This window comes from Emydura macquarii, unplaced genomic scaffold (genome assembly GCF_026122565.2).
Source record: "Emydura macquarii macquarii isolate MOO-44397 ecotype Brisbane River unplaced genomic scaffold, CSIRO-AGI_Emac_v2 contig_3080, whole genome shotgun sequence".
NCBI lineage: Eukaryota > Metazoa > Chordata > Testudines > Chelidae > Emydura > Emydura macquarii.
This window is the reverse complement of record NW_027133217.1, coordinates 6,153,936-6,284,852: the sequence shown is the minus strand read 5'-3', so window position 1 is coordinate 6,284,852 and position 130,917 is coordinate 6,153,936. Positions and strand designations below refer to the sequence as shown.

The 130,917-nt window shown below is 49.6% G+C and overlaps 1 protein-coding gene across 1 annotated transcript; it reads left to right on the top strand.

Annotated features, from left to right (window-relative positions):
- Nucleotides 1-27,102: 27,102 nt before the first annotated feature.
- Nucleotides 27,103-99,540, top strand: CCDC12 (coiled-coil domain containing 12). Its single transcript, XM_067530459.1, has 7 exons — nucleotides 27,103-27,309; nucleotides 70,878-70,948; nucleotides 90,320-90,399; nucleotides 94,267-94,328; nucleotides 94,452-94,486; nucleotides 96,030-96,106; nucleotides 98,375-99,540. The coding sequence occupies exons 1-7, from the start codon at nucleotides 27,157-27,159 to the stop codon at nucleotides 98,452-98,454; spliced, it is 558 nt and encodes a 185-aa protein (XP_067386560.1). The 5' UTR covers nucleotides 27,103-27,156; the 3' UTR covers nucleotides 98,455-99,540.
- The last annotated feature ends 31,377 nt before the right edge of the window (nucleotides 99,541-130,917 follow it).

Below are 130,917 nucleotides of genomic sequence, written 5' to 3'. Positions count from 1 at the left end.
CAAATAATTCCGTGACCCTTTTCCCTTGCCCTCCCCCCCTCTGAGCTGTTGTTACTCTCTTCACTTTACCATGTCGAATTTGTACCTCCCCATTCCCCTGCTCCTTGCACGGTCAGGTGCACCACTGCAAAGTGTAGGGAAGGGGCGGTTACAGGTGTAAAACTCCACTGTTCCCACCTGGTAGCACCTAAGGGCTTGAACACAGGAGAGATTGTTACTAGTTACATCAGTGCAGCTATACTGGTGTATTAAACTGCTGTAGTTCTACCGGTATAACTACCCATGTAGACATTCCTGTTCTGGAATAAGAGGGCTGTTTTCCAGTGTATCTTAACCATCTGGGAACATAACGTAGTCAAGTCCTCTTCTGTGGGCAGGATAGTGATAGAGATGTAAGGAAGGTGTCACTTTATTTGTAAAAATCTACAGAATCATAGTTGCAATGGTGTCGCCCTCTGCAGCGTAGCGGGGGGGCCCACTGACTTCCCCACAGCTCCCAGCTCCAGGTCATCCAGTTGGTGGAAATATTGATAACACAGTGTCGTTGGAAGTGGGTCGGATTGGGTATCATTCGAAAGCCCTTTCTCCCACAAACACAATGTCAGCAAGCAGGACAAACCCAGGACACGTATGTAGATACGTATTGGAGAAAACGTTTTAAAATTAACGTTGTTTATTTATATTATAACACTGGGATGCATTCCCGCCATAAAAAAAAAGACGTTGATCCTTGGTGATCTTAGGGAAATGGGGCTTGAGATGTAGGAATGGACGTATTTCATTCATCAAAGTCTGCCTCAGTGTCCTCTCTGTCTAGGCGCCCCTGCTAGGCACGTTGTCACACCAGTCCTCACCCGCATCACGCTCGCGTGTCTCCGGACAGGGCAGGCTGCTAATATTGGAGGCTTTGCACACAAGCCTTTGGGTAACTGATTGATGTGGGAGCGCATGGTATTTCACACCTAACTGGTGAGACCAGTCCATCCTCCAGCACCTATCCATGCCCAGTCTGGGAGGGTAGTTTTGGATGCACTTGATCATTGCTTGATAATTTGCCCTCTTGATTCCTGGTCAGCAACGGTTTTTCTTCATCCTGCCCGCTTCTTGGAAAGCGGCCAGCAACGTAGCCATGCAAGCATTGGCATGTTGATCTTCATATGGTACACTTGGCATACGAACACCTCTGGGGGATTTATGACCTCATCAGCAGGGCCAGCCTTATAGGGGTCAGGGGCTATGTGGGTGACTGCCCTGCTCCCCTCCCACACATACAGCCAGCCCGAGGCCCCTTTAGTACCCGAGCACTGGGCTGGGGAGGAGCAGAGCTGGGGGCGTCCCAGCCATGCTTGCGAGGGACAAGAGTTCCTCTTCCCCTGCATGGGCTGCTCTTGGGATGGGGTCAGACCCACCTCCAGAAACCTCCCCCAGCTACAGGAAGCTCCGCCTCCTCTCCCCAGCTTCCTGCCTCCATCGCTTCCCAGTTGTGGGGGAGGAAGGGTCACTGTACTAGCAGCTGCCCTCCCTGTCTGCCCAACCCCCATGCATCCGGACCCAAACGAATAGTGCCAAAATACAAGTTCGCCCAGGGCGCCGTTCTCCCTAAGGCCGACCCTGCTCTATCTCGGCCATGCCGAGCACCTTCAGAGCGAGGAGAGAGTCTTCAGAGGCTGACTCCCATGCCTTCCAGTAAGATAGTTTGGTCTTTCCAGCCAGCTTTGCAGCAGTATCACTGTGACACTCTGTCCCGCAAAGTAGCATCCATATTCACCACCGGCACCCCCATCTTCCCCACCACCTCTTCTTCCGTATGGCTCGGGCAGGCAGCAACAATCACAAATTTCTGTCTAGGTTTGACGGCCGGCACGTTGCCTCCGCAGTGAGCTGGTGAATGTCTTTCAGGCCCCTGGCCGAAGAAAGAAGGAGACACTCAGACACGACGTGCTCCATCGTGTGTGACGGTGCCCTCCAGTCGCATACAGGTGTTCGCCTCGTTTTCCATGTCGAGAGGGTTTGGCCACGTCTCCCATGAGGGGGCCTGACGCGAGTCAATCTGCCCGAGTCTTTCCGACGTACATCAAAGCCGGATGGTTCCTTGGCAGGGTCAATGACGAGCTGTTTGTTCAGAGCGACCGAAAAGCTTGTCTGGGTCTTGCTGCGGTTCCAGAGAGAGTTACGGGATTTGAATCTTGTCTTTGGCGGGCTCTGCAGGTCATCGTGCAATGGGATCCTGGTGTTTGCACTGACGTGGTTAAGAAAGCGAGATGTCTGGGCGGCTCCTTTAATCTGTGGAGCCTGGATGTGCGATAGGACTGGAAGCCAGTCAATGGGGTTGATTTGAGCATCACTGACCAGGCCAGCTGACAGGAATTTCAGACACCAAGGCAGAACAGTCCTGCCCCGCCCTTTTCTCCTGTGGCCCCGCCTCTTCCGTCCATGGCCCCACCCCTTCTGCCCACAGCCCCTCCCACAGTCCACCCCAGGCCCTGCCTCTTCCCCTGCTCGTCCTGCTTGCCACTGTGTCCCTCCCCCCCATCGCTTGATCCCCCTTCTCTCTTCCACCCTTCTCCTTCCCCCAGGTGGTGAGCGACAGCTGGAGGGGCTGAGTGAGGAGGGGGGAGGAGGGATGCGGGGAGCAGTGGTGGGGGGGCGAGCAGGGGAGGAGGGGAGGGACGCATGTGGCGAGGGATGGTGGGGAAGAGGAGGGACATGGCGAGTGGGGGAGGAGGGGGCAGGCCAAGTGGCGAGGTGGGCTGGCGGGGAGGGATGTGGTGGGGAGTGGGGGCAGAGCAGGGGTGGACTGTGGGCGGGGGCCATGGGCAGAAGAGGCGAGATGGGGAGCTAGCCTCTGCAAGGGGAAGTTTTCACCCCGCGGCCCATGGCCCAGGTCTCTTTTAAAATTGCCAGGTTCCCTTAAAATCACCAGGCCCCTTGGCAATTGCCCCTTTTGCCCACCCTTCTTGGCGGGCCTGTCACTGACACCAGGCCCGTGGCATTACTGAGTTGAGTATCACGGAGTTGAGTGTGGCTGCTGTGAGATCGCACTGGCGCTCGGTATTCAGCCGCAGAGCGTACCAAGGCCCTTGTTGCGATTCGTAGGATCCCTGACCTGGAGCCCCGTGATGTTCCAGCCAGTTTCCTAATAAGCGTGACACAAAACCTGACCTTATCGCGGGTGTTCTTGAGGTGTTGTCGGCAGGTCAGACTCTTCCACCACCGTGATATGATTATGACATGTTTTGTACAAGGCATGACTTGTGAGATTTCATCTGAAAAGTCTTGATCGATTGAACATTAACGTCCCGTTGGGTTGTAAGTACGATGATTGTATGTGAAGTTATGACGTATTGCTGTATGTGTTACTGAAATATGTCATGAGGTTGGGAGATGCCCACAGCCAACCTTTCAGTGGCAACAAAGGACCAGCCAGGTACGTGCTGATGGCCCATGAAAATTGAATCCACTCTCCCAGAGGCCATGTCAGAGACGTCTCAGAGAAACAATGGAGCGCTGGACAGAGAGACAATGGAGTTGATGGGTGCTGCCTGACCCCCATGTCACAGCAAGGATCTTTCTAGCAAGTTGGAAGAAGATATAAAAAGAGAGACAGTGTCATAGTCACTTCGCCTCTCTCAACACCTGGAAGAAAGTCTGGAAGACTTTGAACTGAGGGAGTTTGGTCCCAGACTGGAACAAGGGTTCAGTCTGCGTAATGAGGAACTGTAACCGGCTTGTACCATCCATCAGGGTGAGACACTGCTTCATTCGACTCGTGCTTAGACCAAAGGTTTAGGATTTAGAATGTGTGTTTACTTTTATTTTCTTAAGGAAGCTATCTCTGACCTTTATGCCTACCACTGGTAATCACTTAAAATCTCTCTTTCTGTAGTTAATAACTCTGTTTTATATTTTACCTAAAACAGGATGATTTGGTTGAAGGGCTTGGAAAATCTCAGCTCTGGTGAACAAGGGCTTGTTGCACATCCACTACCCTTTTGTCGGTGTGACGAACTATTTAATGAACTTGCACTGTCCCAGGGGGCCTTGGGCAATGTAAGGCAGTAAGACAGACAGTGTAGGATGATACAGTCCTCGGGTGTAGGGCTGGAGCTGGGGAGAATTTGGCTGGAGCCTCTCTATTCATGGTTCACGAGTGACTGGGAAATCTTTCATGTAACACAGTCAGGTGTGTCACTGCCTGTGGACGGCTGTGTAAGTGCAGTGCCTGTCAGAGGTCTGGAGCTTGACCTCAGCATCACAGTGTGAGAAGCAGTTCAAGTTGGTGCGTTTGGGTTTCAGTGGTCCCACAGTCCAGGTTGCATGTTGGGGACCCCATCAAAATCACATCCTGAAAGGGCATGGGAACCTGACAGTTTGATGGCTTTTAATGGTCTGAGTGATAGGAACACATCTCAAAGGAATATACAGTGATTCTGTTCCCCCAAAGCAGGCACAAACCCAGATGCCTTGGGTAGCGTCTCCCAGGAGCACTAGAACATCTGTGTCTCGTGCAAAAATCTGGAGTTTAGTAGGACATCTCTCCAGGGCACTGAGAGCATGCAAGATCATTTTAGTGTCAGCCTCCTCCTGGGAACTATGAAGAAGAAACTCCAATTCTTTGCATGCTGGAGCGTTTTTCCTGCAATGTCTGTGGTTCACTTATCCTCCGTGCAAGTATGAGACAGTGACTTCTTCATCGTGACATTGGAGATGGCCATGGAGGTCAGGGATTTTATATTGGACAAATGCAGTACCATGGAGTCTCTTCTTTCTGGTAATATTTTAATTGATTCCTCTGCATAAGTGTCAAACATGAAGTGAACATTGTCATAGGGTCAGTATTTTCTCTCTAACCTCATAATGAAGTGTTCAGCCAAATCTCAGCAGGTATTAACAGTTCCTGGTTTGTCGAGAGCTTGTATCGTCTATGAATGCAGCGTTGAAAGGTGTCTGCTGGAATATGGTACCAGTCATGTTATCAGTAGGTGCTGGCTTAGGAAGACCATGCAAGATGTGCATTAGTTTGCTTTTCATCTGCACATATGCCTTGTTCTGTCACATTCCAACGTCGATCGTGGTACTGTGGAGAACGTGTGCTTTCCCAAAGTCTCACATAGATCAACACCCTGCTGAGATCGGGATATAACCAGGAGACGAGAATCAGCTATGCAACGCCCACGTCCTGCAGGACAAAACGCTTTTCCATAAAAATGTAGCAGCTGCAGACGGAGTCGTCATATTACTGTTGCCATCAGCACTTTCTTCCTCTTTTGATAGTGCCACGTCGTATGCGCTGTGATTCATTCCTGCGGATAGGTTTGCTAAAAACGACATCCATATCCAGCAGTTCATCTTCAATACATGCTCTAAGAGCCTTTCTGCCGTGTATTTGTTCCTCTTAACCCCATTCAACGCACACATTTCTCTGCTCTTTGCTTCTTCATGAGTCTTCACCACCACTTCCCACTCATTAGCGCCTCTGCGGGGCAATTCATGAACTCCAGCAGAGTCGCACGGTGTGCAGTAGTGAAATCAGTTTTCGGTTGCTTTTACCTTTTGATGCAACACATTGCAGACATTCTTGGTCTAGCATCCAACGTGATACGCAATGTTGTATGAGTAGGTGTCTTTCGGGTCAATGCACCCACTTAACTTTATTTTCCATCCTATGTTCTCACTAAGAGTGCCTGCGTCATACAGTTTCTCACTGTCTCATGGGTTGAAACTGTGCTTAATGGATGCCTTCTGGCTTCCAGCTTACAGCAAGAGAAGCAGGTCTTCTTCTCAAAACACATGCCATCGAATCTAGGATAAAGTGAGTCTCACCTACAACCAGCACATGTCCCAGCTTCTTCAACGTTTTCCTGACGCTTGACGTTCTTCCTCTCCAACCTAGCCAAATTCAGTTTATGGGTATACTTCTCATGGTAGGTGCCACCGAGCATTGTGTTTAACCAGATCCTCCATGGTGCTGTTTTCCAAAGATTCAGCTGCTAGTTGGATGGGTTTCTGCCCACGAAAGCTTATGCCCAAATAAATTTGTTAGTCTTTAAGATGCCACAGAACTCTCGCTGTTTTGCTAAAAACAGACTAACCCGGCTACCCCTCTGGAAATCAGCCACTAGTCGGTACTCCTCGTCTCCCCAGTGATGTCTAAAAATTATCAGACCAAAGTAAAAACAAGAATTTGGTAATACATTCCTTTGGGATTGTAATGAATTACGTTGTGTAGTGTATCTTAGGTAACTACGGGCATGCCGTTTGCGGATGGATTCCAGTCATTCCTGGCTGGATGCTTACTTGACAACTCTTTTGGCATAATAAACACAGCTCATAATTAACGCCACTGCGCGGCTTCTTTTTTGCCGACGTCAGCACAGCAACTTTCAACCTTCCCTTTGCAGTAATCGGTAACAGTAAAAAAAGGAAGCAGGTATCGTGGGCTGAACATTAAGGGATAAGGCAGCGCTGTCAGTCGAAGGCCACGATTTAACTTTGTGAGAGCGGCAGGCAGGGCTGGATTTCCAGTTAGGCACAGAAGGCACGTGTGTAGCGGTGCCAGAGTTCCAGGGGCTGAGGGGCTGATTACTGCACGGGCCAACAGGGCCCGTGTCCCTTTGGGGGCCGGGAGCACCAGAACTCTGGAATGAAGCCCTAGGCCGGGCCAGAATCCAGAGCCCAGGGGTGAGCATATTCCCCCCGCCCAGAGTTGACCAAGCTGTTTGCCCCAGTTTCTCGCCTCCCGGGTGGAACTTACATCTGCTCCCCGACTGAACCCCTTTCCAAAGCGATGTCAGCGAAGCTGAAAAAAAGAACTCTTATACTGGAGGTAGAGTGTCCACGTGGGACGTTTCAGTGGGATAAATTCACACCTTTGCTTGCACTGGTATAACTTTCCCGTGTAGACAAGGTACTTGGCAACACAAGTATCCCGTCTAGATCGTGTAACCACTGAAAACTCTTCCAGATCTGAAGGGCAGTGTTTTTCACAACCACCTCTCTCTCGGTTTTCACAGCTGTAGGGCTGGGGAGGTCAGGCCCATAATTCAGAACCAGGCAGCACCCCTGGAGACCTGAACAAAAGGCCATTTGTATTATCACATTAAAAATCAGTCTCAAGCCCATTTTGTCATTTTTTTGTAAAGCATCTGATTTTCCCTTTATTTAGACTCCCTGACAGGCTCCATTTAATGAAACAGGAGACACTTCCCCAGTGATTCGCTAAATATATTGGGCCAATTTCTCTACTGGGTTTAATTTTTGCTCACTAAGGGCGTGCTAGCTGTCACCTCTGCAGTGTTTTTTTCCCCCCTCTTGGAATTTTACCCCCGTGGCCCTGATCCTGCAAACACTTACATATACGAGTAAATTTACACACGTGGGTCATTTCAGGCCGTGTCTACACGACAGACTTCTGCGCTGTGTTGGTGAGGAGTGCGAAGAGAGGGGGTGCTACAGATTAAATGCCTCGTTCTAGGTCACCTGGGGCTGAACTGAGCATCAAGCCCCACTTTCCTGAAACCCAGCCCACGGGCTTAGCGAGATGTCGCCGTTTCCGCCAAGCAAGTGCCCTACTCTCTGCACCACTAGGTCGCATCAGCCAATGCCCTACTGCCAGAGACTACATCCATTAACTCAGCTGGGTCAGCTGACTAGCAGCTGATTGCTGATTGGACACCACTGGGCATAAAGCTTCCTGTTGCTGCCCCGCCCCCTTTTCTGAGCAGCTGGTTGCTAGGCCTGCTGCTGATCAGACCCCCTGAGACCAAGTTCCTGCCCCTTGCTCCTGTTACTGCCCCCTTAGTTCCTGCCACCTTGCCTGGTTTCCACTCCTTGCTCCTGTTACCCCTTCTGCTTCCTCGCCCTAACTCCAGTGGCAGACTCCAGCTCGACCCTTGGTGTGACTTCTGACTCCGATTCTGGCCCTGACCCTTGGTGTGACTCCCAGCTGTGACCCCAATGCTGTCCCTGGCTCTGACCACTAGGTCAGACTGCCCGTCATGGGCCCTGCTCACTCAGCGTTTTAGGCCCTCAACAGCCTACAGCTGGTTCAGCAGCCTGCAGGGCTCCAGGGACTCTTGGGGATCTCCGAAGTAGCTGCAGATTCATTGGCCTGACCCCACGGCCCAAATCCTCTGCATGCTGCCCAGGGAGCCTCTGGAAAGCACAGGAGGGGGTGTAGGGTACTTAAATCTGTATTAAAATGGTAAGCGATCCCTTTCAATGCTCAGGAGTTCTTCCTGCTTGCAGGCCAGGGGCTTTGTAGGGAAGCATGAGATCAGGGGCTAGCGGAGTCAGTTCTGCAGACAGGCAGCCTAGAGTAAGGGGGGGTGAGTTGTGCTGCTCTGTTTTTAGGGAGCAGCCTGCTTTGTCTGTTTCTGGTTTTGGTTCTTGTGCGTTCGTCTGGATTCTAAGAAATAAAGTCATGCTTCATTTCACGGCAAGAGTATTTATGAGGTTTTTTAAAATCTAGGGTCTCTCTGTTTGAACGTGCTGTGAACATAGGAGGGAGGAGATCCTGACGTGTGTAGCTGCTCAGTCTAACCTCATTGCCATCAGGGCTTTCCCAGGATACAGAAGGGGAGGGCAAGACTGGATGTAAATATTGGCTTTCCTGGCTCCTGCTAGCCTGTCCTTTATGCTGGGTTTGTGGCATGCCTCTCCAACCAGCTGCTTCTCTGGGGTCAAATCCTCTGCTGGTGTACACTGACCACTCAAATCACCAGCTGAGGAGCTGAGCCTTGTTCTGCACGTGCCGGCCTGCACCCTGGCTGATTTATTATGAGTGCTTTCCCCGCCCTTCTTGTGACATCAGCCAGCTGCATTCCCCTCTCCGGGCACGCGTGACTTGGCACAGTGTGGTAAGACGCCCACTCAGGAAGCATCTCGTCCTGGAGGTTGGGTCACCCAGGTCCTTGCCTGGACAAGAACCAAAGTGCATCTAAATAATCCAGTTCTTGGCAGGGGAGTTCTTTGGCTCTTCCATGCAAAGGGAAGTTGGTTTTATTTTGAGGTCACTCATCCTGTGCTGAGCTTGCAACCGTGTCTCTGGGCTGCCGTCTCCCTGTCCTTCGACCAAGGGGGTGGCCAGAATTTTCCTACGTGGGAGGAGCAGGCAGAAGTGGAAAAGGTGGAGGAGGCAGCAGGAGGAGAAGGCGGCCCTGTGTTCTGGGAAGCGGGCAGCTGGAGAGAGAGGGACTGTCTGGAACCGTCATGTCTCTGAGCCTCAGTTCTCTACCTGTAAAATGGGGCTGCTTAATTCTGCCTTACTCCCTGCCTCAAAGAACTTCCAGTTCTACACAGCTGAGACAACCTCTTCTTCTCACAGCCCAGTGGGGCTCCAATCCCAGGTGCTACCGTGGTTCAAACAACGACACCAGCAGCAGCATCGCACGCAGGAATGTCCCCTCCAATTCCTCCCTAGGATTTTGGACCATCCAAAGAAGAGTCCATCCCCCAAGAGGAGAGTTCTTGGGTTTTCTGCGGAACCCAGCGCACTGCCGGGACAGGACTTGGGTTGTTCAACCAACACCGCCCCAGGGAGCTTACAATTCAAAGCTCGGGTCGGCTCAATACTTCTGCAGGCGAGCAATCACCGAGGTCCATGGGAATTGAGGCACGTTTGAAAATTAGGCTCTTAAACTGTGTAGGTGAAGATCCTCAGAGGCATTTAGGTGATTTCAGTGGGAGCTAGGTGCCTGAATACTTCTGAGGATCTGGCCTTAGGTGCTTTGGAAAATGTTACCCAAAAAGCCAGGGGGAAGGACGGTCTTCTGGCTCTGCACTAGACTATGTGTCAGTTGTCTGGAAATCAGTTCCTGGGCCTGCCTCAGGCTTGCTGGTGAACTCTTGTTAATGATACCCAGTCCCTGCTCAGAGGAGTTTGCAAACTCAGAACATTAGAGGTGATGCAGAGCGCACGGATTTAATCTATGTAGGTATCGTCCGTCAGCTGTCACTGTGGTATCTGAGCCCAGCCAGCTGGTGGCATGGGTGTGGGGTAGGTTTCACGCAGCACACGTGCTTTCAGCAGGGTTAGGGCAGGCACAGAGGCCAGAAAGGCAGCAGGAAACAAAGAGAAGAGAGTAGAGGGGTAGATTATCCCACCTCTGCTGCTGCAGGGTCCTTATGCCTTCCTCTGAGCCATCTGGTGCTGTCCGCTGTCAGAGACAGGCTGCTGGGCTAGGTGATCTCGGGTCTGATCCTGTCTGGTCATCGCTGACTTCCTAGACGGGGGTGGGACTGTGAACGGCTAGTACTGAAATATATAAAACAGGGCAAGGGCTGGTATTCCCCACTCAGTGCATGAGAAATAAGCAAGCCATAAAAGGGGGTGCGATGGGTCCTCTTTTCCCTTCCTTTGCATTGACACTTACTGACCACTAGCGGAATAACTGCGGTACTGCGTGGTTAGCGCAGGGGAACTAGCCCCAGGACTCCTGTTATTATCTATATTGCCGTGGTGCCCGGCACTCCCCGTTGGGATCGGGGCCCCATCATGCTGTATTGTCTTCATTTACGCTGTTTGCATGCGTGGCTCTCCGTTCTCGTGAGCAGTCTGCATGCAAACAAGACAGGTGCTGGACTGACACCAAGAGAGAGACCGGCTCGGTGCCAAGGTGCTTACACTCTAAATAGACAAGGCAGACCCAGGGCGGGAGGGGAAAATGAATTTGCTCGAGGCCACCCCACAGAGGACGCAACATGTTTCCTGCCTCACCGTGTGGTGCCCTAACCACTAGACCACGCTGCCTTCTACACTGACTCATTCTGTGCAATCAATACAACTGCTCTGAGCTGAATTCTCCTCGCCGGGTCACCCGTCTGGAACTCTGCTGAAACCAGCCGGCCTCTCCCAGCGTGAGTGAGAGGAGATCTCAGCCCAGCCTGTTTACAAAACCGAAGGCAAGTGCTGAACACACAGAAGGAAATCAACCCTTGACAGGCACAGGAGACACTGTAAATAGCACGAGTGGGAGTTGCCCAGCGCTATAAACCCAGGTGGTTCTGACACATCCTGCCCCACCTCCACCTCTGCGAGCGCTCCCACACTCATCACGTTGTTATCCTTACTTATTATGTCTGTTAGGACAGTGCCCAGGATCCAGTCGAGATCAGGCCTCCGTTGTGCTAGGTGCAGTACGAACACAGAGTAAGAGCCAATCACTGCCCCGATTTGCTTATAATCCTAATACACAGGTCAGGGGAGAGAACCTGCAGGCAGTGTGATGGTCTGCAAACGTCGTGTTAATGCCATCGGTCCCTGGAAGGGATGTGGGGGGACGGCGGGGGGAGGCAGGTAGGGTGAACCCACCTCGGAGAATCATCACGCCAGGTTGCAGCTGTTCCCAGCAGATCCCCGTGTCCATCGTTCAGTGGGAATTCCTAGATTCACAGGGACCAATCGCTCATCTTGTCTGACGCAGGACAGAGATCCTCACCCCGTCCCCCTTGTCCGGAGCCCAGCTGCACTGCCAGCTCCAGATCCCCGAAGGTCGTTAGGTGAAATCAGTGGGCGTTAGGTGCCTCTCTGTCTCTGAGGATCTGGGCCCTAGTTCTCTGCTTGCTTTCCATGCTCCTTATGTAACCCACGCGAGACCATGGGTCTCTGTCCCCCTCTTCTGAGTGGTCCACGTAAGAAGCTCCGAGTTTGCTACAGGTAAGGGTCATTTCTTTAGCTTAGCCTCATGATGTTATGGCTGAGGCTCTAACCCCGCCTTCAACCCAAGCAGGGCTGATCATGGGCCCCGGTACTAGACATTTTAGCTTGTTTACGTTCTTCTAAGGGGTCATGGGCCACCCAGCCCCCTCCGGATGTGACCTCATTCGCTCTCACAAGCCGAGCTGGGTCAAGACTTGCATTCAGCCAAGGGGAACCCAAGTGATGTAGGACGTGCCACTGAGGATTCAGACGAGGACCCTGCCCTCTGGGGCAGTGCTGCACCGAAGCCGAGGGGGTGTCGTGCTGCGGGACGTGGTGTCTTTTGGAATGGGTGTGACGCCCGGCTCCTGAATCCTTCTACTCAGCCAAGATCCCCTGGTGCTATCTGGGCCTGCCGTGGCAATGCTCTCTGCCTCGCTGGGAAGCTTTTTCTGAGCATGGGGCTTGATTCTCGGTCGCTCCCTTCCCGCGCATGGGGCAGGGGGGGAGAGGGAGGTTAGGTTACCTTTGTGCTCCCTGTACTCTGAATCCACGCAGGCGCTGGTGTAAGTTAGAGCAGCCTCAGGGCCGCTGTGGCTTACTCTCTGCTTCCTATGCACCACCCTGGGAAACGAAGGCAGCGTGCTCCAGCCACGTTCCTGTCATGTCTCTGATCCATCCCCTACACCAGCCACTGCGAGAAGGCTTACATCTCCTCTACACAGGTCGGGGAGACCACTGCATAGGGGGTATTCTCATAGGGATGTTCCCACTCACTTTAAGGCCCCTTTACTCTGCCAGATTGGCCTACAGGAAAGATAGCCCAACCGAAGCAAGACCAGATGTGGTTTGTGTACATCTTTTCTGTTAACATAGTGGTGCTGGCCAGGATGGATAAAGCAGAAGCTTGTTAAGAGACTAGGCAGCTGTACTACGCAACTGTCGCATTCCACCCCAGAACTGGCTGCATGTCAGTGGTGTGTGAAGTCCTTTCCTATTGTTTTGGCTGAAATAATACTAATCATAGCCTGACTCCTGACATCTGGCCACTGCTATTTATTATCTGTGTTACAGTAGTGCCCAGAGACCGCCAGCAAGATCAGGTCCTGTGTGCTAGGCGCTGTACATATACACGTCGCAGGGGAGCTGGCCCATTAAATGAACCTGGGCTCAGCACTCCTGTCCCAATGCAGATGCTCCGAGTTATCCCAATGACAAGGGCGCTGTGACCGTAAGCACCCAATATTCACACCCCCCATACTACTACAATGATGGTTGTACAAAATACGAGGTATCATTTGAAAACTAAGAGCCCGCTGGTCATTAATATCCTTGTAAAATGCACGTGTTACCCTTCCACGTGAAGTTAAGAATTCCCTCAGTCTGATGTTACTAGAACAGGTTTAAGAAGACAGCCTCGCCCAGATAAAGGTGACAAACAGGTCTGTCCTGGACAGAGGAAAGTCGGGTTATCTCAGTGGACACAATAGCCATAAATGAAGCCATCAAGCAAACCAGCGGGGTAGCGGGGAGGGTTTGAATTTAAGGGACAGAGAATTAATCTGGCTGCTTCACCCCAGAGAGACACAGGAGACGGAATGACCTGGAGGCCTTCCTGACTTTGAGGATATGGACAATTTGGGGGGAAGATAAGGGCCAGAGAGAGACTCCATCTTTCGCCGTCACCTACGAAGACAAGGAAAACCAGCACCGTGTACTGAGGAGGAAGATCCTGACTGAGAGACAGCCAGCCGTGCTGGACCAAGAAGAACTGGTGAGCCGAGACCATCTTAAACAAAGGCAGTCCCTTGTTAGATTAAGTGTTAGACTTCCAGGTGAGTGTTCTCACTGTTATGTGCTTGTGACCAGCTCCGCCTTCATTGCTTTCACTCGGCATCACTTCGCCTATGGCCTCCTGTGCACAAACCTGTTTTATTTTCATCTGAACCAACCCAGAGCTGCACTTCAATCAGAGTGATTATTAGCTCCAGTTCCTGAGGCACGCTGCTGGATATCTTCTCAGCAAACAAACCTGAGCATTTCTCTGAGCTGTCCGGGCGAGGGCTGGACACTTCAGGGCGGGCGTTCTGGGGGAAATTCGGGACTGGGAATGTGTTGGTGTCATCTTGCCAGGTGTAAGCAAAGCTAGTGGACACCAGGGTGGGGCTGTTGTGTGGGAGGCAGGTGGCCGGGCTCAGAAGCAAAGCTGCGCAGCACTCGGACGCTCAGGGCGCTGCGTGCCTGTCTGCTGGTGTCTGGGCTGGGAGACACGTCGCAAAGCCTTTAAGGCAGCTGGGGCTACAGGGCAGGCAGTGGCACCAGCCCTTCCCGGGCTGGGTTGCACCCCCAGAATGTGACTGGCCGGACAGCTATAAAAGGGCAGGCAGGAGGCAGTCGGGAACAGACAGGGACAGTGGGTGGTTCCTAGGAGAAGGTTGAAAGCAGCAAGAGTGGTTTGCCGGCTGGCATCCCCGAGCAAGGGCCGGAGAGGGCTGAAGGCAGGGGAACAGCGAGGCGCTTACCCACTGATCTCTCCAGGGCTGGAGAGCTGAGCGCAGAGGAACAGGGAGCGGGCCAGAGATGCTCCCGGCAGAAGACACCGGGGGATGAGGAGAAGGCAGCCAGGTTTTAAGGGCTCCCCATGGTTCGGGACATTTAGTTATAGACGGTCTGCGCTGTTCTTTGCTGGTAAATGATGTTGATGGCCTGGAGCACAAACGGGCATAGATTGACGGGAGACCCGAAAGGGAAACTGAGGCGAGGGGCCACTGGCAGGGCTGCCCCGAGGGGGCTCCTGGGAAGATGTCACTCGTTTACAAAGCCGTGAAGGGAGAGGCCCTGCCCGGGGACCTCGCAGTCTCAGTAGAAAGGACGGACGAGGGTTGGAGGGGAACCAGGCCCAGAGAGGGGTCAGGCTTTGCCCAGGGTCACACAGCAATGTCGCATGGGGGTGTCTCCTCCGAGTCCTTTTACCGCACCTGTGCTGCTTTATGTGCCTGGCCTGCACGGCCACTGCCCTCGGCGGAGGGCCACCGTTCCAGCAGGAGGCTGCCACGGCAACGAATGCCAAGGCCACGGGGGCGCTGCAAGCACAGCCCTGCCGGGGACCGCCTTAAAACACACGCAGGATCAAACCAGGCCGCAACGGTGTGGGCTGGTCTGGCTAGACTAGACCTGCTGGGCTTAGCATCACGTTAAAGGATCCTTTCCAAGCAGTGCTGAGCGGGGAAGCATGGCCTAGTGGGTAAGGCATGGGCCTGGGACCCAAGCGATCTGGCTCTGCCACTGACTCCATGAGCATCCTCTGGCAAATCACTTAACCTCCACTTCCCTATCTGTAAAATGGGGATAGACTCTCTCCCTTCTCCCCCTCCCCCCGCTTCTGTCTTGTCTATTTAGACTGTAAGGTCTCTGGGGCAGGGACCGGCTCTGACAAGGTGTCCATAGAGTGCCCAGCCCAACAGGGCCCTGATCTCAGGGGCGCCTTGGGATGTTACTGCAACCTAAAGAAGCTGCAGCAATGAGATTGGCACCGACCCAGGCAGGTCCTCCTCCTCCCCCAACGCCCGCTTCAGCGCCAATGAACGAACGTTCCTCCCTTGGCAGGGTGTTTCCCAGAGCCCTGATTCCGGGGCAGCTCAGTGCCCTCCTGTCAGAGCTTGCAATGCAAGGCAGCGTCTGCTCGGCTAACAGCACGGGGAAATGTCAGCCTGGAGATTGGCCAGGGATGTTTTCAGAGGATACAGATGAGTATTTTGTCCTCCCGGGCTTCAGAAACTTTCCACCTTCCAGGAAGAAAGGATCCATGTGTGGCCGCTTCCAGCAGTGCTTCAGAGAGGGAGGCTGGCTTGGATCTGAACCGCTGGGCGTTTATCTGCCTTAAACAGAGGGGACTACATCATGGCTCGCTATTCAAGTGTTTACACTGGCTGAGAAGGGGACGGGGAGCAGCTGTAACCGGAGCAGCTCCTATCCGGTCCCTGCGGTTTAGGCAGGAACGAGCCCCAAGGATGCATTTCCTCCTGGCTCCATGGAGAGCCCTCTGCTAAGGGGCAGGGCACGACCAGAACAAGGAGCCGGTTGGGTGACCTCAAGCCAAGTTCTGCTCTTCATTGCCCGGCCTTACCTCCCTGCAAAGGGTGGGAGGAGGGAAATCTCCCTGTCCTCTCTCCCACTCCAACAGTGGGACTGGCGGGAACCTTTCTCCTAGAGACTGGTCCCACGCCCATTAAAGTGCAGTGCAACACTCCCACTGGCTGTGATGGGGCTGGAAGGAAAGGCCCGGTTCCTTGCAGACCTCGGTGCCCTGCGATAGCTGGGGACCCTCCTGGGACAAGGCTGCTGCGGTGATCTGGCCAACACATGGTTGTGAGGCCCTACGGGTCTAGAACCCAAAGCTGCCACATTACTGCTCATGACCTGTAGTGGACACAGGCCAGGGGAAGTCCTGCCCCAAGCAGCCCCCCTGCCTCGCTCCTGACTGGTGCCTTGTCCTGTATAAACCTAAGGGACATTCCTAGAAGCATCCAGGTAACAGCGTGGCTCTTCTGTAGCTGCCCCGGCTGTTTCTGCTCTTGGCTTTGACCTTGGCTTGATTTGAATTTTTTGCCTCTTGAATTGGACCTTGGCCCTGGCCTGGACCCTGACTACCTCCTACTCCCAGTCTCAGGTTCGCCCCTGGGTCCTGACTGCCCTCGTTCAGCCCCTGACAGCAGTGGCGTCATCGACCTTGCCATGTTTTCCTTGAAGCCCCCGGCTCCCGGCGCCATGGGGTTTGCTGAGGGTCCCCACTTTAAAAAAAAGGAAGATTTGAGCCCTTGCGTTGGGAGAAAAGCTTGAAGATGTGGCTGGAGGGTGAGCTCATGGCTCAGAAACCAGAAGGAAAATAAACAGAACTCAAGCGTTCCTTTTTTTTTAAAATAACCCACACGTGATTTTTAAGTCCATCTCGTGATTTCTGAACAGCGGGAACTGGCAAAACTGGTGAGAGGCAGAGCACCTCAGCTGTCATGGGCGGAGGCTTCAAGCTAAGAAGTGAGTCTGGGCCGGCTCTGAAGTTTCTGTTCACGTCAGAAGGCTTCGGATTGGGCCCTTGTGAGCACTGGGGTCTTTGATGAGGTGAAACAGGGCTAGAAGCCCATTCGTCTCCTCTGTTCGCTCTGGGAGCTCGTTTGGGGGTGAAAGACAGAACTGCAGCCGCACACAAAAAACTAGTGTGGGGGGCTGGGATGCAAACACAGGAGAGCTGCAGCCAGCCTGAGAGTAGATCTGGGCCGACATTTTTTTGGATGAATAGTTTATTTGCCACAAAGCCGTTGGGTTGACCCTGAAACTATTTGCAGAGAGTGTCCTGCTGCGGGGCACCCCAACCCTTTACTGGAGGAGTTGGGGGGCAGTGACGTAGCTACAGGTGGGCCTGGCCCACCCACTTGGAAAGCAGGCCCACCCAACTAGATTTCAAGCAATTCATCCCACATTTTTATCAGCCTCTGTTTTGCTTGGGGCCCACCCGTGTCAACCACAGGCCCTGCCAAAAAACCAGTTCTGTCTATGCCTCTGGTTGGGGGTTGTCTGACTGCTCCGAAGCCTAGCCCAGGCACTCCCTGGGGATGTGGGTAGACCTTGGTGTGTGTCCCCGCTGTGGAACAGAGCCAGAGCCGACTTGTTTGACTGTCCAAAAAAATGTCAGCTTCAGTTTTGACCTGAAGTGAAACATTTTTTTTTTGAACTTCCACCGAACTGACCAATCCATTTGCCCTGCTCTACCGAGAAGGCCGTGTCCTCCTCTGCTCCGGCATTTGTCTTCACTGGGAAACAAGCTGTGTTTTTTACAGCCGATAACTACCCGCCATTAGCTAGCTGGCTGTGACAGCCTCGTGGAGACGAGGCACGGGGAGTGTCTCCCATGGGTGCTGTTTCCCCACCTGGGGTTGACCTTGTGGTGGTCCGTGCTCTCTCTAAACTGGGCCTCAGAGCGCTCTGCTTCCTTCAGTGGCAGGGTCTCTGCCCAATGTGAGCCGCTGCATCATGTAACTTTTTGCTAGAGCCTCTGAGAGAGACAGGTCCCCACAGCACCTGCCTAGTTTACCTCCCGGTAAAACTCCAGGGCTGCCTCTTCACTGGGTATTCACAGCAGGGTAGCAAACGCAGGCCCTAGCCCGTAGTGCAAGGGGAGACGTCTGCACTGAGACAAGCTGTCCCGCTGGTCATGGTTGCAGCTCTGAGCGCACCCCCTCAGCCCTTGCACCCTTCCCTGTCTCAGAGTGGAATCCTGCAACCCTCCCACACTCGAGGGGGCTCTGGGTGCAACACCCCATCTGTGCCAGCCGCAGAGTTACTGTGTTGCCGGAGTGGGTTTGAGCAGCTGCTTGATCTTCTCTTTGGGAGCTTGTGAAGCGACCAGCAGCTTCTCAAACCGAGCGTCTTTATTCACCCGGGGAACAAAGCATCAGGAGAAAACGACTTCAGAACAGCTGACAACCCACAGGCATATTTACTTTCATCCTCTGGCTGGCTTCCCTCTTGAGTCACAGGAAAAAGCTCAAGAGTTGGACATCATTTTAGGACGCCGGGGAGCTCGTGGTACCAGCCTGATCTCAGTTTCTCTTCCCTCTGGCCCCAGTCACTGCCGCGCTCACTCGTCACTGGGTATTATATTATGTTTACACTGCAAGCGGGCGGCGCACAGTGCTCGAGGGGACGTACCCGCCCCAGCTCTGACTGAGCTAAAACTAGAGTGAAGCTGCAGCAGGGCAAGTGATGGGAGAGGCTAGCTGCCCGAGGACGTGCCCCCACCTGGCTCCACTCTGAGCTGAAAATAATCCGAGCTAGACCAGTTCTGTCTCCTGGAGCTGGTGCACACACCCTTTGCTCCAGGACCCAGTTGTGCAGCCTCCCCTGGCCTGGTTTTCCCCCAGTCGGCCAGCCAGGCTGTCCAGGAGCTCGCCCCCGGGATGGCTGCTCCATTTTGCGGTGGTTACTGGCTTGCAATCCTGGGGATGGGGGGTGCTGAGACTGTCTGCTCCGCTCTGACCCCCACAGCAATCCCATCCGTGAAACACGTGGCGGGGGTCAGATCACCCTTGCATTCGTCACCCCTAGAGAGCTGCTTCCTGGCTCGTAGGAGCCAGCGTCATTCCTGCAGTGGCACAAGCAGAGCCGAGGGGCATTCGACACCTTCCCTCTCAGGGCCGGCAAAGGATGGTGTGGGACCGGCACAGGCTAGGGCAGCCCAGCCCCTCGGGGAGCGGACATTCCCGCTGCAGTGAGCCCTATGGGGCTTTTCGGGCGTTCAGCAGAGCTACCTCTCCTGTTCTGCCCCGGCACACCCGGAAATGTCCCCCATGCCCGGGAGGCTGTGCCAGCTTGGCCCTACACCTAGCCATAGGCTATTCCCCCTGGGCCCAGGGGAGGCGCTTATGCCAGACGATATGGCGTCTCTGTCATGCGTCCCCAAGCCTCAGCGGGAGCCGTAGCAGTGAGACTCATCCAGCAGGCCCAGGAGCTGCTCCCCTCTGCCCTCACTGCCGGGCAGAGAACATCGCCGGCGCTGACCGTCGGCTGGCATCACAGTTTGATCCCGGGCACCGCTCCGTGTGGGGTGCTGGGGGCGCCTGAGCTGGCTCAGTAACCGTGCGCGCTAACGAGCTGGTGGCAGCACTGTAATCACGGCTGTGTGATTAGCCTGCAGGCTGGGATGACGCTGCTTATTTCGCAGCGCCAGCTGCCAACCAGCCTTGCCAACCTGCCCCTCTCACGGAGAGGTGCACAGCGCCCCCCGCCCTGACTCCCATCAGTGGGAGTTTTGCTGTTCATTTCACTGGGAGCAGGACCAGGAACCTAGGACCCCAGAGGTGTGGGCAGGACCGTCGCAATATGGGGTCCGATCCTGCAACAGTTATTTAAACAAGCAGCGTCCTGATGCCAGCGGGCCACCCACCTCAGTCTGCAGGACGGGGCCCCCGACTAACAGTCACAGCAGCTCAGAAACCTTTGAACTGAAGGCTGGGGATTTACAGTAATAATAATTCCTCAGCCTCTCTGCCCCGCTGCCCTGCCTGGGGGCCAGGTGGATAAGCAGCATAACCATCATAATATCCTCAGCCTCTGTGGGCCCCAAACTCAGCCAGGGCCTCCAGAACTGACCTAACAATCGCAAAGATGTGATACTTCGTGCCTGGCACCCATGGGCTGATTGTCTCCGGGGTTGGTCGCCGTGCCTGGTGTCGGATGCGCTGGCTTGGTATTTTAAGTTCTGTACCCAGGTGTTTTTTTTAAGCAATTGGTACTGAAGCCATTAAAACAGCTGTAAACATCCTGCCATGCCCACTGGGACAGGTTCCTTTTGCTTTCCTGCAAGTTAAGCAGGGCTGGGCACGGGCAGCCCTTGAAGGGGAGGCTGCCCCGGAAGAGCCGGGCACTGCAGGTTATGCTGGTGATCGTTCAGTAGTTGGTGTGCTTTGCTCTGAGCCTATATTAAAATCACGTCCTGGGAAAGGTACTGGTGGCTGGAACGTTTGACTGGGCATCGTAAGACCTCAGTTCTTGACCCTCGTTTGCTGTATGACTTTGGGTAAGTCCCTTCCTCTCCCTTTATCCTATCTATTTAGACTGTGAGCTCCTGGGGGCAGATAGCCTCTCTTACGATGTGTCTGTACAGTGCCTAGCACACCAGGGCTGGAGTCTCTAAGGGCTACTGTCATACCACTAACAGCACTCTGAAAACCTTGGACCTGGCTGTTCGAGACCCGCCCCCCCCTCCCGGTGCTTTTTGCAAGAGTTCTTATTCATTGTTTGTGCAGCATTAACGGCATGCCCAGTGCTTTACAAGCAGACCAGAACGCAAGGTCCCTGCCCTGAGCAGCTTACAGTCTCTATACGGCCTTGTCTACGCTTGCGGCGGTATATAGGGTATGTGTAGCTACACGCGGTAGTGGAAGGCTGGCTGTATCCACACTGCAGGGTGTAGCTACAGGTGGCAGTGACAGGCTCCGGCAGGGAGGAGGCAGTGGGGAAAGGCTCTGGGACACAACACTGTTACAAACAGCAGTGTAGACAGGGGCGGCACTGCTCGGGGGTGTAGGATATGTACCCTGAGGACTCTGACATGTCTGTATTCTACTTGCCTAAGTGGTGTCTCACCGTCCACACGGCTGGGTGTGCAGTGTCTGTACTCTACACCCACTGTAAGGGTAGACCTACCTTAGGTCGGGTCTGGGGAAAGGGGTGTAACACAACCAAAAAGCAAGTCAGTTCAGGGTGTTAAACCCAGAGTCCTGGCTCAGTTCCAACATGGGTCCTAATATTCTGCCATGCCTCCCTCCCGCTGTGGTGTCAGCCAGCTATGGCATTCGTTTTCACTTCCGGTCCTAACCTTTGTCGAGTGCGGCTGTTGGATGCATCTCATTGCTGGAGGGAGTGATCCCTGGGTATGGTTGTCACTGCAGCTTGGGGAGTGTACGAATCGCTTTGGGAGGAAAGGTGCTATGTAAACGTTGGATATTTTGCTCTTCCAAAAGCTACACCATTTAAAACAGAGGATGAGTGTCCTACAGAGCGGGTCATGGGAATTAAGATGGAGCAAGTGTCTTGCCCCACAACAGAAGCTGGGACCCCTGGCAAGTGCCAGCACTCAACTGGAACCGTTAAAAAGTGACGTGGCATGACATCCAAGTGCAGAAGTTAAAGGAAAAGGCTGCTAACAGAGCAAGCTCAGTTCCAGGAGGGAGTAGGGTCTAGTGATTAGATCAACGGACTGGAAGCCAGGTATCCTGGATTCTGTATCTGGCTCTGCTACCTCCGTGCTGGGTAACCTCACCACTTATCCTCCTTGACCTCAGTTTTCTCAGCTGTAAAATGAGAATTATAAGCCACTTACCAACCTCCCACGGTTGCTGGGAGGCTCCATTAACGTCCATAAAGCTCTCAGACGCCCGTGGATGAGAAGTGCAAAGTATTCGTCCATTATCATTTATTACGCCAATGGCAGATCTCGGCATGAGCTCAAGCCTGGCGAGGGACGACACCAGCCCTTCTTCATTTTGTCCCTTTGGATCATTGAACGCAGTCTGTGCTTGATTTATATTTTAGGGGCATTCATCTACCCCCTGCTGCGAATTTCATGAGGGGATGATCTGATTGATCCAGTGCTGCGCTACTTCTGAGTGCCAGCTTCCCAGGAATGAGCTTCCTGAGACAGAAATGTACTGACAGAGAGGGGCCAGGCTACCCTCCGCCTCCCCACACACTGGACCATATCTGGAAGGTTTAGGAGTCTGTCCTGAAGCTGGTCCCAATCTGAAACATCTATAGGTAACAGCAAGCCTGGGAGGCAATTACAAGGGAGGATGTAGGCTTCAGAAGGTGGTAGTCCTACTAGAGGGATCTGAAGTCTGAGGCTGTGTCTACATTGCAATTGGAGTGTGATTGCGGTTTGGGTAGACTTACCAGCACCAGCTTTAATCGATCTAGTGTCACTAAAAAGAATGCAAAGAATGCTGCAGCCTGGACTGTACAAGCCTGCCCGGAGCCCTGGGCACATTCTTGCATTGCTACTAGCTACGTTGAAGCCTATACCACTGCATCTTCACTGCTCTTTGTATCTGCCCTTGCTAGATTAAAGCTAACACAGGTATGCTTACCCATGCTGCAATCACACCTCCAGCTGCAGAGTAGACATAGCCTGAGGCAGAGAGGACTAAGGGGATGAGCTGAGCAGACCTAAATGAGGAGACCTAAGAGCACCCAAGCCTGGGAAGAAGGGTTGGACAGAATTTTTTGTTGCCTTGTGTGTGTGTTAATTGAGTCGAACCCCAGGAAGGTGGTGAGTTTTGACCCAGGGCATGTAAACTACATTTTAGAGCTGGGGGGTGGGGAAAAGTCAGCTGTTCACATACACTTTGGCTTTATCTAAACACCAGGAGGGTTTCATTGACTCAGCATGTTTTGAGCAATGATTTTATTAACATCTGTTTGAACCAACCACTCTCCATGCAACATTACTGCTGGAATAAATTGCTCAGGCAGCCATGACAGCTACAGCTTTACACCTTATTTAATGGGGGGTGAAAAGTTGCCACTGGTGCCCTGGCCATTTTATTTTGAAGGCCTGATTTTCAGTCAGAAAATTCTCATGCATTTGTGCGTGTGCAATTGTGCGCCTACTGTCGATGTGCACTATTGCATGTCAGCAGTTCTGTGTATGTGTGACCCATTGGTGAATGTATGTTACCACGCCCACTCTGTGCCGATCTGCAGAGGATACGAGTTGTTACAGCACTTACCTATAACAGCTTGGCTCTTTAGCTCATGCACGAGTTGCTCCTATTTTTCACTCTGGTGGTGCCTTCTTCAATCCCTGCAGTGTCAGACAAGAGGCCAGCTGTCACATATGAAAAGATCAGTGCCTGCCTAGATTTGTTTGTATAAATCCCCAGCACACATGTGGTAGTGCAGGTGCAACTGTATATGCAACCAACAAAAGTGACATGCTAATGGAATGCAGGGGTGCTGGAACAATTTTTATAGTGGGGGAGCTGTTGATGGAAACCATGTATTTGGCATTTGTTATTACGACTGTTCTTCAAGCCAGGGGGTGTGGAAGCACACATAGGTCCAGCACCACTGGTTGAAAGTGGCATTGTAGCTGTGTCAGTTCCAGGCTGTATCAGTTCACGAATGTTTCACCTGAGGATCTTTAAGCACTTGACAAATATTAATAAATTAACTGTTCTGGCAGGTAGATAAGTGTTAGCTCCATTTTACAGGTGGGGAAACTGTGGCACAAAGCTGTGACATGACTTAGCTAAAATTGGCCAGCTGGGAGTTGAACCTGGGATCTTGGACTACTCCTCCCAGGGCAGCGAGGTCTCCTGCACAACAAATGAAATGGGATGAGATTAAAAAGGAGATGTGTGGATGGCACCTATGATATGGTTTCAGTATTTTCACATGACCGATACAGTGCCTATAAAATCTCATTACACATCCATTTAAAACAATGCTGGTACTTAGATGGACCAAGTACAAATTCTGTAAAGAACTATACAAGTCATAACAAACAAACATGTTTACAAAGGCATTCTATCAAATATAAACTTAAAAACAGGTCCCCTCTCCAGTTCAATGTCTGCAAAAGACCTCTGAGCAGATAAGCAATATGCTAACAAGATGCATTTGTTCCTGCCCTTCGCCCGTTCTGACCCTGAACCTACAGATTTCTTTGTCCGTTGTCTCATTATGCACGTTCTGGCTGCTGACAATGCTACTTCTATACGTTCGCCTTGACAGCTGCTTAATATAACCGCTTTTCAATTCTTTAAAATGCAAACATTTGGATTCAGTAAACCAGAAACGTTCATGCAGATCTTGCAAAGGAGAGCTTTGCAATTTTTATCCATTTTCAACACCCGATATATATTTGGTTTGATCCTGTCCCCTTTGCACTGTGGATCAGACCGATGGACCCATTTAGCCCTGTAACCCCGCTACTCCCTGCTTCCCTGGATCAGACCAGTGGGTCCATCTGGCCCAGTATCTCCCCCACTCCTTGTCCCACTAGGTCAGTCAAATAGGACCATCTAGTATCATTCCCAGGGCCCTCTGTTATGCAGGATCAGTGCCTTTATACCTGAATTTACCCAGATAGCCTCACTCTTTGTTTACATTTAGGCAGAAACCAGCTAAAATGTGGATTTAGGAGACCCTAACATAACAATACTCTTTAATTTAGCACATGAACCAGGGTGTGATATTTTCCCTTTCAACATGACCTGCCTAATACCTGTAGTGTGAGGCTCTAGAAAGTTTTATATATATTTCACATTTTGAACTGTTTAATTCTTCACTGATTTTTGTCACAAGCTATTTTTAACAGCAGGATTTCCTGTTTAGTTAACTGCCAGAGGCTGTTGTGGGACTGACTTTCTCTCAAAAACAGCTCGTGACACTAACGTAATTCTGACAAGGCCAGAGATACATTTGTGTTGTGCATAAAGAAATACTAACACCTAACTTGAGAGAGGTGTTTTCTAGTGGTCCGATTATGGGTCTGTGAGTCAGGAACTCTGGGAGCTGTAACCCATGTGTTACAGTGACTCTGTATATGCCCTTGGGTAAGTCAGGTAACCACTCCGTGCCTCAGTTTCTCCATGGGATAATGATACTTTCTTCCCATTTACTTTAATGGGCACTGGATCCAGGGCCTTAAATGGTTACTGGAACCTGCAGCATGTGAGAATCTCTCTTATTCAGACATAAGTGTCTGTCCTGAAACCTAGCCAAGCGCGCTTCTGTTCAGTCTGGCAGCCAAGAAGTAAAAGCAGCTGCCACAGGAGAGAGGCAGAGCTTGCAAACCCGCCTTATCACCAGCAGGCAAGGTAGCTTGCTGCGTAATGGCATCAATTCAATGCGGATGTAATGACGGTATAAACGGTCGAACTAGGGCTCCTCTCCGGCTTTGAAGGTTGTGCCGCAGAAAGGTTATTTCCCCCAGGCGTCCTGTTTGATCTTTGCTCAGTGCATTAATGGTTCCCAGTGGTAGCAAAAAAGCAAAGCAGCAATGAGGTGGCTGGCAGTTTTGCTGGAAAGTTATTAACTTAAAGGCTATGTTTAGTATAACTTATTTGCTTCTAAAATGTTACTTATTGACTATTTACTTATTTACTAATGGGCTCTTCAGTGGAATGAGTTTGGGGAGGTCTCAGGTGTTCACATCCCAGAAACCACTAGAACATTCAACACTAACTGGACTCACTGGGCCCAAATCTTCTCTGCTGCTGGCCTCGACAAGGGGCCTTACACCAGTGGTCATTGAAACAGAGTGCTGGAGAACCGGCTATCCTGGAAGGGAAGAGTTGCAGCTGATACAGAAGCAGCCTCTGTCGGGTATGTGCCAACGGGAAGGTCCCCTTCACAAGGGGAATTCTCCTCAGGCTGTTTTTGCCCATGGTTGTCACTGTCTGCAGAGACACCACACACTGCAAGGGTCACGGGGACTCTGCTGTCCTCTGGTGAGTTAGGACCCGGCTTTGTTCACGAGCACACCTCTACTCATGGTCCATGAAGACAGCTGTACCCTTCAGCGGCAATGCAGGGGCCAAGCCGTCAGAAGAAGCTTGTGAGGGCCACAAACAAATCATTGCCCGCCAAAGGACTCTGGAGTGAACATGAAGAAAAGGAGAAGAAAAAACCCTCGGATTTTGCCCTTTTAGCTATTTTAAAGTCACGTAAATGGCCGAAAGAGGGATTGTGTAAGAAGGGTTATTTTCTTCTTGTTCTTGTATATTAGGAAATCCATCAGCGCCGATTTACGTTCACGCTCCCTAAATCCATCTGTCCTTTCAATTGGAGGTGGGACTCTTCTCCCTTCCTGTACCACACTGCTGTATAGCGCTGCCACGCGCCACCCTGGGAGTGGGTGAAATGAACCCAGTGTGCTGTTTGTGTCTCTGTTCACACACTGCTTTGGGATGGACGGACCTACAGAGTCGTGGAGCCAGATTGTCATCATCCTGTGCGTGGAGAGACCTAGGGGCCAGGAATTGCCCAGGGACAGGAATCGTAGGTATCCTGTGGGGAGCCAGGGCCAGGATCCCACCAACCCTGGCAAGCCTAGAGACTCGCAGTGAAGGGAAGGCCTGCTCCTGTCCTGTCCCTAGCTCTCCCCCTCTTACCCTCCTTCCATTTCCTCAGTCTCTAGTTCCTTCCTCCTTCTCCGTCCTGTTACCCCCTGTCCTACCCTGCTCCCCTCTTCCCGCCCCTCCCCACCCCTCTCCTCTGTCCTGCTCACTCCTCCAGCCCCTTCCCCTCTGCTCCCCTCCCCACCTGCTCACTCCTCCTACCCCCTCCCCTCTCCCACCCCCTTCCCTCTACCCCTCCCCCACTCTGCTCCCCTCCTCCCCCACCCTGCTCACTCCTCCTACCCCCTCCCCTCTCCCACCCCCTTCCTTCTACCCCACTCTGCTCCCCTCCTCCCGCCCCCTTCCCTCTGCCCCCTCCCCCACCCTGCTCCCCTCCTCCCGCCCCGTCCCCTCCCCACTCCTCCCCCCTCTGCCCCCTCCCCCACCCTGCTCACTCCTCCCGCCCCCTCCCCTCCCCACTCCCCCACCCCACTTACTCCTCCTGCCCCTCTCCTCCCCTTCCCTCCCCTCCCCCACCCTGCTCACTCCTCCTGCCCCGCCCCTCTGCTCCCCTCCCCCACCCTGCTCACTCCTCCCCCTCCCACTCTGCTCCCCTCCCCCACCCTGCTCCTCCTCCCCCTCCCACTCTGCTCCCCTCCCCCGCCCTGCTCACTCCTCCTGCCCCGCCCCTCTGCTCCCCTCCCCCGCCCTGCTCACACCTCCTGCCCCGCTCCTCCCCGCTCATGCTGCCGGGCCCTCCCGCTCCGGCTCCGATCGATGCGCTCGGGGCTCCCCGTGGCCTGGAGGAAGCCGCTCGATTGGCCGGGCCTTTCCCCCCCCTCCGCCCCGCCCCGCCCCTGGCCCGTCCTGGCGCGCGGTGGCTGCCGGTCCTGGGGGAAGATGGCGGCCCCCGTGGCCCGCTCGGGACCCGGCTCCGGGCCAGCTCCGCCTCCCGACCCGGCCCCTGCTCCCGCCGTGGGGCGGCTGCAGGAGGAGGCGCTGCGGCGGAGGGAGCGGCTCAAGGCCTTGCGGAGCCGGACAGCGGCGCACCAGGTGAGGAGAGCCGGCCGGGCCCGGCAGCGCGGGGCCCTGTGGCGGGGGAGGAGCCGGGTGTGTGTGTGTGTGTGTGTGTGTGTGTGTGTGTGTGTGTGTGTGTGTGTGTGGGTGGGGGGCCAGGGCAGTGGAGGCCAGCCAGAGTGAGAGGAGGGTGGGTGGGTGGGAGGTGCACGGCGCTGCACAGGGACAGTGGGGCGCGTTGATGGACAGGTGTGTGTGTGTGTGTGGCCGTAGATGAGCAGGGCATTGGGTGGGGGTGTGTGTGCATGGGGGTTGGGACAAGGCCTAGGGGTGCGGGGGGGATCTGGGGGAACCTTTCAGGAGGGGCGGGACAGGCCTGCGCCCCAGTGGGACCTGCCCGTGGTACTCTGTAACCTGCCCCTGGAGCCCCCGACCCTGTGCTTGGGTGTCCATGCGCAGCCTCCTCCGCCCGTCCCGCTCTGCATGGCTGCCGGGGTTCCCCTCTGTGGGCCCGACTGCAGAATCAGGGCCCTGCTCTGCTGCTTGTTACTTCGTCGTCCTCGTGGCTTTGTCGTGCTGTGGGTTAGCCGTTGCTGAATGACCGTGTAACCGCGCTGACGTCACCTTCGTTCTTCCACCTCTACTCTTAGCTGTCGTCTTGTCCACCTTCTTCATTGCACCGTGTCGGATTTAGCTAGTGAGCTCCTTGGGCTCAGGTCTGCTACTCTGTATCGGGTGGCACCTAGCGCCGTTAGTTTTGGGTGACGTTAAAATAATAAATTAGCCCCAAAATGAAGTGCACAAATGGGGGAATCAGTGGTTAGAGTTATGTATAAATTTGGGATGAATACTGTCACATTTTGTATTTTCATAGCAGTTTCTGAGGTATCGGCCGGGGGAGTTATAAATCTTAATTAAGCCCCAACACAATCTATGAGGAGGGTTTTATTTCATTACTTGCATGGTACAGATGGGGAAACAAAAGCACACAGAGTATGTGATTTGCTCAGACCATGCACATGTCAGTGTCAGATGCATGATAATGACTTGGGAGTTTCATTTCTCTGTCATGTGTTTATCGCCTGTCACTTTGGTTTCATAACTTTGTGTTTTGTGATGGTAAATTTGCAATGATAAATGATAGCATACCAGCCCCAGATCACTTGTGGGGGACCCAGGGAACACTTAGTATGAAGACAATAAATATGAGAGAGGCTTGTTTGGGTGAGTGAGGGAAGAGTCCTGTGAAAGAGGGGCATGAGTCCTATTGAGTAACTTCTCATCTCACAGGGGAGAGGGCAGTGAATGACTCAGATGGCTTGATCTTCATTACAGTGTGAATTCTGTGTGTGTGTGTGTAAAATTAGTTGCCACCTCATGGATTTTGTCTTAAAAAACATTTACTTCATGATGCTGAGATATGATATCTTACATTGCAAGTCTCATCATGATTGCTGTAAGTGTACTCATTGCTATACAATAGGTGATCTATACCAAATGGATAGATAACAAGTCTCAGCTACAAAAGAGTTTACAGACTAAAATCACTAGCCGGTGCACTACAGAGCAATGCAGAACACAACAGAAAATGGTATATAGTCAACATACGTGGGACCTTTGATTGTAAGCCCTTTGGAGTAAGAACTGCTTCTTTGTATAGTACCTAGCGGATGGGATTCTGGTCCATGACTGCACCGTCTAGGCTTATGTAATAATAATGTGTTGTATTAGCCTGAAATTATTTCTGGGATAGTTTAAAAAAAAAAAAAAGGCCTTGCAATCACTGCTTGCTGCATCGCTCTGGAAAGATGTTTAGATATTAAGGTGGTAGGGTTTGTATACGTGTCTTGGCAGATAAATTCAGGATGACACTACAAAATGACTTGTGTTAAGTCAGTTTTGGTCAGGGCATTCTCTCTTCTTCCTCAAAGGTAGAATTGGAAGATCTTCCTGCTCCCCAGACAGGTTGTAGGAAGGAGGTTTGCAGTTGTTGGGTCTCAGGACAGGTCGGTTATAGTCATTTTAAAGACAATATATTGAGTCTGAGCCCTTTAGCTAGGGCTTCTTGAAAACTGTTAGTTCCTTTTCTTTAGTTATCCTTGGTCTTTAACAGGGGTTGCAGAAAGTAAGACACTAGTTTGTTGCTTATATGGACTGGCACATAAGATAAATCACCAGGCAGCACAGAGCCTTTGTACTTTTACTCGGTACTTTCAAAAGAGTTGATATATTTTTTCCATCCCCTCTATTAAATTCCTTTCCTGTCCACAGTACCATGTGTTGCCCTGTTCTTTCGTCTCTTTGCCTTTGGAAGACAGATGGGGTTCAGCCGTTCCTTACTTAGTTGGCGGGAGACACTGCTTACGCTGTGGGAGACTTGTCATGTCTCTAAGAGTTGAGTCAACCACAACTGTAGTGTCCACATAGTGAGAAAAAGGCTAGTTCTGAGACTTTCACTCTTTCTTCAGAGGTATTGAGTCATTTTTGGTTGGCTAGTACCTTTGGAAGTTCAGAAGAAATCCCTGCAGTTAAGAATTTGGTCTTTTCTTGGAAAACCTGTATTGCAATACACATCTATCATACCTTTGACGTCGTAGGCTTTACACCAGGCATGAACATGGCTCACTTTTTTATTCAGTTTCTGGTTTAGACTTCATGCTGTAAATCCGTTTCTCAGGCAAACTACAGAATGAAAGCTTTCATTGTTGTGCTGCCCACGAACATGCAAAATAAATGTGTTGACCTTGTTCAGGGTAGAAAACAGTTGCATCATGCTGGATGCGTGTAATGTGTGGCTTACTTTGTTTCCTCACTGTGTAGTTTTCAAAATTAAGTAAACAAATGCAATGTGTGGCCAGATAATATTTTAAGCGCCAGTAGGATCCCACTTAATTGTAATGCTACATCTCTACACGAGATCTTTTCCTTGAAAAGTAAGGATGTATGCTCATAAATTTGCCTATGTTAGTGTCCTTAAGAATTCCTATAATTTGGGCTGTATCAGTGCTTGACTTAGGCCTTGTCTATACTACAGCGTTTTGCTCCTCCCGCCGACAAAACTGTCCTACTTTGCCAACAAAATAAAACCACCCTGATGAGAGGCATAGAGTGTTTTGCGGCAAAGTTAGATGAACAAAAGTGTCAGTGTAGACACTGCAATTTGTTTTGTCACCATAAATGGCTCCTGGAGGGTGCTGGAGACAGTGGCCAGCGGACTCAAGCCAGAGGACGAAGGGATGGATGAGGAAGTGGAGTTGGAAGCAGACGACCCTGTCGTCTGTACCATCTCATCCTCCATGGCAAGCCAGGACCTCTTCTTGACCCCAGAGGGTTCAAGCCAGTCCCAGCACTCCGTCTCTAGCACGCATGATGCAGGAGAGGGGATCCGTGGTAAGTGATCGTTTTGAGTTGATATTACTCGGTTACATGAGGTAGAGCTGTCCTTTGCTTTGTTGTATGCTGGAAGTGGGTAAAGGGATAGACATGTACAAGACTAGCTGTGTTTGAGTGTGCTTCATGTTCCCCTGCGCAGCTACAGAGTGGGGCAGAACAGTGTGTTAATGCACACACTGAGATTTCATGGGAATCCTCCAGAGAGATCTGTAGGAATGTTTCCTTGAGATACTCACCAACCCTCTGCCGAACGTTCCTTAGCAGAGCTGCTTTTTTCCTGCCCCCGTTGTAGGAAACTTTCCACTGCCAATCGACAATCGCTTGTGCAGGGACCAAAGCAGCGCACAGGTGAGCAGCATCGGGACCCGGTCTGAAGCCACACACATGCAAGAGATGCACGTTTGCATCCTTCCTTACTCTCAGGAGTGAGATATTGGCTTCCATGACTCCTGCCCGTGGAAAATGGTGGCAGAATTTTCAGTATTGTCCCTAGTCACTTGCAGTGATCCCCTTACAAAACCACCAAGACCCTTTGCTCCATCTTGAATGTGCCCCCCCATGGGTCAAACACGCCATGTTTAGGGCGTTCACTAGGCTGTGTGCTTGCCAGGAACAGTGAGAAAGAGGTACATTTCACTATTATGATTCGATGCTGTGAATGCACTATTATGCTTCTGTTTCTTGTGCTTCTGAAGATGTGGCCTTCATGGGAACCCCCTCCACACCAGCAGAGCATCTCTGCCAGATAAGGAATGACTGAGGAGGAGCAAGGAGGACATGTTTTGGGAGATGCTCTGATTCTCGCACAATGCAGAACAAGAACGCAAGGTGTGGAGAGAGACAGTCAATGAAAATTTAAAAATAGATAGGCAGGTGAGAAAGCAGGGCCAGGAGCAAATTTTAGTGGGCAAGGAGCGGATGACAAAAATGATGGAGGAGCAAATGGAGAAGTCCCTAATTGCGCTGTGGGCAGAACACATGTGCTTGCCCCCTCTTGCAGCCCATACAGAACTGCTTGCTATGCACTCTCCAAACTCCTCTTGCACATTCCTTGCATCTTCTCGGCTCGTCGCAGTACCCTGTTCACTCTACCCCTTCGGACAGCTTCCAAAATAATAGCTGGAGTTACACACAACTATGAGAGCCTCCATTGGGAGTGTTATCTCCAATGTTATCTCCCTTTCAATTAAGTGTTTTCTGTGTGTTGTTTATTGCTGTTTAATTAGAAAAATACTCACTGAAAGGTAATCAATCTTTATTTCTCTCCTACACATGGTATTGCTGCTAGAATTAATACACAGTGGCAATTGGCACATTTGCACACACAAAAATTTTCATGCAAAGCGGCAAGTTAACAAAGCATAACAGAATGCCTTATAGAAACACACGTTACTGGTGTTCATGGTCAAAATGATGTCTCAACGCCTCCCTGATTTGAATAACCTCCTGTTGTGCCCCTCTAATAGCCCTAGTATCTGGCTGCTCATAATCAGCCACGAGGCAATCCGCCTCCACGCTCCACCGCTGGGGAACTTTTCACCCTTAGCCTCAAAAATATTATGCAGCGCACAGCAGGCTGCTATGACCATGGGAATATTTTCCTCATTTAGGTCTCACCTGCCATAAAGGCAGCACCAGCACATTCAACTGTCGTGCACCAGCTCAGCCTGTTGTTGAAGCGCTCCTTGCTACTGTCCAGGTTTCCCGTGTAAAGCTTCATTAGCCATAGCATTAGTGGGTAGCCTGGGTCTCCCAGGATCACAATGGGCATTTCAACATCCCCCATCTTTTGGTCTGGAAAGAAAGTCCCTGCTTGCAGTTTTTTGTTCAGGCCCGTGTTCCTGAAGATGCGTGCATCATGCACCTTTCCTGACCACCCCATGTTGATATCAGTGAATCAACACCCGTGATTCACAAGTGCCTGCAATACCATAGAGAAGTACCCCCTATCTATTGATGGACTCCATTGTAAGATGGTCTAGGGCCAAAATTGGGATATGCGTGCCATCTATCACCCTTCCTCAGTTAGGGAATCCCATTGCTGCAAAGCCATCCACTATTTCATGCACATTTTCGAGAGTCGCAGTCCTTCATAGCAGGATGCGATTAACGGTCCTGCACACTTGCGTGAACGCAACCCCATCGGTGGACTTTCTGACTCCAAACTGATTTGCAACTGACTGGTAATAGTCTGCAGTTACCAGCTTCCACCCAATGATCGCCACGTGCTTCACCACTACCAGGGCAGCTCTCATTTTGGTGTCCCTGCGCCATAGTGCTGGGGTGAGCTCTGCACGCAATTCCAGGAAGACGGTTTTGTGCATCCGCAAGTTCTGTAGCCACTGCTCTTCATTCCAGACTGCGTAATGATGCAATTCCACCACTCAGTGCCTGTTTCCTGAGCCCAGTAGCGCCGATCCACCGTGTGCACCTGCTCCATGAATGTAAAAAGTAATCTGGCATTGTTCCTTTTCGTGGCACACAGCAGGGCAGGCACCACAGATTCCTGTTCAGATTCAGAGCTTATGATATGCTGCATGATCAGCTGCGATGTGTTCAGAGCACTGACCACAACAGTAGAGAGCAGTGCAGGATCCATCCTTTCAGACAGAGATGGCGGGTGCACAGGAAAGAGGGAAACTATAGTCAGAAGCCCATGCAATGATGGGACAGAAAAAACTGCGTTATGGGAATTTGAGCTTGCACCCATGATGCACTGCGATCCACTCCACCTTCCCACAACTCCTAGCTGGAGAACGTGGCGAGTTGCACACTGGGATAGCTACCCACAGTGCACTGCTCTCACTGTTGATGCTAGAGCACCAGCTGTGGATGCACTCCACTGACAGAGGGAGTACTGTGTGAATATACATAAGCAACGCAATTATAGCGTAAAGAATGGTAAGTAAAGAAGATCGCCGGCATAACTTTCGTCAACTTTACTTTGCAGTGTAGACATAGCCTTGGTTTCTGAAGTATGTTTCTAATAGGTGTGAACCAAAACTAATAGGTGTGAACCACTATCTTCAGTACTAGGGCTTGACCAACAACTGAGTGTAGATGGTAGATGCTTCTGAAGTAGCTAAAAGGAGCACCAAAGGTGTCAGCCACAGCTTGAAACTGCTATTATCATTTGGCACTTTAAATAGTAAAATTAGATAACGCATTCCAAAACAAACTCACTCTTAAAGATAGGGATAATCTTTTTAGAAATACACAATAGAGGTGATTGTGGTTGGTGCAGTGCATAGCATAATTATCTTATCTAAACTTGGCCAACACGACATTTGAAAAGCCCATAGTCTCTGCTGTGCATTCTGAATTTTGGTTTGAATTCTTCTGACTCAATCCGTACCATTGCTAAAGCTGATCTATTCCCTGTGTGATACCATCAGCTGCCCCAGATTCCAAGTGTACTATATCACAAAGATAGTACAGGATTTCCATCCTACACAAAGCTGATGTATGCAGACTCTTGGCTGAGCTATAGGCCAGTGAGTGGATCCGTCAGCCAAGTATGGTAATAAAACCGAGCTTTCTGAATGTATTCCTGAGAAATTCTTTTAAGACCCTGTATTTCTTTCTAAAGCATTTCCCTCTGTGGATGTTAATCTTGGAGCAAGCTATATTTAAGGCCATCTTTGGTGTGCGAGTTGCAATGTGTTTCAAAATCTCAAACTGAAGTCATGTTTAACAACTCTATAACTGGTGTTAAACAAGGTATCCAAGTTTAAGATCTTCAATGAACATTTTATGGAACAATCAGTGATGGGAGCTTCTTGTGGACAAAGTGACACAGTTCCTGCTTCCATGCATTTCACATGAACAGCAGAGTAGCTCTGTATGTTTAGGAAGCCAATTCTAAAGGTCTTACACCCACTTACAAGCAGCATGTCCTGATGACAAAGTGTCTTATGCTTTCTGCAAAGTACCGGTACACAACATTTTATCTTTCTGACACGAAGATGATAGCTAGCCATTTTCTGACTGTGACCTTTAGCTTGCAAGCTTTATTCTCTCTCTTAAAATCAAATCAAAGTCTGCCTGGCTGAAGCTTTTGCAGCTAAACTTACAAGGCTCTAGAAGTTGCTGTGCAGCCTATTTCAACTGGGCTGGAAAATTACACAGCTGCCTAAATCTCATTTTTTGGTTCTCCACTCACTATAGACCCCTGATCAGTACGCTAATCAACACATTCAGGGTGAGGCCCAGCAGAGGTCCTTGCCTGGGTCTTATCCCCTTCGGCACTGCGTGTAGTTCACACCAGATAGGCCAGGGATGGGCAGACTTTGGCCTGAGGACCCCATCTGGGTATCGAAATGGTATGGCGGGCCATTAATGCTTTGGGAGTGGCTCCAGTCAGGGCGCTGCTGGGCCAACGTGGTTGGAGAAAGGTGGTGGTGGGGGAATGGCTGCTGTGCTCCAGCCAGGGTGCCGCTGGGCCCACATGGTGGGAGACGGTCGGGTGGAAGGGATTGGGCTGGGAGAGGGGAGTGGCCGCTGCCAGGCTGCACAGCTTGTTCCGCAACCTTTCTGCGGACCATCTGAATGGAGCTCACGGACCACTGGTTGAACTGGAGGGCCTGATGAAAAGCTCAGATGGACCATATGCGGCCCGTGGGCAGTAGTTTGCCTGCCCCTGAGCTAGGCCCATTCATCACCTCTCTGACTGGCAGCTCAGTAGTTATGCTCTGCTCAGCCCCTTACCACTAAGTTCTTTGATCCACTCCTACTCAGCCGTTCTGTTCACCCTCCTCTCTAACTGGCAGCTCAGAGTTGCTGTGTCTGATGTTGCTCAGAACCTGCACCCTCCTTCCCTGTTCTCATCCAATGGGCAGGAAACCTGACACGTTTACTTGCTCAGCTGGTGCTGCTACTTGTCCTGGGCTTCTAGGCAAAGGGGTTTTCCCTTTCCCCAGCCAGGTGGGAAGATCACTTTAAGATAAGTGACTAGCACACATGGAAGGTGCTTTTAACCCCCCTGTATGATGATTTGTGTTGTGATGGTGCCTAAGAGAGCCCGAGTCACAGACCAGGACCCGATTGTACTGATTCCACATGATTTTCCTACAAATAGATATATTTGTCAGTAGCTGGAGAAGGAGTAAAACTGATAAAAGTTCAAATAGCCTTTCATTTAGTATCCAAGAGAAATTTGTATGAAGTGGCAATATGGGCACAGTGTTATTTTTGAAGAATAAACTTCCCCTCTTTTTGTTTCTCTGTGGAAGAGGAAGTGTACAGGACAGCGTTGTAATGTTTAACAGGGCCTTAAACATTTTTCTGCAGGCTTAAGATATTTAAATATCTTTGAAAGAGGTTGGTTACATAATTGGCACTTAGCTGATGTTTTTGGTGCCACGTCCAATTAAGAAGAAAGCAGCACCGGTTTTTCTAATGCCAGCCTGGGAAACGCTCGCATAATGATGTCAATCAGTCTTTTTAACTTTAAGAATTTTAATTTTGAAACAGGGAGCGGGAAGTGCTTCCAGCTCTTGGGAACCTGTGATGGGAAAAACAGGTAGTTTTCTCTTAAGTAATTGTGTGTCCATCATATTATACCGATAAGAGCAAGCCTCTCCCAAATGGTGAGCATAAGAGAGAATGCTTGGGGAGAAGTTTATCACTTAGTCATTCGGTACAGCAGCGGAGTGGAAGAATCTGACATCTCATGCATTTTATACAAAAGTGTAAAGAAGTAGCAGCTGCATTTGTACTGTATTTGCGTCATCATTTTTTCAACTTGCTTAAAGCTTATTTTGTTAATACTAATTAATACACTAAAGATTTTCTCATAGTATCGTGTAGTCTATATGTCTGATTCTTTCATATGGCCAATCTTTTTTTCTATTAAACAGCTGAAAATCAAATAACTAAACAGAATGCTGCTTTTCACTTTTTGTTGAGGTTATTATTGCTACAGAATAAAGTTAGGCTCATCACTTAGCTACCGAGTGCAGCATTGCTATCTGATTATAGATTTTGAAACACAGTTCAATAAATATAAGAGACCATATTCTCTAAAGCTTTTAGACACATGATTACTGGCTCAGGTCCTTCCAACCCTTAAACACATGCTTCACTTCATGAACTTGAGCAGTCTCATTGTCAATGGGAATACTCACATGTGTAAGTGTTTCAGGATTGGGACTGTAAAGCCTAAACCTCAACATTGTTCATTTACAGTCAATTAAAATAAGATGGAGGGGGAGCTGTATCATTCCTCATGGAAAACTGAAAACCTACTTGCACTGCAGGTTTTGAGTTTGACTCTTAGGTCCCAGTATTGCAGTTCCGAATTGAAGTTGTCAGGGAGTGTGCCCTACATATGGAATACAGGACTAGGTCCAAAGTGCTGTTTGGAGCAGGAAAACTCTTTTTACAATTAACCCCAAATCAGAAGTTAGCCACTGGTATTAAACGGGCATACTTGCATGGAATCAACATAAAAAAATTTAGGGCTGGACTTTCCAAGTGACTTAAGAGCACACGCTCTGTTGAATTTCAATTGGACTTGTAAATCTCAATCACTTGAGCACTGTTGAAAATTCCACCCTTTGTACATAGAGAATCTTATTCCAAGCTTCCATAATTTTCCATTAAGCTTGTTGGCATGACACACTGTTAGCTTTATCTCTTTTTCTGTTGCAAATGTTTGTTTAAGAGATTGCATGCAGTGATGTTGTGGTCGTTTTGGTCCCAGGATATTAGAGAGACAAGGTGAGTGAGGTCATATGTGTTATTGGACCAGCCTCTGTTGGTGAGAAAGACAAGCTTTTTTGCTTACACAGAGCTCTTCTTCAGGGCTGGGAAGCCTTAAGTCACAGCTAAATACAGTGTGGAACAGATTGTTTAGCATAAGTTATTAACACATATTTCAAGGGACCATTCAATGTGAAGTGGCCTGTTAACATCCCTCCAAAGGTAGGGAGGAAGAGGGGGAAGAGGCAGTTTGGGGGTGGTTGTTAGTGGGTTACAGTTTCTTTGTAATAAGCCATAAATCCAGTGTCTCTGTTCAGTCTGTGATTTTTAGTGTCTTAACAAAGTTATGATTTTTAGCTCCCCTGCACTTGTTTTGAAGGTTTTGTGCAGATTTCCTTTGAGGATGAGGACTGAAAGTCAGCTATAGAGCAATAGTTTTGTGAAAAGTGTTCACCCACAGGTGATATGGTGTTTATCTTTTATCATTTTTCTGTGTGAGTTCATTCGAGGGTGTAGTGATTGTCTGGTTTCATCCAAATGGTGGTTGTTGGGGCATTTAGCGCATGGGGTGAGGTACACCACATGTTGTGGTAGGTATGTGTAGGGCCCATGGATATTGAAAAGTGTGTTGAGAGGGTGTTGATCATTGTAGCAGTGGAGATATGTCTACAGGTTTTGCATCTATTGTTCTGGTGGGGTCTGTGACCTGTCCATGCCTAGGGTAGCCACCTTAATATGCCAAGGTCAGGGCGGGCTGTAAAAGGAGGGCAGATTCTCCCAGCACTGGTGTGTGACACTGAAGTCAGACTTCCCAACCAGCCATAAACAGTGCTTCTGATTCCCCACACTGGTTATCAAGAAGCTAAAATAAAAATATACACAGCCCCCTTTACTGCATTTCAGTCTCTGGCTCCCAATCAACCACTAGGTCCAGCAAAGAAACCAGTTATTTAAAATTCTATGCTCTTTACCAAAAAGGTTTCTCCTGAACCCAAAGGGTCAGCCTCATTACCAGATCAATATAAGTCTGGATCTTATCCAAAATACCATGCTGCCAGCCAATCCTTTAGTAACTAAAACTAAAGGTTTATTATAAAAAGAAAGAAACAAACTATAAGAGAAGTGTTAAATAATTAAAGCAATCAGACACACACAATTGATTTGAAAGTCCATATGTATCAGGTTTCTAATAGAATTGTGGAGTTTGCAGGTTTGTACAGTCCCTCTGGTGTACATCCAGTACCTGGATGGGTCTCAGTCCTTTGTTTCACAGCTTCAGTTCAGTTGTAGATGAGTTGATCCAGAGGCAGGCTGAAAACTGGTGACTGAAGACAAAATGGATGTGGTGCAGCTGCCTTTTATGTCCTTTGGCCTTTGCCATGCTGCTTGTGGAAATTTACAGGAATAAGATGGAGTCCAGGGTCACATGAGTAAGTCCTGGTGACTCATCAGGTATATCCCTGGCTTCTCCCCCTGGGCCCATTGTACCTGTGAGTTTCCTTAACGGGCCATTAAGCAGGTTAGTGCTGCAGCCATCCTGTCTGGGGTGTCACCCAGAAACAAAGTGCAATATGAAATACAGATAAAATACAGATATCCATACCTTCCATTACACCCATAACACATGAACATAAACATTATCATCTTACTTAGCACATTATAGCCTTTCTAACTGTACCTGACATGGCATATCTCACATGAATTATTATGATTCTGATGTATTAATGTTAAAAAATATAATAAATGCCTTCCCCCAATCATTGCCATCATTGTGCGGGATGTTGGTGTATAGGGAGGTGACATCCATGGTGGAAAGATGGTGTCTGAGAGATTGAGAAACCATCTTATTTGTACATCTGCATCTTGTCTGTTTTAGGATTTTGACCTTCCTACCATCACTGAAGTGTCTGAGTGCCTTTTCCTTATGAAGTTTATAGTGTTTCAAAACCAGAAAAAAGTCATGTGATATAGACTCTTCAAAGGGATACTTTCTGGGCGTGTACTTTGGTACATTTGTATGTAGATGAAAACACCATGTAAATTGGAGCATGATTTCATTAGAACTGTTGAGGCCTCAATGTATTCTAAGTGGAGATTTTGGAATCCATCTACCATATGCTGTTTTGAAAACTGAGCATGTAAAGGGGAGAAACCCTAGTTTCTCTTAGTTGCTGTTGGATACCACAGATGTCACAATGTGTGGCCCAGATAGTTAGTTTCACTGTAAAGAGGCATTTTTATAATTAAAATACATAGCAAAGTATTCTTTCTCTCTCCTCACTGGTAATACCGTAGAGAAGCTGTGGGTCTGTGAATTATCTATATAAAGAATCAAGTGAGCTGTTTTGCCTTTCTTGTGAGCTGACCCATGTCACACAATCGGTTACTTTGAAAATATACTGCTAAAAATATTACTAACAGTGCAGTTGTTTCAGACACTGCTTGTCTCAAACACTGGGGTTTGCTGCTTAATCTCTAATGTTGAAATAATTTTGTGTGTAACCTTTGGGTGTTGAAATGGGGGAGGAAGTGTTCATTGGCTGTTGCTGGTGTGATAAAGTCTGTGGCTTGTTCTTGCTAGGAGAGGAAGCTGCTACTGTATTGTTAATTCAGAGTACTTGAGAGAGGGAAGACGTTTATTTAACAGCAAAATTTGAGCATTAAAATCAAATGTTGAAAATTATAAGACCTTCCTGTATGGTGAATTACTGAGGATTTGCATCTGCTTCCTATTAGTTGGTTCCTTCTACAAGATTAGGAAGACAGGAGGGCTTGAATAGAGGGAAAAAACTTTATTAGTGCAGAGATCAAACTTTCCATACAAATATACAGAAACAAGGCACGTGCAGCACAAATGCTAAACACAAAAGTAGTAAATCTGGTTAAAAAGGATGCTGTTAATTTGTAATCTGATCAAATTGAAACAAAGTTAAAACCAGTTTTAGGTTCTACACCTGTCCTGTTTCCCCTGCAAGCCTTTGTGGTTTTTACATATTTTTTCCATTTTCTAAAATGAGTTACTCTCTGCCATTGCTCTATAAAAGGTCCACACAAACAGGAAAATGACTGACTATGCAGGGGAAACTGAAAATGATTAGATGCATTGCTTCTAAATGCACAAAGTAAATAAATGGGGGATATTTTCCGGTGGTTTGTCAATTTATAATAGTCTGGGGTGTTACTTTAACAACAGTAGGTAAAATTTCAGACAGAAATGGCTGGGGTTTTTTATCTTTATGTACTTGTTTCTTTGTCTTTGAATCATATCGAGCTTGTATGTTGTTTGCCACATAGGAAGACCTAGTCAAACTAGACCGAGGAAGCAGTAGGCCTTTCATCATTTCCTTTGGGAGACAGATGGGGCGTAGAGCATAGTAAACCAAAGAGAGACAGGCTCATATCTTTATTTTCTACTGATGGGCAAACTGAAGCTGAGATGTCAAGTCACCTACCAGTGATCACATGGCAAGTCGGTGGAGAATTCAGAAGTCCCTGGCTCCCAGTTCTATGATTAGACTACAAGTCCACACCTTTCCAAGTTGGCTGTCTCCTTACTTATGTACAGCAGCAAACGACCTCATTTTATTCCTATTTCTTGCTATCTATGTGTGATTTCACATTCTTTGGGTTTTAATTTTTAAAGCAGCTTTGTTGTTGGTTGAGCTGAGTATTTAATAGAACCAAGCTGTCGCAAATATATGCTAATGGCAAACTAAACGTGACTAGCACTTTTTCTGTGTTGTTGCGTTTTACAATTTCCATAAGATGCTACTTTTCATTTTTGCATAAAAGCAGTAAAGCAATCTAACAACTGGCATTTGGAGGCAAATCTTTGAAAACTCTACTGCAAACTCACTTGGACATCTTCCCTTCCCTTCACTTTCCCCAGCATTAAAACATTGTAATATAATAAAACCCTGTTGAGACCCCATATTTATCTTGTAAATGAGGATTAATTTTCACATGAGAAACTGGCAATAAGTTTATGGGATCTCATTTTCATGATGCTCATTATCTTGACTTATTTTTGCATTGCCATGGTAATGGACAGAGGGTTTTTACATAGCTTTTCCTTTTTTCCATCTGTACCCATAAAAAAGATTAACTGCTCCTTTTCAACACAAATTGGGCTGCGCTGAAACCTTGGCTCCTTTAATCTGCTGCTCAGTGGTCCCAGCTGTGCAGTATGAGTCTTCTTTCGGCTGGAGCTTTTGAGTGGGCTCCATGGAAATAGATGACTGATATGAGGCATCTTTTCATCTGTAGCTGGTTATACGCCCGCAGTGAACAGATACAAGCTCCAGAGGGTAGTACAAATGCAGATAAGTTATGATACTAATACTAAACATGGGGAAATTGGGGGGGAAGAGGGTGTGAGAACTCTCCTTTGGTACACATCCTCTGTCCTTTTGCTTCAAATGAAACTTCATATGTCACCTGCCTCCAGCCCACCAGAAATTTTTGTTCAATTTGTTTAAATAGCCCACAGTGGGAGAATCAGGGCATCTTTTTTCCACTGGAATTTGAACTAGCATCTATTGTTTTTGAAGTGAGCAATGAATCTGGAGGCAGCCTCAGTATAGTCTTGAGTTCTTGCTCTTAATTGCCTGAAGTTGACTCACTTAAATTGAATAGCTTGCTGTCTGTTGGAGAATAATATGGCTAAAACTCAAGCTGAGCCCCTCCCTCCCACACACTTGTTTAACTCTCTTTTTCTAACACCTCCTTTGAAACTTGAAAATGTTTTTACCTTCAGATTTTTTTGGGTTCCATTTGACAACCCACTATCTCTTTTTAATGGGGCTTGAAATTTGTTGTCTTTAAGATCTTAGTTCCCTAAATATAGCCAATGCACATCATTCTGCTATTCAAAATGTCTCTCACACAGCATCAGTGTTTCAAAGGTGATGTATTTACAGCCAGAGAGAAATAATCTGAAACACAGATATTCGGTAGCTGGAAGGTGTGTCTGCATGTGTGAACTTTCAAAAGACTCTTTTAGCTGTGAAAGTGGTACAGAAAATTGGGAACCAAAACTGATTATCCTAAGCCATGAATACCATCTGAATGATTTAGGAAATTTACAGCGAGTGTTCCATAGAAGAAGTGAGGTGAAGGAGATCGGGGGGGGGAAGCAATATAACTAAGAGGGGTAATGGAATAATCACAGAAAGATGCCATGAGAATGACATGAGATGCTTGACACCAGAAGCTGAGTCTGAGATGTGCTAGGACCGGCTAGGTCATAGCAGAAGGGACAAGCTGGAATAGGAGGTTACATTCTCTAGTGCAGTGGTTCTCAACCTGTGGCCCTTGGGCCGCTTGTGGCCCAGTCAGCACAGAGTTGTGGCCCATATGACATCAAGGTAGTTTGTTTTGTGTGGATGTGGCCCACGTAACACACAGAGAGAGCTGCGTATGTGGCCCACAGTGGTAAATAGGGTGAGAACCACTGCTTTAGAAGTATAAGATTTTGTTTATTTATGGTAACACAAACGGTACCTGTCTAAATCAGTTTTTGCAGCATTTAAGACGAGATACGTTACGTGTGCTGGTTCTTTTGTTTTATCTACCGTTGCCGTCGTTCCTTGTGTGTCATGGGCACTACTGGATTTATTCTTGCAACTCCTCTACGAGGCATTATCCCTGTTGTATTGATGTAGGATTAAGACACAGAGGAAAGTCACACAAGAAGTCTATGGCAGAACTGGTAATAGAACTCAGAGCTCCTGACTCCCAGTCCAGGGCCTTGACCACAAGACCATCCTTCTTCTAATAAGATTTTCTGCTGTTAAATAAATCTTGTCTTTCTAAATTCTTGGTGGTTTAGGGCTGTCTGGGAATTTCATGCTTGCTATTTCAGAGATGAAACAACTTTCAGCCTCTAAAAAAAGATAGGGAAGGCGGCCGTTTGGCTCCTGCCTCTTGGGATCCTCTGTCAAATGGCACAGACTAAAGATTGTCTTCAGTAATGTGTCACTTTCAGGGTCATCTTCCACATGCACTGAGGATGTACTCAGCGACAACAGACTAGACTAGAGTTTAAGGAAGTAAGGTGACGGGTACGGATAACTGGGAGAAAGGGGAAACGGGGTGCTTCATATGAGGAAAAAATCTTCCGTACAGTGTGATATTTTAGGTATTTATAAGAGGCTCGTTGCGTTGATATCTAATCCCATCTCCATTGGCTGTGGAATACTCTTCCAAGAGAATGGTGGAAACCCCATTTTTAGTCCAGTCTAGTTTTAAATGTACCATGAGTGTACTAGTGAAAAAGGGAACAATGCTGTACTAGCAGGGCAAAGGATTAGATAACTTCTTAGATCCCTCCCATCGCCAGCATCTGATTCAGTTTCCGAGGGTGTCAGTGAGAGTATATAAAATAAAATGTGCATGTGTAAGCATAATATTGTAAGTCTTAAGAGACATGGTCTAGTGAACTATGCATGTGAACCAGGAATTTCTGGGTTCAAATTCCAACTCTGGCTTGCCGCGTGGCCTTAAGCAAACTTCCCAGCCTCAGTTTCCCCACCTATAAAATGGAGATGAGATTGCTTTCTTTGTAGCTGAGGGTATAGTTGTATGGAAAAAGCTGTGTAAATACTATCTATTACTGACACAACAGGATAGTACATTATAAATAGACACTTCTTGTTCAGGGCTATTCCAAATATAGCTTTTTCTTATTTGTGCACCAGCATTGCCCCCATCCAACCCTCTGGGAGCAGCGTTAAACTGCTGTCACAGAGCCAGCTGAATAGTAGAGAGGAACTTTTTGCATACTGTGTACAGTAAATGAACGCCATGTTCTGCACCAGTTCAGGGTAGAAGGAGCTGGTTTGCCAGGCAGAGAAGTCCCCCAGCTCCAGTCCAAAAGCAGCTGTCACCAGTGTCACACACAGAGATTATGATATCAAGGTGGGGAGAGAGCAGCAGGAACGGGTGTGCTCTTTAATTCATGGGTACGGTATTACAGCCTGAGTTGAACAGAACCAAATTCCCAGCCCTGAGTGCTAGTAACGCAAGAATGCAAAGAGCACACATGGTAGAAACATGATGCTAGCTAGCATCGTGGTGCTGTATTGTTGATTTTGTCTAGAAAATATTAAACAGCAAAGGAGCTGTCCATGTGCTGGGGCAAGTTCCCAGCTGAGTTATCTTTCTCTAACCACTTTATTTACTAGATCTTATTCTGACTGCAGTTCTAAACAGATAGCAAATCTGCAGTAGTTGAAAGACCTCTCACTAAACCAGGGGTTCTCAAACTGTTTTTTCTGGGACCCCCTTTGAAAATATTTCAGGCTCTGATGACCGCCCCCCCAAAAAAAAAGTTACGACACCCCATGCCATGTCACCCTTACTTTTGTGTTGCTGCTGGGGGCAGCGCTGCCTTCAGAGCATCCGGCCAGTAGCTGCTGCTCTTCGGCCACCCACCACTGAAGAACTCTGGCTGTCAGCCATGCACAGGGCTGACAGCTCACCACCCCCACATAATAACCTCATAACCCTTTGAGGGGTCCTGACTCCCAGTTTGAGAACCCCTGCACTAAACCAACCTAAGATCTAACCTGGGATCTCTCTGCATTGATGACAGATGCATAGCATTGCAGGTGACTGGCAGCATGCCTTCTTCAAAAGTGTTTTTTCTCCTGAGTTTTATTTTAGAAGAAACGGTGTAGCTGCAGCTTGTGTTCTTGAAAGAAGAGAACAAAGTAGCTGAGAAAATAGTTGCTGTGGTAACAAGACATCATAGTAAAGTTACATTACATAGAGACAAAAAATGTACACTTAGGGCTAGTCAAGGCTCTATTTAGGGCTTATCAAGAAAATAACATGCTATCGCTGCAGAACTCAAGTGGTTAGACATGAAAACCTGCAGACAAAATTATTTCCCCAGTAACGTACAACAAGACAATTTGAAATAAAAAATTGTTAGTCATCTAATCCGTGAAGAAATGTTACTTAGCCTGTTCCATCTCGCTGGTCAATTTAGATAGTGCTATTTGCAGGTGAAGTGTTTGTGGTAGTTAATCCTTTCAAGACCGGGCATGTCTGCCAAAGCATTTATTTGACAGTTAAGCAAATGTCCATATTCCAAGAGTTCAAACACAACACAACCAGGCAAAAGAGCTAATGTAAAAAGGTCTATTCTAAATAAGTTATATTTTGCGTATCTGTCGCGCCTTTGACCTAAGGCTTCCAAAGTGCTTTGTAAACATGAAATTTCATGACATCCCTATGATGTAAGTAGCATTCCCATTTGTTGATTGGTAAACTGAGGCCCGGGCAAGTCCTTTAGTCTCTCTAAGGTCATGCAATACCAGTGGAAGAATTGGAGATAGAACCCAGGGCCCCTGGAGTAACTGACTAGACCACGCTCCAGTAGTAGTGGCTGCACAGCTAGTACAGGGCAAGTTCTACAAAATGGAGCCAGATGAATAGAAGGGCACTACTTGGAGAGCGTGAAGTTATACGGGGAAGTAAGGTTCTAAACCCTGGTCTGCACTACAGAATTACTTCGGTATTACTATGTGGATTATTCAATGTAGCAATGTAATTATACCGACCTAAGCGCTGGTGTAGACAATGCTATGTTGGCGGCAGATCTTCTCGTGCTGACATAGTTACTGCTTCTCGTGCAGATGGATTAACTAAGCCAACAGGAGACGCTCTCCCCTGTCAGCTTAGAGTGTCTTCATTAAAGCACTACAGCTGCACCGATGCAGCGTTTAAGTGAAAACCTGCCCTAAGAACGTAAATACCAAAAGGGGCCTAAACCTGGATGAAATCTCTCACGCGATTCAGATCTGAGGAAGTAAGAGCTTTGAAGGTTAACAGTGAGGTTTTTAAGCCAGTTGGTGGCAGCCAGTACACTGATATAGATAATGGAGTGCGATGGAATTGATGTGAATGGCCAAACATGGACCCAGAGCTCCGTGATTCTACATAACGTTTTTTACAAATCTTATAAGCATTGAAATTGAGGCTTTATGATGAAAGTACCTTCTCAGCTATAACTATGCTGTTGCTGTTATCACTTGAATCTAAAGTTCTGCCAAAGTTCTTAACATTTTCCTTTTTTTTTTTCTTGTATAGCATTTTATATGATCATAGAATCATAGAATCATAGAATATTAGAGTTGGAAGGGACCTCAGGAGGTCATCTAGTCCAACCCCCTGCTCAAAGCAGGATTAACCTCAGCTATATCATCCCAACCAGGGCTTTGTCAAGCCTCACCTTAAAAACCTCTAAGGATGGAGATTCCACCACCTCCCTAGGTAACCCATTCCAGTGCTTCACCACCCTCCTAGGGAAAAGGTTTTTCCTAATTTTCAACTTAGACCTCCCACCCTGCAACTTGAGACCGTTGCTCCTTGTTCGGTCATCTGCCACCACCGAGAACAGCCTAGCCCCATCCTCCCTGGAACCCCCTTTCAGGTAGTTAAAGGCCGCTATCAAATCCCCCCTCACTCTTCTCTTTTGCAGACTAAACAAGCCCAGTTCCCTCAGCCTCTCCTCATAAGTCCTGTGCTCCAGCCCCCTAATCATTTTGGTTGCCCTCCGCTGCACTCTCTCCAACTTGTCCACATCCTTTTTGTAGTGAGGGGCCCAAAACTGGACACAGTATTCTAAATGCGGCCTCACCAATGCCGAATAGAGGGGAATAATCACTTCCCGTGACCTGCTGGCAATGCCCCTCCTAATGCAGCCCAATATGCCATTAGCCTTCTTGACAACCAGGGCACACTGCTGACTCATATCCAGCTTTTTATCCACCGTTACCCCCAGGTCCTTTTCTGCAGAGCTGCTGCCCAGCTCGTCGGTCCCCAGTCTATAGCTGTGCATGGGATTCTTCCTTCCTAAGTGGAGGACTCTGCCCTTGTCCTTGTTGAACCTCATTAGATTTCTTTTGGCCCAATCCTCCAGTTTGTTTAGGTCACTCTGTATCCTATCCCTACCCTCCAGGGTATCTACCACTCCCCCCAGCTTAGTGTCGTCCGCAAACTTGCTGAGGGTGCAATCTACCCCATCCTCCAGATCATTAATAAAGATGTTGAACAAAACCGGCCCCAAAACCGACCTTCTAATATTTTACAAACAGTGCTCTTGATCTGAAGATCTCAAGCGCTTTACAAAAACAAATTCAGCCTCCAACCTCCCTCTCTCCCTTTCCCTGGTGCACAGCCAGTATTTCACAGATGGGGAAACTGAGATGCAGAGGTTAAGTGAGTTCCCCTAAGTCAAAAATGAGTGGCAAAACTCCTCGCTTTAATCACTAGCCAGCACCCCTGTATTGACAGAGGAAATGTTCTCCTTCTGAATCAGGTGACTCTGTGCTTAGCTATCAACTAACAAGAATTGCACAATAGTAATTAACTCTTTAACCAGATGTTCTAGTCTCTCCAAAAGACAGCAGTAAATGGATGACATAATTGTCCTCTTATGCAGAACTTAAATATTCCAGAATTTAAAATAACCAGTGACAGTCTTACTCTGGATGGAAGTTGGATTCTTGGTTAATATGTCAGATTGTGTAAAATAGTGGTATTTTTAAAAGCTGCTTTTAAATCTGCATAACAGTTGCAATAGATGCCTTACGGAGAAATTTCAGTCAAATCTACTGCCACTTCCTTTTGAGAATACACACATACTATTTACCAGTTCTTTCCCCTAAAATTCACATTTAGATTCCTTTCCCACCTGCTTTAACATTTGTAAAAATACAGCTATAAATCCCTTCCACATTCTTTCCTATTGTAACTCTGCTATTTCTATGGCTAGTCCAGGAGTTTTGGCAAAAGATATATTTTTTTCTGCATTAGGTCTTTCTTATTACCTAATTATTTCTTTTCAAATTGAACATGCACTACCTCATCTTCATTTAGAACAAAGCTACATTCACACCTTCCCTCCTCAAGACTTTTTTTTTTTCAAGGAAGTATACTTTATTAGCAAGAATCTCTGTATTTGTAAAGCGCAATATTGATATTGTTACAGTGTTGATACTGTTTCCCTAGTATTTGCAGTATTGATACTATTTACCAAATTTTTGTATTCACAATAAACCTGGCTTGTTGCCTTATACCCTGAAAAAGATCCGGTGATATCCTCAAGACTTACAACATGTGGAAATTGTCCCCTATTCTGAGGAAATATGCTTAAGTCAGAACAGTAAAACGTTCACTCAAGCCTTGGTTTCTTCAGTCAGACCCCTTCACATTGTGATCTCATCCAGCTGCATAAGATAAGGAAGCATTGATCTGTACTTGATTGGGAGACCTAGCAAAACCCCAAATGCTTTAAGTAATGGCGTTGTTGATTCACAGAGGACAGCCTTCCCCTTGAAGTATTATAGCAGTGCCTCATGGTATGCTGGAATGCTGTGTTTGTGATGGCTGGTCTTTCTGATGAGATGAAAAGCCTAATGTTCTTGATGACCTCTTGTGGTCGTTGCAGATCCCATGACTCTCTGCAACATGAGGAGTGTAAATTTCAGTGTGGGACAAATTCTGTGTTGTATAATTATATTCTGCCTCCCTAAATTCGCCATACGTTTGTTCAATGCATTATTCATTTTTGTCCTTTAAACTTGTGTATTGTTGCTGTGTGCTGTTGCCACCAGGTCACTACTGAAATGTAGCTGGCAAAGCAATGCTATCATGTGGTGTTTGAATATTTGATCATCTGTTCCTAAAGGATGTTAAGATCTTTAGAGAATCACATACCAAATTTAGCAGAGTTCTCGTTTTTGGCAGGTTTTTTTTTTTTTTTTTTAAAAACAAATGATAAGCCGCTTGGTAACTCTGATTTTTGAACTGCCCTTAAATCCAAATTGTGCAATTTTGTATCTATATATAGCTCCTTTCATCTAATACTAAGGCACTGTGCTTATGTAGTGGTGCTTACATAGTGGCTATCATCAGTAAATCTCAAAGCCCTTTGCAAAGGTAAGTATTATCCGTGTATTTTACAGATGTGTAAACTGAGGCATAGAAAGCAACTTGTCTGAACTCTCAGAGCCAGGACTAGAACCCAGGTCTCCTGATTCCTTTGCCTCTCCATTACACTATGTTGACCTCAAGCTTTATTCGGTGTTGGGGCTGACAGAAGATTCTTCCATCTATGCTGTTCTTTGACAGAAAGTTGGGCTTTTGGTGAAATGAAATGTTTCATAAAAAGCACCTGCTTTCTGTGAAAATCTGATTTTTTTTTTCGTCTGAAAACCTGAATCCTGCAAAGTAAAGAGTTTTTTCAACCAAAATTCTAAATATCTTTTATTTAGGTGTGCATAATAAGAGGTGTTCTTCAGTTCCCTGTTCTCATCTGTGGGCTGGGCTTTCTCTCCCACGATGTACTGTCCTCTAGAGGAGAATTGGATCATGAGCACTTCGGCAGTATTTCTGAATTTAATTATTTTGGTTTTTGATTTTTTGCCAAAAAGTTGAAAATTTTCCACTGGGGGCAGGAGCCCTATTTTCCAAACAGCTGTATTTCCTATTATATTGCTGACTTGCACAGTGGCTTTGGGCAAGTCGCTTAACACTCAAGGTGTATAGAGAGACTGGATAATTAAAAAATTGTTCTGCAGTAACATCCTGTTACTAACGTGCTTTAATAGTACTAAACATGTTAGAGAAATGTCACATCTTCCATCAAGCTCTTGACTTGCTTTACAGGCATGGTGCTCATTTAGCCTCCCAACATTCCTGTCAGGTAGGTATGTACTATCCCCATTTCACATATGGGGCATTGAACAATCCTATTACTACTGTCATATGAGTGCTAGACGAACAGATATCCAGGGGCAAAGATGAGTTATGATTGCAGACCTCTGAGCCCAATTTAGAACTCTAAGCTCTGAGTTTATCCCATTGGTTTGTATGATGGCGGAATATTTCACTATTTCCCATCCCATTCATTAAGTATTCAATTGGTAAAGTGATCTGAGATCCGTTTAGTTAGATAACTGTTAGATGATTCCCGTTGTAGGCTTTCTTATTTGTTTAGTTCCTGTATTGTTTCAGAGCTCATCGTCATTTGTAGGTAATGACGAGATGAAAAGATCTTAACTCTTTTTGTGAACAAACAGGTTTCTCCAGAAATTTTCTGCCTGGAAGAACAAAGTTTAAGGCATATGAGTTTTTTAAGGCAAAGAAAAACCCGTGGCTAGGGAACTAAGCTCATGTTATTGCATGGCTGACTGGTGCTGCCTTTCAGCAGGCTTTTTTGTTTAATTTATGAAGGGAAAAAGAAACTCCAGAAAATAGGTTAATCATCAGCTCCAAAAATGCAGAATTAGATCTGTCTTGCACCCAAGTGGCAATGCTTAATTAGTTTGTGCAAAGCTGTGAAACTCTCCCTGTATGGTTTGAGACTAACCTGTTTTGTAAATATAGGAATGGGGAGGGGAATACTCATCTACAGAGTTTCTCCTTGGTTCTTGCTAAAATTTTACTTCTTAACAGGTCTTTGCATGTAAAAACAAACCTCTCTGCTTTTTGGGTTTTTTTTTCTGATGGAGAAGTGAAACCTGCCATTTGTGGCATTTATTTTTGTTTTTGTCCTAAGACAGTAAAGGTAACAGCCTAACTGAAAAAACAAAAACCTGAAAAAGCTGTCTAGCATTTTCCTCCAACTCTAGGAAAGAGAACATTTTTCATTATCCAAGATCATTTAAAAATGGTCCCTCGTTAGTAAAATTTGCCCAGGGGTTCTTGGTTCGGATATAACTAGCAGCTTCTTCTTGTTGTTTGTTCAGTGTGAAATGCAAGGGAGAGTTTCTGTTCTGGGTACCAGAAAGGAAGTGTGCAGTCTGGGTGGTAGAAAGTGATCTGGGGCTCAGCAAGCAAATTGTTTCCGAGTTCTTTAAAAACAGCATTGAGGATTAATTTCTTGATTTCATACATTTTTTTGAAAAATTCAAAGATTGTCCTAGAACATGATGTACTGTAAATTGGTTACCATACATTGGAAGCAATGCATCTTCCAAGCTACTGTATTAATTTGCCAAACTCAGAAGATAAGTCTTCACTGTCTGTATAATAAAGTTTCTTTAGTTTTGTCCTCCCACAGTGTTTATGCGCCACTGCCCCTATTGGATAGAAGGCCAGACCTCAAGAGAATATAAGATTCATGTGTGAGCATTTCCCTAACAGCAAGACAAGGCTCCTTGCTGACACCAGCTATGAAGGGTGCATTGCATTTCTCAGCAGCATTTTGTGTCGACCTAAACAAAACTATTTCACTATGGGCTCATGATTCTCTCCAAAAATGTTGTAAGACCTCATGGGAATTTTTCTTGTAATAATAAGGAAAGAGAATACTAAAAACACCTGCCAAAGAGATTCTGTTAATGAAAGTGCCCCCTCAACACATTTGAAGGAAGTGCCAGTTTCTAATGCCACAAGATAATACAGTAGCATTGATCAATATAGGTGACCCCTATACAAATCACTTGTGGGGAAAGGGAACAGTGTTAAAGTAGCATCCCACACACTCAGGAACTGTAGTGGTTCCATAATGACTGGATCGGAAGGTTTGGCATTTTAAAAAAACATTTTAAAAAGAATTTAAAATAAAACGACGATCTGTAAAGGGATCATTAAGGACTTTGCTTAAGATGACGACTCAAGTTTGGAATTAAAATTGTGGATTGGTTCTCGGCTAACCCATTGTGCCAAAGTCTTGGACTATTATAAAGAGATTGTAGCCTCTGCATCGTTAAGATTGAACCATTATAATGCCCCTGTATAACTTTGGTGTGGCCTAGATATTGCTACACTTTCGTGGAAGGTAAAGGATAATGTTTCCGGAGCATTGGTGGAAATTCACTAATATGTTTGAGTTATAGTTCGCTTTAAAATAAAATAATATAAAAAAAAAAAACCCTGATTTTTTTATAGTTAAATCTCATTGAAAACTCATGTGGCTGCACCCTGGTTTCTTCAGCTTATAGCAAGAGTTCTCAAAATAGGGGTCATGACCCCTCACGGGGTTCTGAGGTTATTATGGGGGGGTTGCAAGCTGTCAGCTCCCCCCTCCCAGTGCATGCTGATAAGAATGGCAAGGCATTGGGGGGGGGGGGGGGGGAGAGTCATCACTTTTGTGGGGGGATCGTCACAGCCTGAAATATTTTCAAAGGGGGTCCCAGCAAAAAAAGTTTGAGAATCCCTGCGCTATAGCTATTAAATAAAACCATTAAGAGCTGTGTAAAGTTTTGGTTTCAGTGGAACTTCTGTGCCATTGATTTCAGTTGGGATAACAACTATATGGTCAGTTGCAAAATACATCCTCTGATACTTCACATTTAACAGTAGTTGTTGGAAGAAGATACTTAGGTATGGACATCCAGACAATACAAGTATATTTAAAATAGCAAAACCATCAATTCAGAAATTTACGGTTATTGTGATGAAAAAATGTATTTCTTTATATTTGAATGATAAACACATTCATGTTGATTAGGTAGGAAGTATAAGAATTGGTGCTGGTAGCTATTTCATTGGGATTTTTGGAGGCATTGATGTGAAAATGGGATATTTAGTTTTTGGAGCCTATTCTGTTTCTTCTGATAGTTCCTTATGTGAAGTCACAATGTTCTGTTGGTGATTTAATCATCTCCATAGCAACCGACTGTGACTGAACAGGGTTTATGACTTAATAAGGGATAAGCAACAGGAACACAGAGGTTCTTAAAAATAATCATGTTTTCATACTCTAATAGATAGGGTGAGCATAAGCAAATTGCTTCTAAATAGTGGTTGTCACAAAATATCAATGGATCTTCAAGTCCTGAATATATATTTATGAAGTTTTATGCTGTCCACATTTTCTTGTGTAAATATTAAAATGAAGCTTTTTTACTAATTGCTTTGATTCATATTAATGACCTAGTTAGGGAATTAAAACCGCTTGATCCTTTGGTATTTGCTTAAAAAATCACTTGGTCGCTAGTGGAAACTCAGCTAGTCAATGATGTTGTAAAGTGGATAGCACTTAATGATCCTCTCAGGTTTTCCATTCGTGTTACTAAGAGAATTAAATGCCCCCAAACTTTTGTTAACACAGAGTTAAGGTTACCAAGTGGTGCCTTGTGCCCTTCCAGAATGTGGAGAGTTGCTATGTTTCTGAAAACCAGGAAATACAAAGTTAACTTACATGCTACCTCCTTCAATGCAACTTTTAACTCTGTCTTCTGTAAGCAATGGCCCGCCATGCCAGTAACATACAGGCTAGCCCTCTACCCTCACAGATGCTACAGAACACTCCGTGAACAGAGCACCATGAGCATTGTAGGACACAGTCTAACACCTTCTCTTTGCTAAGGCAACACTTGGGTTTAGGTCCGGTGTAACAAACAGGAGCTACCTACACCTGGCCTGCACTCAAGCTGTGGTCTACTCCAACAAACTACCCAGTCTTGCTAATTTGTACCAACCCTTCAACTTTGGCTAGAGGATTTCTTCTGAGACATTGCCTCCACCTATCTCTCACTTCACCCCCGAGACCTCTGTCATTTGTACCATCAGAATGCTGACAATTCCTGTGGCAAGAAAACACCCTTGTGCACCTCTAGTGAGACAGTCTACAAAATTCAGCCCTGAAATGAGGCCTACTTGCTTCCCCAAGATACACAGACCCCTCTCTTCATATCACAGCAACAGCTCTGGCTAACTGTTCCAACTAATCCCTCCACTATTCAATACAGCTCCAGTTAACACAGTGAACGCAGCTGGAATGCATGCAGATAAGTGCTGGAATTCAAATCTGTTGAACACAAACAATGGCACATTCTCTTAGTCCTTCCTCATAGCTACTTATTATAGATTCATATATTTTAATAACAGAAGGGACCATTAGAGCATCTAGTTTGACTTTTTGTATAAAACACAGGCCAGAGAATTTCATCTAGTTACTTCTGTATTGAGTCTAATAACTTGTGAGACTAAAGCATCTTGCACGAAGTCGTCCAGTCTTTATTTGAAGATGACAAGAAATGGAGAATCCGCTACTTTTCCTGATCATTTAATATTTGCACCGCCCTTGCTGAACCATTCCAAGCTCTTAGGGGTGTGGAGTGGGGGCATGGCGAAGGTTGCAGCGAGGAGATGGCTTGTCTTTTAACTTTGTATCTGAGTTTTTAGAGACATAAAGTTAGGGAACGTCACGAAGCACTACTGGGCAGCCTTAACTCTAGGTTAACCAAGTTTTGGAGCATTTAATTTCCTGGGTTTCTTTTAAAAAAACAAACAAACAAAAAAAAACATTCTCAGCATCTCCATGTACCATAACTTTGCTTGCACCCTCCACTACTTGCGAGTTATAATATTCCTTTTTGCTTATTAATGTTAAGACCCAAAGTTTCATCTTATGTTCCTAAGTTCTCACTGAAACAGCTTCTTGAATTTGTATATGTCTGCATCCAATAAGTTTCTCTTATCCTTAGGCCACAAACACCATCAAAATGGGGAAATCTGCATTGATTACTGCTGGACAAATGGCTCTGTGCACCTGGAGAATGTTCATGTCTGTGTATTTACCTAGATACTACACCCTTCACATTGGTATCTGGTCACTCACAGAACTATGTAAGCAAAATTCAACCTGGGGGATTTGTGTTCTCCACCATTCCACTGTGTCTTCAAGGAAAGGAAGTTCATATGGATTCCTGGGAGAGGGAGGAGGTGCCATCTGACCCATTCTGAAGACATTGTGGGAAAGGGAGTAGCTGGTTGTCGAGGGCCCAGTGATTATCATCTGATTGCAGTTCGGATGTGCAAATAGGGGATGGTCCTAACCAATAATACATATACCTGATGCTTCAAAAAGGCTAATTTCTCAAAGCTGAAGAAAATTCTGAGTGGAATTGATTGGGAGGAAATATTTAGACAGAAAAATGTGAATGAAAATTGGTAGTTGTCTATTAGATGGCCAAAAAGCCACAATTAAGAAAGAGGAAAATTTGGGTAAAAGCCCAGCTAAGTTCAGAGGGGAAGAAATGGCTGCAACTGGGGGGAGTGGGGGGGAGAAAGAAACAACAAATAGAAAAAGAGGAGGCAGACAGCAATCAATAAAAATGATAAGTTATGAAGTGTAGAAAATTGATAAGGAAAGCTAAAGACATCAGGGAAAAATTTATGGCTGGCAGAGCCAAAGACAAAAATGGGTTTTTATTGGAAACATAAAAATGCTAAAAATGGTAAAATTGTTCATAATGATACAGAAAAGGAAGATGTGTTCAGTAAATCTATTTGGAAAGAAGAGGGATGATGCACTAGCAACACATGAGAATGAATTACTTTCCAGGCTATTAGTAGCCAAGGAGGATGTTAGACCATATCTATTAAGGGTAAACATTTTAAAATCAATAAGCCCAGATAACTTGCACCCATTTGTCCTAAAAGAGTTGATTGAGCAGATCACTGGCCTGCTGAAGTTAGATTTTAATAAATCTTGGAATACTGGAGAAATTCTGGAAGACTGGAAGAGTGCTACTATCTTGCCAATATTCAAAAGGGATAGGCAGGGATGACCTGTTCAAATGGGCCATTCAAAGAAAATGTATTTTAATGCTGCCAAATGTAAAGTTACACATCCAGGAAGGAGGGATGCAGGCTATACCTAAAGACTGTTGGACTGCATCCTGGAAAGCAGGGACTCAAAGGATTTAGGGATCATAGTAGACAAAAACGTCAACATGACCTTCCATTGGCAGAAAAGGCCAGTTTGATCTTTGGGTGTGTAAACTGGGAGGAGTGGGGAAAAAGAGGGAGGTGATTTTTCTTCTGTGTATGGCATCGGTGAGATCCGTAATACAGTACTGCATCCAGTTCTGGTGGCCACCTTTGAAAATGGAAGTTGAAAAATTGGATAGGGTACAGAAAAGAGCACCACAAAAATGCCTTGAGGACTGGAGAAAAAGTCTCACAGTGAGAGACTTGTAGCTGTATCAGCTTAGTTTTTCTAAAAGAAGACTGAGCGGTGACTTGAGTGCACTGTATAAGTACCTTCGTGGGGAGAAAATACCAGGCACTAAAGGACTCTTTAAGCTAACAGAGAAAGGCATATCAAGAACTAATGTCTGGAAGTTTAAACCAGACACATTCAGATTAAAAATTAGGCACACATTTTTAACAGGGAGGGTGATTAACCACTGGAACAAACTATCAAGAGAAGTGGTGGATTCTCCATTTCCTTGATGCCTTCATGTCAAGACTAGATGTCTTTCTGGAAGATCTGCTTTAGTCATACACAAGTTATTGGGCTCCATACAGGACTATCTGGATGAAATTCTGTGTCCCGTGACTGACCGGAGGTCAGGGTAGACAATCTTATGGTTCCTTTTGGTTTTATGATCTGTGAATATTATGTGTCCTTATTGCCAAGAAGGCTAATGGCATATTGGGCTGCATTAGTAGGAGCATTGCCAGCAGATCGAGGGAAGTGATTATTCCCTTCTATTCGGCACTGGTGAGGCCACATTTGGAGTACTGTGTCCAATTTTGGGCCCCCCGCTACAAAAAGGATGTGGACAAATTCGAAAGAGTCCAGCAGAGGGCATCAAAAATGATGAGGGAGCTGGAGCACATGACATGAGGAGAGGCCGAGGGAACTGGGCTTGTTTAGTCTGCAGAAGAGAAGAGTGAGGGGGGATTTGATAGCAGCCTTTAACTACCTGAAGGGGGGTTCCAGGGAGGATGGAGCTAGGCTATTCTCGATGGTAGTAGATGACAGAACAAGGAGCAATGGTCTCAAGTTGCAGTGGGGGAGGTCTAGGTTGGAAATTAGGAAAAAGTTGTTCCCTAGGAGGGTGGTGAAGCACTGGAATGGGTTACCTAGGGAGGTGGTGGAATCTCCATCTTTAGAGGTTTTTAAGCTGCGGCTTGACAAAGCCCTGGCTGGGATGATTTGGCTGAGGTTAGCCCTGCTTTGAGCAGGGGGTTAGACTAGATTCTGAGGTCCCTTCCAACTTTAATCTTCTATGATTCTGTAAGGGCCTGCTGTGGAAAAAGCCTTACGGCTTTGCGCTGGCTCTATTCGTTTTAGTATTGCTGTGATCATGATGACTAACACAATGTCCTCAAGCAGTCAAGGCCCGCTTCACTGAGGCCTTTGTAGATTGTGACCAGGACACTGAAGTATCTTGGTACTGAGCTGTGGCCCAGAGAAACATGTGGAGCCCTGGTGTGATGTGCTCCTGTTACTCTGTCCTACTTGGGGTCACGTCTGTACACTGAACTAAACGGAGCTTCTTTGAGGCCTTCACTGTCTCCCAGATTGAGGACACTACAATAACCCAGCCTGGAGGTGAGAAATCGACAGATCATTGAAGCGTCTGACAGGATCAGGCTCAGCTTGCTGATCAGCTGAGAAGAAAGATGCCAGTTTTGCATAGCGCACAAACTCAGCTGTAATACTGAACCTTATAAAGAGGAAAGCAGACAGTTGAAATATCTTCTGTGACAGCGTTGCCTCCTGCTGACAAACGAGGCTTACTCTCATGCTGTTCGAGCTTGAATTTAGGAAACTGCTATAGTATATATATATAAAACGTGGTGGTTCCCACAAAAATGCTGTAGCTATTTGGGTCACTGATACTGCAATGGAGGGCATAGACCTTGTGATCTGAACAAAGTCTGTTAGATGCTACCAATAATCCTTAGCATGGAAAGGCAACTCTTTGGGTGTACATTGCAAGTGCTGGGACAGGGATGGCCCTGAGTCTGGATGGAAAACGGGGAAGTTTATTGCTGACATTTGGCTATATCTACAGCATGTATTTTTCTGCAGTGTCGCCATCTGGCATTTGCTTAGTGTACTGTGGCCAAACGTATCTTTATCACCAGCTGGCACTTGCTAAGAGAATAATAAGGTAACACATGGATGCTGACTATTTCCTGACTTGCATCAAAGGTTCTTGCAGGGCCCAGATTCTGAAATCTTATGTGTCCACATATATTCTGTTAATAACTTGGGCTCTTACCAGTTTGTTCTTTGTGAATCTTTGCCACTGGCATTGCGTAGCATCGAGATGGTAGTCCTCTTTGAATAATTTGGTGTCAGCCTTCTGGAGGGTTTGTGTCTTTAATAGGAAATAGTCTTAAGTCCCTTATAGCATTTTTGTAAAACAAAGTCCTTTTTATCTTAAACATCTATGCTTTATTAACTTCCTACCTTATCCCTCCAAAAGTCATCTTCATGTTGGTGGCTTCAAGCCAAAAGCAATGGTTGAGGATTGCAATATTTGAGAACTAAGTACGTACAGATTATAAATGAGCAGCATATTTATACTATATATTTGCCCTGGCAGTTCATCCAAGGGCTGTCTGTTCCCAGGAGACTGAGATATGGGGAAGACTTTCATTTGCGGGCAGCTAGCATGCGGTCTGGTAGGCCGTAGCAGTACAGATGCCTCCAGTGGTGTGACTTACTGTTGCTAATAACCAGCATTGTTGGAGTCTCACCACAGGCCACATCAGAAAGAGGATGTGCTCGAGCCAAGGGCAGAGCAATACAAGGGTTGTTTTCGGTTTAAACACAGGAAAACAAAATCGAAGCCTAACTGGGTAGAGCCTTGAATTGACTTATTGCTCTGCAGACCTGTGGAAACTGACCACCTACAAGGAGAGAAAATGACCGAAGCATTTGAAATGTGGAGCTATTATTGGAAATAGAAGCCGATAGCTGGGCAATGCAGTGTTTTGAAGGGAAATGTTTCCTCTCCTGGAGCTTGGAAATGAAAGTTATAGTTTTGTTCATGTCCACTGAGCAGAAGTGGAGACCATCTGGAGAAAGATGATGGTGGAAGGCAGCTTGCCATGGAAGAAACTGAAGGGAAGGCAGAGTGGGGAAGTAGCAGACAATAGGACTATAATGAATTATATGGTATTAATTGTATGATCGCTGTGTTAGAAAATGCACATATTCAGAGAGGAATCCCAGATGGCTGACGGAACTCACAGTATGCTGGAAAAGACAGAGAGGCGGCAGCAAAAACAAAACAGAGCCATAAGCTGGGCTAAAATGGCACAATGAAGGGACTTTTTCCCAGTATCAGTAAATGATCAGGATAACGTAGTCCAGTGATTCTAGCACAGCACTGCTAGGAGTGAAGAGACGTGTTCAACTCTCTGCATGGCCTTGAGCTCTCTGTGCCCTTACCTGGAAAGTGGGGATATTGCTACTCACCCTGCAAGAACTTGTAAAGCACTCGAGATCCTCAGATAGCAAAGTATCATCACTGTAAACTATCCGGCCTACATACTGTAGGAGAGTAAAGAGTTAAAAGCTGGACAAGTGACCAGGCCTAAATTACAGGGAACGGGGTCAAGGCAAGGGCAAACTTTGTTTCTGTTAATTGGTGTGAATTTTAATTAGAGTCTGTTATCTCTCTTCTTCTCCTCCCTTCCTGGCCATCTGTGCTGGGAATGAGGCTAATAAAATTACTATCATCACTTCCGAGTAAGGCCTTGGTGGGAAGAAAGCATTACCTTCCTTCTTCCCCTGGCATGCCTTTACTTCAAAGAACGTTAGTGTAAAATGTATAGGTTTTAAGGTGATGTGCCTGACCTCTGTATGGTAATCCTGTAAACAACAAACAGGGGCGGGTATAATTATATTCATTATGTAGTTGTTAATATTAATTTTATAGGTGTCAGTGTAACCATGAAAGGTCTATGGGAGTTGCTGAAAATGTACACATTTACATACTGCTATGGATAAAAGAATTGTAAAGTAACCCCCTCCTTGCTCGCTTGCGGCATTGAGGTGGAATGAGCAGGCAATAAAGGGTTCCGTCTGCCCAGTCCACCCCTGGGACAACCTGTTTGATTATTTCTAACACATACATGTTCTGTCTTACTGTGTATCTTATCCTGCTGGAATAGCTCAAAGGAAAACTTTTCTTCACATTTCCATAGTCTGAAGCAGACTCCAGCAGTCCTTAATAGAATTGCTGATACTGTACTAGCAGAAGCTGCCTGAGCAGCATGCCAATGGGGCACGTTTAAATGGCCAAAGGAAGCATATTTTAAAAACAAATATTGCCTTAGTTTGAAAGGACAGCAACAAAGACCTTTAGAAGTTTGAAAGACTATTAGAATTCCTGCAAGCATCTGCTAGGGTTCACCTTCTGACCTAAAGCTGTTGTGTAGGTAGTTCCCCCCTTGTACTGCGTGTGAGACGTGATTTTCTGTGTGTGGGGGAGTCTTGTAAAGAGACATGTTGTGCCAAGAAGTTGCTGTCCACAGCAAAGATGATGTTACTGACATTATATGCAGTGCATCCTACTTTTTCAGAGGGGAAAAACATCTGAGGTAAACTACTGATTTACATCACACACTGCTGTGAGCGATTGTTTACCCTTTCCCACTGTCCTGCTGTCTTTGTGCATAATTATTCTGTCAGGGCTACAGGCATTTTCAGGGCTCTTTTCTGTTGAACTGATCCAGTGTTCTGCTTTCCTATGCAGCGGAGTCATGAAGCTCCAGTCCTCTGATGGTGGGAAGTGGAAGGGGAAATAAATATGAAATGTCTTCAGAGCTCCGCTTCCTAGGCATTCCTTGTGACCTGCTCCAGTATGAAATTGACTAGGAGCACTCTGAATCCCCGACAGGCTGGGAGACAGAGAGTTTAATATTTATATTTTTTTGAAATACATGACCCTCTCCCACGCCACCACCGTAACCCAAGATTAACTGCCTTTCTCAGCTAGCATGTGTTCGTAAACTGTTCAAGACCAACACTGAAAGCCCTAGTTAATAATCTGTAGAGGGACTGGAAATGGAATTGAGGGAAATACAAGGATTTCTGCCTGCAGTCTGAAAAGGAAGTATGATCCACACATTGATCTATTGATTCAGCAACCATGGAGCTATTAGAAAACAGATTGCACAAAGGCCCTTCTCTAAAAGACTCAGTGACAAAAGAACACTTCACTGGAAAGCCATGACTATATCTTACCTAGTTTGGTTTCAGAGAGCCTGTGCTGCTCAGCATTTCTTGGCATTGCAGGCTGACTCTGGGAACATTAGCACTTGGTTTGAATGATCCTGCTAATGAAACCTGGGATCTTGTTTAATAGCCATTTTGCAAAGAAGGAACCAGCATTAATTTCTCTTGGGGGAGAGAGAGAGACCTAAATTTTAAGACATCGGTTTCAGATCTCTGATTTTGTTCTGTCTGGTGCAGCCTTATCAGCAGCAGATGATCAGAAGAAAGGGAATGCAGTTTACAGGTATTTATGCTAGCAATGGACAACTTGTAGCTGCTGCTTACATGCTGATTCTGAGGCTTACCACCTCTTTCGTAACTCATAACTCCATGATAGCATTCTCTGAAATGCTTCCAATTCCACGTGCAGAACCAGGAAGACAGGCAGATTATTGACATGAAAAATTAAAAATGTTATAGAGGATTTTTTGAACTAAGTTCTGACTAAAAGCTGTCAGGTATGGAGGAGCACATGGTTTGGGAGGGAAGAATTTATTAAAGGGGAAACTCTGTATCCTAATAAAGAGGATAGGAAGGAAATTGATAAAGTACAGGTAGAAGGTAGTGAGGAACAGTCAAATGTAAAATAGTCCCACTGAAATATAATCCATGAAGGCAAGCAACTGAATATTAACAAAATGTACAAGTACTTATATAAAAATGCTAGAAGTCTAAATATTAAGATGGGTGAACTAGAGTGTGTGGCATTAAATGAGGATATTGATATAATAGGCATCATGGAAACTTGGTGGAATGAGGATAATCAGTGGGACACGGTAATACTGGGGTATAAAGTATATAGTGATAATATATGTGAAAGAAAGCAGCAAGTCTACGTAAAAATCTTAAATGAATCAAACTGTGCCATAGAATCTCTATAGATAGAAATTCCATGCTTGAACAAGAAGTGCATGGCAGTAGGAATATACTACCAACTACCTGACCAGGATGACAGTGATTGTGAAATGCCCAGGTAGATTAGAGAGGCTACAAAGGCAAAAAAATGCAATAATGGGGGATTTCCACTTTTTTTCATATTGACTGGATATATGTCACGTCAGGAAGGGATTCAGAGATAGAATTTCTTGACACTTTTAATGACTGCTTCTTAGAGCAGCTAGTCCTGGAACTCTCAATGGGAGAGGCAATCCTTGATTTAGTCCTAAGTGGAACACAGGATCTGGTCCAAGAGGTGAATATAGCTGAACTGCTTAGTAATAGCAGCCATAATGTAACTAAATTCAGATCCTTGTGGGGTGGGAGGAATGCCAAAGAAACCCCCCACAGTAGCATTTAACTTCAAAAAGGGGGAAACGACACAAAAATGGGGAAGCTAGTTAAATAAAAATTAATAGGAACAATCACAAGGGTAAAATGCCTGCAAACTGCATGGAGACTATTTAAAAACACCATAATAGAATCTCAAACTAAATATATTACTTCTTTCCCCCCCTTCCCCCCCCAAAAGTATGAGGACCAAAGCAATGCCACCATGGCTAAACAGCAGAGTAAAAGAGGCAGTTTAGAGGAAAAAAGTCCTACTGAGGAAAATAGAAAGGACCATAAACTCTGGCAAGTCCAGTGTAAAAGTATAATAAGGCAAGCCAAGAAACAATTTGAAGAGCAGCTAGCTAAGGGCATAAAAACTAAGAGCAAAACGTGGTACATCAGAAGCAGGAAGTCTGCCAAACATTCAGTGGGTCCACTAGGCGATGGAGGTGCTAAAGAAGCACTCAGAGAACACAAGACCATTGTGGAGAAGCTAAATGAATTCTTTGCATTGGTCTTTACCACAGAGGATATGGGGGAGATCCTACACCTGAGCCATTCTTTTTAAGTGACAGGTCTGAGGAACTGTCCCAGATTGATAAATAAGACAGTGCTAAATCACCAGGACAGGTGATATTCACTCAGGAGTTCTGAAGCAACTCAAATATGAAATGGCAAAACTACTAACTCTGGTATCTATCACTTAAATCTGCCCTTGTACCAAGTGACCGGAGAGTAGCTAATATAATGCCTATTTTAAAAAAAGGCTCAGAGGAGATCCTGGGATTTACAGGCTGGTAAACTTAACTTCAGTACCAGGCAAATTGGCTGAAACTATAGTAAAGAACAAAATTATCAGACACATAGGTGAACATGATATATTGGAGAAGAATCAACATGGCTTTTGTTAAGGGAAATCATGCCTCTCCAGTCTATTAGGGTTCTTTGGAAGGAGTCAACAAGCATGTGGAAAAGGAGGATCGAGTTGATATGGTGTATTTGGACTTACAGAAAGCCTTTAACAAGGTCCCTTACCAAATGTTGGTAAGCAAACTTAAAGCAGTCTTGGTTTAAGAGGGAAGGTCCTCTCATGGTTCAGCAACTGGTTAAAAGATAGGAAATATAGGGTAGCAATAAACTGTTAGTTTTCACAATGGAAAAAGATAAATTGAAGGGTCCCCAGGAATCTGTACTGGGACCAGTGCTGTTCAACATATTCATAAATGATCTGGAAAAGAGAATAAACCGATGTTGCAAAATTTGCAGGTGATCCAAAGTTACTCAAATAGTTAAGTCAAAAGTTGACTGTGAAGAGTTACAAAGGGATCTCACAAAACTGGGTGACAAAATGGTAAATGAAATTCAGTGTCGATAAATGCAAAATAATGCACACTGGAAGAAATAATTCCAATAATACCTACAAAATGAGGATTTTTTTAAATGAGCTGTTACCACTCAAGAAAGTGACCTTGCAGTCATTGTGGACAGTTCTCTGAAAACATCTCCTCAGTGTGCTGCAGTAGTCAAAAAAGTTAACAACCTTAGGAATTGTTAGGAAAGGGATAGATAATAAAACAGAAAATATCATAATGCCACTATATAAGTCCACGATACACCCACACCTTGAATATTGCATGCAGGTCTGGTCACCCCATCCAAAACAGATATATTAGAATTTGAAATGTTTCAGGGAAGGGCAACAGAAATGATTAGGGGTATGGAACAGGCTCACTATGAGGTGAGATTAAAAAGACACAGGAACTGTCCAACTTAGGCTATGTCTTCACTGACGGCGGCAAATTCACTGCCATCAGATTGACTTCTCTGGGTCGACTGAGTGGTCAGTGAAGACCCGCTCAGTCAATCCAGAAATCGACGTATTAAGACCACCTTCTCAAGTGGTGTAGCAATGTGTCGATGGGAACATGGTTCCTGTCGGCGCAGTGCAGTGAAGACGGTGCGCAGAACAGAAGCACAGAAGTCGACGGGAGTACACAAGTTTTTTGCGTAGCTTGCGTAACTCCGGTCGACTGCCACCGAATCTCGGAGGTAAGTGAAGACAAACCCTTAGAAAAGAGATGACTCGGGAAGGATATGCTTATCAACTTGTGGAACCTGTTGCCAGGGGATGTTGTGAAGGCCACAAGTATAACTGGGTTCAAAAAAGAATTAGATAAGTTGATGGAGGACAGGTCCATCATAGACTATTAACCAAGATAGTCAGGGATGCAACCCCATGCTCTGGGTGTCCCTAAAGCCCCAGCTGCCAGAAGCTCGGACTGGATTATGGCTAGATCACTCAAAATTGCCCTCTTCTGTTCGTTCCCTCTGAAGCATCTGGCACTGGCCACTGTCAGAAGACAGGATACTGGACTAGATGGACCATTGAGCTGACCCAATATGGCCGTTCTTATGTCCCCTACTTGCCACAATCCCCATGATCCCTTTTGCTCTATTCACCCTCGCCCAGAAAAAGGTACCATGCCTCATTCACTCTTCCAAGGAAGACACCAGGAAGAGAGATTCTGTTGCTCCCATTGTTGTACTGTTTCAGCACATTGTATCTAATTATTGACCATGGTAGAAGGAGGTATAGCTAGGTAGTCACAGTGGCAGCACTAGTGTAGATAAGGTGCCAGTGGCTACAAATATTCTGACACCTGCTCTACACATAAAACTTAGGTCAATTTAGCAACATCACTCAGGGCTGCGAAAAATGTTATGCCTTGAGTGATGTAGTTAGGTCAACTTAGCCCACCCTGTGGTTGCAGCTAAGTTGATGGACAAATTCTTGTACCAGCCTAGCTACCGTGTCTCAAAGAGGTGAATTAATTACAGTGATGGAAAACCACGTCTGTTGATGTAGGGCATGTCTACACTGCGGCAGCACCATAGTTTTAAAGTTTGGGCGAGCCGTGAAATACATGTTTGGGCAGCTGTTCACCAAAGAAACTTTTCTAACTTATTTAGAAATCAAAACCAACTTTGAGAGGACCACTCTCCTATGGTAGCAATGCTTTCAAGCTAGGCATTATATTTCCCAATTTCCTAGAAAACTTTTCCACAGAAAGCTAACTTCAGTAGAAATGATGTTGTCTTGTTTAGAAAATAAAATTTATAACTAATTTGTCAATATTTGCTGATGACTTTCCTAACAAAAAAACATCCACACACATTCACAAAGAAAAAATTTACCCCCAGAGGAATTGGCTTTGGTCTGGAAAAAAGTCAGCAACCTCAGTCTGTAGCAAAATATAAGAAAATTCCTTAATATCTATTTCAGTGGTACCTCACACCAGTCAGGTTAAAAAATATAGAGAGAATGAAGGGAGATAAAAGTTGGTGAAATTGTGGTGAAAGCGGTATGCCACACTGTGACTCTTTCTTGCCTAGGGTAGCCACCTGAAAATGCCAAGGTCAGGGCAGGCTGCAAAAGGGGATCAGATTCTCCCAGCCCTGGTGGGTGACACTGAAATCAGACTTCCCAACCAGCCACAAACAGTGCTTCTGATTCCCCACACTGGTTATCAAGAAGCTAAATTAATAATATACAGAGCTGCCTTTACTGCATTTCAGCCTCCGGCTCCCAATCAGTCACTAGGTCCAGTAAAGAGATCAGTTATTGAAAACTCAGTCCTTGTTACCAAAAAGATTTCTCCTTACCCCAAAGGGTCAGCCACAGTACCAGATCGAAATGTTTAAGCAAAAAAACAAAAAAGCAATGGTCAGGGTTTACAAGGCACAGTAATACAATGTCCAGGGATGGTATGCAGTGGAGGGGTTGGGGGGTGATTGGGGATCAGGGGGTGGCAGCAGTATGATGAGCTGTGGCCCCGTAGGAGGGGCTGGAAGTGTGGGACTTGAGGGTTGCAGGGGGGTATGTGGGGAGATGGGGACACTATCCAGCGTGGGGGGAGGGTCCCTGGGAGCATTTGCCAAGAAAGGCAAGCGAGTCCATGTATGGGAGTGGAGGTCTGGGGAGTACAATGGCGTGCAGGAAGATATATGGGGAGTGGGGGACGCTATCCATCGTGTGGGGAGGATCCCTGGGAGGTATTTGGCAAGGGGAGCAAGCGAGTCCATGTGGGTCTGGGGAGGACAATGGTGGGTTGGGCTGCAGTATCCCAGATGGGGGGTGGTGGTGTTAGGTTTAAGGTTTACAAGGAGATATATGGGCATGAGGGAGCATTTCAATGTATAGGAGAACCATTGGGGGCATGTTTTAATAGAAAGAGTATATAGGTCTATACGGGGTGAAATGTCTCTTGTTAGTCCAGTGTCCCTCACAGTCGATTGGCGGGTCAGTCCCATCTTCTCCTGCGGTCGTCTTCACGGCGTCCGGTGGCGCGTCCACCGCGACCTCCGGTGGCGCGTCCACCGCAACCTCTGGTGGTGCACCCCTCAACGAGGCCGCTCGGGTGCGTGGAGTCAGCGGGACCAGCTGGTTCCGGGGGGGGCTCTCTGGCCCGCTCCTCCTGGTATTGCCGATGTCCAGTGATACATTCGACATATATATCCCTTGACCACCGGATGGCGTCTGACACCATGAGGCGTCTCATGAGTTGGGCGTAGCGCCGAACCACACCTCAGGCCCGGAGCACGGGCTTGTTGCGGGGGTCCCAGGCGCTCAGGGCCCCGACAATCAAAGCGTGGATCTGGACCTCGTAGCCCTGAGCCCTCAGAGTGTCGGCCAAGGGGGGGTATTTAGATTTTACCCAAAATACCACGCTGCCAGCCAATCCTTTAGTAAATAGAACTAAAGGTTTATTATAAAAGGAAAGAAACAAACTATAAGAGAAATATTAAATAATTAAAGCAATCACATACATACAAATGATTGGAAAGCCCCTTTACATCAGGTTTCCAGTAGAAATGTGGAGTTTGCAGGCTTGTATAGTCCCTCTGTACATCCAGTACCTGGATGGGTCTCAGTCCTTTGTTTCACAGCTTCAGTTCAGTTCATTTTTAGATGAGTTGATCCAGAGGTAGGTGAACACTGAAGACTGAAGACTGCTGACTGAAGTCTAAATAGTCCATGTGCAGAATTTGTTCAAATTCCACCATGAGAATTAGCAGGGTGATTCCAGGCTGGTGCTGGGATCTCAGTCTTGCGATCCAAACTTTCCCTGACAAGCTTGGACAGATTTGAGATAAAAGGATCAGTCCCCTAGAGTCTTTTATAGCTCCATGCAGGCTGACCGATACTTTCTTGACAGCAGGTATCTCCTTGAACAATTAATAGATGATTACTTGGGACTCTGAAGCACCATCTCCCATGTCCTGAGCACACCAGTAACTAGTTACTTTAGCACAAGTTAATTGGCCATTTACAACCATTCACTACTTAAACTTCAAAGAGAAATACAAACAATAGTATTGTTGCATTCAAAATTCCATCCAAATGTTCATATGTTCCTTTTGAACTCTTAATCAATAGAACAGTGACAGACAGGAAAGCAGTTTATCTGCCTTGGGCTAACCTGTAACAAAAGATACATAAATAACATCAAATAACTACCAACAATACACCTGCATATCAAAGCTCTAGTCTATTTATAAGGAATGACCCTCCCTACCATTGTATTTTCCTGTACTATACCCTGAAAGGTCAGAGTTAGGCCCTGCAACCTGCAAAGTTGCTTGGCTGTTTTGGGCCTAGCTTCACACGCACCTGTCCAGTTATCGGATAATTTTGGGATGTAATTCATAATGATATATTATAAATTGTTCGATATTTATTACCGAGTGATTACCAGGAAGCCCCAGGAGGATTACCAAATGATCCTTTGGTAATCCTCCTAGGACTTCCTGGTGGAATTGGTCGTGCTCAAAGAATTAATTTCACATCTGCTAATAGCTGTTAGGTTACTGATAGCAGTGTTTCTCAACCTTTTAAGTAGCAAGTACCCTTAATTTCTGAACATTTTAATAAGTACCCAACACTCAATATTCCACGGGATTTTATATTCACAGACTAATGTGAGCCATACGTTGGAAGAAGGGCTGAGTACATAAGGCCGTGATATGACAGATGTCCGATCTAGTGTGGGTAGGGTCACCACCTTTACACCAGGGGCGCGCAACTCAAGTATGTACCTGGGCTAGAGGTGAAGTTGGCCAAAGCTAGGAGGCTTTGAGTGGCATGCCAGTGCTGGGGAATATAAAGTGCCACGCCAAATTTTTTGCCATAGATTAGAGAGGAGGAAGGGGTGAGAGAGAGACAGGAAAAGAGGGTCACTGGTGAAATCTGGGGCTTTCATAGTTGTCAATTTCAGTGCTCAGCTAGAGCCGTGAAATTGACAAGTTTTCTGGGCACAGGGCTTTGAGCCAGGGAGGGGGGCTTCTCCCTGGGCAAGTCGCAGGCAGCTGCTGTCTGGCTGGCAGCCTGGGAGGTGGGTGACTGCCACCCAATCCGAGCTGGGGCAGAGGAGGCTTCCACACCAGCTGGGACCCAGGGATGTGGGCAGGCGGCTGCTGCCCGTCTTCAAGCCGGGGTGCTGGAGGCTGTGTCTCGGCTCGGAGCCATGAGACTCGTGAGACTCAGGAGGCTGCCACCGGGCTCCCACCTGGGAGCTGGGAAGCGGGGGACTACTGCCCACCTCCCCCAGAAGCTAGCGGCTGCCACTGGGCTCTCACCTGGGAGCTGTGACCGGGCAGGAAGCTGGGGGCTGCCGCCCACCTCCCAGATTGGAGCTGGGACCCAGTAGAAAGCGGGGGGCTGCCGCCTGCCTCCCCCAAGAGCCAGCAGCTGCTGCTCACTTCCCAACTGGGAGCTGTGACAGGGTCGGAAGTGCTGCTTCCCAGCCAGCTGCTGCCTGGCTTCCCGGGACTGTGGTGGCTGCCACCCACCTCCCAGCTGGGAGCTGGGACTGGGTGGGACATGGGCTGGGACCTGGTGGGACGTGCTGCCCGCCTCCCCTTCACTCAGTTTTTCCCCAGGTACCCCCTGCTTGTGTCTCGTGTATCCCCAGGAGTACACGTACCACAGGTTGAGAAACTATGACTGATAATACCTCATTGGAGGGGAAAAAAGCCCCAAATTGGGGGGATGGCTCAAAAAAAAAACATGGGGCATTGTTATGGAAAGAATAGTGCATCAATTACATACTCAGGAAAACAGAGGGCCAATAAATACTTAATGTTTGGTTACCATTTATTCATTATTCAAAGTACATTCACTTGCAAAAAATCCTACCACTCCTGTCAATTTTTTTTTAATATTAAGGTTGATGGACATGCCTGGTTTGATTGAGTAGAGTCACGAGTTGCACTCAGTACAGTCACAAGAAACAACGCAGCACGAGTAGTGGAAAGAGGCTCACGCAGTAATATGGTAACACCCTGCTAAATAGAGATTTGATTGCTTTATTACTGCATCAGGTTTCTCCTTATAAAAGATAAGCGTGGGGTTGCAATCAGTAATGATTTGTTTCTGATGGTTTTACGTAGCAATGATTTGCAAACGTGTTTGTTAAAACTTCCTAGTAGTTATTTTAAAAAATAAAAAAAGTCAGCAGCTGCTTGTCTAAAAGCAGCACGCTTCTACTGTTGCTGTCAGTGATGTAGCTGACCCATTGTTAGCAAATGTGGGGTACGTTTCCGAAAGCAGCCTAATGTAAACACAGCCTGATTGTATGCTAGGGAATAATCCTGTACTTACAGGGATATGGACTAAATGACCTAATAGGTCCCCTCATATCTACATGTAGTTCCTTCCAGAGCCAGCCACTATCACTCCAGTTATTGGCCAGAAGAGCATTCTGCCTTCCCTCTTAGTTAAGGGAGCTCAGGATCTAAACTCAGATCCCCTCCCCAACGTTGTGCCATGGTTAAGCTACCAATCGACTGCGTTGTTCTTTGCCCTACAATGCCCTAATGTCAACATTACTCTGTCATTTAAAACAAGGTGGTAATTATAGTGCAGAGCAGGTCTCGGCTTAGAATTTGCCATGGCTTGCTGTTCACTCACTGACTTGGCTTGGACGTCCAGAAATATTAGTTCTGTGAGTCATGGCTGCCTCTAAGGAGAAGAGAATTTCATTTTCCTTGTCTTTGGTGCAAACTAGACACAGTGAAAATTGCAGTTAGCTTTGCCTAAAAGCAAGCCAGATTTCAATTTTACAGAACACAGCGGTTCATATCTGCACTGTATCCTCTTTTGAATGTAGCTCTGTTGCCGCTCCATTTTTTTTGCTACTGTGCATCATTCTAGGAAGCTGAGACTGACAGAAACTTTTTCCTTTTGCAGAATAAGGACAATGGAGAACCTGAGAATAAGCAGTTTAGAGAAGATGATGAAGAGGATGACACCAAACACAAGTAATTTGTTTATTTTTCAGACTGATGTCTCTATCTGTTTTCTTAGAGCTGCTTTTCCTGGCCCTTGACTTCCAGTGCCCAGATATTTTAGTATGCATTTAATCTCTCAGTGAAGATTAGAGAATAAGGGAGGCAACCTCGTGACAGAGGATGTGGAGAAAGCTGAGGTTCTCAATGCCTTTTTTGCCTCTGTCTTCACAGACAAGATCAGCTCCCAGACTACTGTACTGGGTGACACAGAATGGGAAGGAGGCGAACATCCCGCAGTGCTGAAGGAACAGGTCCAAGACTATTTAGAAGGATTAGACATACACAGGTCCATGGGGCCGGATGCAATGCACCTGAGGGTGCTGAGGGAGTTGGCTGAGGTGATTTCAGAGCCATTGGCTATTATCTTTGAAAGCTCGTGGCAACGGGGAGGTCCCTGAGTGTTGCCGTGTAGACATAGCCTTAGGGACTGACACACAAAGGGAAGGCCATTCCAAACAGAAGGTTATCAGAATTTGAACCCAATTTAGCCTCCTCCTTCGACATTTAAATTTAGCAGCCATGGTTATATCTTTGGCTATGTCTCCACTACCACTTCGGTCACTCAAGAATATGAATAAGCCCCCCTCTCCCCCCCGAGTGATATAAATTATACCGACCTAAGCACCGGTGTGTACAGCACTGTGCCAGTGGGAGAGCTTCTGCCAGTGACCGTAGCTATTGCCACTCATAGGAGGTGGATTAATTAAGTCAGCGGGAGAGTTCTCTCCCATTGGCTTAGAGCAGCTATATTAGAGAGCTTACATGGGCTGTAAGCTCTCTAATGTAGCCATACCCTTTGTCTCCTCCTGAAGTACCTTAAGCATGGACTTATTTTTGGTACCCAGAAGTGATGGCCAAATGGGGCTCGCATTAATTGGGCTTAGTAACTGCAAAGTGTAAAGACAAAGTTGATCAACTGCAGGCTTGTATTGATGTCAAGATCAGCTGACTCTTTAGTTGGTTTTGCCACCAATAAAAAGTATTTGTAGGTCCCAGCTTTGAATTCAGTGTGCGATCATGAGAATTTCACATTCTTTCTCCCCACCTGGTAGTGTAGGAATCCCCGCTTTGGAGAGCTGAATTTGAGGTGCTGCTTCTGCACATGAACACTTACTTGCTCAATGATGCTGACAGGAGCAGAATGAAACTATTCTGTCCCTGGTCTGTTTCAATTCTGCTGTGGAAGTGCTGTTTGCAGGAACTGCCTGGGTGTAATTCTGCACTGGTGCTGAGGGTGGTTCTCGGGATGGAGTATTGTGAAGAGGCAAAGTTGTTTATCAAACTGCCTGTTCTTGTGCCTGGAAGGGTAGAGAAGCCTTGCAGAAGGTAAGTGAGCTGAAATGCAACGAGTTGAAGATATAGAGTCTGGTGAATAATGAATGAGCTGCTATTACATTCCAGCCCTCTGCCACTTGATCTACCGAGTGAGGAACAAAGTGATACAGCATATTGTGCTGCTATGACTGGACTTGCCAGACTTGTGTTATTTTTGCCATACAATGAGACAGCATTATTGTGCCATCAGTGATGCATTCCTACCTCTAGACCCTGGTTTATAATGCTGTCTTTGGAAAGACCTAATAGTGACATGAAAACAGCCTCTGTTGACTTTCAGCCCTTCCATTCCTCCCTTTTAAATGTTGCTGACTTGTCAGAGAGCACAGTGAGGAGTTTGAACTGTGCCAGGAATCATATTGTTTCATACCAAATCTTCAGCTTGTGTACTCTGGAGTTGGCAAACTACCTCCTCCAGTGTCTGTTGGAAATTCTCATATTCTCCCGACCTCTGGCTGGTGCCATAAAGGTCAAAGGGTTTTTCCATTTGTGTTCAGTGTCCTTAAAACGTCAGAGCAGTTGTACAAGAGAAGAAAGCTGTAAGCGGGACACTAGCTGTTCCCTGTCTGAATTCAGTGTTGTATCAATGGGCCTAACTCCGTCCACAGATTCATGCTCAGGGCTTCTAGAGAAGTCAGTGAGAGTCACTTCCCTTGTGCATGTCTGTCCAACTACTGTGTGTTTTGTCAGGATCCAAATGTAACTTTGCAAGGCAAATTAGAACAGTGTCTTCTCTGTAGTAGTGGTTTGATTCTCAAATTCAGGTTTAACTCTTTAGCTGATAGAGACACCAACTTCACAATTAAACTTCTTTGATCTACTGAGGAATTTCCATACTGGCTCACTCCTTTATCAGACAAATAGTCTTTAAAATGTGGGTGGCCTAGAGCTGCAGGAAACTGATACCTTGCTTCTTTTTTGAGTGCTTTCTCATATCCATTCCACGTAAGGTGTGTGTGTGCCATGTGTACCAGTGCCAGAGATTTTTTTCCTCAGTGGTATCCGTAGGGCGGTCTGTAGCACCCTCTGCAGTGGTGCATGTATGAACTGGTATAAGGGGTGCCACCGGCCCTCCCTCCCTCTCAGTTCCTTCTTAACACCCGCAATGATGCTGGAACATCCTTGCCTTGGGCAAGCATTACTACCACGCGTTTCCTCGGTAGCTTTAGTATATCTAGTTCTGTTAGTTAAGTTGGTTAGTTAGAGTTTGTAGTTAGTTCGTCTCACGGGGAACACAGCCCCAGTACCCAGGCTTCAAACTATGTGCTTCATGTAAGAAGCCCGTGAACAATCCTCACCCGACCTGCCTAAGATGCCTGGGTGAGACCCATGTCCAGGATAAGTGCAGGATCTGTAGAAAAGTCAGACCGTGTACTAAGGAGGACCGGAACATCAGATTAAGAGCGCTCCTGATGGCGTCTGCTTTTAGATCAGACTCCAAGCTGGGTCACTTGAAATCAGCGTCCAGCATGTTGGTGTTGATCCGAAGTGCCCCGCCGGCACAGAGTTCATCCCGGCACTGGTCACCGTCTTCGATGCTGAAGAAAGGGCATAAGAAGTTACATGCTGGAAGAGGGCGCTCCCCGGCCAAGAAGGACAAAAACGGACTTAGAGACAAGCCTAGACCTGTGTCTGGCCGCTTGTCCTCACTGGAACTCGGGTCGACTACCACCTCACCTATTAAAGCTCTCAGTCCTACTCAGAACCCGCCTCTGACTCTTGGGAGCGGTAGGGGTACCGGGCACCTCATGGTGCCGTCCACATCTGAGGCTTTCCAAGCAGCGAAGGGCTTACTCTCATTCCCCATGCTGCCCACTCCTTGGGAAGAGAGACCTCTGCGCTGGGATCCAGAGCCAGTACAACTGTCTGAGTTTGTCCAAGGGCCCACAGAGATCCCCAACACCATGACATCGCTCTGCGGCCCATCATCGGTCACTGATGCCCTGACAGCGGTCTCTAGGACCCCGTTACAGGTCTGCAGAGAACCGCCACTGACAGCCGGATGCTGGTACTGGTTCCCTGAGCCGTGATGCTAGTCGCCAGAGTCTGCAGAGCGCTGCTATAGATAGCTGAATTACCATCGCTGATCTCCGGACATTTGGCACTGATTGGCAGAGTCCCAGTACTGCTCCTCAGAACAGTGATGCCATCCTCCTGGTACAGTATAGAGGTGGAGACAAGTTCGGCACCACGATGGTTGCCGGGAGAGGTTACCTTGGTCTCGGAAGGGGAGGAGATTGGCTTACCCAGGGGTAAAGCGAACCCAGCCACGGCTGCAGGTTTCCCCTCGGGCTTGCCACCAAGTCCGGACCATGGCAGTTCCGGAACCCGTGGATATTCCCTCCTGCCCCAGGATTGCAAGTACAACAATCGCTCTCTGGAGCATCTGAGACACAGGATGACAATGTCGTGTCCGTCCCCAGACTTGGATGAGGAGCCCAGATCAAGCCGTGGAGGCAGCAGCGGTATTCCTGGGAGAGGTCACTCATGCTGGGTAAGAGCAGTCACCCACTCCACCCTGACCTGCCTCATCATCATCACCACCTGATGAGTTGGTAGCAGGATCCTCTGCATGGATGATTTCAGAGCACACCAGGAGCTGCTCAAGAGAGTAGCTGCAAATTTAGACTTGGAGACAGAGGAGCTGAAGGAGCTCTTTGATATCTTGGCGGCAGCAGCTCCTTCTAGAGTGGCCCTTCCGGTCTATGAGGGGGTCGTTAAAATTGTCACGGCCTTATGGCAAACCCCCTTCTCTCTGCCCCCTACATCTAAGTGGGCCGAGAAAAAAATATTATGTGCTCGCCAAAGGGTTCAAATATCTGTACTCTCACCTATCTCCGGGGTCGTTGGTGGTATCAGCTGCCAATGAAAGAGACAGGCAGGGGCAGTCCAGCCCAGCCCCCAAAAATAAAGACGCAAAGAATCTGGATCTTTTTGGCCGAAAGATTTACTCAACTGTTAGCCTGCAGCTTCGCATATTGAACCAGCAAGCTTTGCTGGGGAGATCTGACTATACAACATGGCACTCCATGGCCAAATTTGCCAACTCCCTGCCCCAGGAGTCCAGGCAGGAATTTGTGGCTGTATTGGAGGAGGGTGAAGCAGTAGCCAGAGCCTCTCTACAGGCAGCCTCCGATGCAGCCGACTCAGCGGCCAGAATGTTGGCGTCGGCTGCCTCAGTGAGAAGGGCCTCGTGGCTGCAATCGTCCGGCGTGTCTGCTGAGGTCCAACAATCTATACAGGGCCTCCCCTTCAACGGTGCAGTGCTGTTTTCTGACCGAACGGACACCAGGCTGCACGGGTTGAAAGATTCCAGGGCCACACTCTGCTCCTTTGGCCTGTACACTCCATCTGCGTCCAGAAAGCACTTCAGGCTCCAGCAGCCGCAGTGATTCATGGGCCAGGCCAGGAGAGAGCCCCACAGGAGAAAGAACAGAGGCTGTAAATGGTGTCAAGGTCAACCCCCTGCCAGCACTTCCCAGTCAAGCTCAAGCTGCTATTCACCCGGGAGTAGCCTTTGTTGCCCGAGGCAGCCTAACAAACTTGATCCAGGATCCAAACCTCCCCTTCTTTTTTAAACCGCCTTTTACCCTACCTCCTTGCTTGGACGGCTATAACATCGGACCAGTAGGTGCTAAGCACCATTGCAGTGCAGTACATCTTTCTATCACTCCTTCCCACCTTCCATCCTCATTCCTCTTCAGGGACCCTTCTCATGAGCAACTTCTTGTCCAGGAGGTGCAAGCCCTCCTACAGGTGGGGCTGTAGAGGGAGTTCCCCTACAACTGAGAGGGAAAAAGGTCTATTCCTGTTACTAAATCCCAAAGCCAAAGGAGGCCTATGGCTCATACTGGACCTACGTTGCCTCAACAAATATCTCAAGAAGCTGAGGTTCCATATGGTCTCTCTGGATCTGGAGATAGGTATGCTGCCCTTGACCTAAAGGACACATATTTCTGTTTCCATGACCACAGAAGGTTCTTACAGTTTGTGGTGGGAGAAAACCACTACCAATTCATGGCCCTTCCATTTGGCCAGTAAACAGCACCAAGAACATTTACAAAATGTATGGCAGTAGTCACGGCCTACCTCAGACATCAGGGAATACACATTTACTCTTACCTCGACGACTGGCTCATCCAGGGTCGCTCAAGGGCTCAGGTCTAACTCAGTATCATGGCATTACAGGCCACCTGTCAAGCGCTGGGCCTGTTGATAAATGAACCGAAACAACATTAGTACCGGTGCAAAGGATAGAGTTCATCAGGGCAGTCCTCGATTCTACCCAAACCAGAACATTTATATTGCAAGCCAGACTTCAAACTGTGTCAGATCTGATCACCCAGGTCACAGCTTACTCCTTCACCACAGCGAGAGTTTGCCTCAGATTTCTAGGTCACATGGCAGCGTGTACCTACATGGTACAATACACAAGACTGCATCTCTGACCCTGTCAAATGTGTCTAGCATCGGTTTACTCCCCAGCAAAGCATAATCTGGACATGTTCCTCACGATCCCACCTCGAGTACTTACCTCATTGGCATGGTGGAAGAATCCTGCCCAAGTAACAAGAGGGGTTCACTTTGCGGCCCCCTCGCCCAACACTCTCCTTGGTATCAAATGCCTCGGACTTAGGGTGGGGAGCCCACCTCAGCTCCCTCAGGACCCAAGGCCCCTGGTCTGCAGAGGAGCTGACATTACATATAAATGTCAGAGAGCTCAGGGCAATTTGGCTAGTGTGTGAAGTGTTCCTTCCCCAGATGTTGGGAAAGGTAGTACGGGTGTTGACAGACAAAAAGGCATCAACGTATTATGTCAACAAACAAGGAGGAGTGAGATCCTCCGCCATCTGCGAAGAGGTGCTCCATCTGTGGGACTTCTGTGTGGAACATACCATCCACTTAGAAGCCTCACACCTCCTGGGGCTCAAGAGCACATTGGCAGATCGCCTCTGCAGGTTCTTCTCTTCTTGCCACGAGTGGTCCCTACACCTGGAGGTAGTCAAGGTCATCTTCCAAAGGTGGGGTACTCCCCAAGTGGACCTTTTCAAGACCAAACCGAACAGGAAATGTCACCGGTTCTGTTCCCTGCAAGGGCTTGACAGCAGCTCGCTTCCCAATGCATTCCTCCTGCAGTGCTTGGGAGGCCTGATGTACGCCGATCCCTCTCATCCACACAGTCCTCATAAAAATCAAGAGGGACAAAGTGCGGGTCACAATGATTGCTCCTGTCAGCATTGGTTCAGCACGTTGGACACATGCCCCTTGGACACTCCCAGACCGTCTGGTCCTATGAAATCAAGTCCACGGTCGGCTGCTGCATCCAGACCTTGCCTCCTTACATCTAACAGTGTGGATGTGGCATGGTTAAGCCTCGAGGAGTAGGCTTGCTCTGGTCAGATTCAGAAAGTTCTACTGCAAAGCAGAAAACCCTCCACTAGGACTACTTACCTGTTGAAGTGGAAACGTTTCCCCTGCTGGGCGGCTGAACAGAACCTCTCCCCGACCCAGATGCCGCTACACTTCGTTCTGGAGTACCTACTGCACTTGAAACATCAAGGCCTGGCGTTATCATCAATCAGGGTACACCTAGCAGCCATCTCAGCTTTTCACCCACATATCCAGGGCAGATCAGTCTTCTCTCATGAGATGACAGCCTGATTCCTTAAAGGCTTGGAGAGGCCTGACCTGAGGAAAGAGCCTCTTCAAGCCTAGTAATTGGGCAATTCCCCTTCTGCGATGGAAAGTCTATTTAAACAGTTATGCTTTAAAGAGTTCTTAACCATAAGCTTCAGAAGCTTTATTTTGCACCATGCAGCATAGACAGAAAAGCACTCAACATGTGCTCTTCTGACATTTGCTAGTTGTCAGTGGCCATATCAATTGGGTGTTTTTCCTTTTTTCCTGACCAGTTTGAGGCTAAGAAACCTTCTCTTCTTCTTTCCTCAAGCTTTTGTGCTGCAAGATACCAACACACAAGTGAGTGCCGAATAAACCTCTATACAAAAGTGTCAAACCCATGGCAGTTCTTGCTTCCATGCCTCTTTAATCACCGAACTTGGACTCTGGGAGGAGTTTTCACCTTGGACATTCTTGCAAGGAGCTTGTGGGTTTTATTTACCACTTTTTCCAGACTGTTGATCAGGAAACAGCTGTTGGGGTCAATTGTATGCTGCCTTTCACATGATCAATATCCTGCAATTGCAAAGGATGGGTGTGGGTGGACTTTGGTCCTTCCTATCTATTAGTTTCTCTGATTTGGAGAAAGCCGGTTTATTTACGTAAGGTAAGGCTGTTCCTGCCGCTATTGATCTAATGCCTCAGATTCCCATAAGCTATCATTCTCTGACGATTTAAGCCTCCACCCCATGAAGGAAATGCTGTAAGCTTAGAAATTCCACTGTAGTTCTGCAGGCTGGGCTTGTGAGGAATGTCAAAGAATGCATGGCAGGAGTGGAGGAGAGAGAGACGGGAGTGACCTGTGACTTAACCAGTCATGCTAGCAATTAAACTTCACAAGCCTGTAATTAATCAGCTGCTGGTATTTCAGCATTTAGTCATCCTTAAGAATTACAACTCCACATAGTGCTGTTTGCAGAGAATTATTTCTGAGTGGAGCTGCAGGAAGCCCGGGCTGTGAAGTGCATTCTCTGCTGGTTTATGGCAGGATGTCAGGGGTCAGATTGAAACAACCAATTTTCAGATTCTGTATGGAAAAAATAAGATGGCAAGCCTGCCTAGCAATAGATTGGAAAGGCAGAACAACAAGCTTAATACCAAGAACAACATCTATGCAAATACAGTTCCTTTGTGCTTTGGAAGGTGGTACTAATTTCTTGGCTGTTTTAGTTACTTTTCTACAGGACAAGCCACTGTTGCAATATGTAGGGGTAACATCTGACCCTTAATGATGGTGTGTGTTTGTTTATCCCTGTTGGCACATTGTTAGTGGCCCGTTGTCTTGGTAGTGAGAGTTGAGCCTGTTAATATCATCCTGACGTGGCCTACTGTGGGGTCCTTGACTGACTGAGGCATCTTCTTCATCCTTTTGTTGCTAGGGTCCGAGCATGTACCTCCTCCATAGTGCTGCCATGTGCAAATGAGGACAGAGTCCAGTCCAAATTCCACTTAACCAATTATCCCAATGCCCGAGTGGCTAGATAGGAGGATGAAAATCAGGTGACTGCTCAACTTGGGTAAAACCAAAATGAGGCTGGTAGAAAGGAGAAGCACTTCTAGGAACTGGCAGGAGTTTTGCTCCCTCCCTCTAAGGACGCCTATCCTCCGATGGCCATGGTGGTGCTTGGGCTTTGTGTCCTACAGGATTCATCGCTACTCCTTGATGCTCCAATAGCGGTCACCAGCAGTGCTGCTTCACTTCTGAGGCTAGCTAGGATAATGTGCCCCTTTCCTTTAGCTGAGTGCTGAGTCATAGCGATACCAGACCTCTGTCCAGGATAGACTGTTGCAACAGGCTCTACCTGGGTTTTGTGGTTAAGGCCCCACAGAAGTATTAGTTGGTCCAACACAGAGTGGTTCACCTGCTAAACAGAGACTGAGCACACATTGCACTGGTGCTTCACACTGCATTAGCTCCCTGTGCAATCCCAAATCTGCCCTTTTTTGTGCCACGGCAGTCTGTCTTAGAACCCTCTCCCCACTGTCCACCATGACAGCTGCGATCAACAGGGACAATGCAGCTGAAAGACCCTAGCGTGAAACCATGCTGGGCCAGAGCTGCAAGTTCTTGACAGTAGACGCTTGGCTATGGAATTCCCTAGCAGCACAGTTCCGTGCCAGGCTTGTCACTTTTGGGTGCTACTAGAGTTCCATTGGGGCAGTCTCTTTGCACAGAGGTTCCCTCCATGCCTGCCGAATGGTTGGTAGCGTGTGTCTGAGACAACCAAGCAAGGAAACGGTCAGAAGGGATGGAGGGGAGGATATGTGGGCCTTTCAAGGTAGAATTGTGGCAATTCATAACTTGGGAGTATAGCCCCTAGATGCAATGCTGATGCATATGTGAGCTAGGGTCAAGTTTTGGATTTTGTCTATCAGGGCAGCTCATCGTGTCGTGCTGCTATTCAGATGCCGGGCTGGCCCTAGTTCTGTGATGCTTTGGGTAGTTCTAACTCTGTTTCGTAATTGATGATTAGATTATTTGTATCTAGTAGGAATGTGCCCAATAATCTAGCCAGGCATCACGTGAGATTTGATGGGCACACAGCACCTGCATGTGCTTGAAGCTCTTCTTCTTCAGCCACGCTCAGCAGCATCTAGTAAGGGCCATCTCCCGCTGGCTCACATGGTCCCTGAGAAGTCCATCATGAGAAACCAGAGGCCTCTCCAGAGTGTGTTGTTTTGGGGTTTGACAGGTTAACGGCGTGTTTGTTTTTTTGACATTCCACTGGTGCCTAGAGGAGCCCAAGGCAGAGGCTTGGGGAAGAGAGAATGTGCTCCAACATGCTCAGTTATTTTCGTGAACGCAGCCACGCTACCTGTGCATGGCAACACACTGATTCCGAAGTTAAATCTTCTTTGAGAAGAACGAAGGTGGTGACTCTCCTTGTTTCTCATTCCTTTTCTTTGTTGGCAAGTTCTTTAGAGATGTATCTGCCTCCTGTCCCAGGAGGTAATACTGTGGTATAGCTCCTCTCTGTGGTTGGACAAGAGGTGCTCTCAACTGCAACGCCAACTAAGAGCTCTTTTATTTTATTTTTAACAGCGGTGTGACATGCTCTTGGAAAACAATTCTTGGTTGCTATGTCAACAACAGAGCAAATACAGCAAATTTCCTGCATGAGAATGTGAAGGATGGTAAATAGAGTAGTTTGAAAATGTAAGAACTCTTTATTCCAAGACTGTTCACTGAGAATGAGGGTCAAGGATGGATGGATGGCTGCTCAACCCAGAAATGCTGAAGGAAGTAGATGGTGGTAGATATGAAAGGATGATCTTCCAAACTATGTGGGAAATGGATTATAAAATCAGGCTGAATGGGAAACTTCAACAACGGGTAGGGAGGAATATCTTTGCACCTTCCATACTAGGACCTAAGAATGCTTTATAAACAAGCACCCCAAGAGGCAGGAACATAATATTCCTGCTTTATACGTGGGTGAGCTGAACCAGAGAGAGGTAAATTGACTTGCCCAAGGTCCCACAGCAGATTAGTGGCAGAACTGTCTGTAGAAATAGACAAAAGCAGAAAAATTCAAGAATTTTAGGCTGAAAATTCTTCTTTCATAAATGCAGAAATCTTTGTCCAGGTGCCATGGACATACTAAACAACTATGCCTGTAAAGATTCAAATTGGAAGTTAAAAAAAAAGTGGAGGGGGGGCAAAAAAACCTCCGGGAGAACCGCCTAGAGAGATCAAGGTAACTTGCGTACATTCTTTACACGTTGAAGCAAAGAGTCTGCGTGTGTGACTGTGGGCCGCCTAGCCCTAGACCACGCAGAGATAAGTGGACGTTGAAGTAGCAGAGGAGTGTTCTTAAATCAGTTTCTCTTTAGAGGACAATGAGGAATTTCCTATTTCAAGGGCACTTTTTAAAAAAAGCAAATCGGAGTGGCTGTAACAGAAATTGAAGACTATAAAAATGAAGCTATGGAGCTGCTTGAGACGGTCAAGTGCAGTGAATAATCCAAACCAGATGGTATTTCTCCGAGGGGTCTGATGGAAATGACCTGACACAGCAGAGATGTCGAGGAGACGTGCAGGACTTCCTTAAACGTAGCCACTGTTTCCCAAGAACAGAAAGCCCCTAACATGGCATTTGTGCTTCAGAATAGGAGCCGGCTGGAATCTTGGGCATTATGAACCACTGTGGCTTGGCTGGGTCTTGGGGCAGACGATGCACTGTCTTGTTTGTAGTGTTCAGCTGGCCTCCAGAGCAGAAAGACTTGAGGGAATGAGTGTGGAAAGAACAGGGTGCCCAGATCGCAAGAGTAAAATATCAGGACACATGGGGGTGGGGGTGGAGCGGACAGTGGGGAGATTGGGGCAGTGTTGGTGGGGCCCTGAGCTCCCAGCCACTGTGTGCAGGGGGCGGGGACTCTGAGCTCCCAGCTGCTGCGGTGGGGGCAGGAGAGGCGGAGGTCCCAGCCGCTGCAGGGGCTCGGTGCTGCAGGGCCACCTGCAGCAGCTGGGAATTCAGGGTCCCCCTATAGCATCTAGGTACTGAATTTTTACCCGAGTCTTGAATATCAGATCAAATGGCGTCCCGATCGTACATCAATCGGGATGCCGGACGAAGGATTAAATATCAGAACAGTCTTGCGGGATGTCTGGTCACCCTAGGGCAGAATCTAGAAACATCTGAAGTTTTGTGAGCTTTCAGAATTGGAGGAGGATGGGTGGCTGGCAGCAAGGCGAGCCTGTTGGGGATGGCTTCTAAACTATGCAGGGACAGAGCCCTTGCAAGATTTAGAAGGTCCATACAACTGCTGCCTCCCGAAAAAAGTGCTTCAGCACCTTCTGCCCGTTCTGCCTTTCAAAACAGTAACAAAATTTACCCTTCATCTAGAAGAATGCACTTGAGTGTTCTAGAGAGTTGTTCCTAGCTATTAACTTTGTCCTTTCCAAGACATGAATGTATTGCATTTTTAAGTATTCTGGTTAATGAAAGTTCAAGGGCCTGCTTTGTAATAACAGCTGGAGCAGTGATGGGCTCTGCATCTGAAGAAATTACCCTCTCAAGGTTTTCTGGCACATTACAGCACACTTCAGACAGGAATGAGGAGACAGGGTGCAAAAGCATCACCAACGGACATTGAAAGCCCATTTATTAATTGGGAAACAATGTTCACTGCATGAAACAGTGGCTCTGTTAGAGTGAAAAGAAAACAAGCTGAAGAAAGCTTTAAGCACATTGGAAGTATTCTCTGTTTTGCATCAAGATAGTTCTTCACATCCTATAGGAATTACTCTTCGAACTCTGTATTGGTTGCAAATGCCAACTGCTCTTTTACTGTGCAGCAGTTCCAAGTACCAGCTGCATCTCCTGGATATACTGAATATGCCTTATTGAGGTTCTGACCCCTAAGGAAACTCTTCCCCAGTGGAGGTGCCAGTAGAACTGATGCTAGATGTACTATAATGGGAGTCAAAAAGGGGACTTGCAGTGAGTAGAAAGCTGGCTTGGGGCTTAACTATGGTTCCGTGACGGTGCTCCATAATGCAGATAAATGTAATGGGCGAATATGTTGCCTGTAACCAAGACCCATGCTTTCAGAAATACCGTGCCATGTGCTATCGACCTCATGTGCAATTACTGCAATGGTGCATGTAGTCGTAGCTCATGCTGTTGCCCATGCATTCCCAAGTGTGGTGTTTAAGAAGTCTTGAGGCAGAATAATGCTCTGTGTCTGGTGAACTGCAAAACCATTGATACAAAAAATGGTACAAAGGCTAAAAAAACATGGAGAGACGTGGTTAAAAAGACAATACTCCGTTGTGGGCCCCAGAAGAAACGTAGTCGAGCCACAAGGTCAGTAAGAGCTTGCCTTGCCATGGTGTCGCCCAGCTACACCTTGTTTTGGGTGAGAGATGAAGGATCTGGCCTCCAATCTGGTGCTGAGTTGTCTTATGTTGTATCTGAGAACTCTGTGATCACGTTTATTAAAGGTATCACAGTGCATGGGCATAGGGGAGAAGGAGCAAAGATAAGGCGATGCATTCAGTCTAAACAGCCTTGTCTGAGTTTGATTCCTTAGCACTGCAGCCTTAATTTTGCATTAACAGGGCTTTCTTTTTTTAGTAACTGACAGAAGGAATGATAATTTCATTTTGTAGCATCTACATGGTCTTGTAGCATTGCTGTGTGCTCTTAAACCAGTGTTGCCTTTCACCCCAGAAGTGGCTGCAGTTCTTTGGGAGGTGAAGTGCTTCTGAATATAGGGCTTGATCCAAATCCCATTAAAGTCAGTGGACGTCTTTCTTTTGACTTCAGCAAGATTTGGATCAGACTCATAGTCTGTGAAGTGCTTTGTGATCTGTTTTCGGGGATGAAAGAGTGCTAGAGCAGTATCTCTCAACCTTTCCAGTCTACTGTGCCCCTTTCCACAGTCTGATTTGTCTTGTGTACCCCACCTTTCACCTCATTTAAAAACGACTTGCTTACAAAATCAGACAAAAATACACAAGTGTCAGTGCACTATTAGTGAAAAATGGCTGACTTTCTCATTTTTACCCTATAATTATAAAATAAATCAACTGGAATATAAATATTGTACTTACCTTTCAGTGTATAGTATATAGAGCAATATTAGGAAGTCATTGTCAGTATGAAATTTTAGTTTGTACTGACTTCACTAGTACTTTTTATGTAGCCTGCTGTAAAACTAGGCAAATATCAAGATGAGTTGATGGACCCCTTGGAAGACCTCTGCGTACCCCCGGCGTACACGTAACCCTGGTTGAGAACCACCGTGCTAGAGAAATCAGTTACCTTGACTTCACTCCCTCCAGCCTCTATAAGCCTTTGTTTTTTCAAGATAGCACATTTATTCCCTCTTCTCCGTGCCCATTCATTTCCCACAATAAATGATTAGGTCTGATTTGGCATCACGCTACCTCTTTGCCATAAAACATTACAGATCATCAACAAGGAACCAAGGGGGTGGGCAAGAAATCGGAGAATGGGAAAAACTAATGTAAGCCAGCTCTCACTCTTCCTGATGAGTGCTTGGGGATTGACTCCATGTTCCATGAGCACCCCTGGGAGGCAGCTGCCAGGAACAGTGGGCACCGATAATTACAGGAGGCAGGTGCGTGGGATTGTCTTGCATTGAACAATTAAAAGGATCCGTTTTTGTTTGTTTCAAACAGTCGTATGTGAACTTGGGGAGGGACTAAAAGCCCTGGCTGGACCTGGGAGTAGTACAGCTAGGCACAACATCGTTTTCTGCACCTTATCCCAGGCTCTTCACACAGCTCTGCTGGTGCGCCGCAGTCCTGGCCTGTAGCATCCCTGCTGTCTCAGCCATGAGCAGCACCGGCCGTATTCTGCACTTGCTGTTTTTCGGCTCATGGATAAATCTCCATCAGAGGCTAATGCTGATAAAACCCCGATGTTTTTATTTGCAGTGCGACATGGGGTTTGAATCCAGCTTAGCGTCCATGGGCAGAAAGCTACACTGCATCCCTGCCTGTTGGGGAGTCCGATTTAAACCTTATTCTCTTTACTGTACTAGAGCCTCATCCCTGCCTGCTCCATGTGCTGCATATCTCCAAACAGCGAGTAGGTTTAAGGGCGCCAAAGCTGTACAACATCAAGGGCTGCCGGGGCAACTTGCCAAGAGCCTGAGAGCCTCTGCCTGTTTGCCGATCATTCCACTTACCATGCACAAGCCTGGTTCCCTGGGTTGATATCAGCATTAATAGAAATGGCTTGTGGAAACTTCACCAGCAGTAAAACCCTTCGGGCTCATCACCTTGCTCCTCACTGTGTTTACAAGACTAGGGGCAGCCATAAGCCAGGCTGAAATTCTCCCGGATGTGGGTTGTGAACCATTGACCAAAAGGTCTGTTTTTCTCCAGGATTCTCCCTCTGACTTCAGGGTATCTCCATTGGAGAGGGCCAAATTAGGGTTTTAACACTATGTAGTGGAGGGGCTACAAAATTAGCATCACATAGGCCCCTCAAAATATAGTGGTGAAAAGGAGGTTTGCACAAAGGTAATGGAACATGTCCTTCCTGTAGCTTCTGCAAGTTGCTACGCATGGGCTGACCCTTGCGCCTGCTTGGAGAAGCTTGCAGAATTGGGGCCTTAAGAAGTGAAGCAGGGAGACGAATACTATGCTGAGCGCTTTTAGGACTGCTGCTGTTTTCTGCCCTTTGTTTGGCCACTTATCCAAGCAGTTTCCCAGTCTGAGCATCCAGCTGTGGCACCTGCCTACGCAGCTAGGCACAAAATTCCCTGTGGTTATCTGAAAATCTGGTTAGTCAAGTGTCACAGTTAGGCTTAATGGTAACACCCTGGGCTTGTTTGCACTGAGCTATTGTTTTAGAGTGGCCGAACTCAGGAAGTCTGCATTGGCTTACACTCAGTTAACAGGAAAACCTCCTAGACATGAACTAATGTGACTAGAAACTTTGAAATGAAAGCTTCCATTCTGCAGAGTCTGACTCTGCTGTGTTAGTCAGATAAACCCCTTAAGTGTGCTAGATCCAGCCTGCCGGCCAAGTGTCTAATAGCCTGACATCCTATTACCTTCTGGATGAATTAGTTACTACTGTTTTCTCCAGGCTTGTAACAAAATTCTGCTTAGAAGGGACTGTTAATAAAAACGTAAATAACCCTGAGATGTTTGTGTGAACAGCAGTGGAGCCTTGTTCTGAAAAAAAAAAAAATTGATCCATCATTTGGGATCAGAGGGAATGAAAGGAGCATGCCAGCTAGCAGTTGCTGAAAGGAATTGGGTCTCCTCTAGGACTCATTGCTAGTAAATTAACCTCTATTGATTAAATTCCTCCTCTCACGCCCACACAAAAAGATGCATTGTGGTGGAGAGAGATGTGATTCAGTAGGCTGAGAATAAGATGGGAAGCTAGGTGCTCTCGATTCCTATTCTGATGTCTGACGCCACCTCTGTGACCTTGGGTAATTCATTTCACCTCTCTGCCTTGGTTTCCCCACCTGTGCAGAGCATATTCCCGTTTATCGGCGCCAAAGGAGCCATTGCTGGTCATACGCGCCAAGCCGAGCAGCCGCAGGAGCTCGGGTGCTAGGAAATCTGCTACCATGCTGTTACCGTACACGCATAGTGGCAACTGCTAAGTCTTATATCCTGTCTGGCTGTGATGGCGAGGGAGAGGACTGGGGTGAGAGGCTGCCCGCTTGATTATCCAATCAGAATCCATGTTCCCCGTGCTATTTGGATAAACGGGAACGTACTGTAATGGGGCTAAAAGTCCCCTGGCCTTGGGGGAGAATTGCAGATTGGAAAGCTCTCTGGGAGGCGATCAGTCAAGCATTATCAGCCACTACTGGCTGTGATCGCTACTCTGCAGCACAAAAGGCTGGTTCTTCTGAGGCGTGGAGCCCCACGGGACTCCCACTGACTTCACTAGCTATTGAATGTTCTGATCCTCCTGGCCCAGAGCAATCGGCCAACTGCCCTCATTTTAGCCACAGAAATCTCCGCAAAGCCACTGATCATGCCAGGCCCTTGGACTGCCCCCTTGGGAGTCGGAAGACATTTCTCAGGCTGCTGCCTGGGGGAGCAGTTCTTGTCATCATAAGACTCCTGGTCCCGCAAGGTTAATCAGTCGCTTCCCATCCCCCCTCAGTCAAGTCCTTCCTTCCTAAGACCAGCTGAGTGAAAAATTTCTTCTCAGCAGCTCTCCCAGTGCCAAGCATACTGTTCACAAGCTCAACTGTTGAGTTTAAAGGTGAATTCCATAAACTCTGACCTGCATTGGACACGGAGGGAGAACTGTTTGACTTCCAGTCATGTTTCAGCCCCATGCTAATCTCTGCTGAAATCTCCTTCTCTTAATCAAACTTGCTGTAACAGCTTCTGCCCAGTGATGGGAAAGTTGGTCTGTTTCTTGGTGTTACATTAGAGTGGGTGGGACTCGAGACTCAATTCCAGGCTGTGTCGCAAACTCCTTGGGCAAGTCACTAAATCGCTCTGGGCCTTGGTTCCCACTTGTCTGATTTTGTTTGTTTTAGATACTGCAATGATGGGGACCATATAAGTATCTGAGCACCACAAACTTTAATTTATTCTCCCCATCCCCTGGCAAGAACTATGATCCCCATACAGCTGGGAAACCGAGGCATGGAAAGACCAAGTGACACACATGAAGTCTGTGGCAGAACAGGGAATTGAGCCTGGGTCTCCTGAGTCCTAACCATTGGCCTGTCTTACCCGTCACTGTGAGTGGGTATGATGTATCGCTTTGTCTTGTCCTCTGTCTGCTTTGTCTATGTAGATTGTCAACTCTTTGGGGCAGAGACTAGCTTTCATTATATGTAGCTACAGCACCTAATGCAGTGAGGCCTTCGTCTTGGTTGGGGCCTCCTGACGCTACCAAAATACGAACAAAAGTAGAAGTCAGACTTCAGAAGGAACTGTTACTTTGAATCTGTACAGTGCAGCTTATTTAGTGGGCTCTGTTTCATTTCTACTAACAACACAGGAAATTGGTGGCCAGTATCAGAAATGACAGACCAGCACTGTTGACTGCTGGCTGGGTGTCTGGGTGGAGGAATTCATACAGTATCAAGTGAAATACGGCCCCATTTTGTGTGACTAGAATGATATCAGATTAAAACAGGCACAGGTGGCATACCTCAAATATAACTTCCTTTTAAATACACAGGCCCTAGAATCCAGTGGGAAATGGCCTCTGTGTTAAAACTGTCTATTAAAAACGCCAAATTGCTCCATCACTTTATTTTTTTTTTAAGGGGAAAAAACAGTTCTGACTATTTACGCAGGATCTGGATGAAAACGTGTTGTCATCCAATATGCTGCACAGCAGCAGTCAAATGCTATTCCAGGGCAGTTCTGACAATTGAAGCAGGTGCATAACCAAGAAGTGAGTTAATTTCAAGGTCCATTACAAATATTAGAGCCTGCAGCCCCTTAGGTATCGCAGGCTAGGTATGAATGTCTAGGTATGAATTACCCTTTGGTGCCTAATTTAAGAAATGGCTTTTAGAACACCGGGATTGGCTCTCACCCCTTAGCTTTTTCTCCAGCTTTCTTGCCTGTCTCCCCTCCCCCCAGTTTTTAATGTTTTTTGCAGTTTAAACTGAAGGCCTTAAAGATATATTAACAATTTAAAGCAATCAAAAGATTTAGAGCATCTTGAACAGATAAACCAATCTAAAGTGTTAGGCTGGTTTAATCTTCTTAATTTGCCTTACGGGCTAAAGTACTATTATATAGCACCAGCTGTTGCTTAATACTATTCACAAACACATGAGACATGGTCCCTGCTCTGAGATCTTGCCTTCCATGGCCTCGATCTTGCAAAAGCATATGCAGATGATTATTTATTATTATTATTTGTCTGACTGTGGCACCAAGGAGTCCCAGTCATGGACCCCATCTGTGCTAAATGATGTACAAGTAATCCCACTGAAGTAATGAGGTTACATGCATGAGTGAGGTTACATATGTGGAGGGTCAGGGCCTGCATTAGCAATGAAACACCTAAAAATAATAGGCTTAAACGGGGGAACGATTATGAAAAGGACAAGAAATGGACCTGAAAGGAGAGGAGTTCATCACCATCTCTGGAACTCGTCACATCCTGGCTTGGAAAGAATTGGAAAGGGTAATGAACACACAGCTCTGTGCTGAACCCGCCGCAGCTCCACGCAGCCCGGCTTGTTGAGTGGAAGAACTCTGCACAGAAATCCACGCTGCATTCTCTTGGTGTGTTGCTTTGCAGTTCACCTTCCGTAAATAGCTGAGTCTAACCACCCTTGATGTGAGGCAAGCAAGGCTTTTCAATTCCAGTTAACCTTTAAATGATCCTTCTCCTTGAAATACACCGTTACCTTCTGGCACCTTCACCTAATGCCAGCACTTGGACTCTGTGCGTCCCCGTGTGGCTCTGTTGGCTTCAGTCATTATGCGAGCAGTGGAGTGCTGCCACAGGTGACTGGGCCCCATTGCGGCTTTCCTGCCGGGAGAAAGAAACTCACTTGTTTCAGTGTAAACCCCCGTGTATCTGGGCTCTTTGTCTTCCCTCTTGCCCCTCCACAGCCACTATTTTCATACTGAAGCGTATGTTCAGCTTGGTTTGCCACAGAGAGAATATTTGAGCCGTTGGCTGGTCTTTCTAATTGCCTCCTTTTGAGGAGCAAACAGCATTAATTGTGTCCATCTAGTTCAGAATCTCTCTTCTTGATTGATTAGAAAAAGGGTGAAGTGTTGGCTCCTGCGTGTCTGTCCTGTCTTTGCACATGTCTGTTAGCATCTAAGTGGTGAGGGGGAATGTGCGTGTGTTTACACTTGTCCTGCTTTCTCTCCTTACTTTCTAGGGAGCTCAGGCTGCGAAATTATGTTCCTGAGGATGAAGAGCTGAAGAAAAGGAAGGTGCCTCAGGCCAAGCCAGCCTCAGGTAGGTGCTAGGGAGGGGATTTTTGGGAGCTTGGGTAGGTCACTCCCCCTCCCTCTTCTTTAAAAAATAAAAAAAACACAATTTAGAAGACAGGAAAGCTGCTGGGATGATAATCTTATAGGGTGAAGTCCTCTGCCTATCGGGCAGGCCCAGCAGCAAGCCCACTTTCCTCCACAGTGCCCTATCTGGAGACACCGCCTCTGCTAGTGCTGCAGCAGGAATGCTCCAGCCCTTGGCCTCTGCTCTAACTACCAACAAGGGCCCAGTTATAGTTCTGATCAAGATCTTTTTCCCCGGGGTGAGATCCACCAAACTCATTTGATGCTGGCCGCCAAGCAGCTGTCAGTTCAGTTGCTGGCCGTTGCTGCCTGTGAACCGGTGATCTTGAGGTGAAAGGTTCCGTATCACCATTTCTTTTTCAGTTCAAAAGTACTGTTGCAAACGTGCACCGATGTTGTTTTTTCTGTCCAATGTATTATTATAAACTAGTTGGCACTGGAAATGTACCTGGCGCTCTGGGAATTTAGAACAAGCTGCACGCCCTGCTCTGACGAGATCAGTCTGAATGTGTCTCATTTCAGTATTACACTGTCTTTACTCGGTCCAATTCAGCGGTCTGGTACGCGGTGCCCAGTTGGGGAACCTTGAATGGCTAGGAGGATGAATTAAGACATCGTTCCCAGCAGTATCTGAGATCTGAGCTGATTGTCCCCATATCCTAGAAGGCATCCGAGTGTGATAGTAGATTGGATCTATATAGACTAGACTGGGAATGGTTCAGTGCTGATGTCCCTGGTTTTTACACTTTATATAAACCCCTCCCACAAGCCTAGTTGCCTTCTAGAGGGAAATGAGCAGGAGTCGGGACTGCGTGGGCAGGATCAGCAGTGTGGCTTCACCTCCCAGCAGATGTAACTACCAAGCCATTTGTGCTTATGTCTCCAAAGAGTGGGTAAGAGGCTTTTCAACAGGGTAATCAAGCCTTTCTTCTCAAGATCACGGGTTTGGCTCCAGCTCGGATTAGAAGTGATGGGAATTGGAATTGGAAAAGGTAAAGAAAAGGGCAACTAAAATGATAAGGGGTATGGAACAGCTTCCGTACAAGGAAAGATTAATAAGACTGGGACTTTTCAGCTTGGAAAAGAGACGCCTAAGGGGCGATAGGACAGAGGTCTATAAAACCATGACTGGTGTGGAGAAAGTAAATGAGGAAGTGTTATTCACTGCATCTCATAACACACGGGAGTCACCAAATGAAGTTTATAGGCAGCAGGTTTAAAACAAATAAAAGAAAGTATTTCTTCACACAGCACAAAGTCAACCCTGTGGAACTTGTTGCCAGAGGCTCTTCTGAAGGCCAAGACTGTAACAGGGTTCAAAAAAGAACTAGATAAATTCATGGAGGTTAGGTCCATCAATGGCTATTAGCTGGGATGGGCAGGGATGCAAACCATGCTTTGTAGTGTCCCTAATCTCTGTTTGCCAGAAGTTGGAAATGGGTGACAGGGGATAGATCACTTGTTGATACCTGTTGTGTTCATTGCCTCTGAGGCACCTGGCATTGGCTACTGTTAGAAGACAGGATACTGGGCTAGATGGACCATTGGTCGACCCAGTATGGCCGTTCTGATTAAAGGGCTTTCCTACTTATTGGCAGTTTGATGGCCTGTGTGAAAGGAGTCTGTGCGGCTCAGATCCAGTTCTGTTAAACCAGAATCTGCGTCTCACTGTCAGGCTCCCTTGAGGGGCTCCACAGATGTGCCAAGGATTGAAGGAGCCTGGAGACTGCCCTTTAGTGGTGGTTCCCTCATGGTTGAGGCACATCTGTGTGGCAGTGTGGAGGAGATTGCGTTGTGACTGCCCATGGTGAGCCTTTTCTGTGGGTCAACGATATCGGGCCAAAGGTTCCAAACTCGGACGCCTAAAGTTAGGAACGGAAAGCCATATTCAGGCCCCTAAATTTGTCATTTGATTTTCGGAGGAGCAGAGTTTCCTGGAAGTCAGCAGGGGCGGCAGGTGCTCAGCCCCACCAAGAATCAGGCCACTTTTATTTAGGTACCTAACTTTAAGCAACCATGTTTGAAAATATTAACCGTAACTTCAGGGCTTTCAATCTGGCACCACTCTCCAGCTTGAAAATCCACTTAACTGTAATTAAATGTAAAACAAAAATCCCTGTGTGTCTTGCTGCTAGCATGTTGTTAATAAACCCTGGCAGAAGAGATCTCTTTCAAATTTCTTCTAAATAACGGGACTGGCAAAAACTTGTTTTGAAAGGATGAAGAAGAATATACTGTAGTGCTGCTGAGCGTAGGAGCAGTGGCTGTAATGAGAAATACTGGGGCCTCTGCGGATCTCAGCTGTGGGCAGAATCTCCAAGTTAGTCCGTCTGGAAAACTTTAATGGCGTTTTTCCACAGGAAATGGGCATAGCTGCCTTGATTGTTTCCAGTGATGTCTAGGAACCTCTTGTCTTTACCAGCACCTCGACAGAGCTATGATCTCCTTTAACGAGGATGCCAATGGCTTGTAATAGCACAACGCTGCCTTCAGTAGCTTTGCCTCTGGAAGTGTTGAGTGGTGCTTGGGCCTTCGGAGAGGAGTTACTATGCAGCTGAAGCATGGAACTGTGGGGCATAGGCCTGTTTAAAATCAGTGGATGGGGCAGAGGGAAGTCGGGAATCCTCTTATGTACCAAAATGGGGTGTATTAATTTAAAACCACATTAAGAAGTAAATTAGTTTGACTTAGAAGAGGTCAGGTAACAAAATGTAGAGGATCTCTCCACTGCAAGTCACCCTTTCTCACGGCCTGATCTTACGGTATAGAGAGAGCTCCTTCCTGCATCCTGAACTGAGCCAAGCAAAGCAGAATCGGGATCTAACCATTTTACAGTTGTAGCTGCACTGAGTTGCCAAGGGAGTGGACCAGGCTCTGCCCTGCCCTAGGTTTTCACCAGTCAGCCCCCTTCACTTAACCATACTCCATCTTTTCCATGTTTCCGTGTTTTTGTTTCCATAATTCAGAACTGTTTCCTCCCTGGCCAGGAGCATCCCTGAAAGCACAGAACAGATACGAATTACCAACAGGCTAATATTTGAGTTTCCCACTCCTCAATGGTCATTTGCAATACTGCATTTCTAACACGCGGGGGGTGCGGGGCGGTGTGACAAATAGCACTTCAGTCACAGCATCGTGTCCCCCAGTAATCATATGCTGTGGGTGAGTCTGAGTTCTGTGACGGATAAGGTAAAGAATTACGGTAAGGAGTTTAAAAGTAACTTGCCACAGAGCTGTGGAGTGCAAAGCAGTCTCCCGTGATTACTCTAAATACAGTAATGGCTGGGAATAAAGTTTACCAATCCTCTCATCAGTGCTTCAGATCGTGGGGCTCTGTCCTTGCTCCAGGAAATGCTACTTCTTCAGGAAGGCTCAGTCCTGAGCATCATTGCTTGCTTTCAATTGACAATGTCCACTTAAGTCATGTATTATAAGCAAATCCATTTCCTTTGCAATGTTACAACAGCAGAGATTATTAAAACACAGTTTGAGTCCCACTGACTTCAGTGCTGCTGCTGTTCACTTCTTGCATTTGTCCAAGTTTAGATAATGGACACCAGTTTCATGTTGCTTATGGTCACTTTTGCTTCTGGAGTCTGCAGTGTTTGGGTGGCAAAAGTTGCAGGGAAATGTTTTTGTATGGAAGTAGTTTCCAAAGCCTGTCTATTGGGGCTAGGTTTTCTAAAAGCTTCTTAAATGCCACTTGACGATGCCCCTTCAAGGTGAAGCACTGATCAGTCCTGGACACATGCTGGCTTTCTTGTAAGATTCACTCTGTTAACATTTGTTGTTCTAATGTTCCCTCTAGTGGAAGATAAGGTGAAAGACCAGCTAGAATCAGCGAAGCCAGAGCCTATCATTGATGAAGTGGTATGTGTCTGGATCTTCAATACCTGGTTTGACTTATAATTGTGCACACTGGTAAAACCACTCTTGTCCATTACATTATTTTGGCTACTCTTAATGAGAATTCTTTTGTTCCTTTTCCCCTAGGATTTGGCAAACCTTGCCCCCAGAAAGCCAGATTGGTAAGTGCTGTCTTAGGAATCAGCTTGCATAGATTCAATCCTTTCAGTTTTAAGCATCCATTTATGTGTCCACGGGAGCAGGTATTGCCTGGTAGGTAGCTCTCCAGCTATTGCCATAACTTTAACCCTGTTAAGGTTGTACCAGGTGGGCAAGGACTACAAGAAATTGGAAAAACATATGTTCAGTATCGAGAGAAATTACCCAGGTGAAATCTGAGTGTAGAACAGTCTCTCAAAGGGAGAACTAAGATCCCCATCTCTGGACACCATTAAAGCTGGGCTGCAGAAAACCCTAGCAAATGTCTTGTAGAGACTGAACAGGTTCTGGCTCTCAGGGGATTGCTAGATGGGACAGGTAGGTGGTGCTAAACTCCACCTTCTGAGAGTTTCTAGGATGGACACAGTTTGTCTTGTTTATAGTTGCCTCATGATGAGGGGTTCTGGTGAAGCTTCTGTTTTTTGTACTGCGGTTGCATGTGGAGGCCCGATTGGGATCAAGGCCCTGGTGGGCTAGGTACTGTACAAACACATAGTGAGCAATGGTCCTACAGCATGAGAGCACCTTGATTTCAGCCCATTGGCTGGCCCGGGCATCCGGGCTTCACACACAGCTGGAGCAGTGTGCCCAGGATAATAAGCAAAGGAATATGTTACTGGCAGGGGCCTCTGAAGCCAAGAGCATCTCTGTTCAAAGAGAGCGTGACAGGTTTCTGATGGAAATGGGGGGCACAGAAGGACCTGGCATGATGTGCTCCTCAGCTGGGTTTTCACATCCTCCTCTTCTGAAGCCTGATAAACACTTGGCAAATCACACAGGCCTGGCAGGTGGCTTGTGCTGCTTCTCAGTAGCTGGTGGGTTAGCCCTTTTCTCCCTATGGGTCCTGGTTGATTGAGTGTTGCTGTGTTAAGCCAAGCACTTCTCTGAGTTCGACTGTTGTCGTTGTGCATTGTGGATCGCTGGGCATGGGCGTTGAGGTGGAACTAGTGTGAATTGTGGGGCTCACTTAGTGTCAGCAGTTCAGAGACACTTGTGGCTGCCAGGAATCTCTTGGAGTCCTTGGTCTTTTGTAGATGGTGCTTGGCTTCTCAAAATTTAAAGGAAGGGCAGAGGCAGAGAATTTCTTCATTCCCCTTCTTCCCCCAGTGAGGTGACACTCACCCTTCCCCCAGGAAGCTGGCACTTTTCCTACCCCTTCCATCTAATTCCTGTTTTAAGGGAATGCTGCAGCTCCCCTGCTCTGGCGGTGGTGTTTAGGGAACACCAGTGGCAGAGACACCCCATCTGACTGGTCTGCATGTCCCTTGCTCTGATGATGATGATGATGTTGAAACCACCAGCAGCTTACTCTGTAAGACACAGTCTCTGCCCCAAAGAGCTTACAATGCAAATGTAGTATTTCTGTAGCTGTTCTTCATCTGAGATCCCAGACTGCCTCCGAATAGACATATGGATCCATTCATTTGAACTAGCGTGGTCGTTTGTTCATGCCTGTGTGTGCGCGTGTGTTGAGCTTTTTTGCTAAATTACCATTCTCCTCCCCAGGGATTTAAAGAGAGACGTAGCCAAGAAACTGGAAAAACTCGAGAAGAGAACGCAAAGGGCCATTGCTGAATTGATCAGTAAGTGTACTGCTGCTGTTGAACTAATGGGCAAGAGCCATGGAAATGGTTCTAGACTTGGAAGGATTCGGGCCAAGATTTTTCAAAGGCAGGAGCCAAAAATTAGGCCCTTAAATTGATATGTATGCATCTGTATAAGTGCTTCCAGCCATTGCTCCTGAGCTTATTGGGACCTGTGGGGAGCTCAGCTCTTTGAGAAACAGGCTACTAATCTAGGTGCCTAAGCATTTATCTTTGAAAATTGTGGCCTCGTTTTCAGTCAGTAAATATTGTTGATGGTCAGTCTCACGCTTCAGGTTGCAATTCAGACAGGTTGTGTCGCCGCTTGTATTATAACCCTGAGTGCCCAAAATGCTTCTGCTGCTTGTGCTCCCTGCCTGGGATGCACACATAGCCAGCTTGCGTGCCATGTTCTGTATGCAGTACAGCTCTGGTTCAACCACTTTGAATCCAACAACCGGCAAGCAGTCATCACACACACGCTCTTGTCTTTCACAGGCTTGGTTCATGTTAGCAGGTGACCCCAGCACTCTCCAAGTCCTGAACTTCCTACATCCATGTGCTCTGCCATGTTCAGCCCTCTCCTGCAGTATTCAGAGGAATAATATGGTTCGTTTGTTCCTTCTAAAGAGACAAAACCCCACAGCCTGCCACGTTAACTGGCGTTAACGTTCACTTTAATCAAACACAGCACTGCTGGTTTAGATTAAAAGTCAAACAAGTTTAATAACAAAAGAAGATAGGATTTGAATTGAGTTGAAGTGTAAGATAAAGTTAGAATTGGTCACAAGCAACTACAAGTGAAAACACGCATCTAAAAATCTAAAACTTAAGATACGGGCTTTGTTCAAGATGGCTTCTCTTACCCAGCAAGATGGGGGCTGACACCCCCTTCAGCTCCTCCCTGGTCAGGATCTCCTCCAGAATCCAAAATGCTGGTTCCTTTGTCATCTTAGGTGAAAGAGATAATTTGGGTTTTCTGTCCCTTTCTGTTATCGCCCAGTCAACCTTTGAAATAGATTCTTCCAAAGGTTACCCTCAAAGTATAGTTCATTCGAGCTGTGAGGAAGGCAGCGTAGTCTAGTGGTGCATGAAGCTCCATGTTCTTTCTTCCTCCACAGGTGTTTGCTAAAATGCAAATTGTTCTATTTCCTTAGATCTTCTCCCTTTGTTTGTTTGGCCCTGTTTACTGGTTATGTGTACATTGAGGTAAATGCACATTCCTTTGTTTAGGATAGACTTGTTTACCAACTCCCCCTGACATGCCTGGTTTAAACATACTTCAGTCATAATTCCAGCATATATCCAGAACACTTAATACACACCATGAATGTACATCACCCAAACATATTAATGATCAGCGAGTTCTTAGTTTTCAAATGATACCGCACAAGATATATTTTTTTACCAACAATATTACTATAGTGTGTAGGGTGTGAACAGAGGGGTGCTTAGGGTCATAGCCAGTTACTCCTTTGGTCTAGAAAGCAACAGAAGAGAATTTCTGACATGAGTGCGAATTCACAGAGAGGGAATTTTAAACATGTTGGATTTGTTGAGAGCTGGAGCTCTGTTGCTGATCTCTCTGGACAACATTTAGCACCAATGCTATAACTTCATTTCCAGTTCTGCTCTGAATCTTGACTTCTCCAGCGATTTAACGGTTAAGAAGGATCTCCAGTGGAAGCTCGGTGATGCTCGGTAGCATTTTTTTAAATGAGAGGCCATGGTGCAGTGCCAGAAACGAGTCCCCCTGATGCTTTCTCTGTAGGAGCACTAGGAAGGTCTCTGCAGTGGAGAGTAACGCTGCCTCCCTCTGGCAGTCAGCCAGAATGCGTTGGCCCTCAGAGCACGGCCTAAGTAAGGCTCATCCTTCTAGCCAAGACCTTACTGGATATGTCTAAACCATTGTTAGTTCCCCTTGATAGCTTCCCTGCTGGGCGGGTGGGCGGCTGATTTGGGGAGAGGTAATATGGCTGCCCACCATGATCCAGGTAGACATGTCCGTGGGATGTGCCCAGAGGTTACAGCGATACAAATTGTATAGTAGAATCCAGATTAGCCCAGCCGTTGGCTGACACGACGTCCTCTCCAGAAATAACTGGGACCGGAGCCAGTCTGGAGTCAGTGGAGCAGAGAGACTTGCTGGCGAGGTCGGTGGACATCTTGGAAGTTTAGTTAGCACAGTTCAGATCATCCCCCTTCACATGCAGTTCTAAACTCGGGTTACGCAATGATCACTGACTGGCTTTTCTGTTGCCTGCACAGGGGAGCGGTTGAGAGGCCAAGAGGAAGAGCTGGCATCGGCCGTTGGATCAGCAAAGCAGGAAGGAAGTGATTCTGATTAAGGAGGCCTGGCTGGCTGCCTTGGAGCACAGACTCATTGAGGATTGTCAGATTGGTCTCATCTCTCTTTTCTAACAGAATCCTGAGCTTCCTTGGACTTGGGTAGAGGGGAATCTCTCTCTGAGGTGTGAATGCTTTAGCCATGGTACAGCAGCTCCTAAAGGGACAGGTCTGGGGAGCCCCTCATTTCCTTCTAGAACCACGAGCACGTGGTTCGCTTTGTGTGAGCATTTCACACATGAATGCTACATGCAGTGTGCACGCTGAGTACCTGCATTCTCATCCCCGGGAGAGAGTACTCAGCTTCTTCTGGCTCAACTTTGCGAGGGGTGATCATTGAAGTATGTGGTTTGGAATTGCGGGAAGGAAGGCGTCCAGTGGAGCTTTTTCTGAACTTCCGATGAAGTAAAAGTTCTCGGATCAACCACTGGATCCGATTAAAGGAGTGGTGCGTGGAATACCCCACAGCCCAAAGCAACGCCCTGTGCTTCGTGATCATCCCTGGGAACATCACATGAGAATTGTGGCCCCTGCCTACGCTGGCCGGGGAATGATGTAGCATCTTTCTAGCTCAAGCTATGTTTAAGAGCAGTGTGCTAGAGAGGTGCAAATGCTTTCTTTGGCCAGTGTTTCCATGCCCCGGGGGGGTGCAAATAGATCCAACTCCTTTGCTGAGCCCTTTTATCTCTCCTGCAGTACAGCGGAGCACATGGCAGAACTGTGTAATATACAAGAGTTGTTGCAGTTCAGAGGAACTGGGGAGCTTGTGTCACTTAAAGTAGATGGGGGCCGGAACCTTTAGTTGCATGGGCACTTTGCTGAGGGCAAGAGGAGTCCAGTGACCTGTACAAAAGAATCCTGACATGGCGCTGCAGCCAGAGAGCTTTAGGTAGGGTCACAAAAAAGCGGCCCTGCCTGCATTCTAGCGGAGAGATGAATGTACGATTCAAATTGTTCCCTTTTTGTTCCCAGATTGTTCCCCTCCTCGCACAGGAGGTTGTGTCTCACGTGCCGTCTCAATGGGTTTTGTTACTGAGAAAATTGGGCTGCAACACATTTTTTTCATAATAAAATGATCCAACAGTGGGGCTAAATGTTCCTTTCCTGTGCTGGATGTGGGAGGCAGTCGCTTTAGGGGGGAGGTAGTTAATTGTACATTGGGTTTAGTCCGTGGGCGAGCAGGTCAGCTGTGTCCATTGGAGGATGGGGAGAGGGGGGACATGGAGGGAGGGAGGGAGTGGTGCGTGGGCAGCAGCACAGATGAGGAGCAGCAGTCGTGAACACGCCCTGTCCAGTGTCAGATGATTATTGTGGCTTTTTAAAACCTGTGTCCATATTCAGAGCTTGGCAATTTGGCTCTTTTTGGATAATGAACTCCTTTTAGCGGCCCCCACTAGCCCCAAACATCAAAACTTCATGGAGGATATCAGGATGCATTCTTAGGTCCTCTTTGTGAGAGTTGGGTCCCAGTTGCCCTGGGATTGGGACCTGGCTAGCCAATCCCCGGCTGAATCGCAGCTGGGGTGGCAGCGGTCCCATAGCCAGAGTGGGATTCATTTAAAAGCTGACTTCGTGTGGCATAAATTGTTGTTTGTCCTTTGTGTTCAAAGATGACCATGACATGGATTGATTTCCGGGAACACGTGAGTGGCTGATCAGGACAGTTTGAGTTTTGAAGTGTCTGTGGCTCACTGAACAAGAGATGCCGCTATGGGTTACTTGATTGACTGCGGACATGCTTCTGTTATGAGATTTACGCTGCTGGTGCTTCTGCTTTGCCTCAGTAGTTCTCCTCTGCTCGTACACTGTGGCCCCAGTATGGATGAGACTTTGCCAGGTAGAATGATCCTGAGCGAAATCTTCCCAACACTCTGGGTCAATGTTGAAACACCTCAAGGATAACTTGAAGGAGTTTTTTAAACATTTCTTCTGGCCTCCCTGAGAGTCCTGTCCCTCCTTCAGTTCACCAGAAAGGATCGTCTTTGGCAGTCGCTCCTCTGACGTTCTGGTGACGTGGCCTGCCCATCTCGTCTGTGATTTCATCACAGGCTATGACTGCTTGGAATACCTGCCAGTACGGGAACCTCAGTATCTGGAACCTTGCCTTGCCATCTTATCCTCATCAGTTTCCTCAGACAGCCCATGTGAAAGCGATTCAACTTCATAAGATGGTGTCTGTAGACCGTACAGGTTTCATGTGCATACATCAAATTGGGCGACCTGATGGCTTTATAGACCATGAGTTTTGTTTGTTGACTAATGCCTCTGCGCTCCCACACGTTTGCGCCTAGTCTGCCACAGGCCACGCTTGCTTTGGCAATTCTGGCGTTGGTTGTACCATCGCTGTGAACTGCATGTGAGAGGTAGGTGACCTTGTCCACTGCCTGGAGGATTTGGCCATTCACTGTGATAGCAGGCTCTACATAAGGCAGTGGTTCCCAACCCAGGGCCTGCGGGCCCCTGGCCCGTGAGTCCCCTACCGCTGGCTGCAGAAAGGAGCCGCTACCAAGGTACCCATGCGCAGCACGTTGCCGGTGCAGGCTCCTTGCTGCAGCCCAGGGGACCAGAGATCAGCACTCCCCTCCCCTTGACTCTAGCAGGCAGCACGGCAAAGCGCTCCGCCTGGGTCCCTGGCGCTGGGTCCCTGCTGGAGCCACAGGAAGGAGAGCTCTGATCTCCCATCCCCCTGGCTGCAGAAGGGAGCCACTGCCCAGGGACCCAGGTAGAGCACACAGTTTTCCTGCTGCTGCCAGGGGAATGGGAGATCAGTGCTCCCCTCCCCCTGCTCCAGCAGAGAGCAAAGCACTTTGCCTGGGTCCCTCGGCGCTGGGTCCCTGCTGGAGTCAGAGGAAAGCATTGACCCTCCGTCCCCCTGGCTGCAGAAGGGAGCCGCTGCCTAGGGCCCAAATGGAGCACACGGTTTCCCTGCTGCAGCAGGGGGATGAGACATCCTCCTTGCTGAACTCCTTCCCTCTGGCTGCAGTGGGAGCAGAGGAGGGCTGCTGGAGGAGACTGGGGGCCATTCAGGGTTGTAAAAATCATATTTGTGGCTCTTGAGCCAAAAAGGTTGGGAACCGCAGAGCTAGGGCTTCCCTGGGGCAGGCTGGTACATCACTTCTGTCTGTCCAAGTGATCTATGAAAAATGATAGAATCATAGAATATTAGAGTTGGAAGGGACCTCAGGAGGTCTCTAGTCCAACCCCCTGCTCAAAGCAGGACTAACCTCAACTAGATCATCCCAGCCAGGGCTTTGTCAAGCCTCAGCTTCAAAACCTCTAAAGATGGAGATTCCACCACCTCCCTAGGTAACCCATTCCAGTGCTTCACCACCCGCCTAGGGAAAAACTTTTTCCTAATGTCCAACCTAGACCTCCCCCACTGCAACTTGAGACCATTGCTCCTTGTTCTGTCATCTGCCACCACCGAGAACAGCCTTGCTTCGAAGACACAGCCAAGGATAGACCTGTCCTAGGGAGCTGCTATTGATGAAGGTTGTAAACACTTTGAGGAAGACAGACGTGAAAAAAAAAGGGGGCCAAGCCTCAATTTAACTCCTCAGCAAGAGCCGGGTGACATCGGTTCGTGACCGTGCCGCTCACTGGTCAGACTGTACAGCCGCCAGAGCGCAGATGAGGTGCAGTGACATCATCGGGGATATGATGGACAGCCTGTGTATATTTAAAAGCATTTGTGTTCCTGAGATGCAACATCTGGGGTGTAAGAATTTGACGGTGATATTCAGAGCAGAATTTACACCTGATAAAAATAAAGGTCCCTGCTAGCACCTACATGCCTACATAGTTCGCTTTCTGAAAGCTGGTGAAAGGTGCTGGGTTAAGAACGCTGAGATCCGTCTTCTATCCGCAGTTCTGGCGCAGAACGGGCAGCAGTGATTCAAGCTTCTTCCAGGGTGTCCCATGGATGTGCCTCAGCGCTGACCTGCAGCAGGCCCCTTTATTGGCGAGAAGGTCAGCATTCGTGCCCACTGGAGCCTTGACTACTCTGTTGAGCCATCACAGAACTTTGTGCGGTGGTCCTGTCTCCGTTCACAAGCCAACCAGGGCTGGGTCTGTTCAGTCGCGGATGGCAAAACTCTACGGAACAGGTAGGCTGTGCAGAAGGTGGTTCTGGCTCAGTAGGTGTGTGACGGGGTCCCCCAGGGTGCAACCTGAAGAGTGGGGGAACGCCGGGTCCTCTTCACTCTCCAGGCTGGGCTGTCCCTCACGGTGTGTTGCTAGTGACAAGCAGCAAGCCCCCTCCATGCGCTGTTATCAGCTGCAGAGCACCACACCCTGCCAGGTCACATTCATGTCTCTGATGCTGTCAGCTAGCTACACTTACACAGCCATCTACAGGCAGAGACCTGCCCAACTGAATTATACGAGTGCCTTGCCTAGCCACTCAGGAACCACCAGTAGAGAGGCACCAGCCAATTACCCCCTCCACCCCCCAGTTTGTAAGAACTACACCAAAAGGAGTCTATCCCCAAAATTATATTAATACGTCCTTTAAATCACCCCAGCCAGGACTTTGTCAAGCTGGGCCTTGAAAACCTCTAAGGATGGAGTGTGAATGGAATGGGATGTGGTCATTTGTTCCTGGGGAAACTGTCACATCTGTGAAACTAGATGTTTTGGCCTCTCGGAGGACAAAAAGGGAAGATCTTCACACAGAGGTGCTGAGTAGTCTGGGGTGTGTCGGGTCAGACACAGGCAGCTGGAAAGGCAGGAGCCAGTGTAGTGACAGTGTCAGAATGTTGCCTGTCCTGCTACGCTTCGTGCCCCTCTTGCATCATACGCAAAACCCCACAAAGGACAGTTCTGGCAGAGGCCAGGGCCCGGGCTGGTAACTGACTATTGCTCCAGGCTTCTGTATGCTGAGGAAATCCAGAGGGGATTTCAGTGTGTTGCTTCAATGGCCTTCCTGTTTCCCTGGAGGAGGGAGGAGTAGAAAAGAGCTGGTTAAAATCCTCCTGCTCACACAACCCTCCACGAGGCCGAGGCCCCTCTCGCAGGGAGGGACTGCTGGTGGAGTCTGAGAGTCCCGCAAGGAGACGCAGCCTGGGGGGACGATGAGGCGTCTGTGGCTAGTGCTGCTGGTTCTGGTGCTGGCTGGAGCGGCCCTGGCTGGGCCCGACCTGCAGCAGCCGCTGGGCGTGGAGGGTCCTAGTGCGGTGGCAGCGGGTGCTGGGGCGTCAGCCCAGGAGGACGGAGCCCAACAGCAGCCCCTGGTGAGTCCTGCCCTCAGCACATCCCTGCAGGGAGGTTCTTTGCTTCGTGCCCCCTCCCCAGGGATCCCCAGGGCCGGGATGGGGTCTGAGACAGGGTTGCTCTGGCAGGATGCTCTGTGTGGAGCCAGGGACCCTCCCTCCCTCGTCCCCGCTGTGGGAATTACATCTCCCCACCCTGGGGATCAATGGCCACCCCAGAAATGACCCTGCCCTGTGGGAGATTCCTCACTGACCCCTGCCGTGACCAGATGAACCTGCTGTATGGGGCGCACCTGGCCCCTGCACCCAGCCTCTCCTGCGCGCCCTTCCCTTGGGGGGCAGCTGTAGCTGGGGACGGCTGAGCCGGCAGATCAGCCGCCAGCTCCTCGTCCACGCTGAGCAAAGGGGGTCCCTTCAGAGCAGGGAACGTGAGCCGGGCCCGTGGCCAGACTCCGACTGGGGCCTGAGCGTTCGGGGGCAGGAGGCCAAGGTAATGGGACCGAGGGAGAAGAGTGGGGAGGAATCTGACCAGAAGAAGCCATGGGGAGTGTGAGACGTCCCGGCTCCAGAGCGCCCCCCGCTGGACGCGCAGTGAGCGTCACCCCACCACTGGGGTCATTCGCTCTCGGTCCCTGCGGAGTGTCAGCGCCCGGCCCTCCTCCCCGCCTGCTCGGCCAAAGAGAGCGTGCCGTGGTGATGTAATGCCCCCGTCATTCTCCCTGCAGGGAGCTGGGGCGGCTCCTGCTCCTGTGGTTGAATTTGTCTCTGGCCGAGCCCCGCCCGGGAGTTTCCTGCTTTGTCCCCAGGGCCCCGTCACGCCTGCAGGGGACAGAGGCCGAGCAGGGCCCATGGCTGAGCTGTGCAGGGCAGGGCCCACTCTGGACCCCCCCCTGCACTACAGACAGGGCCTGGGCACAGCAGATCAGTGGGTGCAGCCCCCTGGGGCCTGACGCGTCTCGTGGGGAGGAGACGGGGCTCGGCTGGGGATAGTGCAAAGCGGATTCTGGGCTCAGGCCGCGGGACACTGGCTGGCCCTGTGGTTCTCCCAGGCTCCCTGTCTACCAGCCCGGGTTGGCTGTGCCCCGCCTGGAGTGGGCAGCCGTGGGGTGGATTGGTGCGTGTGCTGTGGGGCCCTCCAGCCCCTAGCTCGCTGCCTCGTCTGTGTGTGTTTCAGAGAGCGAGAGTGAGACGGGCCGCGCGGGCACCGAAGATCAGATTCTGGAGGCCAGGCAGGTTCTCTCTCATACGCGGAATCGGCGGAAGGGGAAGCCGGAGAGGCTGAATGGACGCCTCAGCTGGGGAGGGGCCGACACCTCCGGCCACTTGGCGCTGGCTGGGCCCAGCCGGCCTCCCCTCCCCCACCCGTGCCCCGCACCGCTGAGCTTTCGGCCGAGGTTACGCGTCAGAAGTGAGCTTGCTGCTGACTGTGAGGAATGGGAACCCCCGGCCCCTCCCGAGTGCTGTGTGGCCGGTCCAGGCCTGGGCCGTGTCGGTCGGGGACGGCTCCTTCCCTCCGTGCCGGGCGATGAACCTGCTTTGCGGAGCCCGGAGCTTCCCATGGGCTTTGCATTTTCTGGCGTGCATCAATAAAAGCAGTAACCGCTGAGCCTGGCTCTCTGTATGGGGGAGACGACTCCTCCCTGTGCTCGTCGCTCTCATTTCCAACGGCCCCGGCTCGAAGGGGCGCAGGGCAGGGTCCCGTAGGTAGCACAGAGCTCCCGGCTGCTGCAATAACCCCGTCCCCACCCCCCTCAGTGGGGCTTAGGGCTGTGACCCCAGGACAGCTGGAGCGAGGCCCCGGTCGCGGGGCTCCTCCCGCCTGCCCATGGGCAGCCCTAGGCCCTGCCCCAGCCTCCACTCTGACAGCTGGGGCCTAGCCCGTGTCCCCACGCCTGCGTGAGCGGCCGGTTCCCAGGCTCCCAGCCAGACCTCGAGGTGGCGCGGTGCTGGGAAGGGTCTGGGCTCAGGGACGTGGGGATGGGTGAGGACTCCAGGGGCAGGAAAAGCCTGGGGTGGGTGGGAACAGCCTGTGCGCTGCCCACCCCACCCCCTGGGCGCAGAACCCCTGCTCCCCAGGTCTGATTCCCAGTGTGACCCAGCCTCCCCCCCATCCCTGGGCCGGGGGGAGGCGGTGAGTGGCTCACGGCCGTGAGTGCCTGGCTCAGGGCAGATTGTCAAAAGCAGGCAGACATCCCACACCGGGGGTATGTTCTGTACTGCGATTTTACCAACCTGGTGCCAAATCTGAACTCCCAAAGTACTGCAATCGTCTTCTAAGGGAGTCCCAGACAGTCCCTTTAGGCTCTCCCGTCTATCTTGCCACCCCGGCAAGCTGGGCATATGATAAATGGCCACGAACAGCAAAGCCCACAAATATTCCAGATTACTCCCAGGTCCAAGAGATCAGGCACCCAGCCAGGTCGAGTTGCATCCTAGGCCTCACACCAAAGACAACGCTGGTAGCCAGTTCTATAGTAAACTAAAGGTTCATTAGCCAAGACAAAGAAATGAGAGGTATTGAGAGGTCAAAGCAGGTAAAATACATGCACAGTCTGTAATTCCAAATGGTAGCAGAGATGTCATAATCTGCCCGTTTCCCAAACGTCTCTCAGGGCTACCCACAGTAACTCTGGGGAGCTCCGGCTTCTCGTTCAGTTATTCTGCCCTGGGAGAGTCCAAACTGTCCCAAGATGCAGGCTTTTCCTTTGTATCCATAGTTCTATTTCTTCTCATAAGAGGACGGTGAGCACGGGGTTTCTTCTTTGATGGCCATGAGAGAGGGATCGTCGAATCATAGAATATTAGGGTTGGAAGGGGGTCATCTAGTCCAACCCCCTGCTTTTGGCGTCTTTGAACTCACTGTGGAGTCCTTGAGATGCGGTACCTTTCTCATCAATAAGATGTTGGGAACCGCTGAGCTCGGGCTTCCCTGGGGCAGGCTGGTACATCACTTCTGTCTGTCCAAGTGATCTATGAAAAATGATAACTTGGAAGACACAGCCAAGGATAGACCTGTCCTAGAGAGCTGCTGGTGATGAAGGTTGTAAACACTTTGAGGAAGACAGACGTGAAAAACAAATTTAAAAAAAAAAAAAAAAAAGGACCAAGCCTCAGTTCAACTCCTCAGCAAGAGCCTGTGTGACATCGGTTCGTGACCATGCCACTCACTGATCAGACTGTACAGCCGCCAGAGCGCAGACGAGGTGCAGTGACATCATCGGGGATATGATGGACAGCCTGTGTATATGTAAAAGCATTTGAGTCCCTGTAATGCAACATCTGGGGTGTAAGAATTTGACTGCGATATTTAGAGCAGAATTTACCCCTGATAAAAATAAAGGTCCCTGCTAGCACCTACGTAGTTCGCTTGCTGAAAGCTGGTGAAAGGTGCTGGGTTAAGAACGCTGAGATCCGTCTTCTATCCACAGTTCAGGCGCAGAACGGGCAGCAGTGATTCAAGCTTCTCCCAGGGTATCCCATGGATCTGCCTCAGCGCTGACCTGCAGCAGGCCCCTTTATTGGCGAGAAGGTCAGCATTCGTGCCCACTGGAGCCTTGACTACTCTGTTGAGCCATCACAGAACTTTGTGCGGTGGTCCTGTCTCCGTTCACAAGCCAACCAGGGCTGGGTCTGTTCAGTCGTGGATGGCAAACCTCTACGGAACAGGTAGGCTGTGCAGAAGGTGGTTCTGGCTCAGTAGGTGTGTGACGGGGTCCCCCAGGGTGCAACCTGAAGACTGGGGGAACGCCGGGTCCTCTTCACTCTCCAGCCTGGGCTGTCCCTCATGGTGCGTTGCTAGTGACAAGCAACAAGCCCCCTCCATGCGCTGTTATCACCTGCAGAGCACCACACCCTGCTAGGTCACATGAATGTTCACCTGGGTTGTCTCACGCTGATGCTGTCAGCAAGCTACACTTACACAGCCATCTACAGGCAGAGACATGCCCAACTGAATTATACAAGTGCCTTGCCTAGCCACTCAGGAACCAGCAGTAGAGAGGCTCCAGCCAGTTGCCCCCTCCACCCCCCAGTTTGTAAGAACTGCACCAAAAGGAGTCTATCCCCATAATTATATTAATTATATTAATACGTCCTTTAAATCACCCCAGCCAGGGCTTTGTCAAGCTGGGCCTTGAAAACCTCTAAGGATGGAGTGTGAATGGAATGGGATGTGGTCATTTGTTCCTGGGGAAACTGTCACATCTGTGAAACTAGATGTTTTGGCCTCTCGGAGGACAAAAAGGGAAGATCTTCGCACAGAGGTGCTGAGTAGTCTGGGGTGTGTCGGGTCAGACACAGGCAGCTGGAAAGGCAGGAGCCAGTGTAGTGACAGTGTCAGAATGTTGTCTGTCCTGCTACGCTTCGTGCCCCTCTTGCATCATACGCAAAACCCCACAAAGGACAGTTCTGGCAGAGGCCAGGGCCCGGGCTGGTAACTGACTATTGCTCCAGGCTTCTGTGTGCTGAGGAAATCCAGAGGGGATTTCAGTGTGTTGCTTCAATGGCCTTCCTGTTTCCCTGGAGGAGGGAGGAGTAGAAAAGAGCTGGTTAAAATCCTCCTGCTCACACAACCCTCCACGAGGCCGAGGCCCCTCTCCCAGGGAAATTTGCTGGTGGAGTCTGAGAGTCCCGCAAGGAGACGCAGACTGGGGGGACGATGAGGCGTCTGTGGCTGGTGCTGCTGGTTCTAGCGCTGGCTGGAGCGGCCCTGGCTGGGCCCGACCTGCAGCAGCCGCTGGGCGTGGAGGGTCCTAGTGCGGTGGCAGCGGGTGCTGGGGCGTCAGCCCAGGAGGACGGAGCCCAACAGCAGCACCTGGTGAGTCCTGCCCTCAGCACATCCCTGCAGGGAAGTTCTTTGCTTCGTGCTCCCTCCCCAGGGATCCCCAGGGCCGGGATGGGGTCTGAGGCAGGGTTGCTCTGGCAGGATGCTCTGTGTGGAGCCAGGGACCCTCCGTCCCCGTCCCCACTGTGGGAATTACATCTCCCCACCCTGGGGATCAATGGCCACCCCAGAAATGACCCTGCCCTGTGGGAGATTCCTCACTGACCCCTGCCCTGACCAGATGAACCTGCTGTATGTGGCGCACCTGGCCCTGCACCCAGCCTCCCCTGCGTGCCCTTCCCTTGGGGGGCAGCTGTAGCTGGGGACGGCTGAGCCGGCAGATCAGCCGCCAGCTCCTCGTCCGCACTGAGCGAAGGGGGTCCCTTCAGAGCAGGGAATGCGAGCCGGGCCCATGGCCAGACTCCGACTGGGGCCTGAGCGTTCGGGGGCAGGAGACCAAGGCAATGGGACCGAGGGAGAAGAGTGGGGAGGAATCTGACCAGAAGAAGCCAGGGGGAATGTGAGACGTCCTGGCTGCAGAGCGCCCCCCACTGGATAGTGAGCGTCACCCCACCACTGGGGTCATTCGCTCTCGCTCCCCATGGAGCGTCAGCGCCCGGCCCTCCTCCCCGCCTGCTCGGCCAATGAGAGCGTGCCGTGGTGATGTAATGCCCCCGTCACTCTCCCTGCAGGGAGCTGGGGCGGCTCCTGCTCCTGTGGTTGAATTTGTCTCCGGCTGAGCCCTGCCCGGGAGTTTCCTGCTTTGCCCCCGGGCTCCTAAACCCCGGGAGCCGAGACACCACTCAGGGCCCAGGGTCCCGTCACGCCTGCAGGGGACAGAGGCCGAGCAGGGCCCATGGCTGAGCTGTGCAGGGCAGGGCCCACTCTGGACCCCCCCCTGCACTACAGACAGGGCCTGGGCACAGCAGATCAGTGGGTGCAGCCCCCTGGGGCCTGACGCGTCTCGTGGGGAGGAGATGGGGCTCGGCTGGGGCCAGTGCAAAGCGGATTCTGGGCTCAGGCTGCAGGACACTGGCTGGCCCTGTGGGTCTCCCAGGCTCCCTGTCATCCAGCCCGGGTTGGCTGTGCCCCGCCTGGAGTGGGCAGCCGTGGGGTGGGTTGGTGCTTGTGCTGTGGGGCCCTCCAGTTCCTCCAGCCCCTAGCTCGCTGCCTCGTCTGTGTGTGTTTCAGAGAGCGAGAGTGAGACGGGCCGCGCGGGCACCGAAGATCAGATTCTGGAGGCCAGGCAGGCTCTCGCTCCTAGCCGGAATCAGCGGAAGGGGAAGCCGGAGAGGCTGAACGGACGCCTCAGCTGGGGAGGGGACGACAGCTCCGGCCACTTGGCTCCGGCTGGGCCCAACCGGCCTCCCCTCCCCCACATGTGCCCCGCACCGCTGAGCTTTCGGCCGAGGTTACACGTCAGAAGTGAGCTTGCTGCTGACTGTGTGGAATGGGAACCCCCGGCCCCTCCCGAGCGCTGTGTGGCCGGTCCAGACCTGGGCCCTGTCGGTCGGGGACGGCTCCTTCCCTCCGTGCCGGGTGATGAACCTGCTTTGCGGAGCCCGGAGCTTCCCATGGGCTTTGCATTTTCTGGCGTGCATCAATAAAAGCAGTAACCGCTGAGCCTGGCTCTCTGTATGGGGGAGACGACTCCTCCCTGCGCTCGTCGCTCTCATGTCCAACAGCCCCGGCTCGAAGGGGCGCAGGGCAGGGTCCTGTTGGCAGCACAGAGCTCCCGGCCGCTGCAATAACCCCGTCCCCACCCCCCTCAGTGGGGCTTAGGGCTGTGACCCCAGCACAGCTGGAGCGAGGCCCCGGTCGCGGGGCTCCTTCCGCCTGCCCATGGGTAGCCCTAGGCCCTGCCCTGGCCTCCACGCTGACAGCTGGGGCCTAGCCTGTGTCCCCACATCTGCGTGACTGGCCGGTTCCCAGGCTCCCAGCCAGACCGCGAGGTGGCGCTGTGCTGGGAAGGGTCTGGGCTCAGGGACGTGGGGATGGGTGAGGACTCCAGGGGCAGGAAAAGCCTGGGGTGGGTGGGAACAGCCTGTGCACTGCCTACCCCACCCCCCCTGGGCGCAGAACCCCTGCTCCCCAGGTCTGATTCCCAGTGTGACCCAGCCTCCCCCACATCCCTGGGCCGGGGGGAGGCAGTGAGTGGGAGGAGATGGGCTGTGTCATGCTGGCTGGGGTGGCTCACGGCCGTGAGTGCCTGGCTCAGGGCAGATTGTCAAAAGCAGGCAGGCACCCCACACTGGGGGTATGTTCTGTACTGCGATTTTACCAACCCGGTGCCAAATCTGAACTCCCAAAGTACTGCAATCGTCTTCTAAGGGAGTCCCAGACAGTCCCTTTAGGCTCTCCCGTCTATCTTGCCACCCCGGCAAGCTGGGCATGTGATAAATGGCCACGAACACCAAAACCCACAAATGTTCCAGATTACTCCCAGGTCCAAGAGATCAGGCACCCAGCCAGGTCGAGTTGCATCCTAGGTCTCACACCAAAGACAACGCTGGTAGCCAGTTCTATAGTAAACTAAAGGTTCATTAGCCAAGACAAAGAAATGAGAGGTATTGAGAGGTCAAAGCAGGTAAAATACATGCACAGTCTGTAATTCCAAATGGTAGCAGAGATGTCATAATCTGCCCATTTCCGAAACGTCTCTCAGGGCTACCCACAGTAACTCTGGGGAGCTCCGGCTTCTCGTTCAGTTATTCTGCCCTGGGAGAGTCCAAACTGTCCCAAGATGAAGGCTTTTCCTTTGTATCCATATTTCTATTTCTTCTCATAAGAGGACGGTGAGCACGGGGTTTCTTCTTTGATGGCCATGAGAGAGGGATCGTCGAATCAAAGAATATTAGGGTTGGAAGGGGGTCATCTAGTCCAACCCCCTGCTTTTGGTGTCTTTGAACTCACTGTGGAGTCCTTGAGATGCGGTACCTTTCTCATCAATAAGATGTTGGGAACCGCTGAGCTAGGGCTTCCCTGGGGCAGGCTGGTACATCACTTCTGTCTGTCCAAGTGATCTATGAAAATGATAACTTGGGAGACACAGCCAAGGATAGACCTGTCCTAGAGAGCTGCTGGTGATGAAGGTTGTAAACACTTTGAGGAAGACAGATGTGAAAAACAGATTAAAAAAAAAAAAAAAAGGACCAAGCCTCAGTTTAACTCCTCAGCAAGAGCCTGTGTGACATCGGTTCGTGACCATGCCACTCACTGATCAGACTGTACAGCCGCCAGAGAGCAGACGAGGTGCAGTGACATCATCGGGGATATGATGGACAGCCTGTGTATATGTAAAAGCATTTGAGTTCCTGAGATGCAACATCTGGGGTGTAAGAATTTGACTGCGATATTTAGAGCAGAATTTACCCCTGATAAAAATAAAGGTCCCTGCTAGCACCTACGTAGTTCGCTTGCTGAAAGTTGGTGAAAGGTGCTGGGTTAAGAACGCTGAGATCCGTCTTCTATCCACAGTTCAGGCGCAGAACGGGCAGCAGTGATTCAAGCTTCTCCCAGGGTATCCCATGGATGTGCCTCAGTGCTGACCTGCAGCAGGCCCCTTTATTGGCGAGAAGGTCAGCATTCGTGCCCACTGGAGCCTTGACTACTCTGTTGAGCCATCACAGAACTTTGTGCAGGGGTCCTGTCTCCGTTCACAAGCCAACCAGGGCTGGGTCTGTTCAGTCGCGAATGGCAGACCTCCACGGAACAGGTAGGCTGTGCAGAAAGTGGTTCTGGCTCAGTAGGTGTGTGACGGGGTCCCCCAGGGTGCAACCCGAAGACTGGGGGAACGCCGGGTCCTCTTCACTCTCCAGCCTGGGCTGTCCCTCATGGTGCGTTGCTAGTGACAAGCAACAAGCCCCCTCCATGCGCTGTTATCACCTGCAGAGCACCACACCCTGCTAGGTCACATGAATGTTCACCTGCGTTGTCTCACTGATGCTGTCAGCTAGCTACACTTACACAGCCATCTACAGGCAGAGACCTGCCCAACTGAATTATACGAGTGCCTTGCCTAGCCACTCAGGAACCACCAGTAGAGAGGCACCAGCCAATTACCCCCTCCACCCCCCAGTTTGTAAGAACTACACCAAAAGGAGTCTATCCCCAAAATTATATTAATTATATTAATACGTCCTTTAAATCACCCCAGCCAGGACTTTGTCAAGCTGGGCCTTGAAAACCTCTAAGGATGGAGTGTGAATGGAATGGGATGTGGTCATTTGTTCCTGGGGAAACTGTCACATCTGTGAAACTAGATGTTTTGGCCTCTCGGAGGACAAAAAGGGAAGATCTTCACACAGAGGTGCTGAGTAGTCTGGGGTGTGTCGGGTCAGACACAGGCAGCTGGAAAGGCAGGAGCCAGTGTAGTGACAGTGTCAGAATGTTGCCTGTCCTGCTACGCTTCGTGCCCCTCTTGCATCATACGCAAAACCCCACAAAGGACAGTTCTGGCAGAGGCCAGGGCCCGGGCTGGTAACTGACTATTGCTCCAGGCTTCTGTATGCTGAGGAAATCCAGAGGGGATTTCAGTGTGTTGCTTCAATGGCCTTCCTGTTTCCCTGGGGGAGGGAGGAGTAGAAAAGAGCTGGTTAAAATCCTCCTGCTCACACAACCCTCCACGAGGCCGAGGCCCCTCTCCCAGGGAAATTTGCTGGTGGAGTCTGAGAGTCCCGCAAGGAGACGCAGCCTGGGGGGACGATGAGGCGTCTGTGGCTGGTGCTGCTGGTTCTGGCGCTGGCTGGAGCGGCCCTGGCTGGGCCCGACCTGCAGCAGCCGCTGGGCGTGGAGGGTCCTGGTGCGGTGGCAGCGGGTGCTGGGGCGTCAGCCCAGGAGGACGGAGCCCAACAGCAGCACCTGGTGAGTCCTGCCCTGAGCATGTCCCTGCAGGGAAGTTCTTTGCTTCGTGCCCCCTCCCCAGGGATCCCCAGGGCCGGGATGGGGTCTGAGGCAGGGTTGCTCTGGCAGGATGCTCTGTGTGGAGCCAGGGACCCTCCCTCCCCCGTCCCCACTGTGGGAATTACATCTCCCCACCCTGGGGATCAATGGCCACCCCAGAAATGACCCTGCCCTGTGGGAGATTCCTCACTGACCCCTGCCATGACCAGATGAACCTGCTGTATGGGGCGCACCTGGCCCTGCACCCAGCCTCCCCCGCGCGCTCTTCCCTTGGGGGGCAGCTGTAGCTGGGGACGGCCAGACTCCGACTGGGGACTGAGCGTTCGGGGGCAGGAGGCCAAGGCAATGGGACCGAGGGAGAAGAGTGGGGATGAGTCTGGCCAGAAGAAGCCAAGGGTATGTGAGACCTCCCGGCTCCAGAGCGCCCCCCGCTGGATGTTCGGTGAGCATCACCCCACCACTAGGGTCATTCGCTCTCGGTCCCCGAGAAGCATCAGCACCCAGTCCGCCTCCCTGCCTCCCCGGCCAGTGAGAGCGTGCTGTGGCGATGTAATGCCCCCGTCACTCTCCCTGCAGGGAGCTGGGGTGGCTCCTGCTCCTGTGGTTGAATTTGTCTCCAGCTGAGCCCTGCCCGGGAGTTTCCTGCTTTGCCCCCGGGCTCCTAAACCCCGGGAGCCGAGACACCACTCAGGGCCCAGGGTCCCGTCACGCCTGCAGGGGACAGAGGCCGAGCAGGGCCCATGGCTGAGCTGTGCAGGGCAGGGCCCACTCTGGACCCCCCCCGCACTACAGACAGGGCCTGGGCACAGCAGATCAGTGGGTGCAGCCCCCTGGGGCCTGACGCGTCTCGTGGGGAGGAGACGGGGCTCGGCTGGGGCCAGTGGAAAGCGGATTCTGGGCTCAGGCCGAGGGACACTGGCTGGCCCTGTGGTTCTCCCAGGCTCCCTGTCTTCCAGCCCGAGTTGGCTGTGCCCCGCCTGGAGTGGGCAGCCGTGGGGTGGGTTGGTGCGTGTGCTGTGGGGCCCTCCAGCCCCTAGCTCGCTGCCTCGTCTGTGTGTGTTTCAGAGAGCGAGAGTGAGACGGGCCGCGCGGGCACCGAAGATCAGATTCTGGAGGCCAGGCAGGTTCTCTCTCATACGCGGAATCGGCAGAAGGGGAAGCCGGAGAGGCTGAATGGACGCCTCAGCTGGGGAGGGGCCCTTGGCGCTGGCTGGGCCCAGCCGGCCTCCCCTCCCCCACCCGTGCCCCGCACCGCTGAGCTTTCGGCCGAGGTTACGCGTCAGAAGTGAGCTTGCTGCTGACTGTGAGGAATGGGAACCCCCGGCCCCTCCCGAGCGCTGTGTGGCCGGTCCAGGCCTGGGCCGTGTCGGTCGGGGACGGCTCCTTCCCTCCGTGCCGGGCGATGAACCTGCTTTGCGGAGCCCGGAGCTTCCCATGGGCTTTGCATTTTCTGGCGTGCATCAATAAAAGCAGTAACCGCTGAGCCTGGCTCTCTGTATGGGGGAGACGACTCCTCCCTGTGCTCGTCGCTCTCATTTCCAACGGCCCCGGCTCGAAGGGGCGCAGGGCAGGGTCCCGTAGGTAGCACAGAGCTCCCGGCCGCTGCAGTAACCCCGTCCCCACCCCCCTCAGTGGGGCTTAGGGCTGTGACCCCAGGACAGCTGCAGCGAGGCCCCGGTCGCGGGGCTCCTCCCGCCTGCCCATGGGCAGCCCTAGGCCCTGCCCCGGCCTCCACTCTGACAGCTGGGGCCTAGCCCGTGTCCCCACGCCTGCGTGAGCGGCCGGTTCCCAGGCTCCCAGCCAGACCTCGAGGTGGCGCGGTGCTGGGAAGGGTCTGGGCTCAGGGACGTGGGGATGGGTGAGGACTCCAGGGGCAGGAAAAGCCTGGGGTGGGTGGGAACAGCCTGTGCACTGCCCACCCCACCCCCCTGGGCGCAGAACCCCTGCTCCCCAGGTCTGATTCCCAGTGTGACCCAGCCTCCCCCCATCCCTGGGCCGGGGGGAGGCGGTGAGTGGGAGGAGATGGGCTGTGTCATGCTGGCTGGAGTGGCTCACGGCCGTGAGTGCCTGGCTCAGGGCAGATTGTCAAAAGCAGGCAGACACCCCACACTGGGGGTATGTTCTGTACTGCGATTTTACCAACCCGGTGCCAAATCTGAACTCCCAAAGTACTGCAATCGTCTTCTAAGGGAGTCACAGACAGTCCCTTTAGGCTCTCCGGTCTATCTTGCCACCCCGGCAAGCTGGGCATATGATAAATGGCCACGAACACCAAAGCCCACAAATATTCCAGATTACTCTCAGGCCCAAGAGACCAGGCACCCAGCCAGGTCGAGTTGCATCCTAGGTCTCACACCAAAGACAACGCTGGTAGCCAGTTCTATAGTAAACTAAAGGTTCATTAGCCAAGACAAAGAAATGAGAGGTATTGAGAGGTCAAAGCAGGTAAAATACATGCACAGTCTGTAATTCCAAATGGTAGCAGAGATGTCATAATCTGCCCATTTCCGAAACGTCTCTCAGGGCTACCTACAGTAACTCTGGGGAGCTCCGGCTTCTCGTTCAGTTATTCTGCCCTGGGAGAGTCCAAACTGTCCCAAGATGCAGGCTTTTCCTTTGTATCCATAGTTCTATTTCTTCTCATAAGAGGACGGTGAGCACGGGGTTTCTTCTTTGATGGCCATGAGAGAGGGATCGTCGAATCATAGAATATTAGGGTTGGAAGGGGGTCATCTAGTCCAACCCCCTGCTTTTGGCGTCTTTGAACTCACTGTGGAGTCCTTGAGATGCGGTACCTTTCTCATCAATAAGATGTTGGGAACCGCTGAGCTAGGGCTTCCCTGGGGCAGGCTGGTACATCACTTCTGTCTGTCCAAGTGATCTATGAAAATGATAACTTGGGAGACACAGCCAAGGATAGACCTGTCCTAGAGAGCTGCTGGTGATGAAGGTTGTAAACACTTTGAGGAAGACAGACGTGAAAAACAAATTAAAAAAAAAAAAAAAAAAGGACCAAGCCTCAGTTCAACTCCTCAGCAAGAGCCTGTGTGACATCGGTTCGTGACCATGCCACTCACTGATCAGACTGTACAGCCGCCAGAGCGCAGACGAGGTGCAGTGACATCATCGGGGATATGATGGACAGCCTGTGTATATGTAAAAGCATTTGAGTTCCTGTAATGCAACATCTGGGGTGTAAGAATTTGATGGCGATATTTAGAGCAGAATTTACCCCTGATAAAAAAAAAGGTCCCTGCTAGCACCTACGTAGTTCGCTTGCTGAAAGCTGGTGAAAGGTGCTGGGTTAAGAACGCTGAGATCCGTCTTCTATCTGCAGTTCAGGCGCAGAACGGGCAGCAGTGATTCAAGCTTCTCCCAGGGTATCCCATGGATCTGCCTCAGCGCTGACCTGCAGCAGGCCCCTTTATTGGCGAGAAGGTCAGCATTCGTGCCCACTGGAGCCTTGACTACTCTGTTGAGCCATCACAGAACTTAGTGCGGTGGTCCTGTCTCCGTTCACAAGCCAACCAGGGCTGGGTCTGTTCAGTGGTGGATGTCAGACCTCCACGGAACAGGTAGGCTGTGCAGAAAGTGGTTCTGGCTCAGTGGTTCTGTGATGGGATCCCCGGAGGGTGCAACCTGAAGACTGGGGGAACGCCGGGTCCTCTTCACTCTCCAGCCTGGGCTGTCCCTCATGGTGCGTTGCTAGTGACAAGCAACAAGCCCCCTCCATGCGCTGTTATCACCTGCAGAGCACCACACCCTGCCAGGTCACATTCATGTCTCTGATGCTGTCAGCTAGCTACACTTACACAGCCATCTACAGGCAGAGACCTGCCCAACTGAATTATACGAGTGCCTTGCCTAGCCACTCAGGAACCACCAGTAGAGAGGCACCAGCCAATTACCCCCTCCACCCCCCAGTTTGTAAGAACTACACCAAAAGGAGTCTATCCCCAAAATTATATTAATACGTCCTTTAAATCACCCCAGCCAGGGCTTTGTCAAGCTGGGCCTTGAAAACCTCTAAGGATGGAGTGTGAATGGAATGGGATGTGGTCATTTGTTCCTGGGGAAACTGTCACATCTGTGAAACTAGATGTTTTGGCCTCTCGGAGGACAAAAAGGGAAGATCTTCGCACAGAGGTGCTGAGTAGTCTGGGGTGTGTCGGGTCAGACACAGGCAGCTGGAAAGGCAGGAGCCAGTGTAGTGACAGTGTCAGAATGTTGCCTGTCCTGCTATGCTTCGTGCCCCTCTTGCATCATACGCAAAACCCCACAAAGGACAGTTCTGGCAGAGGCCAGGGCCCGGGCTGGTAACTGACTATTGCTCCAGGCTTCTGTATGCTGAGGAAATCCAGAGGGGATTTCAGTGTGTTGCTTCAATGGCCTTCCTGTTTCCCTGGAGGAGGGAGGAGTAGAAAAGAGCTGGTTAAAATCCTCCTGCTCACACAACCCTCCACGAGGCCGAGGCCCCTCTCGCAGGGAGGGACTGCTGGTGGAGTCTGAGAGTCCCGCAAGGAGACGCAGCCTGGGGGGACGATGAGGCGTCTGTGGCTGGTGCTGCTGGTTCTAGCGCTGGCTGGAGCGGCCCTGGCTGGGCCCGACCTGCAGCAGCCGCTGGGCATAGAGGGTCCTGGCGCGGTGGCAGCGGGTGCTGGGGCGTCAGCCCAGGAGGATGGAGCCCAACAGCAGCACCTGGTGAGTCCTGCCCTCAGCACGTCCCTGCAGGGAAGTTCTTTGCTTCATGCTCCCTCCCCAGGGATCCCCAGGGGTGGGATGGGGTCTGAGGCAGGGTTGCTCTGGCAGGATGCTCTGTGTGGAGCCAGGGACCCTCCCTCCCTCGTCCCCCCTGTGGGAATTACATCTCCCCACCCTGGGGATCAATGGCCACCCCAGAAATGACCCTGCCCTGTGGGAGATTCCTCACTGACCCCTGCCCTGACCAGATGAACCTGCTGTATGGGGCGCACCTGGCCCTGCACCCAGCTTCCCCTGCGTGCCCTTCCCTTGGGGGGCAGCTGTAGCTGGGGACGGCTGAGCCGGCAGATCAGCCGCCAGCTCCTCGTCCGCGCTGAGCAAAGGGGGTCCCTTCAGAGCAGGGAACGAGAGCCGGGCCCATGGCCAGACTCCGACTGGGGCCTGAGCATTCTGGGGCAGGAGACCAAGGCAATGGGACCGAGGGAGAAGAGTGGGGAGGAGTCTGGCCAGAAGAAGCCAGGGGGAATGTGAGACGTCCTGGCTGCAGAGCGCCCCCGCTGGACGCGTAGTGAGCGTCACCCCACCACTGGGGTCATTCGCTCTCGCTCCCCATGGAGCGTCAGCGCCCGGCCCTCCTCCCCGCCTGCTCGGCCAATGAGAGCGTGCCGTTGTGATGTAATGCCCCCGTCACTCTCCCTGCAGGGAGCTGGGGTGGCTCCTGCTCCTGTGGTTGAATTTGTCTCCGGCTGAGCCCTGCCCAGGAGTTTCCTGCTTTGCCCCCAGGGCCCTGCCCAGGGCCCAGGGCCCCGTCACGCCTGCAGGGGACAGAGGCTGAGCAGGGCCCATGGCTGAGCTGTGCAGGGCAGGGCCCACTCTGGACCTCCCCTGCACTACAGACAGGGCCTGCGCACAGCAGATCAGTGGGTGCAGCCCCCTGGGGCCTGACGCGTCTCGTGGGGAGGAGATGGGGCTCGGCTGGGGCCAGTGGAAAGCGGATTCTGGGCTCAGGCCGCGGGACACTGGCTGGCCCTGTGGGTCTCCCAGGCTCCCTGTCTTCCAGCCCGAGTTGGCTGTGCCCCGCCTGGAGTGGGCAGCCGTGGGGTGGATTGGTGCTTGTGCTGTGGGGCCCTCCAGCCCCTAGCTCGCTGCCTCGTCTGTGTGTGTTTCAGGGAGCGAGAGTGAGACGGGCCGCGCGGGCACCGAAGATCAGATTCTGGAGGCCAGGCAGGTTCTCGCCCATAGCCGGAGTCGTCGGAAGGGGAAGCCGGAGAGGCTGAATGGACGCCTCAGCTGGGGAGGGGACGACACCTCCGGCCACTTGGCTCTGGCTGGGCCCAGCCGGCCTCCCCTCCCCCACCCGTGCCCCGCACCGCTGAGCTTTCGGCCAAGGTTACACGTCAGAAGTGAGCTTGCTGCTGACTGCGAGGAATGGGAACCCCCGGCCCCTCCCGAGCGCTGTGGGGCCGGTCCAGGCCTGGGCCGTGTCGGTCGGGGACGGCTCCTTCCCTCCATGCCGGGCGATGAACCTGCTTTGCGGAGCCCGGAGCTTCCCATGTGCTTTGCATTTTCTGGCGTGCATCAATAAAAGCAGTAACCGCTGAGCCTGGCTCTCTGTATGGGGGAGACGACTCCTCCCTGTGCTCGTCGCTCTCATTTCCAACGGCCCCGGCTCGAAGGGGCGCAGGGCAGGGTCCCGTAGGTAGCACAGAGCTCCCAGCCGCTGCAGTAACCCCGTCCCCACCCCCCTCAGTGGGGCTTAGGGCTGTGACCCCAGCACCGCTGGAGCGAGGCCCCGGTTGTGGGGCTCCTCCCGCCTGCCCATGGGTAGCCCTAGGCCCTGCCCTCACCTCCACTCTGACAGCTGGGGCCTAGCCCGTGTCCCCACATCTGCGTGAGTGGCCGGTTCCCAGGCTCCCAGCCAGGCCGCGAGGTGGCGCTGTGCTGGGAAGGGTCTGGGCTCAGGGACGTGGGGATGGGTGAGGACTCCAGGGGCAGGAAAAGCCTGGGGTGGGTGGGAACAGCCTGTGCGCTGCCCACCCCACCCCCTGGGCGCAGAACCCCTGCTCCCCAGGTCTGATTCCTAGTGTGACCCAGCCTCCCCCACATCCCTGGGCCGGGGGGAGGCGGTGAGTGGGAGGAGATGGGCTGTGTCATGCTGGCTGGAGTGGCTCACGGCCGTGAGTGCCTGGCTCAGGGCAGACTGTCAAAAGCAGGCAGGCACCCCACACTGGGGGTATGTTCTGTACTGCGATTTTACCAACCCGGTGCCAAATCTGAACTCCCAAAGTACTGCAATCGTCTTCTAAGGGAGTCCCAGACAGTCCCTTTAGGCTCTCCCGTCTATCTTGCCACCCCGGCAAGCTGGGCATATGATAAATGGCCACGAACACCAAAGCCCACAAATATTCCAGATTACTCTTAGGCCCAAGAGACCAGGCACCCAGCCAGGTCGAGTTGCATCCTAGGTCTCACACCAAAGACAACGCTGGTAGCCAGTTCTATAGTAAACTAAAGGTTCATTAGCCAAGACAAAGAAATGAGAGGTATTGAGAGGTCAAAGCAGGTAAAATACATGCACAGTCTGTAATTCCAAATGGTAGCAGAGATGTCGTAATCTGCCCATTTCCGAAATGTCTCTCAGGGCTACCTACAGTAACTCTGGGGAGCTCCGGCTTCTCGTTCAGTTATTCTGCCCTGGGAGAGTCCAAACTGTCCCAAGATGCAGGCTTTTCCTTTGTATCCATAGTTCTATTTCTTCTCATAAGAGGACGGTGAGCACGGGGTTTCTTCTTTGATGGCCATGAGAGAGGGATCGTCGAATCATAGAATATTAGGGTTGGAAGGGGGTCATCTAGTCCAACCCCTGCTTTTGGCGTCTTTGAACTCACTGTGGAGTCCTTGAGATGCGGTACCTTTCTCATCAATAAGATGTTGGGAACCGCTGAGCTCGGGCTTCCCTGGGGCAGGCTGGTACATCACTTCTGTCTGTCCAAGTGATCTATGAAAAATGATAACTTGGAAGACACAGCCAAGGATAGACCTGTCCTAGAGAGCTGCTGGTGATGAAGGTTGTAAACACTTTGAGGAAGACAGACGTGAAAAACAAATTAAAAAAAAAAAAAAAAAAGGACCAAGCCTCAGTTCAACTCCTCAGCAAGAGCCTGTGTGACATCGGTTCGTGACCATGCCACTCACTGATCAGACTGTACAGCCGCCAGAGAGCAGACGAGGTGCAGTGACATCATCGGGGATATGATGGACAGCCTGTGTATATGTAAAAGCATTTGAGTTCCTGTAATGCAACATCTGGGGTGTAAGAATTTGACGGCGATATTTAGAGCAGAATTTACAGCTGATAAAAATAAAGGTCCCTGCTAGCACCTACGTAGTTCGCTTTCTGAAAGCTGGTGAAAGGTGCTGGGTTAAGAACGCTGAGATCCGTCTTCTATCCGCAGTTCAGGCGCAGAACGGGCAGCAGTGATTCGAGCTTCTTCCAGGGTGTCCCATGGATCTGCCTCAGCGCTGACCTGCAGCAGGCCCCTTTATTGGCGAGAAGGTCAGCATTCGTGCCCACTGGAGCCTTGACTACTCTGTTGAGCCATCACAGAACTTAGTGCGGTGGTCCTGTCTCCGTTCACAAGCCAACCAGGGCTGGGTCTGTTCAGTGGTGGATGTCAGACCTCCACGGAACAGGTAGGCTGTGCAGAAAGTGGTTCTGGCTCAGTGGTTCTGTGATGGGATCCCCGGAGGGTGCAACCTGAAGACTGGGGGAACGCCGGGTCCTCTTCACTCTCCAGCCTGGGCTGTCCCTCACGGTGCCTTGCTAGTGACAAGCAGCAAGCCCCCTCCATGCGCTGTTATCACCTGCAGAGCACCACACCCTGCCAGGTCACATTCATGTCTCTGATGCTGTCAGCTAGCTACACTTACACAGCCATCTACAGGCAGAGACACGCCCAACTGAATTATACGAGTGCCTTGCCTAGCCACTCAGGAACCACCAGTAGAGAGGCTCCAGCCAATTACTCCCTCCACCCCCTAGTTTGTAAGAACTACACCAAAAGGAGTCTATCCCCCAAATTATATTAATTATATTAATACGTCCTTTAAATCACCCCAGCCAGGGCTTTGTCAAGCTGGGCCTTGAAAACCTCTAAGGATGGAGTGTGAATGGAATGGGATGTGGTCATTTGTTCCTGGGGAAACTGTCACATCTGTGAAACTAGATGTTTTGGCCTCTCGGAGGACAAAAAGGGAAGATCTTCACACAGAGGTGCTGAGTAGTCTGGGGTGTGTCGGGTCAGACACAGGCAGCTGGAAAGGCAGGAGCCAGTGTAGTGACAGTGTCAGAATGTTGCCTGTCCTGCTACGCTTCGTGCCCCTCTTGCATCATACGCAAAACCCCACAAAGGACAGTTCTGGCAGAGGCCAGGGCCCGGGCTGGTAACTGACTATTGCTCCAGGCTTCTGTATGCTGAGGAAATCCAGAGGGGATTTCAGTGTGTTGCTTCAATGGCCTTCCTGTTTCCCTGGGGGAGGGAGGAGTAGAAAAGAGCTGGTTAAAATCCTCCTGCTCACACAACCCTCCACGAGGCCGAGGCCCCTCTCCCAGGGAAATTTGCTGGAGGAGTCTGAGAGTCCCGCAAGGAGACGCAGCCTGGGGGGACGATGAGGCGTCTGTGGCTGGTGCTGCTGGTTCTAGCGCTGGCTGGAGCAGTCCTGGCTGGGCCCGACCTGCAGCAGCCGCTGGGCGTGGAGGGTCCTAGTGCGGTGGCAGCGGGTGCTGGGGCGTCAGCCCAGAAGGAAGGAGCCCAACAGCAGCACCTGGTGAGTCCTGCCCTGAGCATGTCCCTGCAGGGAGGTTCTTTGCTTTGTGCCCCCTCCCCAGGGATCCCCAGGGCCGGGATGGGGTCTGAGACAGGGTTGTTCTGGCAGGATGCTCTGTGTGGAGCCAGGGACCCTCCCTCCCTCGTCCCCACTGTGGGAATTACATCTCCCCACCCTGGGGATCAATGGCCACCCCAGAAATGACCCTGCCCTGTGGGAGATTCCTCACTGACCCCTGCCATGACCGGATGAACCTGCTGTATGGGGCGCACCTGGCCCCTGCACCCAGCCTCCCCCGTGTGCTCTTCCCTTGGGGGGCAGCTGTAGCTGGGGACGGCCAGACTCCGACTGGGGACTGAGCGTTCTGGGGCAGGAGGCCAAGGCAATGGGACCGAGGGAGAAGAGTGGGGATGAGTCTGGCCAGAAGAAGCCAAGGGTATGTGAGACGTCCCGGCTCCAGAGCGCCCCCCGCTGGATGTTCGGTGAGCATCACCCCACCACTGGGGTCATTCGCTCTCGGTCCCCGAGAAGCATCAGCACCCAGCCCGCCTCCCTGCCTGCTCGGCCAATGAGAGCGTGCCGTGGCGATGTAATGCCCCCGTCACTCTCCCTGCAGGGAGCTGGGGTGGCTCCTGCTCCTGTGGTTGAATTTGTCTCCGGCCGAGCCCCGCCCGGGAGTTTCCTGCTTTGCCCCTGGGCTCCTAAACCCCGGGAGCCGAGACACCACTCAGGGCCCAAGGCCACGTCACGCCTGCAGGGGACAGAGGCCGAGCAGGGCCCATGGCTGAGCTGTGCAGGGCAGGGCCCACTCTGGACCCCCCTGCACTACAGACAGGGCCTGGGCACAGCAGAGCAGTGGGTGCAGCCCCTGGGGCCTGACGCGTCTCGTCGGGAGGAGACGGGGCTCGGCTGGAGCCAGTGCAAAGCAGATTCTGGGCTCAGGCTGCGGGACACTGGCTGGCCCTGTGGTTCTCGCAGGCACCTTGTCTTCCAGGCTGGAGTGGGCAGCCGGAGGGTGGGTTGGTGCGTGTGCTGTGGGGCCCTCCAGTTCCTCCAGCCCCTAGCTCGCTGCCTCGTCTGTGTGTGTTTCAGAGAGCGAGAGTGAGACGGGCTGCGCGGGCACCGAAGATCAGATTCTGGAGGCCAGGCAGCTTCTCGCCCATAGCCGGAGTCGGCGGAAGGGGAAGCCGGAGAGGCTGAATGGACGTCTCAGCTGGGGAGGGGCCCTTGGCTCTGGCTGGGCCCAGCCGGCCTCCCCTCCCCCACCTGTGCCCCGCACCGCTGAGCTTTCGGCCAAGGTTACACGTCAGAAGGGAGCTTGCTGCTGACTGCGAGGAACGGGAACCCCCGGCCCCACCTGAGCGCTGTGGGGCCGGGCTGGGCCGTGTCGGTCGGGGACGGCTCCTTCCCTCCGTGCCGGGCGATGAACCTGCTTTGCGGAGCCCGGAGCTTCCCATGTGCTTTGCATTTTCTGGCATGCATCAATAAAAGCAGCAACTGCTGAGCCTGGCTCTCTGTATGGGGGAGACGACTCCTCCCTGCGCTCGTCGCTCTCATTTCCAACGGCCCCGGCTCGAAGGGGCGCAGGGCAGGGCCCTGTTGGCAGCACAGAGCTCCCGGCCGCTGCAATAACCCCGTCCCCACCCCCTTCAGTGGGGCTTAGGGCTGTGACCCCAGCACAGCTGGAGCGAGGCCCCGGTCGCGGGGCTCCTCCCGCCTGCCCATGGGTAGCCCTAGGCCCTGCCCTGGCCTCCACGCTGACAGCTGGGGCCTAGCCCGTGTCTCCACATCTGTGTGAGTGGCCGGTTCCCAGGCTCCCAGCCAGGCCGCGAGGTGGCGCGGTGCTGGGAAGGGTCTGGGTTCAGGGACGTGGGGATGGGTGAGGACTCCAGGGGCAGGAAAAGCCTGGGGTGGGTGGGAACAGCCTGTGCGCTGCCCACCCCACCCGCCCTGGGCGCAGAACCCCTGCTCCCCAGGTCTGATTCCCAGTGTGACCCAGCCTCCCCCCCATCCCTGGGCCGGGGGGAGGCGGTGAGTGGGAGGAGATGGGCTGTGTCATGCTGGCTGGAGTGGCTCACGGCCGTGAGTGCCTGGCTCAGGGCAGACTGTCAAAAGCAGGCAGGCACCCCACACTGGGGGTATGTTCTGTACTGCGATTTTACCAACCCGGTGCCAAATCTGAACTCCCAAAGTACTGCAATCGTCTTCTAAGGGAGTCCCAGACAGTCCCTTTAGGCTCTCCGGTCTATCTTGCCACCCCGGCAAGCTGGGCATGTGATAAATGGCCACGAACACCAAAGCCCACAAATATTCCAGATTACTCTCAGGCCCAAGAGATCAGGCACCCAGCCAGGTCGAGTTGCATCCTAGGTCTCACACCAAAGACAACGCTGGTAGCCAGTTCTATAGTAAACTAAAGGTTCATTAGCCAAGACAAAGAAATGAGAGGTATTGAGAGGTCAAAGCAGGTAAAATACATGCACAGTCTGCAATTCCAAATGGTAGCAGAGATGTCGTAATCTGCCCATTTCCGAAATGTCTCTCAGGGCTACCCACGGTAACTCTGTGGAGCTCCGGCTTCTCGTTCAGTTATTCTGCCCTGGGAGAGTCCAAACTGTCCCAAGATGCAGGCTTTTCCTTTGTATCCATAGTTCTATTTCTTCTCATAGGAGGACGGTGAGCACAGGGTTTCTTCTTTGATGGCCATGAGAGAGGGATCGTCGAATCATAGAATATTAGGGTTGGAAGGGGGTCATCTAGTCCAACCCCCTGCTATTGGTGTCTTTGAACTCACTGTGGAGTCCTTGAGATGCATTACCTTTCTGAGTTGCCTCCCTCATTTGCATCACAGGCTTCCATCCCAATGGGAGGGTTATTTAGATGTGGGGAGGGGAGGGGTCACATCCAATGCAAGATTAACAAGCTACAGAGAAGTGAAAAGAGTGCACGCAAAATCTCGTTCGTTTTATGGTTTAAACCCCCAACTCAGTCACTTGCATTTAACAGCCTCTTTTGATGCTCTCCTAAGATGCAAGTGAACCAACCTCACTTCCGGCTGTGGGTTTCTCAGTTTTCAGCTGAGCCTACAGTTTTGATCAGAGCTGGCAGGCAGCTGTGTCGCCGCCACTGGGCTGCGGAGGAAGGTGAGGGAGCTGCTGTGTTAGGTTCTCAGCCTGCTGGGGAGGGGCAAGGTGCCCAGCCAGGAGGAGAGGCCCTCTGGATGATGCTTGTTCTGAGGTGTCTGTGTCCCCTCTTGCTGCCTCCTCCCCAGAGGCGAGCGCAGCGTCCCTCTCCCTCCAGTCCCTGCCCCGCCATCAGCAGCTGCTCCCCCCCGCGTTGCTGTCTACAGAGCGATGGGGGTCTCTGAACCCAGGCCCTCCAGCATGCACACAATTTTTATGTGAAATGAGCCAGTCACATTTGGCGGTGTCCCCAACACTTTGCTTAGCCTGGCTGCAGGCAGAGAGGGGCAGATCTGGCCCCCAGAGATTATGGCTCCCTGATTCTCTGCCTCAGTTCCAGCCTGGCCACAATTTAATTTGTATCCGCTGTAAGGTTTCCTAGGGAGCCTATTGCCGGCTGGGAGATAACCCGGAGCACATTGCTCTCTGGTTGTGCCCCCTCCTTGGAGCAGTGCAAACCAAGCGCATGAGTGCAAAGAGTCAGCCTGTGAGCAGAGAGACAAGCTCTCAGGTAGGTTTGGTTCAGGTAGTAAAAGCAAGAAATTGTTTTCAGGTCCTCCTTAAAATGACAAGTGCAGCGTAGTGGCGTGGGAGCTGAGAGATGGAAGAAAGAGCTCCCTTGCTGGAGGAAGGAGGGTAAGGCCAGGAGGGGTGGCAGTACCAATTTATGGACATCTGTCCACTGGGTGGTTGGATTCTGGCACCAAGCCGCTGAGATCTGTGGTGCAAACTCAGCTCCCCTGATAGGTGAGAGCAGGAAATGTGCAAGCAGGTGCCTTGGGGACCAAGGGCTGCTGGGAATCGCAGCCTGGGGTATTTCTGTTTGGGGTTTGTGAGGTAGGAGGGAAAAGGGAAATGATAGGAAGGGACCTTGGGCTGCGGGTGGTGGGCGTTGGGCTGCCTGGGATAAAACACAACAGTGTTTAGAAAAGGGGCGTGGAGAGGCCAGACGGCCCCGGGGGGTTGGGTTCTAAGCGAACAGCCCTGTCTTTGTCTGGTTTGCCCCCGTCCGACACCTCTCTAAAACCAGATGTGGTTTTGTCTGGTATCATGCACGGTGGATGGACGCCATTTTGCACAGCGCACTGCTTTGTCCCCACCGGCATGCCCGTGCATGCACCGAGCGTGCACGTTCTTGATGAGGCGGTAGGGCTGGGCGTGCCGCACAATAGTGCCGTCCATGTGGCACGACCTGGCAGGCACCGTGCATGCCAGCTCACGCTGGCGGGGAAAGGGCAAGGTCACGCAGGAGGGCGCGGGGACAACCGAGGGGAAGGTGGCCCTGTGTTCGGGAGACGCACCAGTGACAGCACTCCACAAGGCTGAGGTGTATCCGCGCCGGGCAGAGGAAGGTGCTAGTGCAGGGACAGTGCATACTGGGAGAGAAACTGCTGGGCAGGTGGGGTTGACGCCTGGGAATTTCTAACGGACCCAGTTCTGTTGTTTTCTGTAGGCTGCCCTCAGCACCTCCAAACCTGAGTCCCTTCCAGTCATGCGGGAAGTGACCTGGCCCGACTAACACCTGCTCCGTGTGCGTTCTCTCCTCCTCCGTCTCCGGCCTGAGAGAAATGGCTTTATTTTACACAAAGCTGGTCTCTTACCTTCCCCTTCCCCCACTCCCCAGGAGAAATACTTTTTAAAAGCAACATTAATTTTCCTAACATAAAATGCAGGGAAAGTCCCTGGGCATATGTCTTGGGATGCACGGTGTTCTGGGGAGCATGTTAATGTGGATAATGTTGGCTTTGCTCCAAAGACTAAGGGGAGAGCTCTTTATCTGCCCAAATCTCTCACTAGCTGGACTCAAATGGGGTTTAATTTTGACCAGATTCTCCATCTCACTGACGATGAGTATCGCTAAATATGACATCTATGTGCGTTGTCCCTCTAACAGTCCAATTATCCCATGTTTCCTCATGAGTACGTTTGCTTATGCCTGTCATTTCTGACTTTTCCCAATTGATTTTCTATCCCAAGGGGTGTCCAGAGGCATTAATTAGATTTAAGAGGTTAGGAACAGCATCTTCTGGTTTAGGTGCATGAGCGTTGTCAGCATCAATAGGATCTCGTGCTCCATACGCCATGTATGTGGATAGCAACAGCTAAAGGTTTCTAGGGCATGGGCAAAGAGAGGTGAGAAGGGGCAAGCCGGTCTCACACCCCTGCGCAGTGGGAATGGTTCTGAAATAATGCCAATGGTAGCCACCACTGGAAGAGAAATTCACATGAAGAAAATTAACCCAGGAGGTAAATTGACTATCAAATCCAAATTTAGCAAGCATGTAAAAGAGGTAATCCCAGGATATGCAGACAAAGCCCTTCCCCACAGCCAAGGAGATGGGATCAAGAGCCTCCTACGAGTCCCATGGAGCTGCAATGAGGTCAGTCCGTCGGTGCAAACTGTCAGATCCATGTCTGTGCTGGATGAAGGCCGCCTCACTGCCATGAATAACTTGGGGTACAATCATCAAAGAAGATGAGGGGTGGCAGGGACCCCAGGAGGTATCTAGTCCCACCTCCTGCTCAAAGCAGGACCTACCCCAACTAAATCATCCCAGCCAGAGCTTTGTCAAGCCGGGCCTTAAAAACCTCTAAGGATGGAGATTCCCCCATCTCCCCTAGGTAACCCATTCCAGTGCTTCACCACCCTCCTAGGGAAAATGTTATTCCTAATGTCCAACCTAGACCTCCCCCACTGCAACTTGAGACCATTGCTCCTTGTTCTGTCATCTGCCACCACCAAGAACAGCCTAGCTCCATCCTCCCTGGAACCCCCCTTCAGGTAGTTGAAGGCTGCTATCAAATCCCCCCTCATTCTTCTCTTCTGCAGACTAAATAAACTCAGTTCCCTCCGCTTCACATATGCTCCAGCCCCCTAATCATTTTTGTTGCTTTCTGCTGGTCTCTTTCCAGTTTGTCCACATCCCCTCTGATACAGCTGTTGTGAGCGCGGTATGAAAACTCAGGGGTTTGGGACAGAGTCTGAGATGCAGGTTGCAGGCAGGGTGTAGGCCTGGCTTGACATAACTAACTTGCCTCATTTCTTAGTGGGTCTAATTGGGAAGGAGAATGGAAGGTTAAGTTGTAAATAGGGGGTTGATAATCTGCACTCTGGAGTCAGGATGTCTGTGCTAGCTAAAATAAGCAGCCACATCCAGATTATGGACCAGATAAACCCAGACTGTAAAGATCAGGTGCCATGTGAACAGCACATGCTGTACAGAGATTGGTTCCTGCAAAATAACCAGACCAATCCAAAAAGGTGCGATTTAATGTCTAGCACATGCAATGTCCTGTGTCAATGCATGTAAAGGAAGAGGTTGTCTGTGTAACGTTGGAGGGGTGGTAGGCCTAATACCCAACCCTGATCAACTATGCCAAATAAAGGAACCCGAGTGACAAGATCCAGAGTCAAACCAAGTGTTGTGGCTCCCAGAGAACTGGAGGAAGCGTTCTCCCAGGACTCGACAAGGTGCTGTGGATAAGCCGAGTGGAAAAGACCTCAGAGGAAATCCCAACATAGGGCAGCCCAGGCAGGCTGAATCTGAGACATGAGTCTGGTTAAATAATGCCGCCTGGGCTCATATCTGCCAAACCGGGACGTTGGATCACCCTGTTCGGGCCTCCCTGTGCAAAAACCACATAGTAACGGGCAACTCCTGCGCCTGCCACTGAGTCCCTGGGTCAGCGGAGCTGGGGTGTCTGGAGGTGGGGGACGTGGTTCTGCTGAATGCTATCCCTGGACGTGTCGCACACAGAGGCTGTTTCTCAAGCTGGGACTGAAGCAGGAGGACCTGAGTGTGCATCACGTGTGGTTTCAGGGAACGTTTCCAGGCACCTCTGTTTATTTCCCCCGTTGGAGAGCCTGGCAGAGCGGCAGACGGAGCTCCGTCCCAGCACGGTGGAGGAGAATTAAAGACATCTGAGGGCAGTGGTAAAGGTCAGAGGGTTTTCTTTTTAAAAACCATGGAATAAGATCTTGAGATGAAAACAAGGAAGTATGACAAAATGACGCCCACCGTTAGCCTCCAGCGAGGGTTTGCTTGTTGCCCTTCCGATCTGTGAGCCACGCCTTAGGGAAATCCCGGCTTTATGTCTCTCCCAGAGGTGCTGCCGACTGGTCTGCCTTAATGTCCATGTCTTTTGTGACTCCCCGTCCCGCTCCTCACAGGTGGGCTTTAACCCGCCGCCCATTCGCCCTTACTCAGGGCACTTCTACACCACAGCCGGGGCTGTGCATGACCCTCATGTAGACGTACTCACGTTAGCTCACTGGTCCCCAAAGTTTTCAGGGTGCGCCCCTCCTTACCCTGTCCACATGCCCCCCGCTCTCCCCAGCAGGGGCGGGGAGTGGGGCTGCAGGGGCCGAGCTGGGAACAGCGGCCAGGAGCCAAGAGCCACGGCTACGGCTGGGGGCCAGGGGCTGGGGCTGGGAGTGGGGCTGAGGGGCCAAGCTGGGCAACCGGGGCTGGCAGTCAGGGGTGGGGGATAGGGCCGGGAGCCATTGTTGGGGGGTGGCACTGGCGCAGAACTTGGGGCAGAGCGGGGCAATGCTCCCTCTCCGCCCCCCCCCCCCAAGGGTCTGGCTTGGACTCTGCTGTGCCTCCTTCACGTTCCTCCGGGGCATGCCCCACACCTCCGACTCCAAGGAGCAGGGTTCGGCCTGGATCGTGTAAGCCTGTCTGACCCCCCCGGGGACACGCTTGTGGCATCCTCGCTTCTATTTCAGGCTAAGCGGCAAATCCGCTGGTCTGTGTTCGGCGCGTGCCTGGGGGCTTCACAGCGACCGGGAGCTCAGAAAAGCTCTTTGCGAGAAGGGAT

What these genes read in the sequence shown, in the direction of transcription:
- CCDC12 (XM_067530459.1), top strand. Translation starts at nt 27,157, where the DNA reads ATGGCGGCCCCCGTGGCCCGCTCGGGACCCGGCTCCGGGCCAGCTCCG. An exon ending in GAGGATGACACCAAACACAA is followed by an intron (nt 70,949 to 90,319) that starts GTAATTTGTTTA and finishes CTTACTTTCTAG; the next exon opens with GGAGCTCAGGCTGCGAAATT. An exon ending in TCAGGCCAAGCCAGCCTCAG is followed by an intron (nt 90,400 to 94,266) that starts GTAGGTGCTAGG and finishes TGTTCCCTCTAG; the next exon opens with TGGAAGATAAGGTGAAAGAC.